This window comes from Peromyscus leucopus, chromosome 23, assembly GCF_004664715.2.
Source record: "Peromyscus leucopus breed LL Stock chromosome 23, UCI_PerLeu_2.1, whole genome shotgun sequence".
Taxonomy (NCBI): Eukaryota; Metazoa; Chordata; class Mammalia; order Rodentia; family Cricetidae; genus Peromyscus; species Peromyscus leucopus.
The window spans coordinates 16554191-16696761 of NC_051082.1; the positions used below are offsets into that span (position 1 = coordinate 16554191).

Here is a 142571-nt window from a genome sequence, read left to right on the forward strand (position 1 = left end):
GGGGTCAGAGCTAATAGCAAGCCATAGCAGAGCTGGGCGTTCGTGGTGTGCGCCTTTAATCCCAGCACTTGGTAGAAGAGCTAGGTAGATCTCTGTGTGATCAAGGATACAGCCAGCATTGGAGACACACGCCTTTAATCTCAATACCATAGAAGACCTGGAGGGCTGTACATACAGGCAGTGATGAGGCAGTCATGTGACTGGGTTTACAACCAATGAGAAGGCAGAACAGAAAGACTATGTAAAGACAAACACACAGGAAGTAGGTCCCTTTCAGAGAGGTCTCTTAGCTGAAGAAGCTAGCTGCAGCAGGCGGTAAGGCTCTTAGCTCTGATCTCTTGGCTTTCTTCTTTGCATTGGTTCTGTGTTTCTTATTTAATAAGACGGTTGGTTACATCTATACCCACCCAGCCCCTTCTGATCCCCATGGCGTGGCATGACAGTGATAATCTTTCTCACTCCCTGGATCCAATCAGAACCAGTTCCAGCTTCTCAAGAGCCCAGCTGTGTTGGCTGTGGGCGGGGCAGGGGGGTTGGTGACAGCAGACACAGGAGATGTATCGGCCATTGCGGGGTCCTGGTGGTACCCAGACACAGCCAGATCTGTCTCCACCTCTTGCTGTGTGCAACCTCCTCCCCGACAAACCCTGGGCCCTCACTCCCCCCACCCCAGGCTGCATCCATTCTATGGTGAATGACTTCATCCCAGAGATGACGGAAGAGCCACATGGAGGGACCCAGGTCCCCAAACAACAGTGGGACAGATCTCCCCCTGTCCCTGGTGGAACCGCTCCATGGGAATCCCATGTCATAGGGAAATAAACTTCTGTTGGCTTTAACCAGAGTGCAGGTTTGTTTTTTTTTTTGTCACAGCAGCTGAATCTGCAGCTGGCAAATACACACGTTGCAGAGATAAAGAATCTGTCGCTTAGAAGCTTCAAATCTCAGTCCAGCAAAAACAAAACCCAGGACATGGGGTTGAGCGCCATCTCTGAGTAGAGGAGAGGAAATTACATTGTGGGTAAAGGAAGCTGCCCTGCCCCCACCCCCACCCCCATGCACCTTCCTTAGGAGTGGTTTGCAGTGGGAGGGGTCTGGCATGGAGCCAGGCAGGTGAGCACTTCAGCGGGAGTCCTGTCTGGCTCAACATTACACCTCCGAAGGTCTCCAGGGCACATGGAGCTGGGTGAGTCATCTCAGTCACAGCACATTAGCATCAAGCCCTTGCTGTGTGCCAGGCACCCTGGAGAATGCTGGGGATACCGTTGGGAAGGAGGAACAGGTCCTAGGTTCTCCATGCCTGGCTTGGCCCTCTTGTGAGGAGCAAGCCTGAGGTCCCCAGCAGACGGGAGGGGTGTGACAAAGGCCAGAGAAGTGGATTAGCCCCGGGTGGGAGCAGCCCGGCAAAGCTCCATTCTCTCTTAGTAACTGTTGGTTTGCCGCTGACCAGCCACCTGGCAGGACTTCCCACACCCACAGGAGCGGAAGTCAGGCATGGCCATGGCACTGACCACCATAGGCCTATAAATATGAGTCAGGGAAGGGGAACCCCACAGGGATCTGGGCACCAGGCTGGAGATGTGGCTAGCTTGGTGGCCGAGTGCCTGCCTGGCAAGCTCAAAGCCCTGGGTTCCACCCCAGCAGCGTGCACACGTACACACACACACACACACACACACACACACACACACACACACAGTGATGCCACTGTTTGCCCCCATCAGACGTGTGTTGAGCTGCTGTTCAGAGCTCCAGGCACCCAGTAGGTGCTCAGCAAAAGTGTGCAGAGGGCTGCGGAGACCTTTTGGTCAGTAAAGAAGTGCAGGTATGCAACCCGAGGACCTAGGTTCAGATCCCCAGCACCCACGTCAAGAGCCAGGCGTGCGCCCTGTAGCCCCGGGGCTGGGGGCAGAGAGAGGTGGGTCCATGAGGTTTGCTGGCTGCCAGTCTAGCTGAATCTGGGAGCTCCGGGCTCAGTGAGAGACCCTGCCTCAAAAGCTAACCTGGGGCTCATAGAGGAACGGCCTTCAGTCTGGGTTGCAGAGAGAAGGACGCGGTACAAGTCCGCCCCGGCGGGCCACAGCACACGTGGAACTCAAGTGAGCCGTGACCTTGCTGGTTTCTCGCCATGAGACTGTGGAACTCTTTGTTACCACGGCCTGCCCCCAACTGGTGCTGACTAATCCACATCCCTCCGGAGGGGTAGGAAGTCAGGCTGGGGACTGGCCACCTAGATTGTCCAAAGTCACACCCAGAGAGTCTCCGGGGACAGCTAGAGCCACGTCACGCCACACCACACTCTCCCCAGAGGCTGGTGTGTGTGTGTGTGTGTGTGTGTGTGTGTGTGTGTGTGTGTGTGTGTGTCTCACCTCCACCTAAGCCCTCAAGCTCCTGGCTTGCGAACCCTTTCAATCAAAGTCAGTTTCAAGGTTTCCAGCTCTAAATGATCAGCTCAGCTGCCGCGTTCGTTAACGGCCCCGTCTGTCCAGACTGCCCGTTTTATCAGAAGCTGCCAGCAAGATAAATGGCCTCGTAACTCACTGTTCCAGCAGAGTGTACCTCACGGCGCCGGCGCCAGGAATAAATCACATATGATCTTCTCCAAGCTGCGTAGAGCGTGGGAGGCGGGGAGCTGCGTGGCCAGGGGGACTTTGCAGAGGATTACAGAGCTTCTATGGTGTGCCTCGGGCTGAGGTCTGCTGCTGCTGCTGACATTTACCTCCCTCTCTGCTGGCTTCTCGTCCCTCAGATAAGCGCTGAGGCCAGGGTGTGTGCGCTGAGCACGGTGACACCAGTGGAAACTATATATACAGTCTCTTACAGGCTGGTCAGATAAACACAGCATTGCTTCTGTATGCAGACCAGACCCCTAAAAACGTGGGTGGACAGCCTTGTTTGGAAAAGCCTTTCTCCGCCACTCTTGGCGCATGGGTGTGGGGTGACGCCATTCTGTGTCCAGCCTTGGGGTAAGCATGTAGCCTCACCTGGACCAAGGCCCCAGTCAACATGGCTAGGTTCCACCTGGCAGTATTGGGTCACTTTTCTCATGAATTTGGGCCATAACTTTCTTCAGTGTAAAATGGGGCACTGATAGCATTTACCAATCACAGACTGTATCGGTTAGCTACACCCTCAAAGTGCTGCGTAACAAAAGAGCCCCACACTCAGCGGTCCAAACAACCATCCTTCATCATCATATCCTGCTCTGTCCAGGCTGGGCTTCAGTGATCATCCTGTGACATCTGCTTCTCACCCCGAACGGATATGTGCAAGGGCCAGGGTGTGCTACGTGGCACACTGTGACATAGGTGGACACTATACAGGGTCTCTTAAGGACTAGACAGACAAACAGCACTCATTTTTTTCCTGTGAGCAGACTGTACCCCTGAAATAAGGGGTAGGGACCTCACCATTTTGTAAATGAAGACTTGGGTCACAGCAGGGCACCCCAGTGACCACCCTTAGGCTAATTCAATCAATGCCTGCACTGGGCAAGAATGTAGCCCCCAAGCATGTACAGCAAGCATGAGGTTTCCTCCTCGTTCAAATGTGACCTGGAACATGCGCTCCATATGCCGCTGTCCCTCCGCACCCAATGGCACGGCCCAGGACAAACCAACTGCCTGGCGAGGACCAGATGGGAGATTCAGTGGCAGAATCCTCTCAATGGTCACGGTTTATGCCTGCTCTGTCCCTCTGTCTCCAGGGCAGATGACGGTCCATCTGTCCCCCCTATGGACAGACATCAGAGCCAGGGCTCTGGTGGCGGGTGAATGTCCTCACATTTGGGGGCAGACCCACTGTCCCTAGCCATGTGTGTATCAGGCTCACAATCATGGAGTGTCCCCTGGCTGGAAAACGCTCAGCCCCCTTAATAAGGTGCAGTCAGCCACAGACCACCCTGGGGATGTGTGAGTGACCCCACCCGAGACAGGACCAGCCAGGCAAGCCAGCCTCCCTCACTAGCCCGCAAAGGCAGGAGCCAAAGACGCCTCCATCACTGGGATTCGAGGCAACTTGTTATGCAGCGCCACTGGCCGGTCACTGACTGATACAAACCACACAGTCATCCTTGTCTGCCTTTCCTTCCTTCAGGCACTCCAAGGCACAGTCAGAAAGCAGCCACTCTGTGTTCTGGAGGAGGCCCTGCCAGCCAGGCCCCCGAGACCCTCAGGAAAGGGGGTTGAGAGCTGTAGCTCACTGGTAGTGTTTGCCTTATATTCACGAGGCCCTTGGTGGAGTACTGAGCAGATGTGCACTTGATAGTGATGCTGGGCGAGGCAACATCAGCCAGGTGAGAGGTCTCACCAGGGCACCACTCTGGAAGCCTACAGACCCTCAGGCACTCCGCAGTGTAGACGCCCTCAGCCACTCCGCAGTGTAGACGCAGTCACAAAGTTACCGCTGCCCTTCCAAGGCCGTGTGGCTCGGAGTAGTGATTCGGAAACCGAGGTTGACCAAGGACAAGCCACCCAGCAAGCCGCTCAGTTCCCCAGAGACAACGGGGTGACAGGAAGGGGGACCCTGCCAGCTGGCAGCCTCTTGGGCTGCAGAAAACACACGGCCCAATCGGGAGCCAGGGCACCCAGGCCACCTTCACGGCTGCCGCCGAGAGTGTCTTTCCTGAGAGTGGGACACAGAGGGCAGCCATCTCCTCCGATCGCCGGCGTGAGACACAGCCCCAGCTGGTCTCCACCGCAGACCAGACCCCTCCTCCTCCAGACCCAGCCATCCATCGGCATCCGTCACTTCCAAGACAGAAATGAAGCCGCAGCTGCCTCACTTGTCCCCAGGATCAGTGTCCCTGCTCTGAAAACAAACGTCAGTTTTACGCTTGATATATCTGTGACTTTGCCGTGACATTTCCGAGGCGGCAGGAGGGCCGTTCCTGGGTGACAACGCTCTATTCCGCTGACATTATCTCTTAATTATAATATGCAAGCAACGTGGAAAGACGGCCCATAAATAGCTCATTTGGGGTTCTGCTCTGCCACAGCGCTGAGCTGCGCATTGAAGGGGCTCACAAATGAAGTGTGTGTGTGTGTGTGTGTGTGTGTGTGTGTGTGTGTGTGTGTGTGTGAATGGCTGATGCAGGGGCGGGTGGCTGCGTGTCCTGGCTCAATGACAGTGTGCTCAGGAAGTGAGGCATCGACCAGGCTTCCACCGGCCTCCCGGGTGTCTCCATTCTCACCCTTGTCAAAACAGCCCGCCACCACCAATCCTGAGAAGGAGTTTAATGTCTGGCACCGAGGGACAGGCATTGATTTTTTTTTTTTTTCCCCGTCCAGAAAATTAATTCTGTGAGGAATTGTAGCCCAGGCCTGAACTCAGGGAGACAGACCCACCTGCCTGCCTGAGTAGTAGGTGCCCCACGAGAGGAGGTACCATTACCCAGAATCCCACACGCTCCGTGCGGCTACTCTCTTTGGCCAGCTTCTGGGCCAGGCCATGCCTTTCCCATCTGCCTACTGTAAATCACGGGCAGTGTATAGACCCTTGGCCTGAGAGTCTCTGCTTCAGTCCCGGGTTCGAATTCGACCCCTGAGCCAGGCAGGAAGCCCGGAACCTGCCGTGTGACCAACAGCGGCACCTGCTGGTGGTGTGTGGTATCGCAGGGCAGTTTGCCTGGGTCTGTCCCGGGTCACGGGGTTTGTGCGGCATTCCTGTAACCCATCTGAAAACCGTTTCCAACCGCCCGCAGCAGCGTGATGTCCATACAATGTCCCTCGCGCCCACCCTCATCTGGACCCTTGAGTGGGTGGGCGCAGGAAGTGGCTTTTCCTGTGAGTTGGACGTGGGCATGGTGTGGTCCCAACTGTGCCTGGCTCAGGGAGACACCCGCGCCACCCAGCCTCCAGCCGCGGGGCTGGCCTCCCACCCCTGCTGCCCGCTTGCTTGCCAAAGCTGATGTCATGGGGAAACCATGTCCTGCCCCGAAACAGCTGCTGCCCACAGTCTGAGACCATAGGGCCAAGAGCGGCACAAAGCTGGGTCAGAGAGGCCTGTGTGTCATCACTGGGTCCCTGCTCCTCAAACGGAAGACATTCCTGTGGCCCAGCCGAGGGCAGATGGTAGCCACAGACATGGCAGAAGGGGGGGGGGACCAGAGAGGCCACTGTACCGCGTCTACCAGCTTACAAGTCCTTGCCCCACACTAGGCCTTGCCCGTCCATCTGTGGACAGGGGTAAGGGTAGGGCGAGGAAAGGGAGGGGTGGGGATGGGGTGGCTTGGGTATGGCGTCCCATATCCTATGGGAGGAGGCAGGTGACATGTAGATGAGCGAAAGTCTCCACACAAAGCACAGGACCCAGAATGGCTCAAACCTTGACTCTAAGAGGGTGGCATTCGCTGCCCCGGCACCTCCCCCTCTAGCCCAGCTCTCCAGAACTCGAAGCGGCATGGACCGCTCCTCTGAAGGTGTCTACCGGACCCCCAAAGTCTAGGGAATCCGTCCTACTCCCTTGCCGTCTCGCCCTGTCCTGTGACAGGCTCCGGGAGCCAGGCACTATTTTTAGACACATGACTCTTCCTGCCCTACCCACCACTCGCCACCTGTCGGGGACAAGTCTGAACCAGACAGGCCTGGGGTCTCACCAGGGCAGCCGGGCCTGGTAAATGAGCTCCTTCTAGAGCGGCAGTTCTGTGGGTCCCAAGCCCTTTGGCCAAGCTCTCCCCCCAAAATGATTCACATTACGATTCATGGCAGTTATGAAGTGGCAACGGAAATAATTTTATGGTCGGGGATGGGGGGGGGGTCACTACAACATGAGCTGTATTAAAGGGTCGCAGCGTTAGGAAGGTTGGGAACCGCTGGCTAGACACAGCTGGAATGCAGGCTGGCACCGGAGCCTGTGGCTTCCCTTTCTCCCCGGGCGTCTTGAGGTCTCCTGCCTCAGCGCCTGCCCTGCTTCCTGACCTGGGTTGAAATTCTTTCTGGGGTCCCGAGAGCCCGAGAGCAGTCCTAGGTGCTGCATATAGAGGACCCAGAGGGTAGTGCTCCAGAGCTGGACCAGGCTGCCGAGATGCAAACCTGCTCCCTTATCGACAGGGAGACCATGAACTATGACCTCATCTCTCTGTGCCTCAGTTTCCTCACTGGAAAAAAATGAGGGGAATGGGTAACACCAGCGCTTCCCCAGGTCTTGACGCAAGAATGTGGCCTGTGTAAACAAGTACGCAAGTGACGTCAGTATCCCAGGAACGTAGAACCAGGGCCCAGCTTTGGTCTCATTGGTAGGCAGTGGCCAGAACCAAAAATCTGTATTATTTTTAAAAATTATGTGTATGCATATGTGTCCCTCTGTGTGTGAATGTGTGCACACATGAGTGCAATGGCCACAGAGGCCAGAAGAGGGCGTCAGACCCCCGGATTAGAGATGGTTGTGAGCCACCTGATGTGGAGGGTGGGAACCGAACTTCAGTTATCTGTTAGAGCAGCAAGTGTTCTTAAATGCTGTTTCTCCAGCCCCAGAATCTGCCTTTTCATAGTTCCCGCTTACCCCGAGGACAGCTGCGTGGCCTGAACCCGTGTCTACTCTGGAGATGAGTATGAATGTCCCATCCCAGTACCTGGCTTGCTGGGCTAAAAGAACTATCCCTATTTCCATAGACATCGTCCACAAGACCCACGACTTGGCAACACCACACACACACACTTGTGTGTGTGAGCTGGGGATAGCCTTTTAAACATAAACACATTTGTTTAACAGCATATTTTGTGCAGCCCTGATCTCGGCTACTTTTAATTTTGTTTTGTTTTTCACCCTTACTATGTCCAGCACCCCAAGAAATAGATGTTCCGCTGCCTCAAAGCTGCCACGGAAACCCAGGATGGCTAAGGATGCTGACCTCTGGTCCAGGCACTCTAGTGACTAGAACCACAGTGACCCCTGGTGGCCATTCCCTGTCCCTGCAGCAGCTCCAAGCTATTCCATGTCCCCGATTCCTGATACTTCTGTGCCCAACTGCCCTTGGCTACTGAGTCCAGTCCCCCTCCCAAGGGATACCCCTTAGTCATAATTCTCTGTCTCACACATTCCTTCTAGGAAACTCAGCCCAACACGACCCCACTGCTCAGGAGAGCGCCGGACACACAGCAGCCAGCCAGATATTTACTGAATGAGAGACTCTAAGGACCTTCTCAGAGCGGAAAGCATTCTGCATACAGCAGGTGCCTAATAGCTGCTTGCCGGAAGCTCGGCATCCAAGCATTTTCACCGTAGGCCCACCTCTGGAGAGACTGCTCACACACCCATGTATTCCTTATTTACGTATAGACAGGCTCTTGCTATGTAGCCCAGGTTGGCCTCAAATTTATGACTGTTCTGCCTCAGCCTCTTGAGTTCCTGGGGTCACAGGGCTGTACCACCATGCATTTTCTGTTCTCTCTTCACCGATGCTGCCAGAGTTTTGCATGGCAGAGATCGTCACCCCTTTCCATGAGCTGGCAGTGGCAAGTTCAGAGATGTAGAGAATTGCTCCAAGGCAGCCCAGCAATTAGAGCAGAGATTAGCAACCCAGAAGGCTGTTTTCCATGGCCAACGCCTTTATCATTTAGCCCTGGGTTTTAGCTTAGGGGCTCGCTCTTGCTCCTAAGCCTCTTAGGGTTAAGACTCTTACAAATTCTAAAGATTATTAGAGAAATATTTCTGGCGAGGGAGGGGTGCTCTGGAACACACACAAAATGCAGTTCCTCAAGGTTACCAATCCCCGAGCCAGCCCGTGGACAGTTAAAGATGGATTTTCCACATCCCAGGCATGGGAGGACCCTGGCCCTTGCCGGCGCTCGCTGCTGGGCATCCTGTGTGTGCAGCTCGCCCCCCAGTGGCCGATCCTGGGATTGCCCAGAAGCCGGTCTTGTAGGTGTAGGATGACTATAGGGGGGTGGGGGTGAGGGGTTGGGAAGGGTGGGGGTGGAGAGGTGGGGGTGGGAGGGGTGGGGGTGCCTTCAGAGGAGGGAAAAGCTACCTACGTGGTTAGGGACAAGCTATGGCAGGTGACATCTCAGAAAGACTCCTGGGTAGCTGTCTGGAGGACAGAAGGCGCAGGCCACGTGTGGGAGCCAGGAGCAGCCAGGCAGACGCTCCAAATACTCCAGGGACGGACAGATCAAAGTATGACAGAGGAGTGAGCTTGAACACAGGAGCCACCAAGGCCACACTCCTTGGTTCCACTCACCTCCTTGTCTGCTCCATCTCTTGCAGGGACTCTAGCTTTTGTCCATTGCTTTTTAAAATTTTATTCATTGCTTTTTTTTTTTTTTTTTTTTTTGGGCAGGGGCCTCACTCTGCAGCCCCGATTGGGCTCTAACGATCCCCCTGCTTCAGCCTCCTGAATGCTGGGGTGACAGGCACGCGCCCAGCCAGCCTGGCTTCATTTTGGTTTCTCTGCTTTGACAAGAGTCTCATGCAGCCCGGGTTGGCCTCTAACTTGCTAGAGAGCTCAGTTATTCCTTGGGCGCCTGAACCCCATCTCTCGGCCTCTCAGGTGTAGTTTTAAAGGGGGACGTAAGTGGTGGTTGGTGGTGTGCTGAGGTCCGTGACTCATCAATGCCCCTCGCAAGCTTCAGACGGCAAAGCCGTCTGAGAGGAGGAAGGACATCGGGTGGGGTGGGCACCTCCACCAGCACCCCGTGCCAGGACCCCGGTGCCAAGCACACAGCAGGTTCTGGACGGATAATTCCGGGACCAGTTGGCCTCTGAGGAGGTTGACATGTTCGGGGGGTCACATACTAAGAGGTTCCTTCACGGGGTCAGGGCTGAGGGGGAGGGGACTGCGGCAGCAGCCAGGGTTAGCATCTCAAGTATTCCAGGACATTCTAGCATCAGCCGGGGTGCAAAAGCACTCCAGGTGTCCCGAGATGGAAACACTGAGTGAGCGGTTGTCATGGGGACGGGGGAGTGTTCTAGTTCCATTTCCAGCGCTGTGGACAACATGGAGGACGAAGGGCTATATGACTTACAGTTTCGAGTCACCGTCCATCACTTCGGGGACGTCAAGGCAGCGAGCTATTCACATCATATTCACAGTCAGGAGCAGAGAGAAACACATGCCCACGCTGCCTGCCGGCACATGCTTAGCTAGCTTTCTTCTTTCTTAACACAGGTCAGGGCCCAGCTTAGGGAATGGTGCCGCCCACATAAGGGCGGGTCTTCCCATGTCAATCAACCATCAAGGCAACGACCCACACACGTGCCCACAGGCCAGCTGGATCCATGCAATCCATCTCTGAAACTTTCTTTCTTTCTTTCTTTTTTTTCTTTTTGGTTTTTCGAGACAGGGTTTCTCTGTGTAGCTTTGTGCCTTTCCTGGATCTCGCTCTGTTAGCCCAGGCTGGCCTCGAACTCACAGAGATCCGCCTGCCTCTGCCTCCCTCCTGAGTGCTGGGATTAAAGGCGTGCGCCACCACCGCCGGGCTCTGAAACTTTCTTCTAGCATGACTCTACGTTGTGAAGTTGACAGTCACAATTAGCCAGCACGGGGCAGGGGGCGGGGAGGGGGCTTCCCAGAGAAATTAGTAAGGGCTCGGATAGAGTGGTTGATGAAAGTGAGGCCTGGATGAGGCAGGAGAATGACCAGGGGTAACACACACACTCCATTGGCAGTGTAGGATGTAGCTCCAAGGAAGTAGGAACCACAGGACCCCAAAGGGCCTGCAGGTGTGGGAGCTGTGTGTCAGCCCTCCTGGGTGCCACAGAATACCGCTGGCCAGACAGCCAGACAGCTCCAGGCCGTCACAGACACATGGCTTCCTCTTCAAGCAAATTTCATTCTTGAAGCCAGGTGTGGCCCACACCTTTAATCCCAGCATTCGGGGATTAAATTACATTAAATTAAATTAAATTTGGGGATTACAGAGGGGCAGGTGCATCTCTGTAAATTTGAGGCCAGCCAGCCCAGTCTACGCAGCAAGTTCCAAGACAGCCAAAGCTACATAGAGAGACCCTGTCTCGAAAATCCAACAGTTTTTATTTTTCTTGTTTTTAAAGCAAACGTCTTTAGAACTAGAGAATGGTAGCAGACACCTGAATCCCAGCTCTGGGGAGGAGGTTGAGGCAGGACTACCTAGGGTTCAAGGCCAGCTTGGGCTACACACACACACAAACACACACGAGAGAGAGGAGAGAGAGAGAGAGGGAGGGAGGGAGGGAGGGAGGGAGGGAGGGAGGGAGGGAGGGAGGGAGGGAGGGAGGGAAACCAAACCTAAAAGGAGCCAGCAGGGGGCGCTGTGAGTGACCACCTCTCCCAGATCTGGACCTCCAGGACCACCTGTGGCCTTGGGGCTTCTCCACAGCATAGGCCTCTTCCTCAACACCCCCCCCCTCCCCGTGGGGGAACCTTCCCACGCTAGTTCCCAGAGTGCTGCAGATTGGGCAACCAGCTTTTGCAAGCGGGTTATTTCCATTCCCCGGCTTTCTATAAATGTGGAGAGAGATCAGTGGGCGCGTCAGCCTGCTGGGTAGAAATACCCTGGATGACTGACGGCTGGCAACTGCTGGCATCGGATCCCTGCACACGGCTCGGCAGGGGAGGAGTCCCCGAAGCCAACTGGGCAGGCTCCCCGCTGCGTGGTTCCTTCTGAGAATGTTTTGGAACAAGCGAAGCTAGCCAGCTGCCAAATGCTGAGAGGAAGGTCACAATCAAGGGGGTGGGGTGGGGGTGGCCCCGGGGATGTGGGGTCTGAAGCCCAAGTTGTGCTTTTTTTTTTTTTTTGAGACAGAATCCAGCTATGTAGTCCTAGCTGGCCTGGAGCTTGCTGTTGGTCTCGAACTCACAGAGATCCATGTGCCTCTGTCTCCTGAGTGCTGGGATAAAAGGCGTGTGCCACCTCATCGGCCTCCTCTTTTTTTTTTTTTTTAAGACAATCTTATGTGTAGCCCAGGCTGGTTTTGAACGTATGTACCTGAAGATGACCTTGAACGTCTGTCTGATCCTCCTGCCTCTACTTCCCAGTCCTGGGAGGATTCCTTGATCCCAGAAGTTCATGACCAACCTGAGAAGCACAGAGAGGCTGCCTATCCCCCGTCACAGAAATTATAAATCTGGTCGCCAGGCGGTGGTGGCACACGCCTTTAATCCCAGCACTCGGGAGACAGAGGCAGGCGGATCTCTGTGAGTTCGAGGCCAGCCTGGGCTACCAAGTGAGTTCCAGGAAAGGCGCAAAGCTACACAGAGAAACCCTGTCTCAAAAAACCAAAAAAAAAAAAAAAAAAAAAAAAAGAAAGAAATTATAAATCTGGATACGGTGGGGCATGCCTGTCACCCCAGCATTTGGGAGGCAGAGGCAGGGGGATGGTGAGTTCCAGCTCAGGTTGGCCTTGTAAAGCTAGACCCTGTCTTAAAAGAGCAAAAATAAGCTGGGCAGTGGTGGCGCACGCCTTTGATCCCAGCATTCGGGAGGCAGAGCCAGGCGAATATCTGTGAGTTCGAGGCCAGCCTGGACTACAGAGCGAGATCCAGGACAGGCACCAAAACTACACAGAGAAACCCTGTCTCGAAAAACCAACCAAACAAAAACAAAAAACCCCAAAACCAAAAAACAAACTTAGGCCCTCCCCCTGGCCCTCCCAGGTCACGTGGGTGACAAGGATGCTCTGGCCCTGGGCGCTGACTGTAGGTAGACCCAGAGGGCTCCACAGGACAGAGAAAGGACACAGGCAGCCCGATGCCGGTGCATCCGAGCCACGTACCACACCAGGCTTGAGGTGGAAAAATGGCTAGGGGCCGGTGCGGGCCTGACACCAGGAGACATGTTTGGCAGCCATGGGGAACACATCCTGAATGAGTGATGTGGCCTGGACCCCGGAGCCCCAGCCCAGTCCTGCCCAGCAGACAGTCACAGAAGGCAGCGTGGAATTTGTGAAAAGGCTTTATTGCTTCAATCATGAGTTTCTTTCAAAAGATGATAAAATTTTCTCTTCCAGTAGAAAAAGGGGCATTTGCGGGGCGCTGGGCCTCCTTGTCCCCCACCTTCTGGGGAGGTCCACCAGGCCACCAGGGGACCAGGTGCCAGGGGTAGACGGCCCACACCTCTCTACCTTTGACACTATACCTGAAAACTAAGGACCCTGAGGGGCCTGCCACCGTGGCCACTTACAGTGTTGAGGTGACTAGAGGAAGAGGGCCAGACACAGCTCCCGAGTGTGCGTGCACACCCATCAGGACCCGGAACTGCTTGCCTGGCCTTGGCACAAGAGGCCGATGCACGCCCAGCCCCTAGGAGTGACGGCTCTGTCTTCCGTGGGGACCGAGGCTTTCAGCCTGATGATGGAAGACAAGGGGAGCATGAAGTCTGAGGGCCCTGGGCAGAGCCAGCGCCCCACAGGGGGGGCCAGTGGTGGCTGCAGCAGTCTCCATGGTGGCTCACAGGCCACTTGGAGGAAAGTGCCTGCGGTCTGTCCGTCCGGCGGGCGCCCTCCCAGCAGCGGGCCTGTCCTTGGTCCCTGAGTGTTGCTGCACACGCCTGGGCACACGCGTGCTGTGCAGACAGGTGTGACCTCTGGGGGCTCAGGCCGTGGCACTGGCAGGCTGTCCGCCGCCGAGAGAGTCCTCAAGAAGCGGGGTGTAGGGACTGGGTGGCTGGTCTGACCAAGCTATCAGGTTTGGGGGGCTCATGGCGTCTTTGGGACCCTGTGGAGAAAGAAGAAGCCGAGTCACCAGACGGTCACCCAGCCCCACCCTGCCTATCCCCGGTCCCCACCCCTCATTCCACCAGCACGGAACCCACTTCCTCCCCATCATAGCGCTGTCTGCCATGAACTCAGAGATGGGGAAACTGAGGCCAGAGAGGCTGGCAGGATACAGTGAGGAGGACAGCGCCGAGTCCAGAGTGGGTGTATATAACACCATCGCACAGGGAAACTAAGAATGGCCTAAATGTCTGGCCACAGGAATCCGTGTTTAAAACAGGGTCACATGACAGGCCAGGATCGCTGTGAAAAATGGCTCTTGTTCATGGACGTGAGAGACACCTTCCCATCGGATCCCTGTGATGGGGGCCTCTGGGCCTTAGGGACAGTAGGCTATGGAGAAAGGGCAATGGTACAGAGGAGGAAAAGATGCCGTAGATGTTGAAAAGACTTCCCAGCTCAGGCAAATGGTAAGAATACTGGGCATCTACCCCTGCTCTGCAGCCCCAGCCTTCCTCCCCTAGCATACTTTTTTTCTTTTTTTTTTTTCTGAGACAGGGTTTCTCTGTGTAGTTTTGGAGCCTGTCCTGGATCTCGCTCTGTAGACCAGGCTGGCCTCGAACTCACAGAGATCCGCCTGCCTCTGCCTCCCGAGTCCTGGGATTAAAGGCGTGCGCCGCCGCCACCACCACCCGGCCTCCCTCCTCCCCTAGAACAGAGAGACACTGTCACCCCCATATCCTGGCCCTGCAGCAGGGAAGGAGACTGCAGGGCAGACAGAAAGAGGGCTGCGGGTGGGGGAGCATCCTCTCCCTGGACCAAAGCCGGTCTCCCGCCACCATAAGCCACAGCAGCCCAGCATGTGAGAAAGTCTCGGTCGGAAGTAAAAACGGGGGTGCTGGGGGCGGAGCTCAGAGGCTGAACACTCAGTAGAAGGCCCTGGCTTCAGTCTCCAGCACCACAGACAGACAGACAGACAGACAGACAGACAGACAGAATCCAAAGTAAAAGGAGGACACAAGGCACAGCAGTGGTGTGGGCTTGGAATCTCAGGACTCGGGAGACTGAGGCAGGAGGATTGCCACAAGTTCAAAGCCAGTCCGAGGGACCCAGCATGCCCTTGCTGCCGGGGAGTAGAACAAAGAGTTGGCTGTAGCCTGGTCCTTCCCAAGAAAAGCACGCGTAGCAAATCTACAAGGCACACCAGGGCAGCCAGGGGAACCAGGGCAGCCAGGGGGACCAGGGCAGCCAGGGGAACCAGGGCAGCCAGGGGAACCAGGGCAGCCAGGGGGACCAGGGCAGCCAGGGGAACCAGGGCAGCCAGGGGAACCAGGGCAGCCAGGGGGACCAGGGCAGCCAGGGGAACCAGATGGCCCCTGGCTTGCCCCTCCCCCACCACTGTGTTGAACAGAGAGCAATTGAGAATGGGAGACGGACCAATGAGAAAGAGAGGTTCGGAGCACTTCCCTAAAGGCCACACTCTGTACCCTCGTCTGTTCCCAGCACCTGGCCACACAGCCAACCCCCTCGCTTCACAACAACGCCCATCCGCCCCGGGGGGGGGGGGGGGGAGGCGTCTTTTTCTGCTTCATATAATACCCTTTGGGCTAGCAGTGGCCCTGTTTTCCTTCTCCTTCAGCAACGGCAGGCACCCCTAGGGGCCACCCCCACACCCCAGGTGCAAGGCGAAGTGTGGGGCCTCACCAAGTCTTACTTAGCCAGTCAGTGAGGCTGGGGAACCTCCTCTGCAAGGGCCCACGTGTCTACCCCGCATGCAGAAGCTGGTCTTTGGAAGACACTCCCCACCCCAGCACATGGCCGGGGGGAAGGGGGGACGCCGGGATGGGGGTGTCCCCTGGAGTGGGGATTCAAGCCATTCTCCATAGCCCAGGGGAATCTGCAAACAAGGCCTAGCCCAGGTTGGGAAAATAAAGACGAAACCCCGGTTTCATTCATTTCTTTGGGGTCTGGACAGGGTTAAGGCTCAGCGGCTATGGGCTCCATCTGGGGCTAAAGTGATATCCAGTCTCTGCTTGGAGTCTGCATTTGTGCCGTGGGAGTCCCCTATCCCACCCAGGATGCCTTACCTGCCCTCTGGCAATACCAAACATCACCTGCAGAGGGCGCCATAGATGGGAGGCAGCAGGACCCAGAGCCTCACCCTCACCCCTCCTGGAGGCCCCACCCGACCAGGATCTTTCCTCAACTCCAGGGACACAGGAGACCCACGGAGCTGCAGAGGCCCAGTCAGGCTGGGCCTGCCCTCCTTCCTCCTCTGGGGAGGTGGCACCTACCAGGACAATCACATACCCACCAGAGTTCTCTGTTTTATTTTCTTCTCTGACACAGCTGGAAGTAGCTATTGTTGGAAGTAGCCAGCCGGGCCCCCCAGAAGTCCAGGAGCTGAGAGCCGCGGCCTCCACCCTTCTAGCTCCCTCCAAGGAAGTGTTCACACCCAAGTTGGCTTAAAGGCTAAAATAGCAGCTTCTATTGGGACACAACTCACTTCTGCTAACCTCAAATTGCAGGGGCCATCGCTCTTCCTGTCTCTTCCCAGGCAGGGGCACACCCTGGAGGGCTCGGCCTCTCCTGAGCCCTGAATGCTGCGGGACCTGGAGATCTTGGGGAAGTGCTGTCCTGGCTCCCGGCAAGGCAGCCAGGATGTCAACCATCTGGTGGTGAATCACTGGGACGACCCCATCCCAGCACTGAACAGGGCAGACACTTCCTGGTCTAGAGTCAGACTGTATCTCGCAGTCTGTCATGTGCTCAGGCCTGGGCTTGCGTATACAGCTGGCGCTCAACCAACGCTCACATTACTTATAGTCACTTATTCCAGACTGGTGCGCCTTCTACACCAAAATACCCTTCCTTTGAGGTCCAGCAAAAGACAAGTTTCAAACCCGTCGGGCTGCAGGAGTCTCTGGGTTTCCAGGATGCCCAGGGACCTGCATTTAGCAAACTGCATGGGACGGACGGAGCGCTGAGAAGCAACTGGTCTAACTTTCAGCTTCTCACAGGACCTTGTGAATGAGAGCCACCCAACTGGAGGTCCAAGAAACCCAGGCAAGATGGGACCCACCGTGATGACGGCAGGCGGGCGCTCTCCGCGTGGATGACGCCCAGGCAGATGCTATGTACGGGTGGCAGAGAGTGTGGAACAGGTCTACAGGCGAGGTGGGGGTGGGGGGGAGGGGTTACCTGATACGCACCTACAGCTTGGCTTCTTGCAGCACCGTGCCCTTGGCAGCTGGTGACATCAGGGACTCAGAGTAGGCCTGAATGGCCTCCTTATCCTGCGAGCCCTTTTTACTAGCATTCCAAAATAAAAAGCATTTCTCCTGGAAGACAACCAAGCTAGTTTATAGTCCGCGCTGTGTCGCTGGGGAGCCCCTGGGTTCCCCCAGAAGCGATGGGAAAGAAGAGAACAGGAATGGCAGAGTCCTCCACCCTGCACCACGGGCGAACTGCCCCCCCCCCCCCCGGAAGATGGGCAAGCAGAGCCTCAGAGAGCCACCCTAGCGGAAGTATGGGGAGTGTTTGGGTTTCTCTGGTCTGGTTTGGCGGAGCTGGGCTGGACTTGAACCCAGGGCCTGGGGCCTGCTAAGCGCAAGGTCTCACTTACACCACGTCCTCAAGTCCATGGTGCTTGCAATCAGGGGGAAATGTTAACATAATTTTGTTCTCCTTAAGAACGAGGTATGGGTGAGTATGCTGTTTACCAGTCAGCATACAGTTACAAAAAACGCCTGAGACAAACACACACACACACACACACACACACACACACACACACACACACACAGGTGAGGCCTAGCCTTGTTAGAGCAAGGCTGGTAGGGTGTGGATTGCTGTTTTGGCCTCTGATGAAACCCCAGCCCCCCGAGGGGCAGTGGAAGAAGCCTTCTATTTGGGATCCCCCTCTCTTCTCCAGTGGTTAACTAGAAGAGGCTGGCCCGGTTCTCACTGGGCGGCAGCAGGAGGAGCAACACCAGCCTGGACGCCCATCAGACACTCAAAGCTACTGCCAACGTGGAGAGGCAGAGGCTCCCAGATGCCCCTTCGAGGTGACATGAGACCCGGGGGTGGGGGTGGGGGGCAGTGCTTGGACAGGGAAGTGGGGTACTGGTGAGTTGAGAGGGATGTGTTCTTCCCACAGCAAGCAAGCAAGCAAGCAAGCAAGGATGCCTTCAGAGAGAAAACCAGCCGACTGACTGGGACGGGTGGGCAGGAGTGAAGGGCCCCCCACCAAGCACACCAAGCAGAAAGTTGGGCCTGTAGCCCCAGGACATCTCAGGTGGGGCCCTGCAGGTGGCCACGGACTCCCTGCCTGCAGACAGCCACCCTCCCCCTTCACAGCTGCTCATCACCCTGTCCACAACTACCTCATAACTACAGCTATCAGCACCCACCACCCAAGGGGACTTGACCCTGAATTTCAAGTGGTATATGTTCTGTTCGTTTTTTGTAACCCCAAGATCTATGGGCAAGGCCTCGGGGGAAAAAAATTCTCACCACGAGTGGATGGATGGCCCTAAATAAGGCCAGAAGGGAACTAAAGTTCTAGTCACCTCCCTTAGCTTCCTGCTTTTAGCGGCTGCATGCCCCAAGGTTAGAGTTTTCATTCATTTTTGCTTCCTCCCTTACATAAGTCACCCCCACCCAGGTCTGAACCACACTATTCCCTTTTATTTTATTTTCTGAGACAAAGGTTTCATGTAGCCCAGGCTGGCCTCAATCTTTACATGTAGCCAAGGGTGACTTTGAATTTCCGATCCTCCTGCTTCAACCTCCCTCCAGGATGCTGGGATTACAGGCGTGAGCCACCACACCAGACTTCAAAGATTAAACCTAGAAAAGAACCTGAGAGCACCTTTCTATCTTTTAGGTTGATTGCAGGCCTTCTCTGCTTTTTAAATATTTATTTCATATCTGTGCGAATATTTTGCCTGCATGTCTATGCACCGATTGCGTGCGTGCCTGTTAGATCCCCTGGAACTAGGGTTACAGACAGATGGTGGTGAGCCACCATGTGAGTGCTGGGAATGAAATCTGGGTCCTCTGCAAGCAATAAGTGCTCGCAACCACTGTCTCTCCAGATCTCTTCTCTTCTCTCTCTCTCTCTCTCTCTCTCTGTTTCTGTCTCTCGATCTTTTTATCACTTTTGATCATCTTGGATTTTGCTGTCAGTGTTGAGGACTGAATGCAGGGCTATTTGCTAAATGCATTTGCTAAACATTTTAAATGCATTTACTATTTGCTAAATGCATGTTTGAATGCATTTGCTGAATCCATTTGCTAAACAAGCGCTCTATTGCTGAGCTAACCCTCAACCCCATATTTTGATATATTTGGGTTAAAAAAAATTTATAACTAAATTCACTTTTTTTCTCTTGACTTAGAACATTTAAGTTCAAGAGCCCACATGTGGCTCCTCCCATTTCCACCTCACACCCAGTTCTGGCCCATCCCATTTTCTGTTATCTTTTACCTTGGGTAATTTTTTTTTTTTCCCTGTTAGGTTTAACCTGGCTTTTTCATTTGCTTCTCTGACCAGGCCAGACCCCAGCCTCCCATCTTCACCTTCCGCAAGCGCTTCACAGAGTCTGCACCAAGTCGTACCCAGTTAAATGACTACTGAGTACTTCTCTCAGCCCAGCACCCACGGGGAGCGTCCCGGGCCTTCCAGGGCAGATAGAAGAGTCAGAGCAGGATGCGAGAGGTGCAGAAGGAGACCTGGCTGCGGGAGACAGAAGTCCGCGCTCCAGGAGCAGAGTCCTGCCGCCCCGCCTACTCACCTGGCTGCGCAACTGGTAGATGATGGGCACCAGCAGCAGGAGGCCGCCCAGCCCCAGCAGCACATACTGCGCGTAGTGGAGCACCTGGGGCACCAGCACCAGCTGCGTGTAGAACGTGCTCAGGGGCTCGCCGCCCATGGCCCCGCTCTGCAGAAGGACAGACGGGCAGGTGAGGAGGGACGGACTGCACACTGCATCCCCCCGGAACTTTTCCTTGTGTCTCACCCCTCCCAAACCCAGACCAGAGAGCCCCAGGGCGCGTTAGCTACGAAGTCCGAGGAGAACTACATTTCCCAGATGCCCTTGCTGTTTGGCAGGACAACGTGATGAGCATTGACCAATGGGAGCTGGAGCTGACCCCAAAGGCCCCCCCCCCCCCCCCCCCCGGCCCACGTAAGACAGTCATCTCCATCACTGGTTAGAACCTAGTCTTAGGACCTGAAGGGTCGCGAGAGAGATCAGGTGGCCTGGTGCTGATCTCCACCTCCGCGCACCGCCTCAGACAAAGAGGAAGTGAACCTGACTCTCGGGAGCCGTTGTTAGCAAACCCTGTAGATGGCTGCTCAGTGGTCAAAAGCTCTGGCTGCTCTTCCAGAGAACCCGGGTTCTCTTCCCAGCACCCATTTGGTGGCCCACAACCATCTGTAATTTCAGCTCCAGGGGATCTGATGCCCTCTTACATACACGCAGGCAAAACATCCATGCGAATAACTAAATCGAGGTACCGGATGTTAGGCTAACATTAGCATCAAGGTGAAGTAAGATAATCAGCTAGGCCGGCACCTCTCTCCATCTGCCTCAGATACACGCACACTCCCCACTCGGACCGGACCGCGTCCTGCCGCCCTTAGAGCCTCGCCTCACCTGCTCAAACCACAGCAGCGGCAGGACCACTGGCTCGATCTTCCCTGTTTGCCTAGAAACAAGGGGACGCAAAGTGAGTTGACCGAAGGTGGCCTGGAGAATGGAAGCTATGTTAGGGGCTCAGTAGAGCTTTTGGTTATCTTGTGCAAGGCCTTGGTTCAATCCACAACATCACAAGAAAATGGGACAGGAAGACGCATGGGGATCTTGGAAGACAAGAGCTCGGTACATTTGATTATCTGTAGCCAAGTTCGAGGACAGCCTGAGCTACATAAAACCCCAAATCAATAATAATAATAATAATAAATTAAGGGGAGTAGCATGCCTCACCAGGTAATGGTGTTTGCTGCTAAGCCTGATGACCTGAGTTCCATCCTCAGGACCCACAAGGTGGAAGGAGAGAAAGAACAGGTTTCCAAAAGTTGTCCTCACCTCCACATGTGCATTGTGGCATGCACCTGCCTGCCCACCCCACCCCACCCTTCACTCCAATAAATACATTAAAAAATAAATAATAAACAATAGCAATGAGTCTCATCCCATGGAAGCCTGGGTGGCTGCATTTACGGCTGTCTACAGCCGAACCTGATCTCACGACACAGGTCTAGATGCAGCGGGTACTTTACCACACCCCTGAGGCTAGAGGAGAAGCTGGGGCAGTGCTGGAGGATGGTGCAGTGGGCAGAGCATTTGATGCTCAAGCATATGCACCTGAGGTCAGATCCCAGAGCCCAGATCCAAAGCTGTGTGTGTGGCTTTGAACCTCGGACCCCAGGGCTGAGAGGGGTAGAGGCCAGGGCTGGGGCTTCTGTCTCAAGGGAAGAAAGTGGAGTGTGACAGAGCAGGACGTGCAGCATCCTCTTCTGGCTGCTGCACACTTGCACATAAGTGTGCATGGAACACGCACACGCACACGCACACGCACACGGAGAAGGAGCTGGGAGGCCTGAGCAGACTACATGCTGAAGCTGAAGCCCATGGGGCAGGGGTTGTAACAATAACACCTCTCTAGACTTTGGTTCCTTACTGTGCCAGCTACTGCCAGCAGATGACGGTGTGGAGGGTGCTGGGGACAGGGGACAAAGATCTCCATTTCCACCACGGCTCCATAAATCTACAAAGATTCTAAGGAGTATTTAGGCAGTGCAGCCAATCAATGTTTGGAAGCCAGCCTCAGAAGATCAAGCCGGCCCACCTTGGCCTCCAGTTTCAAGAGTCTGGGCGAGCGAGCGAGATGGGGGTGCAGGTCTAAGTTCGAGGCCATGACGGGCTATAGAATGAGTTCGAGGGCAGCCCGGGCAATTTAGTGAGACTCTGTGCCAAAATAAAAAGTGGAAAGAGAGCTGGAAGTATAATTCAGTGAAAGAGCTTTTCCAGAAACCAGGAGGTCGTGTGTGTGTGTGTGTGTGTGTGTGTGTGTGTGTGTGTGTGTGTGTGCCTAGCTGAGTCAGGTGCTTCCTGGCCTCAGTTTCCCCTACAGAAAGTCAGGGCCAAGCTCTTGAGTATGAGACCTATACGCCCTGCTGGCGTCCACTCAAGCCCCGAAGCCCAGAGCCCATCTCTTCCTCAATCACATCCTTCAAAGTGGTTCCCAGGCATTCGATCCATGACACTGGGGAGTGATCAGCCCCAAGGCTGGACCCCACTACCAAGTTTCTGCCTGGCAAACATCGAATGGGGCAGGAGCCCTCGAAGTCTCACTCTGTATACATAACTAAAGTAAATCCAGGGAATGATGGTTAAGAGCACTGGCTGCTCTTCCAGAGGACCCAGGTTCAATTCTCAGCACCCACATAGCGGCTTACAACCATCTGCAACTCCAGTCCCCTGGGATCCCATGCCCTCTTCTGGCCTCTGTGGGCACTGCACTTACATGGTTCACCGATATGCTAGCAGGCAATCTATTCTATTCCAGAAGAGGGAGGAAGACAGTTTGGATTGACCAATCTGACTGATGGGAGAAGAGTTTTTTTTTTTTTTTTTTTTGGTTTTTCGGGACAGGGTTTCTCTGTGTAGCTTTGGAGCCTGTCCTGGAATTCACTCTAGCCCAGGCTGGGCTCAAACTCACAGAGATCCGCCTGACTCTGCCTCCCGAGTGCTGGGATTAAAGGCGTGCACCACCACCGCCCAGCATTATTATTATTTTTTCTTTTTGTGTGTATGTGCATTGGTGTTTTGCCTGCACATACGTCTGTATGAGGGTGTCAGATCCTCTGGAACTGGAGCTACAGACAGTTGTGAGCTGCCAAGTGGGTGCTGGGAATTGAACCCGGGACCTCTGGAAGAGCAGTCAGTGCTCTTAGCCACTGAACCTGATGGGAGAAGAGATCTTAGGAAAGGGGGAATGAAGGAGTGTCAGGGTGCAGGCTGGGTCTCCATCCAGAGCCAAGATGCCTTGTCCCATGCCTTGCATCCACCAATGCACGAAGCCCCCTGGTCCCCGATGCCTTCAGAATCTGCGACCCCATCCTACTCACCCAATGCCCTTGACGGACTTGATGTAGAGACTCAGCTGTAACTTCACAGAACAGTTCATGGGGATCCCGGTGACCTGGAGCAGAAAACAGTGAGGAGAGCTATAAGACCATGGGGCTGGAGAGATGGCACAGAGGTTAGAGCACTGGCTGCTCTTCCAGAGGTCCTGAGTTCAATTCCCAGCAACCACATGGTAGTGCACAACCATCTATAATGAGATCTGGTGTCCCCTTCTGGCGTATGTATACATAATAAATAAATCTTTAAAAAGAAGAAGAGGAGGAAGAGGAAAAAGAAAGAAAAGCAAAATAATGAAGAAGAAAAAAAAAAAAAAAAAAAAGAAGAAGAAGAAGAAGAAGAAGAAGAAGAAGAAGAAGAAGAAGAAGAAGAAGAAGAAGACGACCATGAAGGCCAGCTCCCAGCCTGCTCCAGCCCTGGGGCCCTGAGGGGCTTCTCACCCACCTGAGCCAGGCAACAGGTTGGGGCAAGCACCCTTCTAGAAACTTCCCCCCCTCCATACATTAAGCTCTCCCTCAGGAAATACATGCTTGCCAAAGGGATCAGACACTGGCCATCTCAAGGTCCCCTCTACAGAGCTACTTGTCACCAGAGGGGCGATCTCCATCTGGGTTTTTGTTTTTGTTTGGTTTGGTTTTTCGAGACAGGGTTTCTCTGGAGCTCTGGCTGTCCTGGAACTCACTCTGTAGACCAGGCTGGTCTCAACTCACAGAGATCTACCTGGCTCTGCCTCCCGAGTGCTGGGATTAAAGGTTTGTGCCACCACTGCCCGGCTTCTTTTGTTTTGAGACAGAATTTCCTGTGGCCCAGGCTGGACTCCAACATGCTACATAACCAAGGCCGATCTTGTACTCCCAATCTCCCTGCCTCCACCTTCTGAGGGCTGGCTCATGCCTAACTGCACGGTGCTAGGAGGGAACCCAGGGCTTGGTGCCTCCTAGGCAAGCACTCGACCTACTAAGCTATATCCCCAGCCCTCACACAGCTCCCTCAGATAGTGTCTCCCGAGTATGGGGCACGTGCAGTAAGGACGGCTTTTTCGATCTGTTTACGACATTTCCCAGTGACTCAGGAAGCTTAGCGCAGCGCCTGATCCAGGGTGAGTAGGTTTAATTACACAGCAGCTTGTAGCCATTTTTTTCTTTAGTCCTAACAATGCAGGGTCCTGTCATTTCCTAGCAGAGGCGACAGCAGAAAGCCTCCTGTGTGTGGCTCTATTTTTAAAATGAGATGCTTAAAACAAAACAAAACAAAACAAAACAAAAAAACCCCAATAATAATCACTAGGGGAACTGACACTCACAGCATTTAAGTCAGGGAGAAAGTTCTAGAAAGAAATGAGAGAAGGTTGGTAAAAAGAGACCTCCAGGATTGGGACTGGGGGGCTCTGTGCTGTTTGCTGAGAACGCGGTGAGCCCTGCCCAGGTCATGTGACTCTTGCAAGGGATGATGGAGCCAGGAGGTCACCTCTCAGATCATAACCACTCATGGTAGAGGGCAAGGCCTTTCCTCCGAGCCCAGCGCACCCAGGTACCCAGGTCCCTCCTGCTCCCAGGGCAAAGGCCTCCAGAAACTGGATATGACTTTCAGACAGAGGTGTGGGGATCATAACTGTGCATACAACTCCATCGTGGGTGGCCACGTGACCCTCCCCAGGAAATCTGCCAGGGTGAATGCCCAGTGTCAGTCTTGGAACCTGAGTTCCAGGGGGTCCCCCACTCCCTAAGCTAGGGTGTTGGTCTCACTGTGCCACACCATTTGCATAAACTAGACAGTTAATACTGGCTACCTGTGTCCTCTGGGAGTCTGGAGCATGGATCTGCCCCAAGGAGAGGGGCCCACAGGACAGGTCCCCAGTCGACCCCCAGGCCCCTATCCTGAAGGGTTTTCCTGACATAAAATAATTTATTTGCATACATCAGGTTTCTTGCTGGGGAGTTAGGTACAACCTAGGGAAGGCATCAGACAACTTCCGTGTGCCCAATTCGGCTTCCCATTCTTCCTCTGTAATAACCTTGGCTGTGAGCTAGGTCTGACTATGCACTTGGAAGCTGAGGCAGGAGGGCGGCAAGTTCGAGGCCAGCTGGAGGCACAGCTCAGAACCAGAGCACCTGTCGTGTGTGAGAGGCCCAGGTTCCCATCCCCACCCAGTAAAACAAAAAAGGTCTGCACAAAATGCCTTCAGGGAGTCAGGGGTGTTCTTGCAGGATAGGAGCCTCGAGAATCCCCAAGTTAATGGTAAGGCCACCAGCCTGACTGGATACATCTTACGGTGACCAGAGGCAGGGAGGAGGGCAGGGCTGTCATCCCAGAGAGGGCCTGTGTCGAGGGTCACCTTCCTGGCCCTGGCTGGTGGCTACAAGTTCACACGGGACAAATTCCCCACACAGATTCCCCCGTGAGACACTGCGGCCCACACGGATGTCTTGAAATCTTTAGTGTCTTGACACTGTCAAGGCTATCTCTAGTGCGGGAGACGTCCCAGCTGATATTTCTTAATTAATTTACCACCATTTATCTTTTTTTTTATAGGCCCCAATATAAAAAGGAATGACATCACTGAACTATGGAATTGGGGTACAGTAAGACCTTTGATGGCTCGAAGTTCTAGAAGCTGCCACTGTGGAAGGAACTGGACTCCCCGGCTCTAGTTTGAGCCAGCTCTGTGCTGGGGGTGGGGGGAGAGGGGGGAGAGGGACAGAGGGGGGAGAGGGAGAGAGGGGGGAGAAGGGGGAGAGAGGGACAGCAGTAGCCTGCAGCAACCCATAGGAACCAGCCCCCGACTCGAGCAGGGCGCATCTTACCGGATGGATGTCTAGGAACAAGGAATGCTCCCTTGGGTCGGGGTTCAGACCCAGGACGGCTTCGGACAGCACAGGGTCCGCGTTGTAGAAATGAGGATGTGACAGAAACAGGGGCGCACCTGGAGGGGGAGGGGGAAGGGCAGTCAGAAGACAAGGGGTTCCACCTTGGCCCGGCTGCGTGCCAGGGGCGGGCGCAGGATAAGGACCGGAAAGAGACCCACATTCGGCGGCGTAGGGGGCGGGGCATTAACAAGATGTGAACACATCGGTGACCAGGCAGGGAGCATCCTTCCCTCGTTGCGTGAAGAAGCTGGGCACAAGGCACGGGGAGGGGGGCATGGAGCCAGGGTGGCTGATTCCAGTGGCCCGGGGGTGGGGGTGGGGGGCTGGAGGAGGGGACAGGGCAGCCGCCGCCAAGCAAGGAAAAGGTATTCCAGGTAGGAGTGTGGCAGAGGTGAGAGCTTGGAGGCCCCCCCTTCCCAGGCCAGAGGAGCAGGAGGGAATCATGGGAGGTGAAGACGGAAGGAAAACCGAGGCCACACGAATGTGAGAGTGGACGCTGCATCTGAATGCCAAGCCGGGCGCACGGGCTGCTTCTGCAGGCATGATAGCTCAGGGGTGCCCATGAGCAGGTCTCTGACAGCACAGGGGGAGAGGGGCAGCCCAGTCAAGAGAGTCCCCTCCCGGACCCCCGAGGCAGGACTTTGCCACCAACCAAGCCAAGGGGCGCAACACAGCCGTCTCAGGACAAGGGCCCGATGTGTAAGTTCCTAGCCTTCCTGTGAGGTCACAAGAGGCTCCAGGGCGGCAGAGCTACTGAAGTCAGATGCACTGCCTTTAGAAGTGGTGTTTCCTAAGCCTTTACATTCCAAACACTCTAAAACTAAAAAAAGGAAAAGCTCGGGGCTGGAGAGGCTTCCCAGCACCTAGGACCTGGGTTCGCTTTCCAGCACCTAGTCAGAAGGCTCACAACTGTCTGTAACTCCAGCAGTGTGAGATCTGAAACCTCCGGCCTCTGCAGGGACCTGCTTTCATGTGTACAACAAGCAGAAATAATAATAATAATAATAATAATAATAATAATAATAATAATAATAATAATAAATCACATAACTAAAAATAAAATAAATCTTTAAAAACGAAAGGCAGCCGGGTGGTGGTGGCGCACTCCTTTAATTCCAGCACTCGGGAGGCAGAGCCAGGTGGATCTCTGTGAGTTCGAGGCCAGCCTGGGCCACCAAGTGAGTTCTAGGAAAGACGCAAAGCTACACAGGGAAACTCTGTCTTGAAAAACAAAAAAACCCCAAAACATAAATAAACAAACAAATAAATAAATGCAAATAAAAAATAAAAACGAAAGGCAGATGCGATAGTATCCTCCTTTATTTGGGAGGCAAAGGCAGGTAGATCGCTGAATTCCATCCCAGTCTAGTCTCCAAAAAGAACCCTCAAACCTCACTCTCCCTGCTGAAGCCCCCAATCCCTTCTTCTCTGTAACTGGTGCTTATGTGTGGCCTGTGGCCTCGGGTTCACGGCTGCTTTGACTTTGTTAGCAGAGCCAAGCACGGGTTGGGAATGAGGCCAGGATGTTTTCAGTGTGGGGCTTTGATCTTTTGTGCCATCCCTTGTCTTTCTGGGCTCTCAAATGTCCTCCATTCTATGGTCCCTCTGATTCTCCTTATGGGATATCCTGAGTCACGACTCAACACGATTTACGGCACTGGCTGACACAGCCCATCTTCAAGTCCAGATGTCTGACAGATGTGAGCGCCGTACCTGAGCCTCGAGTGGCAGACCACTGCCCTATCCAGATGTGTGTGGGCAGAGAGGAGCGGAGTGTTGCGAGCTATTTCATTACACCATGTAAAGATATGTCACTGCGATTGGTTTAATAAAATGCTAAATGGCCAATAGCTAAGCAGGAGGTATAGGCGGGACTTCTGGACTGAAAGAACTCTGGGAAGAAGAAAGGGGAAGTCACCAGCTGGATGCAGAAGAAGCAGGACATGCCACGAGCCATGTAGTAGCAATGTAGATAAATAAAATAGGTTAATTTAAGTTATAAGAGCTAGTTAGAAACAAGGCAAAGCTAAGGCCGAGCTTTCATAACTAATAAGAAGTCTCCGTGTCTTTATTTGGGAGCTGGCTGGTGGGACAGACAAAGACTCGTTACAGAGGAGAGCAAGAGTCATTGAGAATCCCGGTGAATCCTAGAACATGCGAGGGAGGTTCCAGAGAGGCACCTGGTCCTGTCAGAGAGAGGCAGCGGACCCTCAGAGGCCTTCAAGCCCTCGTGAAGACAACACCAAAAATAAATCAGAACAGGAAACAGATACCTGGCCAGTCCCTGAGGCCTAATATCACTTCCATGGACCCTTTAAACTCACCCCGAGCTTGCCTTCCCCGTCTCCACCTTCCCATCTAATCTGTGAAGGGAGACACCAGCAAACACCAGAACCCCGTTTCTACAGGAGGGACATCATGGAACCCGGAGAAATGGAGCTGCCATATAACCAGCCCTGGAAGGTACAGATTCCAACCGAGTGTCATGGCTGCCAACACAGCCTGCTGCAGATGGCACACCCATGTGGCCTTCTAACAGCAGGTGTGTTTCATCTTTTTTTTTTTTAATTTTATTTTTTATTTTCAAACACCCTCAGAGAGACGCACCCGGGCAATAAGTATAATTAATTTATAGCTTTATGGCCCGTGTATCCAGACTTAACTGCTCAGGATTACCCCAGCTGTGATTAAGGGGCACTCTAGGAAAGGTCCGAGGCCCTCCCAAGACAGGCAGATGAGACACAGGGAGTCCTGAGTCCACGAAGTTCTCGTGACCCAGAAGGGGAAACGTATGTGCATTCTTTATCATCAGATAAAATGCCACAGAATATGTGGACCCAGATGCACCCTCCCAGCATGGGCAAGAATGTTCTAGGAGCACCCTCGTAGTTGTGAAATGCCAAGAGGGAGCTCCAGGAGCCAGGAGCTCACCCACCATCTTGCAGATAGAACATATCAACGTGATGGGTGGGGGGGGGCATCAGGGAACGAGGGGGAAAGAACACACATCATGACTCCATCCACGTAGAGACTGATGCCAGGTGGAGAGCCTGGAGACCAAAAGTCAGGCAGTGGGCTGGAGGAGCTGGGAAACATTGTGTCCCGAGAGGCCCGCCTCTTCTTCGTGGGGTTGCGGTTGGCCAGGCAGCTGAGTTCCCTCCGCAGTTTCCAAACTGCTCATTTCATTTGAGTGCCCCCACCTCCCCTTTCTTGTTCTCCCATTTTTAAAAAAGCAAGCTTTAGGGACCCGAGTTCAGGTCCCCAGCCCTCACATAGAAAACCAGATGTGGCAGTACACATCTGTAACCTCAGCGCCGGGAGGCGGAGACAGGTGAATCCCTGGAGCTTGCTGGGACAAGGAGTACTGAGAGAATCTGCCTCAAAAAACATGAGGAGAGGGTGACTGAGGAAGATACCCAGCCCTGGCCTCCATGCATGTATGTGCCTGCACACACACGCTTGTGCCCACCCCCCCTTTCCCCCCAAAAAAACCAAAAGAACAAGCTACAGACACAAGTACACTTAGATTCTCTGGCACATCTGAAATCCTGTCCCTGTCAGCAGAGGGTGTCGGGATGTCGCCGCCGCTCCTGTGCCAATCAGCACGGCCTCAGCCAGCGTCAGGGACTGGGTCACAGCTGGACCAGCTGGAGCAAGCTCTAGGATCAAGCGCTGAGGGGAAGCAGGGCTAGGTTGTGGACACAGCATCCCGCCCACAGAAAAGTCCCAGATCCCGTGCCTGTGTAGGGCTCTGCCTTGGAAGCTTGAATCCCACTAACCAACATGTTTTCCCCGTCAAGCCAGGCACCTGGCACCTGCCACAGATGTCTGATGGCTCCAAGCAGCAGGTGACCCGGTAGGCGCTGTCTTACCAGGGGAAATCCCAGACTAGGCTCTATCGTGTCTTCTCTTCTTCTCACCCCTACGGCAGTATCCCCAGAGCTCACTCCTCTGGCTACGAGAGAATGCTTCACCCGAACAGGCTCTGAAAGTCAGACCCAGTCAGAGAGAGGCTGTATCTCACCAACCACCAGACCCGGGTCACCACCCTGCCTCGGGTCTTCTAGTGTCTGTCTCAACATGTTGTGAACAACGACCATGAGGCCATACGTCCTAGGAGTAGGAGGTGGGGGGCGGGGCAGGGCACAAGGTTTGCAGTCCAGGGAAGAGACAGGCCGGGAAGGGTTAAATAACATCAGTAGCCATAAGCAGGCAATAGGGAGGCACAAAGAGAACGGACAGAGAATGGAGGGCCAAAGAAGACGCACGATCAGGAGGGCCTCCGAGAGGCCATGAACAGATGAAGCTTTTGATTTCAATTTGACCCACATCTGGTGCAATGTGAGCTGGCAAGGGACCCAGGGAACCACAGTAGCAGACCGGCGGCGGCGAGCAAGCTGGGTAGGAAGAAGAAAGACTGCGTGGGAGGTTACCTGGAGCTGCCTAGGCCTGACCACCAGGTGAGGGGTGAGGGGTGCAACATGTCGCTGACACCCAAGTATCCAAATTGAGCAACAGAGGCGGGTCACGGCAGGGTCTGGCACAGGATTAGAACTCGCCACCAGAGCAGACGCCAGAGCAGCCAGCCAGCACCAAGCCTCACACCCAACTCGGCCGAAGAGGAGAGTTTTGACACAAGAACAGAGTTGTTGCGGGTTTGATTCTGCCAAGCCCTTGCTCCTCGGCAGGTGAATGGCACCCCGGGGGATGGTCCCACCCACACCCTAGTGGGCAAGGGAGTTACAGTGGTAGCCACCAGGCTAAAGATCGGCTGGCACTCAGATCTTTTAGTCCCATACTGGCTCCCATCCAGTCAGTCTCTGGGGTCCTGAAAACTCTTCAAGAGTTGGGCAGAGGAGGAGATCAGAGAATGAGGTATTTTGGAGGGAGTCTGGTTTCAGGGTACGTGCCTACCATCCCGGTACTCAGAAGGCAGAGACAGGAAGGATGTAAGTTAGAACTAACTTGGGCCATACAGCACGACCTGGTCTCAAACTGGGTGCCAGATGGAAAGGATGGGGCCACGAGCCAAGGCATGTGGTGCCTCCAGAAGCAGGAAGGGGATGAGGGGCTGGCTGACTCCTCTCCCCATGGCCGAGAACACAGTGCCCCCTGTCAGAATCTTAACCTCAGGGCAGGACCCTTCGGACTTCGGAGTGACGGAGCCCGTGGATAAGGAGTGCTGGCGGGCCGTTTATCAGGGTGGCGTTATCTTTCGCGCTTATCTTTGGCTCCCTATCTGCAGCCCTGAGCTCATCAGGGGGTGCAGAGACCAGAGATTAATGGGACTGCAAGCTGGCAGCAGATAAGATCCGGGTGCCACCCTCCCACCTCGGCCTGGAGGCAGGGAAGGCACCCGGACAGGACACTTACCAAACCGGCAGGTGCTGACATTCTGAATGCCGGACTCGAGGCACGGGCAGAAGCCCTCATTGGGTGGGTAGACGGAGCCGTTGGCAAACAGAGTTTTGGGGGCCGTGAAGCGATAGATGGGGATGCCTTCAAACACCCCTGAATCATGGTAGGTGAGCTTCATGGACCTGCAGGGAGGAGGCAGGGTGAGGACTATTCCCATAGTTCTCTGCTTAGCAGGAGAATCAGGAGATCAAGGTCATTCTTGGCTACACAGAAAGTTCAAGGCCAGCCTGGGTGATAGGAGACCCGGTCTCAAAAGAATAAACAAACAAACAACAACAACAACAAAAACCATTTGGGGCCAAGTTGCACCTATACTGCCCATCTGGTAAATTTTCTCCTTGTTCCCCAAACAATAAAGAAAGCCAGCCAGCATGTGCACAGTGTTCTGCTACACTAGGTGTGGTCAGGCACCTGAGATAGTTTGAAGTTTACATACAGAGTTCCTGTCTACTTACAATGAAATGCCATTCTCTCTCTCTCTCTCTCTCTCTCTCTCTCTCTCTCTCTCTCTCCCTCCCTCCCTCCTCTTTTCTTCTCTTCTCCTTTCTTTTCCTTTAAATAACCCTGTAGCCTAGCTGTGGCTAGCCTGGAACTGGCTATGTAGACCAGGCTGGTCTCAAACTCACAGGAATCCACTTGCTCCTACCTTGAGTGCTGGGATTGAAGGTGTGCGCCACCACCGCCTGGCTGCCACCCAGATTTCTTTTTTTTTTTTTTTTTTTTTTTTTTGGGGGGTTTTCGAGACAGGGTTTCTCTGTGTAGCTTTGCGCCTTTCCTGGAACTCACTTGGTAGACCAGGCTGGCCTCGAACTCACAGAGATCCGCCTGCCTCTGCCTCCCGAGTGCTGGGATTAAAGGCGTGCGCCACCACCGCCCGGCTCCACCCAGATTTCTAAGACTTGATATTAAACAAAAGGTCTTCTCAGTAATGTTTAGAATAATATTTTAGATAAGTAAAATGTATCTAACAAATAAACATGTCAATCAAATAAAATATTATGTTCACACAGACTGATGGTAAGTTTTGTCCACTTGACACATCTAGACTCTCCTGCGAAGAGACTCTCAGTGGGAGATTGTCTAGATCAGGTTGGCCTGTGAAATTGTCTTGACTCCCTTAATTGATGTGGGAAGACCCAGCCCTCGGCGGGCGGCACCATCCCCTAGGTTTGGGTCCTGAACTATATATAATAATGGAGACGGCTCTCTGAGCTCTAGGCATGAGTGAACTCAATTTGACTCTGCTCTGGTAAGTGAGCTGACTAGCTGCCTGGAGTTCCTGCTTTGGCCCCCACTCCCACCCACCAGGATGGACCGTGACCTGAAATGATAAGCTTGGGTTGTTTTCTAATCTATGTGGCTGTGGCGGCTCAGAGGATCTTATCGGGTCGATGCTAAATTCCCTGATTTGGATCCCTGTGACTGTGTAAGAAAACACCTTCGTTTTGGAGAACACCCCCTGAAGGGTTGAGGAAAAGGGGCACCCAGCCTGCATGCATCCCGCTCTCACAGGATTCCAGAAGAGGGCGTACAGAGGAGAGGGTGGAGCAATGGTTCCAGGGATGGGCAAAAGAAAAAGACAGAGAGCAGCTGGCTGGGGTGTGGAGGAGTGCCTCCCAAGAGCCTGTGGTCAAGGGGTGGTCTCGGGGGGTGCTGCTGGATTGGGGGAGTGTGGGTCTACGCCGGGCAGTGGTGGCGCACGCCTTTAATCCCAGCACTCGGGAGGCAGAGGCAGGCGGGTGTCTGTGAGTTCCAGGACAGCCTGGTCTACAGGCTAGCTCCAGCACAGCCAAGACCCTGTCTCAAAAGACAGACAAAGTGGGATCCAATGGTTAAGGGTGACCTTGAGAGGGGTTGTGGGATCCCAGGCTCCTCCCCAGCTTCATCTGTGCTTCCCAGCACCGAGCTGAGCATCTTGCTCACTCCCAGGCTCATCAAAAACACTAACCTGGCTGAACCAGGGCCTCGTGTAAACCAAGCAGCAAATGCCGCACCGCTAAGCCACCCCCCCCACCCACCCACACACAGAACACTGCTGGCCACAGGTTCAAAAGCCACAGGGACAACGAGTCCCTGTCCTGAAAGCTCAAACCTGAGAGGGGAACTCACTGTCTCCTTTCTCTCTGGGTCACAGATACTTGTATGTCTATGGGTGTGTTTACGTGTGTACGTGTGTGTGTGCGCGCGCGCGCGCGCATGCGCGTGTGCACGGGGTGCCGATTCATGTATGCTGTAGGTCAGACACTGACACTGGATTTCTTTCTTTCTTTCTTTTTTTTTTTTTTTGGTTTTTCGAGACAGGGTTTCTCTGTGTAGCTTTGCGCCTTTCCTGGAACTCACTTGGTAGCCCAGGCTGGCCTCGAACTCACAGAGATCCGCCTGCCTCTGCCTCCCGAGTGCTGGGATTAAAGGCGTGCGCCACCACCGCCCGGCCTGGATTTCTTTTTCAATCACACTCCACATTATTTTTTGAGACGGGGTCACTCTGTGAATCTGGAGCTCATCCATCCTGCTAGGCTGGATGGCTTTCCAGCCCTCTCTTGCCTCCATCTCAGCAGTTCTGGCTTCCTAGGCACACCCTGCTGCTGAGTTCTGGGGATCTGAACCCAGGTCCTCTTGTTAATGGTGAATACTTTACTGACTGAGCCTCTCCCCAGCCCTGAGCCGTCTCAATCATCTCCGTCACTGACAGAGGCTGGGTTGAAGATGTTTTCTCTAAATCTGCAATCCTATCTGGGGTCTGGGCCATATAACTCAGGGGCAGACCACTTACCTAGTGTATGCGAGGCTCTGGGTTCTATTATAAGCAACACACACACACACACACACACACACACACACACACACACACACACACACACAAATAAATGGGCTGGAGAGACGGTTCAATGGTAAAGAACACTTTACTGCTCTTCTAGAAGACTTAGGTTCAATTCCCAGCACCCACTTTTTTGGGCAGCTCACAACCACCTATAACACAAGCTCCAGGTGATCTGACGCCCTCTTCTGGCCCCCACAAGCACCTGCACACACGATGCCCACACAGATACACCTAACTTAAAAAAACAGTAATACATTTTCTAAAATAACCAAGCTCTGCTTTGGAAAGTTACCCCACGGGCCGCAGGCACCCAGGCACAGACTCTGCTCAGCCCATCATGGCTCTGTTCACACCGGGCACAGATCGTCATTGTCTGTGTTAGCTAGAGAGGCAGAGGGCTCAAAGGTCAGCCCAGTGAGTCCCCAGGCCAAGGTCACTTCCAGCGTGGCCTGAATGGAACACTGGCTAGCGTGCCACTTGGGAATGGATTCAAGAGGCCCACCATGTCTTCCCAGGCCACAGTCAAGGACCCTGGGATGGTGGAGCCCAAGCTACAAGACCCCAGCACGCCTCTGAGGCAGGGGAGTTGGAGATCGGTAGACTGAGAGGGAACTGCGTCCAGCAGTTCAAGGTCCAGGTTCCAGGAGACCCCAGCCCTCCGGCTCCACTTCACAGCTCCCCTGAGACCTTGACCTTTTCCTACCTTCACCTCTCACCACCACCATCACGACTGAGTCCCCAGCAACCACCCACTCCCAGCCCCTCTGGGATCTGCAGAAGCCTATGGCACCCATGAAACCGTCAAGGCAGCCAGGCAACGTGTTTGCACTCTTGGACGCCAGCGGGGGGCACTGTTGGGGGAGGCGGAAGACCCTTCAAGGCGCAAATCCGCATGCAACCGAAATCCAAAATAAATCCTTCCTCCCCCGCATGCCACCTCTGACAAGAAAAACACCTGAGCCAGGGCCAGGCAGTGCCCACCCCAGGAGCTACCTGAGTGGACCCTAAATCATCTTAGAGGCAGATTCTCCTGTTCAGGAGGTAGGGCGTGCCCACGCAAGCGTTACCTGCAGGCCTCGGGGCTGAAGAATTCCAGCGAGGACTCGGGTGTCATGAATGGGGCCCACATCTGCCCAGAAGTCCCGTTGATCATGTTGCACTGTTCCGAATGCCAATAGTTGATCTGTGGGAGGACAGGACAAGATGCAGCCTCGAGGGACAGCCAAGGCCTGCACCTCATACATGCCCCGGTGCAGACATATCATATCCAACCCCTGGCACAGAACAGGCTGTGTAGACAGAGCATGCAGCCCAGCTTCCTGCTCCCCACAGAGGGGCCTGAACACACAGCATTGTCGGGGACTCAGTTAAGTCATCTGTACAATGGGCTCATTGCCCGCATCTTCCTGCGCCCTCCCCCAGCAGAAGTCAACATACACAAGGTGTGGCTCAGTGGTAGAGCACCTGCCTAGAATCCCCCAGTGAGGGGTTAGGAGTGTGGCTCAGTGGTAGAGCACCTGCCTAGAATCCCCCAGTGAGGGGTTGGGAGTGTGGCTCAGTGGTAGAGCCCTGCCTAGAATCCCCCAGTGAGGGGCTGGAGGGTGTGGCTCAGTGGTAGAGCACCTGCCTAGAATCCCCCAGTGAGGGGTTGGGAGTGTGGCTCAGTGGTAGAGTACCTGCCTAGAATCCTCCAGTGAGGGGCTGGAGGGTGTGGCTCAATGGTAGAGCCCCTGCCTAGAATCCCCCAGTGAGGGGCTGGGGTGTGGCTCAGTGGTAGCAGCAGTATCTAGAATGCCCCAGTGAGGGCCTAAGGGCATGGCTCAATGGCAGGGCCCCTGTAGAGGATGCACAGGGGCTGGGCTCCATCTTCAGACACTGACAAACTTAACAATACAAAAACACAATATACACAAAGATGTCCTGAGCAGAAGAGCCAGCTGCAAAACAGCCCACACAGGATTTGTGTGTATTCAAAGAAGGAAGGAAAACACATTTCTCTGGATACACAGAGGCGGGGTGGTTGGTCAACGGCCAGGAAGCTGGGTCCCGCAAACAGTGCTAGGGGTTTCCGGGTGGGCACGGACGAGGTGCTGGGCCTCCATTGTCTTATCTTTATGGGAATGTCTTCCTGTCTGCCTGGTCAACGAAAACTCAGGAACAGAAGAGTGAGGAGTTCCCAGCAGAAGCACTCAAGGGACAGTTCCTGGACCTGGGAGGTCCTCAGGTGACCCCGACGCCCTCTCCAGAGCACTCACCATCCCCTAAGGCTTGTCCCCAACCTAGTCCCTGCTTCAGGGGTTGGGGACTGTCTCCGCTCCTGCTCACCTTGCTGAGCCCGTTCCATTTGTCCACCAGGTGGATCCTGCTGAAGTTCTGGACGCCCGTGAACACAGTGAAGAGCCCAGAATCCGTGTTGTTCATCTGCAGGCAAGGCAGGGAACGGTACCCTTAGCCCGAGGTTGGGGGCACGAGACCTGGACACAGGCACAAGCCCACCCGCCCTTCCGCTGTAGACAGGTCCCCTCACTGCCGTACTGACTCAGTGATGAGGACAGACCCCTGCAGGGCCTCGCACATGCTGCCGGGCAACTGCTTGTCCACTGAACCATCCATTACCCCCAGCCCTCTCTCTTTTTTTTTTTTAACTTCACATTTTGAGACAGGGTCTCACTAAGTTGTCCAGGCTGGTTTTGAACCTGCCATCTTCCTGCCTCATATTCCCATGTACAGAGATGACAAGCCTACTCCATCAGGCCCAGCAGCCAATAAAGAAAAAAAAAAGGCATTTAAATGGGGAGTGGTGGCGCACACCTTTAATCCCAACACTCCGGAGGCAGAGGCAGGCGGATCTCCGTGAGTTCGGGGCCAGCCTGGTCTACAGAGTGAGTTCTAGGATCGCCAGAGCTACATAGAGAGACCTTGTCTCAAAACAAACAAACAAACAAACAAGCAAACAAAAGAGAGAGAGCAAGCATTTAATACAAATTCCCCAGGGAAAGAGTGCCATGGAAGGGTCTAGAAGCTAACAGAAGGGCCAGCAATGGTAGAATGGATCAGAGGTCACAGAAGCAACAGCTGTCAATCTCAGATCAGCTAAGCAGAACGGCTGGGGAGCAGAGCTTGATGGAGTGTGCTCTGCTCCTGTCTCCTTGCCTGTCCCCTCAGGAGCCCCACCCAGGACCCCCAACCTCAGCTGCAAGGAAGAGAGAGGAATAGGGGTCTGTATGGGTGGGTGGGTAGGCGGGAGGTGGGAAGGGCAGGTGCAGGAACAGGGCTTTACCCAGGGCTCCTGACTGTAAAAGCGCTACCATTTGGGCATTCAGCATCTTGTTACATGTTCACCCCACAGGATCCTCACCTGTCACTGGGAGACGTGGTGCCTTATCCATAGTCTGCTCTCCACAAGACTGTATGTATTTCTATTTTATGTGTATGAGTCTTTTTGCCTACATGTTTTATCTGTGTACCACATGCATACAGAGCCAAAGAAAGCCAGAAGAGGGCATCAGATACCCTGGAATTGGAGCTACAGATGGCTGTGAGCCACCATGTGGGTGCCGGGAATTGAACTAGGGTCTTCTTGAAGAGCAACCAGTCCTTTTAACCGCTGAGCAGTAAATTTCATCTAAGCTCCGTATAAACAGGTCCTGGAGGTGTGGGTGACTGGGTCATGTCACTGACCCTCACTGCAAGCCTACCTCATCAGCAGATTCCCTCGAAGAAAGCTGAGCCGGAGCAGGGGTCAGAGATCAGATCTTAGCTCAGGTTACTTAAGGTCAAGATGGAGAATAGGCAGGCACCTCTGAGTCACACTGATGGGACATCTGAGGTATGCTTCTCGAGGACTCAGTCCTCCAGCAAATCCTCCAATTTTCTAAGCTAACCTCCCAGTCACACACCCCTTGAACTGGATCAAGCCACCCCAGAATGCAATACTGGCGTTTTCTGTTATATGAGCTGATAATTTCCTGACTTTGCTTAAACCGGTTTGCGTTAGGGGCTTCCCCAACAGCCGGCTTTCACAACTGTTTGTGTGGACCGAAGACACTTACCTCAACAAACAGGCCGAACTTGCCCTTGATGGGGAACATGTCTGGGAAATATTTGTTGATCAAATTCACGAAGGGATCGTCATAGCCCCATAGGATCTCACCGACGGTCCGGTTCATAAAGGCACGCTGGCCCAGGGTGGCTAGCCCCAAGGTCATCATCAGCTTCAGGCCTGCAGGCTTGTTCTCCATCATTACTGAGCCACCCTGCAAAGCCAAGGAGATGGACGTGTCTCCCTTCCGCTACCTTCAACCAGGTATCAGGCAAGGAGTCCGGGCCCTCAGTGTGGACCCTTCTCTGGTCCTTGTTGCCAGGGCCATACGTACTGGAGAACATGCAAAGGGTTCAGACTAAGTGAACTCCAAGGCAGTCCCAAAGCTCAGGCCTGGCATTCAGAAGCCCTCCTCAGCCACTGTGACTGTAGAGCCACACCTGAGGCCTGGCAGGAGATACTCTGTAGAGCTGGGGCATGCACCCTCAGAACAGTCGAGGCTGGGGCCAAGGTTAGGAGCAGGCCTGCCAGAGAAGATCCGGGTGCTCTGTTTATAACTAGGATGCGGACCCCACGCTATCAGTAACAGGAGCCCAGGAACGGAATGCATTGAGAAAGTCTCCCCAACCTCCTACAGCCCCCTCTTCTAGGTTTTTTTAACACAAGGTCTCAAGATGTAGTCCAGGCTGATGCAGAACTCAGCATCCTCCTGCCTCAGTCTCTTCATGGGGATTCCACCCCACTTCTCATGTCTCCTCCCCACCTGGGAGTCCAGGACATCTGTTCCCATCCAGGGTCAAAGTGATCTGAGTGCATTTGAGTTTTACAGTTTTTGTTTGTTTGTTTGTTTTGGTGTTTCGAGACAGGGTTTCTCTGTGTAGCTTTGCGCCTTTCCTGGAACTCACTCTGCAGCCCAGGCTGGCCTCAAACTCACAGAGATCCGCCTGCCTCTGCCTCCCGAGTGCTGGGATTAAAGGCGTGGGGCTACCACTGCCCGGCAGGTTTTTTTTTTCCCCTTTTAAATTTATTTATTTATTTTATGTATATGAATGTTCTATCTGCATGTACAATTTTATGTCAGAAGAGAGCATCAGTTCCCACTACAGGTGGTTGTGAGCCACCACGTGGGTGCTGGGAATTGAACTCAGGACCTCTGGAAGAACAGGCAGTGCTCTTAACCTCTGAGCCATCTCTCCAGCCCAAGTTTTTACAGTTTTTGTGTTGGCTTTCCTCTGCAGCATACATTTGGGTCCAAGGTTTTTCCAAAGGCTGCTCAACCAAAAGTCACCTGTGCCTCCGGGGCGATGCATGGCTGGGGCGATGCATGGCTGAACGTTCCATGAAGCGTGTTGTGCTGCCCCCCCCCCGGCCCGCCCCCCCTTACAGGTCCCTTCATTATTAGTAATCAATGCAGGGTTCTTATTATGTTTATTGGCGGGGGTGGGGGGCATGCCATAGCACATGTATGGAGGCCAAAGGACAACTTGTGGGAGTCATATGGGTCCTGGAGAGGATCCAGCTCAGGTCATGAGGGTTACCGGCAGGCATCTTTTAACCACTGACCCAGCCTGCTGGCCCAGCACGGATTGCTGTTGTGTTTTAATATACAAAAAAGGAGCCGTGTGCCAGGTGTGGTGGCGCACACCTTTGATCCCGGCACTCAGGAGGCAGAGGCAGGCGGATCTCTGTGAGTTCAAAGCCAGCCTGGGCTACAGAGTGAGTTGCAGGACAGCCAGGGCTGCACAGTGAGACTCTGTCTCAAGAGAATGATAACGATAACAAACAAACAAACAAACAAATAAAAACAAAAATTATCCCTCCAGCCCCATCGGTCTTTGGGGACGTCAATGACAATAGACCTGGGGTTGGCAGGCAGGGAAGCTGAGGGACAAAGCCAGCCAGCACCTAACTGGGGTTTTTGATAATTTCCTATGGCCTGGGGTGGGGAGGGGGAATCAAAAGAATCTTCCAGAAAGTATGAAAATCAGACCATGGGATCCGCCCCTGGCCTGGTGAGGCTGGCCCAACTGGTGCCTGGGACTTCGTCCATGGCGGGGGTTGGGGTGGGGTGGGGTCCTCCTGGCCCCTCTGTGTAAATGTCCTTCCTGATCTCACTCTTGCCTTCTCCCCAAGACAGCTGGGACTGCTCCGCGTTGACCAGGTCCCAGCATGCACCGAGGCCGTTGACCCAGCAACTCCCAACCCTGTACTCCATAAGTAAATGCCTGCTCTCTCTGACTCCCACCTGCCCAGATCAGGTGACCCTGCCACACTGGTCCCCGGTGGCACTGCCGACCCTCAGGCTTCGTCAGGGACCACGATGGCGGTCCCAGAGTCTCAGGTGGGAAGTAAGGCAGTGAGAAGGATGGGGCGGTCACCGCGGAGACAGCGGGGTAGGCACGGGGTAGTCACGGGGCCCCAGCCTCACCAGCACCAGAATGTTAGGCAGTACAATGTAGTCACTCTCCGAGCCTCGGGACCTGTCGGGCTGGAAATGGAGGCTGCGATGTTCAACGAAGGACACTGTGTCGTTGTCGTGGAAGGTGATGTTGGCCTTGTGTCTGAATTCCCTGGGGGAGACACTGGATCAGCTGGGTGTGTGAGGCCGCGTGGATGCCCCCATCAGCTCCCAGCACACCCCGGAGCCACTGATACCCAACAGTAAGTACCAAGGCCAAGCTTGTCTATGTACCCCGGCATCCGCCCGTGGCAAGACACTGCCGCCACCAATGAACCCTTCTCTGGTCTCCCTCACCCACCACAAGGTTCTCTGAACCCCTCTGGAGAGCACCCCAAGTCCCCCACACCCCCCTCCCACTTGACAACCAGCACCCAGCACCAAGCTGACACCCACCCAGCCAGCGTTTACTGAGAGTTGACTACAGGCCACACGCTAGACTAAGAGGCTCAAACTAACCATCTCACCGGGTCCTTGAACCCCACCCCCGCCCCCCCCACGGTAGGTTTCTCCATCTCACAGACGGGAAAACAGTCCTACAGAAGTAAAGCCCCTTGCCCAAGGGGAGAGGACCAGGCAGCCACTCTTTTAAAGAGTCCATAGTTTCAACCATGAGAGCCCAGGATTGGGACATGTGCCACGGGATGCAAAAACCTCTGGGGCCTCAGTCTTCGCATCTGCAGGGTGGAACAATAACACTCCCACCCCAGCAGGTGGCTGCACCCCCAGGAAACCAAGGAGAGAGTTGCTGGCAGGTAAGCCCCTGGCCCCGCAGTCCCCTAAGCTGGCTTCCTCACTGTTCCCCAAAGCCACCAATCTCCTGCCTCAGGACTTTTGCACTGCTCATCCCATTGTTCCAGGGCCACAGGTTCCCCTCCAACCTTGAAGTCACAAATCTCTTCACACAGGCCCACACAGGCCACGTCAACTAAGACACAAGGCCCCTCCATGCTCTCTCTCCCCTCCTGGCTTGTGGCCCACTTCTCAGGTGCCCATGCTAACTGGCTTCATTTCCTCACCACTGTCTGACTTTTCAGACTCCATAGCAGCCATCTCTCCCCTTTTGTGCCCTCCGTGACCCCCCCCCCCAATAAACACACATACACGGCGCATGTCAGCACTCAGGGTCAGCCATGATGGCCTCCCTCTTCTCTGCCTGGCCCACCTCCGGAGCCATCTCCAAGGCTCAACACAGCAGACCCGCCTCCCCACCACCACAGCCCTCCCCGACCCCGCCTGGCCTCACCTGTAGACATAGGGTCCACGCTCCCGCACTACCGGCTTCTCACCCTTGAGGACCTCGTTGGGGTTGACCACCTCGAAGAAGTAGACGGACAAGTAGAAAGGGACCGGGATCTCCTTCCACATCCCGAAGGACAGGCTGCTGGGGTCTATGCGGACGTTCTGCCGGGAGAGACAGAGAGAGGAGCATAAGGAGGGGCTTGATTCCCCACTATGGCTCACAACAGCTGCCCGAGACAGGCCTGGTGCCAAGGGCCCCCGAGGCAAGTCAGGAAAGGTGGTTGTGGTGATCTGAAAGAGAATGGCCCTACGGCTTACATGTTTGCACACTTAGTCCCCAGTCGGTGAAGTGTTTGGAAGGATTAGGAGGTGTGGCCTTGTTGGAGGGGGTGTGGCCTTGTGAGGGTTGGGAGGAGTGTGGCCTTGGAGGAGGTGTGGCCTTGTTGAAGGGGTGTGGCCTTGGAGGAGGTGTGGCCTTGTTGAAGGGGTGTGTTGCTAGGGGTGGTCTTCGAGCTTTTAAAAGCTCACTCCAAAGCCGAGTGGTGGTGGCGCTCCTCTTTAATCCCAGCATTCTAGAGGACAGGCGAGTGTATCTCTGTGAGTTCGAGGCCAGCCTGGTCTACAGAGAGAGTTCCAGGACAGCTAGGGTACACAGAGAACCCTGTCTCAAAAAAACAAAACAAAACAAACAAGCCACTCCAGGCCCAGGGCAGTTCTCTCTCTGCCTGTGGATCAGGATGTAAGGTCTCAGCTACTCCTGGAACACCATGCCCACGGTACTCGCTGCCATGCTCCCCGCCATGAGGATAACGGATTAGGCCTCTGACAACTGTGAACAAGCCCCCAGTACTATAAGAGTTGTCTGGGTCATGGTATCTCTTCCCAGCCACACAGAACGCTGGCTAAGACAGTGCTCCTCAGGGAATGCACTCCTAGGACGGGAGCCCTGCACCAAAGTGGTTGTGACTTGGTGACTTTGGCACTTCCATTCATCCAGTCACTCATTCATGAAGCTATTCATTCATTTTTTTCATTTACATTCATTCATTTTTTTTCATTTATTTTCGTTCATTCATCATTTTGCTTTTTCATTTTCATTCATCATTTCACTTGTTCCTTTACTAATCCTTTTGTTCCTTTATTCACTCATTAATTCCTTCCTTCCTTCCTTCATCCATTCACCAAGCATGTTGTCAGCAGCTACTCTTGACAGGTCAGGTCCCAGGAGTGGCAGGGAGCAGTGGGAATGAGACAGACTGTCTGTCCCCAGCCTTGTGGGGCTTTTACTGAACCAGGGAAACATGGGCTCTGTGTTTCGAGGGGAAGGAAGCCAGTGTCATAAGACATGTTCTTTTCGTTTCTTTTTGTTTTGTTTTCCAGAGACAGTTTCTCCATGTAGCCCTGGCTGTCCTAGAACTCACTTTGTAAACCAGGCTGGCCTTGAACTCACAAAAATCCACCTGCCTCTGCCTCCCGAGTGCTGGGATTAAAGGTGTGCACCACCACCACCTGGCATGGCTTGGATTCTTCACAGTCACCAGCTTCGAGGGACAAAACACACACACACACACATACACACACACACACACACACACACACACACGCACGCACGCACGCACACGCACACAAAGCAGGGCTGGGGGCGTGGCTCAGTGCTTGCCTAGCACGCAGGCAGCCCTGGGTTCGGTCCCTAGCCATACAAAGCAGACATGGCAGGCGGTACAGGGTTGTCATCCCAGCACTTGGGACGCTGAAGCAGGGAGATGGTAACTTTGAGGTCCAGCCTGAGATACGTGATGAATGAGACTCAGTCTCAAAACGAAACCACCAGCCGGGTGGTGGTGGCGCACGCCTTTATTTCCAGCACTTGAGACGCAGAGGCAAGCAGATCTCTGTGAGTTCGAGGCCAGCCTGGCCTACAGAGCGAGATCCAGGACAGGCACCAAAACTACACAGAGAAACACTGTCTCGAAAACAAAAACAAAACAAAACCCACCAATTTTCTCAAAGGCTAGAAGGAAGAGGTGGCCTATTCTCTGACCTCTGTCTGACCTCTGCTTTTCATAAGAGCTAAGAGTCCCCACCCCCAGCTCATCAGAGACAGCAATGTCCAAAGGCCAGGTCTCGGGCAGTTTATATCACCTCTGACTAGTCTTTGAACTAGGCCTTCCAGGACAGGGACTACCATCCCGCTGTCCCCAAACAGCCAGAAACAACAGGTAGAGAGCCCAGAGGAGGTGGCGGGCCAGAGCTGGCAGGTCAGGGTGGACTCCAAGGCAGGGAGACACTGGGTCACACTCTCCCAGGCCTAGCTTACCTCTCTGGGCCTGGGTTTGTTCTTGAATACTACAAGGCCCTGTCACTGAAACCACGGCTGGGTCTAGCCTGTGCTCCACGGGACTCAGGGAAAGTAAATCATCAGCTCAGTATGAATCCCTACCTAGGAGAAGCCACGTCACACCTTCCTACAGTTGTGGCCACCTGTGGCCGACATTCAACCACAGCCTGAATTTCTGGCACACACAGAGAGGCATTTTGGGACCTTGGCGGCGGCAGCAGCAGCTGGAGTGTCCCTGGGTGCCCTGTGCTAGGCTTTGCCCTCTGTCCTGCATTTTCCATTCCTGGCCAGCTACACAGCCCTTTGAGGCAGCGACAGTCATAGTCCCTTTTTTCCTGGTGACACAGGAGGTCTTGGCCGTGGACCAAACACAGCGTCCACCTCATGGGCCACCGGAAGGTTTAGGTAAGAGCTGACAGGGAACAGTGACTGGATCAGGCTGGCCTCTGGCGTCACACTGTCTCCTAGTGAAAAGTGACCCTTCCCATTGTAAACTACAGAATCACCTTTTTAATTTTTTTTCCAGTCAAAGGAGACCAGAGACACCAGGACCAGCTGACTAGATAACAGTCATAAAGCTCAAGGCGGAACATAGTTGATTCGGTCACTCTATCCATCCCCCTTCCCAAGGCCAAAGATCATAGCCCTAGGACACAGAGTAGGAGGAAGCGAAGGTGAGTCCGCTCAGGACCGTGCTTCTCCCAAGGAACCCTCAGGCCAGCCAGACAGGTAGAAAGGCACCCAGGAGAGCACATTTGGGCTGCATATTAAACACTACATTGAGGGGTGGAGAGATGGGTCAGTGGGGAGATGAGGGCTCAATGCTTTTTGGGTGAGCATGACCAGAGGTCAATCCCTAGAACCCACGTAGGAAAGCTAGGCATAGTGGCACAAGCTTCTAATCTTATCCCTGGGAAGACAGAGACAGGTGAATCCCTGGGACTCACTGGCTTGCCAGCCTACTCACCAAGTACCAGGCAAATGAGAGACTCTGTTTCCAAACACAAGACATAGACATAGACATAGACATAGACATAGACACAGACAGACAGACAGACAGACACACACACACACACACACACACACACACACACACACACACACGGATAATACTTCTCCCAGAGGTAAATAAGAAGCCTGATGTCAGGCATGGAGACCCACACCTTTAATCCCAGCACTCTGGAGGCAGAAGCAGGTGAATCTCTGAGTTCCAGGCCCTCCAGGGGTACATAGCCAGACCGTGTCTCAAAAAGAAACTAAATGGGGCTGGAGAGATGGCTCCGTGGTTAAGAGCACTGGCTGCTCTTCCAGAGAACCTGCGTTCAATTGCCAGCAACCACATGGCAGCTCACAACTGTTTGTAACTCCAGGATCGATCCAACGCCCTCACACAGACACACATGCAGGCAAAACACATATGCACATAAAAAAAAAAAAATAAATTAAAAAAAGATAGGCCCATGGATACATTAGTGGCATGAATATTATGGGGGTAATCAACCACTCTCTGACTGGATGTAAGGGTTGCTCCTGGTACTAATGAATCTGGCCAAGAACCGATGACTGAGCGCTCACAGGCTCCAAGGGTAAATGTACTATTATTTTGCTAAATGGACATAGTATAAACTGGCCACCATATATGTGTATATGGGCCATAGTAATCAGATTCAGTGGGATACTTAAGAAAGAAAGAGAAAAAAAAAAGGATGTGGTGTCACACGCCTTTACTCCCAGCACTCAGGAAGCAGAGGCAGGAGGATCTCTTTGAGTTTGAGACGAGCCAGAGCTACATAGTGAGACCCTGTCTCAAAGGACAAGGGAAAAAAAAAAATAAACACATAAAGTTAAGAGGGGCCTGTAGAAGAATCCGGGAGGATTAGCAAGTCCATATCATTGAAATATATTGTATGAATGCTGTAATTCTCAAAGAATAAATAAACGACACTATATTTAAAATAAAAGAAAGTGTAGATGAGGGTTGAAGATGTAGCTCAGTGGAAGGGACCTTGCCTAGCACATACAAGGCCCTGGGTTCAATCCCTATCACCGTAACAAAATAAACAAAATGTGGAAAACTTTAAAAAAAAAAAAAAGATCTAGCTGTGTGTTGGGATGCACGATTGTTACCTCAGCATCAGGCAGCTGAGGCAGAAAGTTGGCAGCCTGGCTGGGGCCAGGCATCGTCTGTCTCACAATAGCAAGACAACAAAACAAAGACAAAAACCAGGCTGTGTGCCAGGAAAAGATCCCAGGAGGGAGTTCCAGCCAAGGCTGACCCGCTTTGAGAGCGTGCCGGGCTCCGGGTCCACCCTTAACAGGGGTGTTTGTAAAACGAGGCTCTAGGAAACATCTGGAGAGCCGCTGGGAGAGCACCAGCCTGCCTCTGGCACCACGGGCCTCTGTGTGTGTGACCTGGTGGACTAGGTCAGTTCCATTCCCAGCACTCCAGTAGCAGAGACAGGAGGATCAGGAGTTGAAGGTCATCCTCAGCTACATAGTGAGTTCAAGGCCAGCCTGGGCTACACAGAAGCCTGTCTCAGAAAGAAAACGGGAAAGGAAGGGTGCAGTGTAGTATCTCCGGGGAGCAGAGAGAAGGCAGAAGCAAAGCATATAGGCTGTGTGAGTCCTAGTGTACAATAGTGTACAAGGCCGGCATGTCTCAATAAACGTTTTTTTGTTTTTTTGTTTTTTTGTTTGGCTTTTCGAGACGGGGTTTCTCTGTGTAGCTTTGCGCCTTCCTGGAACTCGCTTTGGAGACCAGGCTGGCCTCGAACTCACAGAGATCCGCCTGGCTCTGCCTCCCGAGTGCTGGAATTAAAGGCGTGCGCCACCACCGCCCGACTTAAACGTTTTATTATTATTATTATTATTATTATTATTATTTACTGCAGTTACTTATTTGAGCACATAGGTATGTGTGTGGGTTTGCACACGCCAGGGCACATGTGCGGAGGTCAGAGGACAACTTGTAGAGAGGTTGGTTCTCTCCATCCACCATGTGGGCCCCAGGGATCGAACTCAGCCCATCAGGCTTAGCAGCAAGTGCCTTCACCCACTGGGACCACCTCGCTGGCCCCTAAATGATATGCCCACACAGAAAGTCACCTGTCATTTTAAAAAGATAAACTGTACAGTCACATAGGATGTAATTTCCCCGCAACTGTGCAAAAAATAGGAAGCTCAAGCAAAAGAAGTGAGGATGTAGGTGAGGTATACAGCCTGGGGAGAGCCGTGTCCACGTCTGGAGTTGATCGTATCTGTGTAATGCCCAGTGGCCCCGTGGAGTCCTGGGTTGACACAGCACCCAGAACACCAGCTTCCAAATGCCGCCCGCCCCCCGGGGCAACCTCCCCCGCCAAAATGACCTCCATCCCAACTGCAGTATTTCTGACTCTGTACTGTGCCCTGTTCCTCTAGGGCGGGTTTTGGGATTCTTTGTATGTGATGAGGTCTCATGTAGCCCAGGCTGGCCTTGAACCCTCTATGTAGTTGAGGAAGACCTTGAACTTCCGATCTTTTCTTGCATCCGCCTCTTCAGTGCTGGGATTGCAGGGATCTCAGGATGTCATGACACCAGGCTCTCAGCGGTTTAGACTTTTATTTGTTTGCTTTTAACTTGTGGGGGAGCCAGCTAGAGAGATGGCTCAGTGGTTAAGAGTATTTCAGTTCCTAGCATTCACATCAGGTGGCTGACAAACTATAACTCCAGCTTCCAACACCCTCTATGCGCGCGCTCGCACGCACACACACCTCTCTTAACCTCTGAGCCATTTCTCTGGCACACCCCCCCCCACACACACACACCACATTTGAAATACCAGTCGCCCACATACCCCGGAGATGTCACAACCCGTATCAGAAAGATCACATCCCACAGTTTGAAAACTCTGCCCTAGAGGAATTCTCAAGGTGCAAGAGGCCGGCAGAACTGCGGAGGAGTGTGCCCGCAGGCTCTCATCTCCAACAGACTGGCTCCCTTCCTCTCCCAGAGGGCTCTTCAGGAAAGCTGGCAGGCAGGGCAGGCTCCCCACAGATCCTGCTTGGCTCTTTTGGGCACAGGGAACTAGCCAAAATCTCAAAAGCCAAGCGTGGGGTGATGGGCGGTTCCCCAGGAGAGCAGGTGGTTGGGGTTGCAGGAGGCTGAAGTGTGCAGCGCCCTTGAGCCCAGTGATTAATGTGGGGTGCATAATGCCTGCGGTGGTGTGGCCTTTCCCTTATCTGCAGCTTGCGGTCCAACGTCTTTCAAAAAAAAAAAAAAAATTTAACTTTGGAATTCTTTGGCTGACAAGATGACTCAGCAGGTAAAGGCACTTACCCCGAAGCCTGAGGAGTTAGGTCCCTGGGACCCACATTAGGGAAGAACAGAACCTACTCCAACAAACTGTCCTCTGACTTTTCTGCACGTGCTCTGGCATTTGCATGCCATGCCCACTGGCCTCCACCAAAATGATTCTTTAAAAAAATTGATAAAATTTTACCATGACATTGACCTATGAGCCTCTTCCTCTGCCTGGCCCCGGTGGCATCTCTAACGCCATGACTTTCCATCTTTCTCTCCATCGTTCCATCGACTCTGCCTCAAATGCTCACACACTCTCTCCCAGACCCTTGCTTGGCTGTCTTCTTCAACATGCTTGCCAAGGAAGCCTTATGAGCAAGGCCCTGTGGGATGCTGTGTCTGTGCTCAGGAAGGCCCACACAGGTCACCCTGAACCCCGAGCTCCCTCACCCACTCTTGTTTTTTCCAAGGCGCTCCTTGTTTTCCCATTTGCCTGTGTATTGTGCTTAGGTCTCCCTGCCAGGCCATAAATCCCACCGGTGATGCTCACGCTGCAGCCCTGAACTTCCAGGCAGCGCCAGGCACCTGGCAAGACCTCAGAAGACTTTGAGGAAGGAGCCAAAGCTAATCCTGGAACACCATAATCCGCCAGTCTGGGAAACGAACCCCCCAGAGAAGCCGACATCCTGTGGGCACCTTTGACATAGTATGAGCTTGAGAACGTATTGATGGCTCCGTCGTAAATTGCTTGCCTCAAAAGTATAAGGGCAAGCCAGGCGGTGGTGGTGCACGCCTTTAACCCCAGCACTCAGGAGGCAAAGGCAGGCGGATCTCTGTGAGTTCGAGGCCAGCCTGGTCTACAGAGCGAAATCCAGGACAGGTACCAAAACTATACAAAGAAACCCTGTCTCGAAAAACCGGGAAAAAAAAAAAAAAAAAAGAAAGTATAAGGGCCTGAGTTTGCCCTCCACCCCCAGCTCCCACATACAAAGCCAAGTGTGGTGGTGCATTGCTTGTAATCCCAGAACTGGGGAAATGGAGACAGCAGGGTGCCCGGGGTGAAACCCAGATCCTAGAGAGAGACCCTGCCCCATAAAAACAAAGTGAGGGACTAGAGAGACGGTTCAGTGGTTAAGAGCATTGGCTGCTCTTCCTGAGGACCCGAGTTCAAATCCCAGCACCCACATGATGGCTCGCAACCATCTGTATCTCCACTTCCAAGGGATCTGATGCCATAGTCTGGCCTCTGCAGTCACCAGGCATGCACGCGGTGCACAGACATACATTCGGGTAAAACATCTATACGTGTAAAATAAAAATAGATCCTTAAAAAAAAAAATAAGGTGGTGACACACGCCTTTAATCCCAGCACTCGGGAGGCAGAGGCAGGCGGATCTCTGTGAGTTCCAGGCCAGCCTGGGCTACAGAGCGAGATCCAGGACAGGCACCAAAACTACACAGAGAAACCCTGTCTCGAAAAAAAAAAAAAAAAAAAAAAAAGAGGTGACCTGGATCTGAGAAACAACACTAAGGTTGACCTCTGACCTCTACACACAAACATGCACACAATAATGGCATTTGGAGATATACCAGGACAGAACCCTCACACAGACTAGGCATACACTGTGCCACTAAAGCTGTGCCTCTAGCCTAAGAGAAGAATATTCCTGAGCCCACCCACGGCTCGGGCTCTTCAGGTCCAGGATGAATGATAGGTAAAATGTCCCACCTTCATTCTCAACCATTTGTCTATTTTTCAATTAAGTGAGTCTCAAAAATTAAAAAAAAAAATAGATGCTTTTGGCTTCCACAGCTTGACCCTCCCAGCTGGTCCCCAGCCCGGGGCAGGAGGACCAAGTGAAAGGATCCTTGACTTCCACACAAGAGGTTTGCAGCAAGCCTCCTGCCCGGACTGAGTGCTGGCCAGAGACAGTGAGCATGGTCCTGAGGGCTGGGGACCCAGACAGCCCTGGAGGGGAAGGGGGGGATGTTCCACGATGACCACAGTGCCCAAGTGGGGAGCCTTGCCAAACCCTGTCCCAAACACCAACCCCCCGGGCCAGCAGTAGCCGAGGCACATAGCTGAGGCTTGCACTTGACACCCGAATTCCGGCGAGCAATGACCTCACTGGCCCATCAGATCCTTACCTTAAAAACACCTGCCGGGCGGTGGTGGCACACGCCTTTAATCCCAGCACTCAGGAGGCAGAGGCAGGCGGATCTCTGTGAGTTCGAGGCCAGCCTGGTCTACAGAGCGAGATCCAGGAAAGGCACCAAAACTGCACAGAGAAACTCTGTCTCAAAAAACCACCTGCAAAGACCTCATCCTCATGCTTAGGATCATGGATGGAGATTTGGACTCTAACATGAGGCCGCGTGAGATGGGATAGGACCCTCAGGAGGTGTGGCCTCACTGGGAAAGGATTTTGGGGTGCAGACTCTCTTTGGCTTCTGGTTCCCCCCCATCCCCCCCCCCCCCCGTGACCTCTCTGCCCACAGACGTTTCCAGCAGCGTGCAGTAGCAATGAAGTGGCCTCATCAGAAGTAGGTGATACCAGTGTCAAGCCTAGATCCTTCGTCATAGTAACAGCAGAAGAACAATACAGAGGGACTGCCTCCTCTATTGGTAGCCAGGAGCTGCCTCAACCCCACTTGGCAAGCCTTGGGGACCCCCAAAATGTACTTCCAAGTGCCTGGAGAGACAGGAAAATCGGAGCAACCTCCATGCCCTGCACAATGCAGGACTGGGGGTTCCAATCATTTGTTTGTACCCCAAAATACATACTAGTTATGTGCCGAGTGCCCCGCAGTGACCTGGGTGCCAGGGTACAACAGAGAATAAGCCAGCTTGCCTTCCAGAGTAGAATTGGGTGGGATGGCTGGACACCAGATAAACAAATGCTTTGGGGTCACGCCTTTAATCCCAGCACTCAGGAGGCAGAGGCAGGCGGATCTGTGTGAGTTCAAGGCCAGCCTGGTCTATGAAGTGAGTTCCAGGATAACCAGAGCTACATAGAGAAACCCTGTCTCAATCAACAAACAAACAAACAAACAAAAAAAAAATACTTTGAGCCGGAAGTGGGCTCTGTGCCACTCAAACCAAAGAGAACACAGTGGGTCCGGGGTGAGAGGGTGCTCTGACTGTAGCCAGGGTAATTCCCAACTAAAGGTCTGCCTGCAGGAGCCAAACACACCCGGATGTCGGAGACACCAGGCAAAACAAAAACAAAAACAGACGGAGATGATCAGGGCCCTTACCTGAGGTGCTAGAGACCTGAGGAACCCTCTGTGTGGGTAACAAGACACTTGGGCACATTTCACTTCGTTGACTCTCTGACCATATATCACAGGCACAGCACCAGGCTCGGGAGCCTCTGCCCCAGGAAGGTCACAGAGAGGGAATCTATCTCCACATAGGACCCCACAGGATCAGCAGGGCACTCTTCCCAGCCTCTCCAGGGACTTCCCAGCGGCTCAGCTGAGGTTCTGCGGAGCAATCATTAATCTGACCTAGGAAATTGCAAAACCTGATCCTTCCCTTAGGAAACACGTTTCAGGCTCAAAAAAAACAGTTCTGACCCAGCAGGGGTGGGACACACGTTTAATCCCAGCACTCGGGAGGCAGAGCCAGGCCGATCTCTGTGAGTTCGAGGCCAGCCTGGGCTACAGAGCGAGATCCAGGACAGGCACCAAAACTACAGAGAAACCCTGTCTCAAAAAAACAAAAATTAAAAAAAAAAAAATCCTGGCAATGACCAGCGGGGTCTCTCGCAGTTTCTCCCCTGAGTTATTCCAAGCTCACCTCTCTGTACCACCTACATCGCTCACTCTCCACCTACCCTAGGGTGCTCCTAAGCTCACAGCCCATTGCACTTAACCCTCCCACGATTGAGACACGTGCCATCTCTCATCTTTTCCATCTCTTTCCACAGCCTCTGCCGAGCCCCTGGTACACAAGAGGCTGTGCGCTAGGCCTGAACCACAGCAGTGAAGAAAACGGACGGGACCCATCTTTGTAAAAACAGCCCCTCCCCCTCAGAGCCCTCCCCTACCAAAAGTTCCTGTGGCTTCAGGGACAAGCCCCCCCCCCTGCCCCCAACATGCACCCAGGGATTCAGTTCTGATGGAGAGAGCTACAGCCAGCCGCCCTGGAAACATGAGGCAGCTTTGAGACAGAAAGGACCATGTCCTTTGCATGACAAGGGATGGCCATGCATAAAGCTTGGTGACCTATGACGTCATAAAGCTATTCCCACCAACTCGGGAAATGTCCCCTTAATTCATAATGAGCTCCAGGCCATGTACCAGCATGGCTAAAATGAGAAAGACTGGCAGTCACAGATGTTGGCGAGGATGTGGGGGGCAACCAGCATGTGTACACGCTGCTGGTGGGAGCGTGGGCTGTGGGTGCCACGGCTCTGCCTAATGAAGATGAGTACCCGTGCACTGTGGCGTGGCGGTCCGCTAAGTCATCCTGGGGAAATGTCGGCACCCGTCGGCACCGCCCACAGGCTGTCCATAAATGTCTCCAAGAGTTTTGCTACGGTAGCTTGATACACAAGAGTGATACCAACGTCCCCACAGTCACATGCTAGAAAGTTCCCTAGACGTCAAAGGGTGTGGCCGCTGAGTCCCTCGGGCTATGCCAGAACTGTGGTTTCTGCTTCTGTGACACACGGGGACGGGCAGACACATCTTTAGGGACAGAGGTGGGAAGGTGACCTCAAGATACAAACCCCAGTTTGACAGGCCAAGGGACCTGTCCAGGTATAAAAATCAGAGCCCCAGGGGAAAAGGATCTGCTGGCTCCATCAGAGTGTCCCTAGTGGGTCCCTTGACACCCCTCCAGGGTAGCTTCAGGCCTGTCAAAAGCATCCTGTGAATACACACACACACACACACACACACACACACACATCCCATCCCAAAATAGGCACAGCCCGAAGACACCCTAACCCCACAGCTCACATGGCGCCTGTACCCACCCCACTGACACCCCCGACCCAAAACAACACAGGCTGAGAACACTCATTCATTCATTTGTTCATCCATCTGTTCAATCGATTTCATTCTCTCCAACCTGCCCAAGCACCTCCAAGTCCCCAAACTGGTACTTAGCACTATGACGCAAAGTTAACCAAACTGGATTCTGCCCTCAGGGAAATGGTCGTGAGTGGACAAGAGGACTCTGCTAACCTGCATGACTCAGGGACCCGAGAGGTAGCACTCAGAGCATCAAGACGCATCTGCTGGCATGCGGCGGCGGCGGCGCCAGCACCCTTGAAGGGCGCATCACACAGGGCAGCATCATTGGGAAACAGCCATTAAAGCCTGTCACCCGCTCCCACCCACCTGCAACCTCCTCGCTCAATCCCAGGTGCCACTCAGAAAGATGAGAAGATCAGCAAAAGACTTAGTGATGCTTCCAGAAGCTTCGATCACAGCCCTGTGAGAGCTGGGAGCCCACCGAACAGGGACCAGTTTGCTCAGGACACGACCTAGCAATGAGAAGCACCAGCCATGACTCGTAGGCATCTCACCGGCCTCAGGCTGAGCTGCACGAGGCCACTGCAGAGCAGGGCCAGGGGTCCCACTGTGAAAGCACAGAGACAAGTCGAGGCAGAACCCGGCTCGGCTTAGATCGGTCAAGCTAATCCACGCAGCCGGAAGCTAGTGGAGGGCTGGGTGTGGTAACTTATATCTGTAATCCCTGCACTCAGTAGGGTTAAGGCAAAAGGATCGCCATGACTTTCACAACAGCCAGAGCCAGAGCCAGAGCCAGAGCCAGAGCCAGAGCCAGAGCCTGTCTCCCAGAGGGGGAGAGAGAGAGAGAGAGACAAAGAGAGAGACAGAGAGAGAGAGAGAGAGACAGACAGAGACAGAGAGACAGAGAGAGAGAGACAGACAGAGAGAGAAAGAGACAGAGACAAAGAGAGAGAGAGAGAGAGAAAGTGAGAGGACTGGTTACCTTCCAGGTGCCCCAAGGGATTCTGGGAGCTCCTGTTTCTTGATCCCGGTGCCAAAGTGTCAGGCTAGTAGTGACAACGGCTATCATTTATCAAGGGCCAAGCCAGGTGGAGAATGGGCATCTTTTCTTGCAGTTTTTCTGACAGGTTATGCAACCCAGGCTAGCCTGGACCTCAGTGTGCAGCTCAGGTTGGCCCTCACACCCGTCATCTTCCTGTCTCTGCTTCCCGACCACCATGTGCTGGATACGCATTTGACACACACACAGCAGGCTGAGTTGTTACCCACCCAGGGCTCTCTGCCTCCTGCCCCCCCACTAGAGATACATGTGGCTCACCTGTCGTCGGGTAGAGAGCCCTACCTCTCAGGGAAGGCTGCCTTGCTCTAGACTGGGGTCTGTGGGAGACTTCTGGAGAATTCTTGCAGTAGCAGAATTGAATATTTAGAAATGTGTGAGAGTTCTCCATTGAGCTAGCCTTACGAGGCCTTACGAGGCCATAGGGGTAGGTCCGGGCCAGGGTTTCCATCCTCAGCTCTCTCCAGCCTGGTCCCCAGACTATTGTATAGGTCCCCTCATGGCCCCTTCCAATGTCAATGCGTGCAGTGGCTTGGGGGCACGAAGCTGTCCCAAGGAAGACATCCACTCACTCACAAACACTCCTAAGGAGGACAATTACCACAAGGGCCTCCAGCTCTGCGCTGGCGGAGGTTCAAAAATGCAGCCAGAAGCCGGCCAAACCTCAGAGGAAGGGGCAGTGGTTACGGCATCAGCTATGGCTCGGGGCCACACTTTCAGGGAACTGCGATTTTTCTAAGACATTCATCAGGCTGGAACACAGCCACCATGGACACTGGGTCCTCCATCTACAAGCCAGAGAAAGGAGGGCTGTGACCCATGTCCCTTCAGGAGGAAATGGGCCACAGCTGGTTTATTCACTTTCATTGTGGTGAAGCCTCCAGACTTGGGGCCGTTTTTAAGTATCTGCTCCTATGGTGTTGGGCAGTTGTGGCCACCAACGGCCACAGACTACCTCTCATCTGTCCTTCTGAGACCCTGTCCCCATTCGACACTCTACCCCCCCCCACCCACACCCCACCCGCACACAGTATCCCACTCCTCCAACCTCGACATCTGGGTCCTCTGGGGACTCCTGTGAACACAATCACACTGTATCTGTCCTACCTTCTCTCAGAATCCGCCTTCAGGGTTCATCCATGTAACAGCACAGAGTAGAACTCTCTCCTCTGCAGCGGCTATCCCGGCACTCAGAAAGCTGAGGCAGGAGGATCATGAGTTTGAAACTAGCCTAAGGACTATATAGTGGGACCCTGTCTCAAAAACAAAACAAAAAACCAAAAACAGAGGGGCTGGAGAGATGCCTTATCCCTTACGAGCATGGGCTGCTCATCCAGAGGACCTGGGTTCAATTCCCAGAACCCACATGGTGGCTCATAACTGCCTGTAACTCCAGTTTCTGTATGAGGGATCCGACACCCTCATACAGACACACACACAGGCAAAACACAAATGCACATGAAATAAAAATAAATAAATCTTTTTTTTTTTTTTTTTTTTTTAAAAAAGAAGAAGGAAGCTCTCTTCCTTTGTAGAGTTATATCCCATCCCCTCTCCTGGAGAGCTCTTTTGATTTCTGAAGATTTAAATTTAACTTATTTTTTTTTAAATTTAATGCCTCTGTGCACATGAGTGTAGAGTCCTAAAGAGACCGAAAGAAAATGTAGGATCCCCTGGAGCTCATGGTACAAGCAGTCGTGGCCTGCCTGATGCGGGTGCCGGGAACCAAACATGGGTCGTCTGGAGGAGCTAGCTGCCTGTGCTCTTTACCTCTGGGCCATCTCTCCAGCCCCCTTTTTATCTCATTCAGTTTTTCTATTTGCCCATCCATGGTCACTCAGTGCTTGGACCACTCAGCTGTGTGTGGCGTCCAGATTCCCCAGGAGGATGGCTGCACCGGACAGTGATTCTCTGGTCAGCTTTTTTTTTTTTTTTTTTTTTTTCCCCGAGACAGGGTTTCTCTGTGTAGCCCTGGCTGTCCTGGATCTCGCTCTGTAGACCAGGCTGGCCTCGAACTCACAGAGATCCGCCTGCCTCTGCCTCCCGAGTGCTGGGACTAAAGGCGTGCGAACCGCTGCCCGGCTTTTTGAGACCCAGACACTGACTTCTCGGGGCTGCTCCTCCGAACACCTGTGACCCGCTGGGTTATCCAGAGGCTGTCCTTGTGGGTGTGCATGACCTTTGACCCTCAGCAACCTGCAGCCCGACAGGTGTCTTGAACACCTGCTCCCGGGCCACCGCCACCCGTGAGCTACTCTGGACAAACACTCATTTTGGTTCTCGGTCAGGTGGAAAGGCTCCTGGTCCGGCCCTCAGAGAGGCCTACTCCTTCCTGCTCAGCTCCAGAGACCCTTCCCCACCGGTCTACCTCGTTATCCACGCCACGCTCACCACGGCCCTTTGTACCAACCATTGCACCGCCTTTCATGCGGGTGCTGTGTGCGGCAGATAAGCCCATGAAGACCTTGTTTCTCTGTCCACGATGCAGCTCCAGGGCCTGGGAAGGGCCCAGCATGCAACAGAGCAGTCAGCTTCCATGGAAAGAGGGAACACCTGTTTCCCCAGAAGGGCCTCAGAGTCCTCCTCCTGTCTACCCTGCTCCTCTGCGTCTGTCCCATCTGGAAGACCAATAACTCCCCAAGGCTTCAGGGTGACACAAAGACACCTGGAAAACATTTAAGGCACCAAGTGTCCCTCCTGGCCTGCAGCGGGAGTTCTTGTACTGGGGGGTGTTTGTGAGTATCCCAACTGCTAGGGAACAGACACCTTCCATTCCCACAGTTCTACCAAACAGAGCTCAGCCATTCCCAGCTGTGGGCCTGGGAAGGGGGCGATGCCACGGTGAGGCCGGGCTGTGTGGGGGTTCTCCACAGTGGCTCTCCGCTAGCCTCTACCTTGAAACAGAGCCCATCCCGTCTCTTCCCTCCCCCCCCCCCCACTCCACTGAGGAGTTGGTGGCCCTGACTCTGATAGTCCAGCCTACTTATCTGCTCCTGGACCACAAACCATGCAAGCCCAGACTGGGAAGGTCAGCTGTGGGGAGACCTCAAAGGCCAGGCTGCTCAGCCCAAGGGCAGCCTCTTGCCCACGGCCACGGCCATTTCCCTGGCTGGCCTCCTCTCCTCGTCTTTCTTTATCTGACTTGACTTGTCCTCCGCTGTGGGAGGTTCCCAGGGACACCTTCATCACCACCACAGACAACATCCCTGGGTGTGCTCTGACTCCTAGGTCCTCACAGCTGGATGCAGGAGTTAACACAGCAACCACTTCGCAGATGGGGAAACTGAGTCCTTGGAAGATGAGGCCGTGCCTGAGGCTGTAGCTAGACCTGAGCCCATCGTCTTCATTCTCACTCTGCAAGTCCATGCACAGAGGGGAGAGTTACGGGAACAAATGACATTTCCTAGCCCCTTGCGATTAAAAAAAAAAAAATCACATTCATTTATTTATTATTTATTTTGTACGTGCAGGGCACAGACATACCACAGCACATGTGTGGAGGTCTGTTCTGTCCTTCTACCGTGTAGGTTCCAGGGATCAAATTCAGCACCCTTACCTGCTCAGCCATCCCACGGGCCCTCTCATCCCTCATCATCGCCTCACCTGACCAAGTAGGAGGCTCGGAGCAAATGAGGACACAGAGGTAGGAGGTTACCACAAAGCTCCAGCAGCTTCAGATCTCAGCACCCACCATGGCCCAATTTTTTTTTTTTCCAAACCCATCACCCAAGGACCCCAGACACCTCCTAGAACACACTGGATTAACAAGAAGGCCCGATGTTAAGGACATCACTGCCAACTTGAGTTGAGTGCCTCGCTGCCCATGTTATCCCGCAGCTGGACACAATCCTGGCAGCACCAACACACTACCCCAATTATCACTCACTTATCCCTCCTCGTCACGGTCCCCTTGACAAGCAGGGAAACTGAGGCACAAGGAAGTCCAGCCTCTTGCCCTCAGCCACACACTAGATATCACTACCCCGGGTCGGGAGGAGGATCCCACTGAGGAGCAGCTATCCTGGAGGTGCATCTCTGCCAGTGGCTACCACATAAATTCTGCCACCTCGGTGCACACAAGGGCCTGGAAAGGTGAGTCTGAGTTAAGATCCACTCCTCTGTAAGTGTCAACAAAAATCCAAACACGAAACGCACACACAGGTCCCCCTGACGAGGGTCAGGGTGTAACCTCCAGGCAAGAGTGCCGCACCCAGATGCCAGATAAAACCTGACCTTCCCCAACAGCTGTGTGGCCTCTGGCAGGTACCTCCACCTCACAGAGCCTGTGTGCCTCCACTTGCAGAAAATGCCTTGAGCGGACCTTTAGAGACCAGGGTGGCTCTGGTTCTGATGCACATGCCTGGAAGCTGGACCACACACACAGCTTCGTGCCTGGAGGAGTGAGCGCTCAATGAAAGCTGGTGTGTGAGTGTGCGCGGTGCTGGGGATGGAACCCAGAACCTTGTGCACTCTAGGCAAACCCTCCCCCAGTGAACTACATCCCTGAACCATGTTTTTGTTTGTTTGTTTGAGAAAGGATCTTACTGTGATGTTCTCATGGAGACTAAGCCCGGCAAGTGCCTTCAGGGACCAAATTCTGTGTCGATGAACCTTTAAATCTTTTACACACGTAACCCGTAACTCTGAGCTAAGCACACCCAAAGATGTGCCTTGTCTTTTAAAATCATGACCTTGTGATGGTTGGCTTTAACTGTCAATTAGACATACCCAGAAGCACCCAGGAAGAGGGTCTCAAGGAAAGACTGTCGACATTGGGTTGGCCTGTGGGTATGTTGATTAGGTTCACGGACGTGGGAAGACCCAGTCCACCGTGGGTGGCACCATTCCCTAGGCAAAGGGGTCCTGAACTGCGCAGGGGAAGAGTGGGGAAGCTGAGCCCAGCACAAGCAAGCAAGCGAGCAAGTGCACATGAATCCATTTCCTTCTGCTCTGGACTATGGCTGCTGTGACAAGCTATTTAATAGTTCCCTACAGCCCAGACTGGCCTTGAATGTGCGATTCCCCCTTCCTCAGCCTTTCGCGTGCTTTCAGTTTTGGTCAACGCTGACTGCTGCTGTTAGCACCATCCTCCTGCGGGGTGTCAACCCCTCCCCACCCCCACCCCCACAGCTCTGTTTATCAGAAGGCATAAACACGGCCTTGTCAAGAGGAAGGGTCTGCGGATGTTATGACTGAGGGTCTTGAGAGCGGCCAGGGGTGAGTCCTGGATCCAAGAACAGATGTTCTTATCAGAAGGTGGAGCAGGGATAGAATGACCGATGGGGACACTAGCTGGGGGACACAGAAGCTGAACTGGGGGGTATGTTAGGGCCCCTGGGGCCTCAGAGGAAGTTCAGCCCTAGTGGCACCTTAACTCACAGGTGGCTTCCAGGCACCCAGCCAGAGGGTATTAGTGGCGTTTCTCTAGAAACTAATACATCCCCCGAGAAAGCTCCGGAAGACATGGGGAGATGGTTCTGGAAGAGGCCCAATGTCCCGGAGACATGCTGTCGAATGCACACCCACTCTCCATGGACTTGGCTGATGGGAAACACGGCAGAGGAGAAAAGGGGAAGACCCAGGACCCATCCGGGTGCCCAATCCAAGGGCTGCAAAACGCAGGAAGTGCACACCAGTACCGGGAGCCAGGCTAGGGAGGACGGAGAGGGCAGGGAGGGACTATCCTGGACATAAACATGTTTTTTGCAGGAAAGAACAAAAGCCATGAACCAAAGTTACCTCTGTGCTTGGGACCCTGGGGGAAGGCAGCGACATGTCACCTTTGTCTTCCCAGAGGGTCATGCCGCTCTGGGCTGGCTTCAAACTGACTATTAGCAGAGACGACCTTGAACTTCTGATCCTCCTGCCTCCACCTCTCAAGTGCCGAGATCTGGTCATCACAACAGAGGGATGATTTTTTGTTCTGTAGTTTGTTTTCATAGTGGGGCTGTCTAGGCCAAAGGTACCCCACCATGCACATGGTGTAGACACTCAACCATGCCAGTGGCCCTGTGTGACCTCCAGATGGTGTTGAGAGGGTGCCTAGCCCCTCCACAGAGGAGGAAGTGACATTCAGGAGGGATTTCAGTCTCTGTAGAACTTATGACAGGTGGTATTGAATCTGAGAATCCTGCGGATCTGAGTCTGGGCTCACATACATAGCACCCCCACAAAGTTGATGCCCACCCAAACCTCAGAGTGAGACCTTATTTGAAGACAGGGTCTGGGCCAATGCCATCAAGTTAAGAATATCCTGGCACAGTGGCACAGGCCTGTCATGCCAGCACTTGGGAAGCTGAGGCAGGAGGATTGTGAGTTTAAAGCCCGCTTGGGCTTCGGAATGAGTTTGAGGCCAGCCTGAGCTGCATGGTGAGACTCTGTCTCAAAATAGGAAAGAATCTCAAAAATGATTGGACGTAGGTTGGATCCCTAAATGCAAGAACAGATGAACTTATAAAGAAGGGGGGGGGCTGAAGGATGGTCGGGGGAGAAGAGCATGAGCGTTCAGTTCCCAGCATCCACATGGTGACTCGCAACTGCCTCTAACTCCAGGTCCAGGGGATCCAACACCTGTAGCTGGAGGGCTTCTCTCCAGGTTCCACCAAGCCCCGCAGTCCCACAATCCACGTATAAAATAATCACTCAGACGCTTATATCACTTATAAACTGTATGGCCGTGGCAGGCTTCTTGCTAACTGTTTTTATATCTTAAATTAACCCATTTCTGGTTCTGTGTTTCTTATTTAATAAGACGGTTGGTTACATCTACAAATGCCCTCTGGCCTCCATGGGCTCCAAGCACATCCACCATGCACAAAAATTCATGCAATCACATATACATAATGAACACTAACAGCTAAATCTTGAAGAAGAGGAGGGGGAGAATACAGAGGAGGCCGTGTGGAGACAGAGGCAGAGACAGGGGCATTGACTCCACCTACTGAAGAGCCCTGAAAACCTCTGGGAGTGGAGAGAGTCAAGGGCCCCCAACACAAGGCACTCCCAGCCTAACCAGCAAGTTCCCATGCTTTAGATTCTTAGACCTAGGTGACTAACCCAGGCCTCTCTCTCTAAAGGGCTGAGGCACCACCACCGAAGGAATACCCCCTGATTTCAGCACTGGTGAGGAGACAGACACGCTAGTCCCTTGGCCTCCAACCCTTGGCCGGACTTTCCCGTCCGCCTCTACCTGCCAATCAGGCTCCCATCCCAGACAAAAGCCAGACACCCTTGAGCGCCACGACCTTCAACACAGATTTTTTTTTTTTTGGACCAGTGTCTCTAGCCCAGGTTGGCCTCCTTAGGGTAGTCAAACAGAGTGCTGGGATGGTGGGTATGGACCACCATGTAAAGTTCCCAGGGTGCTGGGGATTGAACCCAGGACCTCAGACACGCTAGACAAGCACTCTACAAAGTGAGCCACAAGCGCATCCTGACACGAATTCTGAGTAAATGGAGCTCAAGCCTCAGGCTAGCCTGTTAATGCCCTTCAAATTCTTGGAGCCCTACTTACAAACAGAAGAGGCTCAACAGGCCAGGGAGTCGGCTCAGTAGATACAACTACTTGCTATTCAACCATGAGGGCCTGCAAATGACCCCAGAACCATGAAAAAGCCAAGCAAGCCTAGCTGCATAGGTCTATAACCCCAACACTTAGTGCATTGGGGTGGGTGGAGAAAGGAAGGTCCCTGGAGCTTGATGGACAGAGAGTCTAGCCAATCAGTAAGCTCCAGATACGGTGAGAGACCCTGAGTCAAAAAACAGACTGGGCATGGGAGATAAGATAGCAGCAGAGTGCTCACCTAGCACCTAGGAAGCCCTGGGTTCAAACACCAGCACCAGCAAAACACATACACACACACTCACACACACACACACACACACACACACACACACACACACAGAGGTGTGGTCATACAGCATTAATCTCAGCACTAAGGAGGCAGGTGGATCTCTGTAAGTTCGAGGCCAGTCTGGTCTACATAGTGAGTTCCAGTCCAGCCTGGTAATAAGAGTTTGTCTCAGAATAAACAAACAAGCAAATTGGGCAGTCATTGAGAACATCCAACATGGACCTCTGGTGGCCACATGTACACCAACACAGAAAATGCACCCACAGACACATATGCGTACATTGTATACACACACACACACACACACACACACACACACAAATGCAAACTGAGACAACACCCACAGGCCCTCTTCCAAGCCACAGAGCTTCTAGAAGGCTGGTCACGCAAAACTCTGAGAAGATGAATGGCCGCTTATGAAGCCAGCCTGCCAGCAGTGGTCAGCTGGTTGCTTACCCAGACATCCCAAGGGTAGATCTGAAGCCACCCAATGTGGCAGGTTCCAGGGAGTATGTGGAGTGTGCTGTGTGTGTGGCTAGGAATTGGAAAAACCAGGGCACATGTCACCATGGGAACAGACAAAATCTGACAGACATTAAACAGGGAATCCAGATAACAGCAAGAAGTCAGGAGCCAGATAGGCACACAGAAACCCAGATAAGATAGTGCCACCTAGCAGGGTGACTAGCCAGTGCCTGGAGAGGCCACCACCTCCCCGAACTCTGCAGCTGGAGTTCACCCTAATGCTCAAATCAGTGTGGTGAGAGTGATAAAAACATCTGATGCCCACCACACACACACACACACACACACACACACACACACACACACACACACACAAGCAAAATAAACATAAAAACCCCTATTCTTGTGTGACTTTTCTCAGGGACTTGATTCACCCAGACAGGGTGACCTCTGGCCAAAGAGATGATTCCAGCCCATCCAGATGAGTGCAGCAACATGTTTACTGGGGTCACTTACAGGAGCATGGGGTGACTCAAAGCATCTGCGTTACCCATCTGCTCCACCCCCAGCAATTGCGAACTACTTAGATATTCCCGGGCACCCTCCTCACTCCCACAAGACCCAACCTTTCCAGGGTCTCAGGCACGAATCACAGAGACCCTGATTTCAAGATGGCCACGCAGTGTCCTACCCGAAGTGTTCCACATGGTGGTGAGCCACTACCTCCACCCCCACCCCCATGCCTCAAAGTGGGGCTGTACCGGAGTCGGGACCCACCATGGGGCGGTGGGAGGTTAAAATGAGGCAATCGATTCATCAGGGTGGCCCCTGATGCAATGTCTACAGCAAGAAGAGTTGGGGATGCCGGGCAGTGGTGGCGCTTGCCTTTCATCCCAGCACTCGGGAGGCAGAGCCAGGCGGATCTCTGTGAGTTCGAGGCCAGCCTGGGCTACCAAGTGAGTTTCAGGAAAGGCGCAAAGCTACACAGACAAACTCTGTCTTGAAAAACCAAAAAAAAAAAAAAAAAAGCTGGGGCAGAGAGACCAAGGATGAGGCAGGCAGTGGCTGCAAGCTAAAGATTGGAAGCCTTAGGAGCCACGGCGGCAGCCATGGCGGCAGCCACGGTGGCAGCCACGGGCATCCAGCCTCCAGAGGAAATGAACATCACTTAAGCCACCTAACTGATGGCCTTTCACTATGATGTCCCGGTAACGTTAAGTCACCTAACCATGGTCAGAGAGGTGAGCCAGCTGTTGGAGGTCACACAGCTGGCGGGAGGCTGAACCAAGATTTGGGCGCCAGCCAGCGGACTCCAAACTCAAGTTCTCACCCACTGCGGTGTGGACGGACTCCCACTGTCGAAGCAGGTTGAAGGTCACATTCAAGATCGAAGCTAGGAAGAGGATGAGCCATGGAGGAAGAGGCTGAGGTTTGGGAGGGCAGACAGGGAAGGGCAGAGAAAGGAGGACAAGAGGAGTGAGCATGTGTCCACACCCTCACAGCAGCATGCTTCCCACACTCACAAGTGCCACCATCTACCTGCCACCATCGAAAGACCGATACTGTGAAAAAAAAGAATCCCTCCATCATACATAGTTAGGATGCACAGCCGTGTGCTACTATATAGGTGAACTTGAAAACAAGTTCAGTAAAAGAAGCCATATCCCCAGCTGGGCAGTGGTGGCGCACGTCTTTAATCCCAGCACTCGGGAGGCAGCGGCAGGTGGATCTCTGTGAGTTCGAGGCCAGCCTGGTCTACAGAGCGAGTTCCAGGCCAGCCAGGATACAAATAAGGCCGTGCTTGGTGGTGCACATCTGTGGGCCCTGCATTCCAGAGGCTGAGACAGAAAGGCTGACACCAGTTCAAGCCGAGTGTGAGCTACAGAGCAAGAACATCACAATAAAATCAGAGTTTGGGTACACTGGAGGAAAAGTTCGAAACCAGGACCCAGTCGGGTATGTAGGGATTCTAAGAAAGGCAGAGAGCAGCCTAGGGGGGGGGGGGTCAGTGGTTCCCTCTGGCAGGACCACAGGACCACAAGTGCTTCATCTTTTCACCTGGGGCTCCTGTCACCTGATGAACGTGTATCATGGATGACCTTTGCCAGAACTACGTCCTCTTTCCCAATAATAAGAAACAAAGAGCGGGAGGCATGAGCAGGGCTGAGAACAGAGAGCAGAAGGAAATCCCAAGGCCAGCGCCTGTCAGGACCCCAGCTACAATGGGAACACCCGCTGAGACAGGCTCTCAGCCCAGGGGAACCAACGCAGCCTCCTGTGCCAGGAGGCCCGATGGGACCAGGGCCAGGATCAGGATTCCTGCAGGGCTCAGAGGCCAGGATGGCAAAATAGGACAGAAGGAGCCGCGCGGGCGGCTGGACGTGAACCCTGGGCTGGCCCCAGCCTGGCCAGTGGAAGGATTAACACTTCTTGGGGAGTGGAGGCGGGGCTAGGAAAGCCAGGAAGCTTAAGCAGGAGCTGGTGCAGGATACTCTAACCCACCTAGGTTCTATGGTCACCACCTCTCTGCTACTGCTGTGGAGCCCAGCGGCCTGCTCCACAGGATAGTCCGACACCCATCACAGCGGGCAGCTTTTGTGCAGGGTCTGTGGGAATCACGCCCAGGGCACCCTGCCTAGAAGCTGGCCAGCTCCTCAGCTCCTGGAAAACAGGGCTGGGAGGGTGTGTGACAAGAAACTGGTGGCACCATTGGCAGGAAGAAGAGGACCCACGTGGGACAATCCTCTAAACTTAACAACTGAAACCAAGTGGGGCATGGTGGGCAGGCCTGCCACCCCAGCTGCTAGGAAGGCTAAGCAGGAGGATTGAAAGGTTCAAGGCCAGCCTGGACTCCAAGGCTAGTCTGGGAAACTCCATGAGACTTTTCTCAAGATGGCTCAGCAAATAAAAGCACTTTGCTGCAGAGCCTGGGTTTGTTCAGTCCCGGAGCCAACAGGATGGAAGAAGAGAATTGATTCCCCAGGGGTGTCCTCTGATCTCTATATGGCCCCTCTGTAAACAAACAAAAACTGCCAAGAGACAGCCCAGCAGTTAAGAGCATGTACTGTTCCCGCAAAGAACCTAAGTTCAGTTTCCAGGACCCTAGTCAGGTGGCTCACTGTTAACTCCCCGCTCCAGGGGATCTGGTGCCGGGAAATCTGGCGCCCTCATGTGGCCTCCATAGGCACCTGCATTCATGTGCACATACGCACACAGAGAGGCAGGAAAGGTGGATTGGGATGGAGGAAGGTCAGTGTAGGAAGCAGAGGTTTCACAGGCGGGAGCCAGCCTGTAGCTGCAGGCTGTGGGCAGAGAGGCAAGCGTCCTTGACCCACACAGAGATCTACATGTATCCTCTGCAGGGCCAAGCGGTTTGGGTGAGGGCCAATGTGGCCGGCTGTCCTGCGTCAGCAATTTTCCCAAAACAACAGTGTTTTAAAGAGAAAGCCTGACGATGGGAGAAAGGCCCACAGCTGAGTGTACCCTGGAGAGGCAGCTGGTCGTGGCGGAGCAAGGCTTTTCTGCAAGGTACTAACTCAGGCAACTGCAGAGTCAGCCTGAGACATCACCAGGCGGTCGAAGGCCAGTGGGAAACCTAGACACGCCTTGAGCAAGCCTCCTGATGGCTCAGAGCAGCAGGCGGAGCAGAGTTCTGTTGCAAACGCGGATGACAGACCCGCCTGGAGGTGTGTGTGCGTGTCAACACGGTGAAATGACGCTCTAGGTGTCTAACAAGTACTAGCTCCCCCGCCGTCACAAAAGTCAGGGCACAGGACATTATTCAGAACAGGGTGAAAAGGCACAGAGACGTTAAGGCGTTTGCCTGAAGTTGCCCAGCAGGGAACTGGCAAAGCCAGGGTTCAAATTTAGAATGCCGCCCCCACCCCCAGGCCCAAGCCCAGAGACTACTCAACTCTTTCACGATATTGACCATGACCCTATAGGAACATCCACCTCATCTCTCTCCTCCAGGCAGACGGCAAGCATGTGAGAACCCCGGGCACAGCTCAGCTTAGAAAGGGACGCCAGCAGAGGCCTCATCCCTGAGGCCCAGCCGCAGCCCCTGTACTGTCCCAGAAGAGCGGGCCGTGCATCAAAGTCTGGGGCAAGAGCCAACAGCTGCTTTGTCTGAGGCCAGAACTTCGTCCGCGCCACATTGCAGAACATGCCCTGAGCGGCTCGACGCCTCTTCCTTGGAGCCTGGTGCCGAGTGTCGTGAAGGTCACCAAGGCCCAGGCTCCTTCTCCTACTTCCGTCCTCCGGCCCATCCCGAGCCTCGAGGGAAGCCCACGCAGCTTGAACTTTGGCACGCGTGGCCCTGACATCTATCGGAACACCTCCTCCCACTCCTGCAGCCGGGTGGGAGCCAAGAGAAAGGTAGGTAGGAACACAGGGACTCTGCCTGGAAGCCGCCATAGAATAAATCACCTGGCCACCCCTCCCCTACCAAGCTCCCTTTCTTTTCCCTAGGTCCAACATCCCACTTCCCTAGCTAGCCCGGGACTGTCAGCATGGCCCGCAACAGGCCGGCTACCAACCACGGCCTTGAACAGAACACCGTTTCCTCTGACCTTTGTGGTCTTTAAAGAGAAAATAAAGCATGGGGGTTGGCAAGATGGCTCAGTCGGTAAAGCCCTTGTTGACAAGCCTAATGGCCTGAGTTCAACCCCTGGGCTCTGCCCGGTGGAAGAAGAAAACCTGACCCTTGCAAGTTGTCCTCTGACCTCTACGTGTGTGTGTGTGTGTGTGTGTGTGTGTGTGTGTGTGTGTGTGTGTGTGTGTAGGGGGGCACACAAGTGCTCCCACCCCACACACACAAATAAACAAATACATGTAACTTTAACAAAAGAAAAGATGGGCCAGGCATGGTGGCGCATGCCCATAATCCCAGGACTGGAAGCAGAGGCAGAGGATTGCCCAAAGGTTTGAGGCTAGCCTGGGTTACAGGTGTGAGACCCTGTTTCAAATGACGATGATGATGGTGATGAGCTGGGCGTGGTGGCACAGGCCTTTCCCAGCACCCCAGAAACAGAGGAAGGTGGATCTCTGTAAGTTCAAGACCAGCCTGGTCTACATAGTGAGTTCCAGGATTATATAGAGAGACCCTGTCTCAAAAGACCAAAATAATAATAATAATGATGATGATGATGAAATAAAATAAAAGGGAAAGAGAGAAACCCAAGTAGCTGAAGATCCAACAATCCAAGAGTTGTTAAATTTACCCTGATGAGCTGCCGCCTTTCTCCTCAAGAAAGGCTGGAGCTAACGCCAAAGGAAGCATCCCAAATACAGAACCACGAAACGGGGTGATTGGGTGCTAACCAGGGGCCAAGGGTTCCTTCCCCACCTGGGCTACTGTCACAGGACACCACTCCATTCCGACCTGAGTCCTCAGAAGAGGGCTCCTCTTACACAGAAGAATGGTTTTTTTTCCCTTGGTGCACAGTGATTGGTCCAAAGAGAAGCACGTGATCCGAGCACAGCCAATCAGAGGCAAGGGACTGTCAACCACCGCGTCTCCCGGCCCTTGGCATCATTGCTTTGATTTGTTTTGTTTCGTGTGTTATTTGTGTGTACGTAGGAGTTTGAATGTGTTACCTGCACGGAGGTCAGAGGACAGAGGACAGCTCGAAGGAGCTGGTTCTCTTCTTCCACCACGTGGGTCCCAGGATCGAACACCCGTCAACAGACTTGGTGGCAGGCATCTTTACCCACTGCGCCCTTTCATGCCCCCCTCCCCCCCCTTTTTTTTTGGAGACAGGCTCTTATGTAGCCGCGACTGGTCTCGAATTCCCTGTGTAGTCAGGATGATGTAACTCCGATTCTCTTGTTTTAGCCTCTGGAGTGCTAGGATTACAGGTGTGTGATAGCAGCCAGGTTTTCCTGTTGCTGTGGGCCACACCTCCTCGTCTCGATAGATATAGATCACTAGCAGATCCATAGAGATCACGGGCAGATTAAGAAGCAGCTCTCCACCCCAGCCCCACACTGGCTCTGTGTGTGAGGAAACCACGGGAGGACGTGACCCCTGCTTTGGTAATAAACCTGGGCTTTACAGACTGCAGAGGAGAGAGAGCTCGGGGCCCACGCCAAGCCAGGGCTGCCCAAGACCGTTCGCTACAGAAGGCTGTGCTCCGCAAACCTGCTCCTCACCTCTAATCCCTTCCGCCCTTGGTTAAGACAGGTGTGATTTATTTATTTACTCACCGCCCACAGCAGTCCCAATAACGACTCTGAAAACTGGGTCTGTTCCTCCAGGCCCAATGCCTTTGTGCTGGGACACAGGTAAGAGGTCACTGGGGGAAGCCAGCTGCATATACATGGGGTACACCCTGGCACCGACACCAGAGAGAAGTTGCTGGAGTCAAGAGGAAGCACGTCGAGACTCGGATCCTGCCTGAGTGGTCCTTGCCAGGGGCTCGGGCCACTGGGTGTGGTCTGGGCCATATGAATGCCAGCTCAGGAAGCTGTCCCGGGAGACAGAGGCACATCAGAGCCCCATGACTCACCCCCAGCCTCCCCCCCCCCCCAGCCCCCACAGAATGGAGCTGAGTCAAGCTACAAGGCTTGTGATTTCAATAATGGCCACTAGGGCCCGGGCCCTGCCCCTGCCTCAGCACTGGTCCCACCCCAGCCGTGTAAAGCTGTGTACAAAGCACGCAGGATCCTCATCCTGGTAGGTCATCAACCAAATGGATGAGATGGTTGGAGGGTGAGCTCAGGGACAGTCCCAGGGGAGCCTCAGAGGACATGGGGTAAGCTAGTGGCCAGGAAATGTCTTCAAATTAAAAAAAAAAAAAAAAAAAAAAATCTCGCCGGGCAGTGGTGGCACACGCCTTTAATCCCAGCACTTGGGAGGCAGAGCCAGGGGGATCTCTGTGAGTTCGAGGCCAGCCTGGTCTACAGAGTGAGTTCCAGGAAAGCCAGGGCTACATAGAGAAACTCTGTCTTGAAAACCAAAATAAAATAATAATAAAATAAATAAATAAAAATCCCACTTACAGGTGTAGCGTGCAGATTGGTGGCAGAGCTCTTGTCTAGCATGAGTGCATCTCTGGGTGACTCCTAGGCACCACAAAATACACGTTTACTTTGAAGCACAGGAGAGGAACTGAGTAAAAGAGCCAAGGGGCAAGCTTTCGGCAGAAGGAACAGCAGGCGACGTTAGAAGAGAAGATGGGTGTGTGTGTGTGTGTGTGTGTGTGTGTGTGTGTGTGTGTGTGTAGAGGCCAGGATGCTGATTGGCCAGACAGGTAGGAGCCTGTGAAGAAAAGACTGATGGACCATGGTGTGTGTCTGTGTGTTTGTGTATCCATGTGTGTGTGTTTTGCAAGTCTCTGCCTCTCTGTGTGTATATGTATGTATGTGTCTGTGGGTTTGTGTGTGTATCTGTGTATGTCTGTGTATCTGTGTGTGTGTCTGTGTATCTGTGTGTGTGTGTATCTGTGTATGTCTGTGTATCTATGTGTGTGTCTGTGTGTCTGTGTGTATATTGGGGTGGGTTTCAGGACACTGATTGGCCAGACAGATAGAAGCCTGTGAAGAAAAGACTGATGGACCAGGGACTGTGTGTGTGTGTGTGTGTGTGTGTGTGTGTGTGTGTGTGTGTGTGTGTGTGTGTGTGTAGGCCAGAGGACAACCTCAGGTGTGGTTCCTCAGAATACTGATGAACAGAGGACAACTCAGGTGTGGTTCCTCAGACACTATCCACCTTGATTTTTGAGACAGGGTCTCTCTTTGGCCTGGAGCTTCCCAGTTCACCAGGGTTGTCTAGAGTTGCCAAACCCTAGGGATGCTCCTGCCTCTGCCTCCCCAGCGCTGAAATGACCATAGCTCTTTTGACCTGGGTTCTGGGAATCAAATTCACATCATATTACCTGCCTGGAACCTGAACCAGCCTTTTAAACCACAGTACCTGGAATTTTTTTTTCCCCCTTTGGTTTTTCGAGACAGGGTTTCTCTGTGTAGTTTTGGTGCCTGTCCTGGATCTTGCTCTGTAGCCCAGGCTGGCCTCGAACTCCCAGAGGTCCACATGGCTCTGCTTCCCGAGTGTGCCACAGCTGCCTGGATGCACCTGGGGATTCTAAAGAGTGGTCTGTGACAGGAAGAACTGCTAGGCAAGCCATGGCGGAGCAGTGGCACTATGGCACCCATGGCCTGGCACGGGACCTCATAGTGTCCCAGGACACCTTGTGATTCGGCCTGTCTGCTCTGGCTAAATATTTGGGAACCCAAGGCCCGGTGCCAGGCATTAGTTCCAACACTGGGGACAGAGAACAAACACCACAGAGGTCCTTGCCCTCCCGAGCCCAGGATTCCCATGGGGACAGCGTGGCAGAAGAAAAAAGGCCCAATATACAGGTAAATGTCACAGGTAAACAGTACAGTGTATTGGGGCTGAAGAAAAAAACATGGCGTGGAGACTGGGGCCAGGGGGGCCCTTCGTGTCAACTGTGGGAGCCGATGTGGGCTTCCCAAGCAGATGCGATCTGAATTGACCTAAGTGGGCTCTCATTGGGACACGTCACAGGCATAAGCCCACAGACCTGGCCGATGCACAAGGGGAAGCGGAGAGGACAGGCCCGGAAGGTGTCGAAGGGCAGGGTACTGGCCTCATGGCGCAGGAGAAGGTCCTAGGTTATCTCTGGCTGCTGTACTGGGAGCCGAGGGGAGAGAACACAGGAGACATCAGAAAGAAGTTCAAGAATCCCGATGAATGATATGGTGACAAGAGCCGGCCTCAGGACAGGGACTGAAGGTAGGAGAGAGAGTCTCACTTCCCCAGGGCTCACGCAGAGAGGAGAGAGAGTGAGCAAGTGATGACTGACTGCTCCCAAGGTCTTGGCTGGCGGCCACAGTAATGAAGACCCCAGGCCAAGCTAATCAGGAGGACAGGCCCGGAGATGAGGAGGGGGGGTCAGGACAAGGTAAGACATCCGGCAGACCAAAGTCCTCCTTCGAGGTCAAGGCTGGAGGAGTTCAAGAGAAAGGTGAAGGCCCACGGAAGACAGTCCGGAGCTGAGCATGGAGGGCTAAGGCACTGAGCGGTGAGCCGGGCCTGGGCATATTCTACCAGAGTACAGCTGAGGCAAGGTGAGGACTCACCAACTGTGAGCAAAAAAGGACCCAGCCCAGCAACAACCATGAAGACATCCAGGAGCCCCACCGTGAAAGTGGCCCGAAAGCCCTTCTAGAAGCTTCCAGGGAGGGTGGAAGGAACTTCATTGAAATGCCAGGAAGCAAGCAAGGGTCAGACCACTCCTGTTCCTTCCCTCCCCTCCCCGAGCAGCTGAACATCGCAAAGAAAGGGGGTGGGAGGAGACAAGAAACCCCCAGGTCTGAGGAGACCGTGATCTGAGAAGGTGTAAAGCACTCGCCATTCAAGGCTTGGAGTGGAAATCACCCCTGGGCAGCCTTGAAGCCTTCTGAGCTCCTCTTAAGGCTCAGAGCCAGGCTGAGCCAGGCTGAGCCAGGCTGAGCCAGGCCTGGTTTTTGTTTGTTTGTTTCTGTTTGCCACGCAGCCTGGCCTGACCCTCCCCTAGGCCAGAGGTGGCCAAGGCCACCTGTGAGGGAGGAAGAGAGGAGAGGAGAGAGGTAAAAGTGTAACCGTTCTTGTTTTCTGTTTTCCATTCTTTTGTCAACTTTCTCTCTCTCTCTCTCTCTCTTTTTTTTTTTTTAGCCCTGTCACGCAGTAGCCCAGGCTGGCCTGGAATTAGCAATCCTCCTGCTTCAGCCTCCTCTCCTGTTTGTATTTGTGTTTGTGTGTGTGTGTGTGTGTGTGTGTGTGTGTGTGTGTGTGTGTGTGTATTTCGAGACAGGGTTTCTCTGTGTAGTTTTGGTGCCTGTCCTGGATCTCCCTCTGTAGCCCAGGCTGACCTCGAACTCACAGAGATCCGCCTGCCTCTGCCTCCCGAGTGCTGGGATTAAAGGCGTGCGCCACCGCCGCCCGGCTTCCTGTTTGTATTTTTGGCAGAACCCCTGGCTGAATCCTCCTCAGACTATACTGGCGACACCAGATCCAGGGTAGGCGGCTGGAAAATACTCAGCTGAACTCCCGGGTCCTGAAATGGGAAGTGTCAAAATTCCAGTGACAACCTGGGGGAGGGGCTCATGGTGGCCTGGAGCCTCTCTTTATGCTGGCCAAGGATGTGTGAACACTCCTCTGGACTCTAGAAGTCCCCGATGGCCACAGAGCTGGCAGCCTGGGCCAGACCTCTTAGGAACCCTCGTGCACCTAAGATAGGCTCTACAGAGGACCGAGTGGCCTCCCCAGGAGCGGGTCTAGAGTCGGTTGCTGGGATCCAAGGCCAGTGCACAGGATTCCAGGTAGCTGAACTCCTGGAGTTGGGGTGAATTAGGGTGAGTCATTGTGGGAGGACAGTAAGGAGTCCATCCTTCCAGGAAGGGTCCCTGGGTCCTTCCAGGAATGAAAAAGGGGAGAGAGCCAGGCTTCAATGCCAGACAGGAGCACCTCACTGCTGCACACAGTGACCGCACACAGAGTGACAATGACCCTTTTTTTCTTTCCTGCAGGGTTAGATGGCCTTGCACCTGCTTGGCCATCCCTCTGCCATGGAACCCCGTCCCCTGCCCCTCCTCAGCACATGGGAACATGTATCCGCACATTGTGTCCACGAGGGCCCAGACAACGACTTGCATCCACATGTGGATGGGCGCAACTTGCGTGGCACACAAAAACACACCTAGCCACATATGTCAACACTGGGACCCTACACCGAGCTGTATGTGCTAGTATACCTGGGGCCACCATTGTGAGGACATTCACCAACAGGTGTGGCACACGCACTGGAGACATGCGTACTAGTGGATGTACAAGGTGGGAACAGAAGTAAGCGCTTGGAACTAAAAATAGGCAGCCGATAGCCACAGCCACAGCCCTGTAGGGAACCAAAATAGCTCCTCACGAGCCAGGGGGACCGGAAGCCAGACGGGAGGAAAGAGGAAGAAAACAGAAGAAATCCCAGCACACCCAAACATCCCTACCCAGGGCCTGGAGAGCAGGGAACCTGCAGGGATACCCATCCTGACACTGAGGGCCCCAGAACCCACTGGGGGAGCGGCCCACAGTGGCCCAGGCAGACCTTAGCCTCAAGGTCATAAGGTGCCACAAGCTGGGGAAAGGCAGACTTTCCCACTTGAGTCCTCCTGAGGGGCTCTGAGCCTGCAGTCTTCTCAGGCAGCCACGGGAGAAAAGCCTAGAATACATCCACTGGCCATGCAGATAAATGGAGGACTCATCCATAAAAGAAGGAAGGACCAGGGTGGTGGCCTTGGGCCTCTCCAGTCAGGACGGAACTAAACCCAGAAGCAACAATCTATCAGCAAAGGCTACACCACCCAGAAGCTACAGTCTGTATCAGCAGAGGCTGCACCACCACAGGCTTTGAATTCACTGAAAAGCTTGGTTCTGGCCGGGCGTTGGTGGCGCACGGCTTTAATCCCAGCACTCGGGAGGCAGAGCCAGGCGGATCTCTGTGAGTTCGAGGCCAGCCTGGGCTACCAAGTGAGTTCCAGGACAGACACCAAAACTACACAGAGAAACCCTGTCTCGAAAAAAAAAAAAAAAAAAAAAAAAAAAAAGAAAAAAAAGAAAAGCTTGGTTCTGTTACCTCAATCTGTGTGACTTGGGACAAGTTACTTTCTATCTATGTGTGCCTGTGTGTGTCTCCCTGGAAGGAAGCCGAAAGCAACTGTAGCCATTTAGACACTAAATAAAAGGCTTTGAGAAACAGCAGACTGCTCAAGGTAATAGTGTCTACAAGCTGCTATCTTCTGTCAGCGGAGCTCTGCCAAAGGTCCCCCAACAACTCAGGGACAGTGTAGATACCCCAGGCTAGCCCAACTCCTGAGAGTTCCCTGGGGGTCGGTAGGGAGCAGTGAGAGCAGGAGACAAAATTGAGGTGAGGAGGGCTAGAGAGATGGCTCAGTAGTTGGGAGCAGTGGCTGCTCTTCTGGAAGACCCGGGTTCAATACCTAGCACCCACAGGGCAGCTCACAACTGTCCCTTGGAAAAAGACTACTGAAACATCCATCTCTAGCTCACCAAAAAAAAAAAAAAAAAAAACTGAGGTGAGGAGAGGTGGACAGCCATCTACCAGCATCCCAGTCAGCTCCCACAGCCCCTCCCCTGGCTAACTTCATGTTCAGGAAAAAGAAAGCACCACACTCAGAAAAAGACGGGGAATGTCAAAGGATCTGAGCAGGATGGACATCGTCCCTCTGGCTGCCTGTGAAAAGCTGGATGAGACTACTATATGGATCCAAGCAGGTGGAGCAACCAAAGGAGTTCAGGGGTTACCTGCACCCCCAGGCATGTGAAGTTAAGATGTCGGTGAACTAGATAGGAGGTAGCAGAAAGCAGCAGACAGAAACAAGAAGGCATGAACAGCCTGAGCCTTCTGCTCTACACCTCAGGGACAAATGGATGAAGGAGGCATCAGCAGATGTATAGATCAAGCCCCTGGGGTGAGTTCAACAGGAAAACCCACTTAAGGACAGCACAGGGGCCCCAGTCATAGACAAGAGAAAGCTTATGAGGGCCTCTGATGAAGGGGGTGGTCCCGAGGATGGGCACCTGCCTGCCAGGTTGGGTTCTAGGTGAAGCAGCCAGGGCTCAGTGCTGGTGGGCTGGTGGCCTCTAGGACACTATCACACACGCTCCAGGAAAGTCACAGGGCAATCACCCCCTTCAGTTGTGTCCTTACTTGACAAGGACCTGTGTTGCCATGCCACCTGTGCTGGCTAGTTTTACGTCAGCTTGACACAGACTGCTGTCATCTGAGAAGAGGGAGCCTCAATTGAGAAAAATGCCTCCCTAAGATTGGGCTGTACACAAGCTTGCAGAGCTTTTTCTTAATTAGTCATTGATGTGGGAAGGCCCAGCCCATTGTGGGTGAGGCCACCCCAGGGCTGGTAGTTCCTGGTTCTATAAGAAAGCAGAGCCGGGCGGTGGTGGCACACGCCTTTAATCCAGCACTCGGGGCAGAGCAGGCGGATCTCTGTGAGTTCGAGGCAGCCTGGCTACCAAGTGAGTCCAGGAAAGCACAAAGCTACACAGAGAAACCCTGTCTCGAAAAACCAAAAAAAAAAAAAAAAGAAAGCAGACTGAGCAAGCCATGAGGAGCAAGCCAGTAAGCAGCACCCCTCCATGGCCTCTGCATCAGCTCCTGCCTCCAGGTTCTTACCCTGTTTGAGTTCCTGTCCTGACTTCTGTTAATAATCAACAGTGATGTGGGAGTGTAAGCCAAATAAACCCTTTCCTCCCCAACTTGCTTTGGTTTGGTGTTTCATCACAGCAATCGTAACCTTAAGATACTGCCTCACTTGTCATTTTTAGTTAAATTCATAAGACACGGATACATTCTTTTTTTGTTTTTAAAGAGGCCGGGTGGGTTGGTGCAGGCCTGTTACCCCAGCACTCAGGAAGCACGATTATTTCAAATAAAGCCTGGGTAACACTCAGTAATAGAGAGCTTGCCTCAAAGCACTACAAAGCGAATGATAACCCCTGGGGCTAGTGAGCTGGCTCAGCAGGTAAAGATGCTTGCTGCCAAGCCTCATGACTTGAGTTCAATCCCTGGGACCCACATAGTAGGAGAGAACTGACTCCTGGAAGTTGTTCTCTGGCCTGCACAGGAACACTGTGGCACAACCCCGTCCACTCACACACAAATAAATACATACATATAATATTTTACAAAAAGAATCATGGTGGGCTGGAGAGCTGGCTCAGTGTGGTTAAGAGCACTGGCTGCTCTTCCAGAGGACCTGGGTTCAGTTCCTATCATCCACATGATGGCTCACAACCACCTTGTAAGTCCAGTTCCAGAGGATCTGACACCCTGTTCTGGTCTCCGGGGGCATTGCACACACGTGGCGCACGGATGTAAACGCAGGCAAAACATCCATATGCATAAAATAAAACAAAAATGCGCAAAGAATCATGGACCCAGCATCATCTGCTTAGTGTGTCTGGTGTGTCCCCTCCCACACCTTTTTCTGAACTGTAATTGCACTGACAGGAATCTGTTGAAAATATAGAAAACTGCCGGGCGTGTGGTGGCTCACGCTTTTAATCCCAGCACTCGGGAGGCCGAGGCAGGCGGATCTCTGTGAGTTCGAGGCCAGTCTGGGCTACAGGCACCAAAGCTACACAGAGAAACTCTGTCTTGAAAAAAATAAGAAAATATGGAAAATGATTAGCTTTTATTATTATTATTATTGTTATTATTGTTATTATTATTATGTTTTGCAGCACTGGGGGCTGAACCAGGGCTTTGCACATGTTAGGCAAGCCTCGCTCTATTACCGAGCTGTATCCTCAGCTTTCTTTTCGCCGTTTTTTTTTTAAATTAAATTATTTATCTATCTATCTATCTATCTATTTATTTGTCAGGGTCTCTCTATGCATCCCCGGCTGTCCGGGAACTCGACTCAGAAGTCGGCCTGCCTCTGCCTTCTGAACACTGGGACTAAAAGTGTGCCCCGACGTGCCTAGCTTACGTTTTATTTAAAGGCAAGGTCTCGCTATTCGAACTTCCTGTACAGCCTAGGCCGGCTTTTAACTTCCTGTACAGCTGAGAGCCAGGTTTGAATTTACATTCCTCCTGCCTCAGCCTCCAGGTAGCTGGGAGGACAGGCAAGAGGCTGGGGAGGAGGGACTTTAACAGGAACAGTGATTTTTCTCCATCATTCATGTGCTTTTTTTCCTTTTTTTTTTTTCTTTTGGTTTTTGATTTTTTTTTTTTTTTTTTTTTTTTTTTTTTTTAAGACAGGGTCTCTCTGCTGCCCTAGCTATCCCGGAACTCACTTTGTAGCCCAGGCTGGCCTCGAACTCACAGAGATCCGCTGGCTCTGCCTCTCGAGTGCTGGGATTAAAGGTGTGCGCCACCACTGCCCAGCCCATATGTTTTTGTAACCTGGCCCTTCTTAATTCTTTTTTGACTCTGCCCAGCAGCTGCCTGTATAGAGAGGGCTCTTCCCTATTTCCTGCTTCCCAATGGAAGGTAAATCAAGCATGGGCACTTAAAAAGTCCCTCCCAGCCCACCACAGGCCATGCTCAATAACCTGCTCTCCGACCTTTGCTATGGCCCAGATCCCTTATCTGTAGAAAGGAAGAATTCCGCAGCCTCGGCCTGTTTCACAACACTGTGGTTGGGCGCAAACCAGAAAGAAGCAGGCGGGTTCACAGGACATTTCCAAAGGCGCTTGTAATCGCCTTTGTAATTTGCTAATCTCTCAAAGGAGCAAACCAGATCTGGCCCCTGTCTCATTGACAAAGCCCAGCTCCCAAGTGATGGACTGCCCCCCCCCCAGCTAGCACATGGCACAGTGTGCCTGCACCCCTAAGCTCTGGAAACTGTCACCTGCGTGGGCATCCCGTGGCCCAACCCCGTGGAGCTGAAGATGGGAATCAAAGCCCCTGGAGAGCCCAAGAGAGGGTGATGTAGTTAATGAACAAAGAACCAAGGGGAAGTGGCTGGTGCCAGAGCTCTCGTCAAGCGGGAGTCAAGAAGAAAATACCAAAATGGAAATGGAGCACACAGGTGGATCCACAGGCTAAGACTCACACTGTGGAAGTGTCTGTGGACTCACACACGAGGGTATGTGCTCTCTGTAGCCTGAGACAAAGGAAGTGGCCGGTCAACAGAGGACTCGGCAAACAAAGGAATACTGCACAGTGTGTGGGGGTGGGGTGGGGGGGGTGTAGTAGTTGGGGGGGGAGGCAGTAACAGATTGGCATGGTCTGTCTGCCTGTCATGCAGAAACCTTTGAACAGGACAGGGAAGACAGCTTCCTAGAGGATCGCGGCCTGCTTCCCAGAACCCGAACAAAAGCTGAACACTGAGCCAGGTGTGGCGCACGCACGCGCATGCACACACACACACACACACACACACACACACACCTTTAGTCCCAGCACTGGGGAGGCAGAGGCAGGTGGATTCCTGAGTTTGAAGCCAGCCTGGTGTACAGAGCAAATTCCAGGGAGCCATGGCTACACAGAGAAAACGTGTCTCAAACAAACAAACAAACAAAAAACAACCTCAAAAAGAAAACAAAAGCAAACAAACAAACAAAAACACTGAGCACGAATAGTCCATGTCTGGAACCCCAGCACTGAGGTGGGCGGAGACAGGCAGATTCCCAAGGATTCACTAGCCAGCGTCCAGCAGAAAAGGTACACCACTTAGCTGGGCAGTAGTGGTGCACGCCTTTAATCCCAGCACTCAGGAGGCAGAGGCAGGAGGATCTCTGTGAGTTCGAGGCCAGCCTGGTCTACAGAATGAGTTCCAGGAAAGGTGCAAAGCTACACAGAGACCCCTGTCTTGAAAAACCAAAAAGAGAGAGAGAGAGAGAGAGAGAGAGAGAGAGAGAGAGAGAGAGAGAGAAGAGAAGAGAGAGAAAGAAGAAAGAAAAAAAAAGAAAGAAAGAAAGAAAGAAAGAAAGAAAGAAAGAAAAAAAGAAAAGGTACACCCCATATCCAATGAGAGAGCCTGTCTCAAAAAATAAGGTGGACAGCAATTGAGGAAGACATCCAACATCAACCTCTGGCCTGGACTTGTGTGGTAAGCCCAGCCACACAGGCGCGCGCGTGTGCGCACGACACACACACACACACACACACACACACACACACACACACACACACTACCTTTGAGAACTAACACTGAACAGAAAAACCATACTACTTAAGCCAGCACAGTGGTGCACATTTTTAATCCCAGTACTCAAGAGGTAGCCATATGTGGATCTCTGTGAGTTTGAGGCCTGGGCTACATAGTGAGACCCTGACTCAAAGAGAGAGAGAGAGAGAGAGAGAGAGAGAGAGAGAGAGAGAGAGAGAGAGAGAGAGGGCTATCCAGCTCAGGTTTTAGAACATATGTCCATCAGAGTTGGTGAGGTGGTTCAGTGGGCAGAGTGTGCTTGCTGGGCAAACAGGGCCTGCGTTTAAACCCCGGGCACCACATTAAATATTGGGCACTGAGAGTGACCCTGCAACCCCGGTGCTATGGGAAGGCAGAGACAGGAGGATGGCTGGGGCTTGCTGGCCGCCTACCTGGCTCATACACAAGTACGTGCATGCACACACCACATCACACACACACACACACACACACACACACACGATTGTATATACATAAAACGATACCATACCTATGATAATAACATCAGAAGAAATTTCTCTTTTATCCGTGTGTGTGTCTGTGTCTGTGTCTGTGTGTTGTGTGGTTGTTATGTTTGTGTTGGAACCCAGGGCCTGTTACATGCTGGGTAACTGCTGCCCTGATTCTTTTTTCTTTACAATTTATTTATTTTTAATTTTATGACATTGGTGTTTTGCCTACATGTATGTATGTGTGAGGGTGTCCGATCCCCTGGAACTGGAGTTGCAGATAGTTGTGAGTTACCATGTGGGTGCTGGGAATTGAACCCAGGTCCTCGGGAAGAGCACCTCTGAGCCATCTCTACAGCACCTTGTTTTTGTTTTCTTTTGTGTTTCTTAAACCAAGTATTCCTGCCTTTTATACATCAACTTCTTTAACTGACCAAAAAAAAAAAAAAAAAAAGCATAAAACATGAAAATTCAAAAAAACAAGGCTTCCATTCAAGTCGCAAAGAACGAAAGTGGCCAAAGTCAACTCCGGGGTACCCCTCCCTGCTCCCCTCCGCCCCCGCCCTCCAGCCAGCTCCTGAAGTGAGCTTTCTTCTCCTCCAGGAGGTCGGCTGCACTCCAGCCCGGGCGTCTAAGAAGCGGCTGTCTTGGGCGAGGCGTGTCCTCCTGTCTTCCTTCCTTCACGCCACTCACCCCCCAACCAATCGCCTTTGGGATTTTCACTCGTCGGGTGCTGGAAGCCGCTCACTCAAACTTAAAGCCCCAAGCTTCTAGCTGTAGGGCAAGTCAGCCAAACATGGCTTTCCTTCTCAAAGCCCGGGGCAGATGCCCCCCGCCCCACTGACCCGGCAGGCATGCGCAGTCCCAACGCTAACACGTTAACACCCCACCACCCCCACCCCGGCAGACACCAACCCAATAAAAGAAAACACCCCTGAGAGGAGCCCGGGAACCAGCTGAGATTCCCCCCTCACCCCCAAATAGGAGAGCAGGGGTCACTTGCTCACGCCACCCGCTGCAAGCGGGGTGAGGAACAGGCAGCCAGTCCACGTGTTGGGTCTTGGCGTGGCTGAAAACCAAGACTGTCACTGAGACAAGGCGGTCACTGCTAACTTGGCTAATTCTGAGGTGCCAACGGGAAAAGGGTTTCCTCGACCCCGGACACAGGCAACCCCTGGGATCCTGGGACTTCTTGGCCATCAGACCCGAGGATCTTCAGGAGCAAGGGTTGAACATTCAAAGCACTAAAAATGTCAGTGTGGCCAAGAGGACTCAGAAGTGCCCACCAGAACTCCAGGAAAGCCACTTGTGGCTCCATCTGGAAGGCCAGTCGGGTCCTGGGAGGCGGCAGTCAGGGCCTAAGAGAAGGAGCAAACTTCATTCATTCTCTCCTTCATTCACCCTACGACGGGGCACACTGCACGAAGCCATTCTTAAATTCCCAGTAAACAAACCCGCTAAGAGGAAAGATGTCAATCAACCCATGTGACAACAGCCTCTTCTATAACCCAGGTCCACTTCTAACTAAATGAGCCCTAAAGGCCAGCCTCGGTTTCCCCTTCCGGGGTAGCTTAGCGTCTCAGAAACACCCCTAGCTGGAGTGTAATCTCCAGGACTTAATGAGCTCCGGGCTCATTCGGAGGACACAGGCTCCCAGGGCAGAGTCTGTGGCTTGGCCGGCACCGCCCGCCTAATATAGGTGCCCGGTTGAAAGGGCAACGGGACCTAAGGCTGAGTGAGATCAAGAGAGAGGCCCGGCTGCCTGCCCTCACCGACCTGGGTACTGTCTGCCTCTGCCAGAGCGTGGGGAGGAAAGCGGCTTAACTCTCCAGACTGGCAGGCAGTGTGGGGGCGAGCCAGGGCATCGCTGGGGCATCTGGGCGGGAGGAGACAGGCAGAACACCCACTGAAGACTGGGCGTCCGGGGGAGCCTCACGGAGAGGTACCAGGGGACACCAGCTGCCCACAGCCCTGAGGTCACTAGGTACAGTCACCGGCCGGGATGCGTAGAAGGGCTGGAGGTCAGGGCAGCAGCAATCGAAACTCGGACAACCAGGCCACACTTCTGCTCCAGCGAGGGTCAGGCCCCTGGGACGCTGGTGACTCAGACCTCCAAGCCTCCGGGGTGAGCCTGGGTGAGCCTGGGCCTCCCAGGTGGTGGGAAGGGTAGCGCCAGTGTCCCACCCTGCGTCCCTCTCCCCCGGAGGACGACTCACTCACCTTCAGCACCTGCTGCTTGATGAGCGAGGGCACCAAGAGGATCATGACAACACCGAGCGCCGCGCACAGCACCCCTAGGACGCCCAGCCCCACCGCCACCCAGCGCGCCCTGGCGCTGCCGCCCATGTCCGCGTGCGCGGCCGGGGCTCGCGGGGCTCCGGGCCTGAAGGGGACAGTAACAGAGGCGACGGAGGCCACAGAGATGACAGAAGCGGAGGCTCAAGCTTCAGCAAGGTGAGTCCCCGTCGGTGGCCGGCGCAGCAGTAGCCCTGCAGGTGGCCAGAGGCTTTATGCGCCATGGCCCGGGCAGCCCGCCCCCTCGCGCAGCGCGGGATTCCGGAGGGGGTGGGTGGGCGGGGAGTGGGCGGTGCTCTAATGGTGAGTCATGGGCGTGGCCTCCGTCTGGAGCGGCCCCTCCGAGTTCCGCAGCTCTCTGAACCAGTGCACCGGGCGCCTGGATTCCCGCTGCGCGCTCCGGATGGCGCTTCCTTGTGTCTCTTGCTGGTCAAAGTGGGAACCGGTGCGCTCCCTATAGAGCGCAGAAGCCCCTGGCTCCATCTGCACTGGCTAGCCACCCCGACTCCTGTGATCTCGTCTTTCTCCCGATGCGAATGCCTCCCGGCTCCAGCATCCCTCGCCTTGCATCAGTTGCAGTCGGCTGGGGCCTGCCTGCTTGCCTCCGGGCCATGCACGCCCTCCATTCCGAATTCCGGGCCCCTCCCGGCCTTTGGTCGCCCTCCATTCCGTGTTCCTCCCGGCCTTTGCACGCTGTCCACTCGGAATTCCGTGTCTCTCGGGGCCTTTGCACATCCTCCACTCGGAATTCCGCGTCCTTCACGGTCTTTGCACACCCTCCACTCAGAATTCCAGGCTCCAGACACCCGCTGGGGCCCTGACTCCATCCGGGAAGGTGTTCTAGGGGCTTATCAGGCAGAGATGCCTCGCCTGGCCACTATTGCTCCCTGGCGACTCTTCCTTATCATCCAGCGCCACCGGCTCAGTTGCGCTCAGTTGGACTTTTTTTTTTTTTTTTTTTTTGTCATAAACCCCACGCAAGATACCAGCAGGGTAGTGTTCAGTTAGCTCATGCCCAGCACACAGCCAGGGCCTCTAACCCAAAGTTTCTCAACTGGTGGTGGGGGTGGGGGTCGCGACCCCTTTGGGAGCTCTAAAATAATCGAAAATATCAGATATTTACATTACGATTCATAAGGGTAGCAAAATTACAGTTATGAAGTAGCAAAGGAAATAATTTTTATGGTTGGGAGGGTCACCACAACATGAGGAACTGTATTAAAGGGGCAAAGCATTAGGAAAGTTGAGAACCACCGCTCTAATCCTAACCGCCCTGTAGTACTACCAAGAAAACTGAGGCACAGGGCGACTTACTCAGCGAGGCCAAGGCCTGCTTCCCACTCAGGACATGAAGGGTGGATAATCGCAGCTGAGAAAACCCAGTCTGGCACGTGTAGGGTGTCACCACACCTCCTCCTGGCAACCTTTTACAGACCAGGTCCTTGGCTCCCTCGAGGGTGCTGCTACCCTATAAGACTCCTCCTGGGTCACAAGAGGATGACCCAGCAGTATCCCTGACATCAGGTACCTCAAGCTAATACTCCTAAGAACATGGGCCACTCCAGCCCCGCTCCCCACCACCCCAAATCCCAGAAGGACTCCTCTTGGGAACCACCTTCAGCAAAATGTCCCCAAGTTGGGATTTACTGAGCATCTGGTAAATTCTGGAGAGACAGCCCAGTCATACTTCCAGCCCTGACTGTATGACTCCATCATCAGGGGCATGGGATGGGAACAGGTACAGAGGAATCTGGACTGTGAAGACTCCCACCTGAGGCCCCTCTGCCCCTCATGCCCTCTTCTATAACGAGTAAGTGATCAGAACCGCTCTCAGGCTGCACTCGATTGAAAGACTTAAGGCCATTGGTGGCTGGCCAACCTCTGAGCCTGGAATATGCAGGTATGACTCAATTGATGTCCCAAGGCCCCGCCCACCTCTGCCCCTGGGTCCACTGGACTCACAGCCTCCTGTCTTTCTCCTGTCTATGTGGGTGCACCTGAATGTGCTGTTTGAGACAGACTATCCTCCTGGGAACTGGCTGGCCATCCAGCCCCGAGGGTCTTTCCTTCTGTCTCTGCCTCCCCAACACCGGAACTACCAGCCTAGAGTTCGTTTGTTTTAGATTTATTTTATGTGTGCCAGTGTCTTTTCCTTCAGGTATATGTCTCTGCACCATGTGCATGCCTGGTGCCCTCAGAGGTCAGAAGAGGACGGACATCGGATCCCCTGGAACTGTAGTTATGGGTGGTTGTGAGCTGCTGTGTGGGTGCTGGGAACTGAACCCAGGCCCTTTGCAAGAGCTGCAAGTGCTCTTAACCACTGAGCCATCTCTTCGTTCCTGTGTGCTTTATGGGTATACGGATGCTGGGGACCAATCTCAGGCCTTCAGGTTCCCGTGGCAAGCCCTCTACCAGCATCTCCAGCTCCCCGGCTGGCTTACTCTTGTCTTTATGCTAGCTACACGACTGTTTCTCTAGATCCTTCCATGGGCTGGCTCCTTCTTTCCTCAACCCAAAGCCTGCTCATCAAAGGCAGCTTTGTGTCTAATCTGTTGAAAATGGGAATCCTTACAGGCATGGTGGTGCGTCCCTGTAATCCTAGCACATGGGAGGTAGAAGTAGGAGAAGCAGGAGTTCGAAGCCAGCCTTGGAATAACAGGAAGTTCAAGGCCAGTCTGGGCTACATGAAAACCTGTCTCAAAAAAGCCACAAAGAAAGGGGCTGGTGAGGTGACTCAGCAAGACACAAGCCTGACGGACAACCTGAGCTGGAATCCAAGAACCCGTGGTGACAGAGAGAACAGACTTAGGTGCCATGGCAAACCCCTACAATAATAATTTAAAAATTCAAATGGAAAGAAAAGGAGTGTTCCCTTCATTTAAAATAGTTTCATGTCTCTAGATTTAAATTGGTTGATTTTTTTCCCCCATTTTTCAAGACAGGGTTTTGAAAAACATGGTATAGCTCTGGCTGTCCTGGAACTCACTCTGTAGACCAGCCTGGCCTTGAACTCAGAGACCCACCTGCCTCTGCCTCCTGAGTGCTGGGATTAAAGGTGTGCACCACCACCACTAGGCTTTATTTATTTATGATTATTTTTGTGTATTTGTGCAATTTCACAGGAAGGCCAGAAGAGGGAGTCAGATCTCCTTGAGCTGGAGTTAGAGGCAGTTGTGAGCCACCACGTGGGGGCTGGGAACCCAACTCAGATCTGCTGCGAGAGCTCCAAGTGCTCTTAACCACTGAGCCATCTCTCTCTCTCCCAGAAGTTGGTCTCTTTTTAAGTATCAATGCATCCCTGGCACCTAGAGCCACGCCTAGCAAACTACCAAGCAGGTACTGGGTTAAAAAATTAAGCATTCGGGGCTGGAGAGACGGCTCAGTGGTTAAGAGCACTGGCTGCTCTTCCTGAGAACCCAGGTTCAGTTCCCAGCACCCACATGGCAGCTCACAACTGTCCGTAACTCCTGTTCCAGCGGATGCTACTACAAACATATATGCAGGCAAAACACCAATGTACAGAAAATACAAATTAACAAATTATTGTTTAAAAAAAAATTAAGCATTCAAGTTGGCAAGATGCTTCACTGAATAAAGGCATTTCCTGCCAAGCCTGATGAAGTAAGTTCAATCCCCAGGACCCACTTAGTGGAAGTCAAGAACTGACTCCCACAAACAAGCTGCCCTCTGACCTCCAAGGCACATACACACAAAATAAATACATGTGGCTAGGCATGGCATCACACACACACCTTTAACACCAGCACTGAGGAGGCAGAGGCAGGTGGATCTCTGTGAGTTCAAGGCCAGCCTGGTCTACCTAGCCAGGGCTACATAGGGAGATCTTATTTCAAAAACAAATAAACAAAGAAATAAAATAATATAAAATAAACATGTAAAACACTTTTTAAATGTTTAAGCAAACCTTTAGGGAACCCATTCATTTTATTTATTCATCATGAACTCACTGATCATTCAGTTAATAAAATTTCACTGAAGGGGGCTGGAAAGACGACCCAGGGGTTAAAAGCACTCGCTGCTCTTCCTGAGAACACGGGTTTGGCTCCCAGCACTCACGTTGGGCAGCTCACAACCATCCTTAACTCCAGTTCCAGGGGCTCTGACCCCTCCTCTGGCCTCTTCAGGCACCTTCGCTCATGTGCACAAATGCACACAGAGACATAATTAAAAAGTAAGATAAGTCTTTAAAAATAAAGATGTCCTTGAGTCCCTTGAGGCCTTCACCATCCTTGATATCGGAAGGCTCTGTATGAAAGGAGCCCTTCTAATGGGGTCTTTGGTACACGACTAACCCACACTCTTTCTCCGACCTTGTGCTGGTGAGTTTTGTCAACTGGACAGAACTCTGGGTTGTTTTGATTTCTGATGACGCCAGTGGTTCCTGGGAGTCTGCCAGTCAGCGGAAAGCTCAGGTCTGTGGTGGGTGATTGAACTCCCGGGGGCCCCCGACAACCCCCTTCCTTGATACCCACGTGCCTTGAGCAACTCACGCAGTCCAAACTGTCTCTGAGTCTTCAAGGTCCAAATTTACGTGATGCTTACTTCAGAGAGCTCTGGCCCTGGCCTTGGGTTCTGCGGACAAGCTACGCTATCATCGGATGACACACACACACACAGAGAACAGACATGAAAGGATGGGCAACGTGGGTGACCAAACCCTGGCCTTGCTGAGGGGAGTCAGGGAGGCAACACAGGATGGCTGAGGATGGGAGGGGAAGGTCGGTTCCGGGTGGCTGAGGAGGCCTGCAGAGGAGGCTCACCCAGGAAAGGCCTGCTCTAGTCAGCTCTCTATTACTGTGATAACAAAGGCAACGTGTGGAAGAGTTTGTTTGTTTTAGTTTATAGCTCACAGCCCATCATTAGGGAAAGCCAAGGCAGGAACCCAGGACAGGAACCCGGAGCAGGAACTTATGCAGAGGCCATGGAGGAAGGCTGCTTCCTGGCTCGATCCCCATGGCTTGCTCAGTTGACTTTCTTGTACAGCCCAGGACCACCTGCCTGGGAGGGGCAACCACTCAGTGGGCTGGATCATCCCACATCAATCGTAAATCAAGAGAATGCCCACTCTTGCCCTCAGGCCAGTCTGACGGAGGTGATTCCTCAATCAATGTTCTCTTTCTCCCACGTGACTCGAGGTTGTGTCCAGTTGACAAGGTCAGAGAAAGAGTGTGGGTTAGTCGTGTACTAAAGACTCCAGTAGAGAGGCCCCTTTTATTTTATTTTTTCATAAACAAATAACTCTATTTGTTATACACACACACACATATATATATTTTATAGAGAGATGGGAAAATTTAGCGATGTTTGTATAGGTCAAGGTGAGTGAGAGGCTCCTTTGTGCCAGACTGAGGGTGTTCAGCAAACACATCTGTGTCCAGGGTCAACCAGGGAAGACTTCCCAGTGGAGGTGATATTTGGGTCAAACCTTGAAGGAGGAGAAGGGATTAAACAGAAGGAAAAGTGAGGGGCCCCTGTTAGTACAGAGCCTTCCACAATCAAAACAACAGCCAGGCTTGTCAACCCAGCTATTTGGGAGGCAGAAGGATCATAAGATCAAGGCCAGCCTAGGGTACAGAAAAAAAAAAAAAAAAAAAAAAAAAAAAAAAAAAAAAAAAAAAAAAAAAAAAAAAAAAAAAAAAAAAAAACAGAATGAAGTCAAGGATAGCGACTCAGTGAGGGCCCATTTCTAAGAGCAAAGAGAGGGCAGGGTGGCTCAGCAGATAGCGCTTTCCCAGCAGCATGGAAGTGGCCCTGGGTCCATTCTCAATGCAGAGGAAGAAAGGAAGGCACCAAGGAGCTCTGTTGGGGATGCCAAAAACCAGGCTACACACGTTGGTGGTGAGATATGGTGCAGGTCTGATGCTGGGCTTGAAGGCCCCCTGAGCCCCCGCCCCGCTCGGCACCCAGGTCTGTATCCCAGAGAGAGAGAATGCACACACCCAGAGCAACCCCTGTGGGCAAGTTCCATTCTTGTGTTCCACAGCAGCCCAGCCCACCTAGCAGCCCCGCGGATACATCAAACGTGGTCTGTGAGCAGGAGGGGATACTGAGTCTCTGAGGCAGGCTGCCATGTGGCTGGATCCAAAAGACCCCAGTAAGCAGCCGGGCGGTGGTGGCGCACGCCTTTAATCCCAGCACTCGGGAGGCAGAGCCAGGCAGATCTCTGTGAGTTCGAGGCCAGCCTGGGCTACAGGGTGAGTTCCAGGACAGGCTCCAAAGCTACACAGAGAAACCCTGTCTTGAAAAACCAAAAAAAAAAAAAAAAAAAAAAAAAGACACCAGTGAGAAGCCAGATGCAAGACCGTGGTTCCAAGTGTGCATGAAATGATCATGTAAGTGAATCCAAACAGAAAGGGGTCAAGTGGCTTCCGGGGCTGAGGGAGGGGAAGGAACCACCTAGGATTAAGCTCTGCCCCCTCCCCTTTCTACTCGGGCACTGTGCCACTAAATCTTAGTTTATTGACCTTTGAGACAAAGTCACGCTGTGTAGCCCTGGCTGGTCTCGAACTCACAGAGATCTGCCTGCTTCTCACCTCTGCATGCTGGGATTAAAGGCGTGCGCCACCATGCCCACAATCTTACACTTTAAATGAGTTTACCATATACACATTATATATTATATATAGTAAAATTATATTACACACACACACACACACACACACACACACACCCCTTTTCTTTGACTCCCTCCTACCTCAGAGTGCAGGCCCAAGTCCCTGCTGTCATTGGTAAGGTCGCCATCCTTTGCCCCACTCAGGTGTAGCCGCACCTGCTTCTCAAACTACCAGCCCCCGACCTCAGGGCCTTTGCACATGGCGCCCTCTGTCTCCTGGAATATTCTCCCACCCACCCCAACCCCAAGCCCCAGCATCCAGAGTCTCCATCCTTGTTCAAACCTCGTATCAATGACCACTTGTTTCCTGTCCACCCTTTCAAGATGACAAGGGCTCCACATCCTGGCCACCTCCTTCCCTCTGTCCATTTCCCCTTGGACTTATCTCCACTCAGCAGGCAGCCAATGAGTTTTCTGGCTTCCCGGGCTTCCTTCTTCCTTTACCTGGAAAAGCTGTTAAGCCTTCTGCTTCCTCGCCTACAGTCTTGGGGAACGGAGGAGCCCGTGGAGGAGTCCTGAGAATACAGTGGGTGAATCCTGGTCACACACCTGGTAATGGCTGGTTTTGGTGCCCTGTACCCACCCCACCCCCACCCCCAGCTGGTCCCGGGGACAGAGGAGACTCAACACTGTGGAGCTAAGGAAACGCAGTAAGGAGGGGATGAGCCAGGCTCGGTGGCTCACTCCTGGAATCTCAGCTATGAGGCAGGAGGATTGTTAGAAGTTCGATGCCAGCCTGGGCTACACAGTGAGACCCTGGTAGAAGAGGTAGGGAGAGACCCAGCAGTAGCAAACAGATTCAAGGGTGGTGTGTGTGTGTGTGTGTGTGTGTGTGTGTGTGTGTGTGTGTGTGGTGTGGTGTGCTGTGTGGTGTGGTATGTGTATGTGTCTTCTACAGCAATCTCCAAACATACCTGGTACAAGAAGGATGTGAACCATGTGATCTCCAAAACCCTAAATTGATTCTACATCGGAATGACAATACTTAGGAAAACAGGGTTAAACATACTATTAAGATGAATGTGGTAGCAGCACATACCTTAATCTCGGCACTTGGGGAGGCAGAGGGAGGTGGATTTCTGTGAGTTCAAGGGCAACTTGGTCTATCCAGTGAATTCCAGCCAAGACCCTGTCTCAAAAACAACGCAAACCAAAACCAAACAGGCAGCCTCTGGAACTCTGTTTTAGTCCAGGTCATAGAGACACACCCACCCCTGTGTGTCCCTGTCATCCTCTCTCAGGGACTTCCTTCTTCCCAGGGCTGCCAGCTCCACCTCACCTTTGCCCTGGTTTCAGGACCTGTGCTAGCTTCTCCGGGGTGAGGCTGGCACACAGATGCACTGTCTGGGATGAAGGTGCCTGGGTGGGGAGGCCCCCAACACGGGACTGGTTCCTCACAAAGACAGTTGCAGGGAGAGAAGCACAAGCTTGATTTGTTAGAGCAAGGATTGGAATCAACCTCTTCATCCATCAACAGATGAAGGGATAACAAAAACCTGGTATTTTTATGAAATCAAATCCTGCCAAGCTATAAAGAAAAACGAAGTTAAAAACTTTCAGGTAACCAGCAGCAGTGGCACACGCCTTTAATCCCAGCACTCAGGAGGCAGAGCCAGGCGGATCTCTGTGAGTTCGAGGCCAGCCTGGGCTACCAAGTGAGTTCCGGGAAAGGCACAAAGCTACACAAAGAAACCCTGTCTCGAAAAAAAATTTTTTTTTTCAGGGAAATAGATGGACTTAGTCCAGTGGTCCTCAACCTTCCTAATGCTGTGACCCTTTAATATGGTTCCTCGTGTTGTGGTGATCCCCCCCCCAACTATAAAATGATTTCATTGCTACTTCATAACTATCATCTTGCTACTGTTACAAATCATAATGTAAAGACCTGATATGTGGGATATTGGATATGTGACCCCCATGAAAGGGTCATTTGATGCCCCCCCTCCCCAGGGAGGGCTGCATCTTACAGGTTAAGAACCACTGACTTAGACTGTATAATATTGTAGGGTCGCACAATCTCTCTCTCATATACAGGATCTAGCCAATAATACATGTATATAAGCCAACAAACCTCCATGTGGGTAGGTTAAAACATGAAGAAAAGAACAAAAGGGCTAACTATAAGGGAATAGGGAAGGGTTGAATGCAGGTCATGAACAAGAGTTTATACAAAGCTAAATATTTTTCAGTGGAGTGGTGGTGGCACTTGCCTTTAATCCCAGCACTCGGGAGGCAGAGCCAGGCGGATCTCCGTGAGTCCAAGGCCAGCCTGGTCTACAGAGTGAGTTCCAGGAAAGGCTCCAAGATGACAGAGAAACTCTATCTCAAAAAAACAAAAAGAAAAAGAAAAAAGCTAAATATTTTTCTAGTTCTAATTCTGCCATGGATGGGGGAGGGTCGAGGAGTTGGCAGTGGATAAGTGTGTAGAATATATCCTATATTGAAAGTATAAATTTTACTGTGATGCTTTCTAGCTTCCATTTGGAATGCCGATTCTAACTGTATAGAAGTTCATTAAGTTGTATAGACTTTGGGTTTGGTTAATTTTGGTGTGTGGTGTTTTTATTTCCAAGTCATGAGTTTTTTGTTTTTTTTTATAAAAACATTTTCTAAAAGAGGCCAGACAGTGGTGGCGCACGCCTTTAATCCCAGCACTTAGGAGGCAGAGGCAGGTGACTCTCTCTGAGTTCGAGGGCAGCCTGGTCTACATAGTGAGTTCCAGAACAGCTAGGGAGGGCAACATAAAGAGACTTTGTCTTAAGAAAGAAAGAAGCCAGGTGGTGGTGGTGGTGGCGGCGGCGGCGGCGGCGGCGGCGGCGGCCGCCCACGCCTTTAATCCCAACACTCGGGAGGCAGAGGCAGGCGGATCTCTGTGAGTTCGAGGCCAGCCTGGGCTACCAAGTGAGTTCCAGGAAAGGCGCAAAGCTACACAGAGAAAACCCTGTCTCGGAAAAAAAAAAACAAAACAAAACAAATAAGAGAGAGAGAGAGAGAAAAGAAGGAAGGAAGGAAGGAAGGAAAGAAAGAAAGAAAGAAAGAAAGAAAGAAAGAAAGAAAGAAGGAAAGAAAGAAAGAAAGAAAGAAAGAAAGAAAGAAGGAAAGAAAGGAAAGTGGAGCTGGAGAGACAGCTGGGCAGTAAAGACCTCTTGCTAGTTTTACCGAGGACCCTTGCTCAGATCCACACACCTACATCAATCAGGCAACTCACAACTACCTGTAACTTCAGTACCAGGGAATCTGATGCCCCCTTCTGGCCTCTGGCGGTACTGCACTAGTATGGTGCACATACAAACGGGTGCACACACATACACAAAGAAAAAGTTCATATAACTCTCTCCCATGAAAAATGCCATTCAAGGCAGCCCGAGGCCCTCTTCCTGGCCATGGTTATGACAGAGGCACACTCTGTAAGAGCGAGTCTGTGTTTCCTTCTGAAGGAAATGAATGTAAACATTGCTGATTATTGTCCTGAGTTAACCCTTCCTCTGCTTCAGACAGAGATTAATCAGAAGGGATGCAAGATTTAGTGGCCTTAGGTCATTTAGGCCTTTACAAACCATCCCTTGTTACCTGGAAAGACACTAACAGTCGGGAAGTCTCAGCTATAGGAACCAACTGCCAGAAGGCTAATCCTAGACTCCGAATTAGTTCCTTGTTCTGACTCTCTCAAAAATTTTATAATTTTTGCCAGGCAGTAGTGGCACACACCTTTAATCCCAGCACTTGGAAGGCAGAGGCAGGAGGATCTCTGTGAGTTTGAGGCCAGCCTGGTCTACAGAGCGAGATCCAGGACAGCCAGGGCTACACAGAGAAACCATGTCTCAAAAAAAAAATTTATAATTTTTATTCATGTGTAAGAGTGCTTGCATGCATGTCTCTGTGTACCACATGTGTGCCGTGCCACAGAGGTCAGAAGACGGCGTGGGACCCCCTGGAACTGGAGTTACAGATGGTTGTGAGCCCCTATGTGGGAGCTGGGAATGGAACCCGGGTCTTCGATAAGAGCACCAAGTGCTCTTAACTGCCAAGCCTGCTCTCTAGTCCCCAGTCTGGTTCTCCTGAAGGAAGGTCTATCTGCATTATCACAGAGGCTTCTAAGGATGAGTGGAGACTTCTAGAAGGGTTCCCGAGTAGGTGGTACTGTTGAGTGACCAACCCTTTTCCCCACATACCCTGCAGCCTCCTGGTACTCCCACTTCAGGCTAGACATTTGCTGGGAGAGATGGAGAGGACACAGAGGGACAGTGGGCTGTGGTTCCCGATGCTCTATGGCGTTTTCTCAGTCACCCACAGCCAATGCTGTCTCCCTCCCTCTCACACAGACACTGGGACCACTGCTTCAATGAATAAGATGTGAAAGAAGAGATACCGCATTGCTCCAAGAGATGCATTCACACTGGGAACACTCCTGGGGGCCCTAGTGTCGCTAAGCTGCGGAGGCGTCATTGGGAGGTGACCCATCCCCACTGCCCACCTCCCCCGGGAGTCCCTCTGTGACCCCTCAGGCCACCAGCTAGCTGATTGATTTGGTTTGGGCTGCGTGTTTGGGTCTCTGTAGCCCAGGCTAGCCTCCACGAGAGATCCTCCCCACCTCTCCCCCAAGGATGGGATGGATGACAGTCACCAGCGGAGGTGGGGGGGGCGGCACACAGTCTACCTCCCCACTCAGAAGCAGGTCAACATGAACAGCATCCGAGTTGAACAGCATCAGTAAGAGGAAGGGAAGGCTGGCTGCTGAGCCTTCGGATACTACCCCTAGTCCTAAGTGTTCTGAGCAGGGGGAGTAGCTGGGGTGCAGGGGCGGGTGGAGGAGGGTTCCTCCCAGTGAGGCTCTGGAGCCCCCGTTGGAGCCCTCCGGAGCTCTTTTATAACCAACGTTGAAAGCTACAGGGAAGGGCGGGGTCACAGGACGGGCGCAGCACCGGGAGATAAGAGAGGACTCCAACTAACTCCCGTGCCCCAGTACAAAAGACACCCGGTCATCTGGGGAATCTCTCTGGGTCCCAGGCACCTGGGCTAGAAGATTGAACCATAGCCTCCAGGTATTCCTGGGAAGGGTTATCTAGAGTAAGTTAGCCTCTGGCCAGGTGTGTGACAGATTATCTTGATGAGGTTAATTGAGGTGGAAAGTCCTGCCCTCTTTGTTGTGGGCATTTCATGGGCTTGGGTAATGGACAGCTGGAGAGAGGGAGCTAAGTGCCAGCAACTACGGCTCTCAGCTTCTTGACTCTGGGTCTAATATGACTACCTGCCTCATGATCCTGTTGTCAGGACTTTCTCCGCAGGATGGGCGGTACCCTCACACTGAGTGGAAACAAATTCTCTTTCCCTTAAGGTGCATCTGACAGGGTATTGTATCACAGCAACAGGAAGTGAAGATAGCCATTTTGGGGGCGGGGAGTCTCTCTGTATAGCCTTGGCTGTTCAGAAACTCACCATGTATGTAGATCAGGCAGGCCTTGAACTCACAGAGATCTGCATACCTCTGCCTCCTGAGTTCTGGGATTAAAGGCATGCGCCACGATGGCTGGCTTCCATCACTTACACTTACACTTAACAAGCCGGACTCTGTCCCAAGTGATCCCACACGTGATGACTCCCTGCACCATCATGTCCCCCGGGTCCTCAGTCGAATTCCATTGATATCAGTCACTCCCTGGCTGCGGTGAGGCTCTCAACCTGTGCAGCTCTCGCCGGGGGTGCTGGGGGGGGAGTGCCCAGGACTCCCGAGACGGTGTCAAAGGCTCCAGCCACAAGAGCCGTGATGAGATGGTACGGCTCACCAGTGGGACAGCCTCCGCTGACACACAGTGGAGGGCTCAGCACTAGACATCGCGGGGGCGGGGCGGGGCGGGGCTGATGTGCCCCAGGGATTTTGGGGAGTATGGCAACAAGCATGCACTACAGGTGCCATTAGTAGCTTTCCCAAATTCTCTCCTACCATCTCCTTTTCATCCCCGAAGGGCCTCGGGCACAGGAGGCAAGCACTGTACCACTGATTGGCATCCCTCGCCTTCCTTTTCTTGTTTTTTTTTTTTTTTTTTTTTTTTTTTTTTTTCTCTTGTATTTTGTGTTCTAAGGCAGGGCCTTGCTGGGTAGACCAGGCTTGCTTTGAATTCGTGACCATCCTCCTGCCTCAGCTTCCAGAATGCTGGGATCGTAAGCATGCTCTGCAGCTTCCATTCGCTCTCCCTTCTTGCAGGCTGAGGCTTGACTCGCCCCAGCCCCCTGCTCCGCCCCGCGTAGCCACACATGTTCAAAAAAGGGGAACCTAAGGCCCAGCAGGAGAAAAAAAAAAAAAATCCCTGTTGTCTAAGCCAACCGGGCTCATACCATGCCTCTCCCTATGATCACATGCCGAGGAGAGGACATGTGACCAAGTTCTGACCAATAAGATGTTGAGAGAATTCTGGGGGGCGTTTCCTCGCTAATAAAAAAAGAGCCTGCAAATCTAGCGTGGTGGTCCATGCCTGTAATCCTATAGCATGGGCAGTGGAGCAGAAGGCCATTCTCAACTAGACAGCAAGTTCAAGGCCAGCCTGGCCTATGTGAGGCTTTGTCTTTAAAGGGGGTCTGCGCAGAAGCAATCCTGCTCCTCTGTTGGATGTCGGCTGCCTAGGTAAGGTGGGAAGACACAGCAACCTTCTTGTGACCAAGAGCTTTTGGCACCTGGAGCTTCATCCAAAGCCTTGATTCTGAAACTGGCATGGCTGGAGCCACCTCTCCTCAGAACTCAGTCTTCCTCATTAACATCCTGTACTTTCTAGGTCTCCGCTCCAGGGCATCTCAATGGGTGGAGGTGGAGGCAGCTGCCAGTTCGGGAGCTTCCTGGGTCTAACCATTCAAGGATCAGCTTCCCTGCTCAGGACAGTGCTGGGCTGTGGAGATTCACAGAGAGGACTTGCTTTTCCAGATGTTCAGGCCAGAGGGTGGAAACAAAGACAACAACAAATAGTCAAAGTACTTCAATGCCAGGGAGTAAGCCTTGGGCCTCGAATACACTAACCACTAACCACAGGTCTACCACAGTTACACTCCTGTTTCTACATATTTCTGGGGGGCTGGAGAAATTCTCATTGGTTAAGAGCACTGACTGGCTATTCTTGCAGAAGACCTGAGTTCAAATCCTATCACATGAGGGCTCACAACTGTGTGCATAACTCCAGCTCCAGGGGATCTGACACCCTCTTCTGGCCTCTGTGGGCACTGCACTCACATGCACATACCCACAACCAATGGGAAAAAAAAATAATTTCAGATGTGGTGTTCCTAATACTCACAGGAACTGTTTCCCAGGCCCAGACAGGCTGTTAGCATACAAAGATCTCATCCAACATGGCAGGTGTTTGGCCCAGAACTAGATATATCCTCCTGAACACTTGAAATCAGAAATGAAACCTGCTGTCTTAGTTAAGGTTTCTATGGCTGTGATGAAACACCATGACCAAAGCAACTTGGGGAGAAGAGGATTTATTTGGCTTACACTTCCACATCACTGTTGATTATTAACGGAAGTCAGGACAGGAACTCAAACAGGACAGGAACCTGGAGGCAGGAGCTGATGCAGAGGCCGTGGATGGATGCTGCTCACTGGCTTTTTCTTCATGGCTTGCTCAGCCTGCTTTCTTATAGAAGCCAGGACCACCAGCCCTGGGGATGATCCCACTCACAATGGGCTGGATCTTACCTCATCATTTACTAATTAAGAAAATGCCCTACGGGCTTGTGTACAGCCCGATTTAATGGAGGCACTTTCTCCAGTGAGGTTCCCTCTTCACAGATGGCTTTAACTTGTGTCGAGTTGACATAAAACTATGTAGCACACCTGAAGACACAGAGGGCCAGCTCTAAGAAGGAGATGAGCAAGAGTTTCAGCAAATACCTGAAATTCTAGCCAGGGGCCAAGAGCTGAGGCAGGGGGACTGAGAGTTTGAGGTTAATCCAGACTGTAGGTGTGGTAGCATAGCCCTACAATTCCAGCATTCGGGAGGCAGAGGAAGGAGTTCTCAAAATTAGAGGCTAATCTGGGTTACATAGTGTCTTAGTTGAGATTTCTATTGCTGTGAATAGACACCATGACCATGGCGACTCTTATGAAGGAAAACATTTCATTGGGGCTGGCTTACAGTTTCAGAAGTTTGGTTTATTATCATCATGGCGAGAAGCCTGGTGGCATGCAGGCAGACATGGTGCTGGAGAAGGAGCTGAGAGTTCTTCATCTTGATCCTCAGCAGCAGGAGAGACTGCGTCACTAGGCCTGGCTTGAGCATAATATGAGATCTCAAAGCCCAGCTCCTCAGTGACACACTTCCTCCAACAAGGCCACATCACGCCACCTCAAAAATAACAAAAGCCACACCACTTCAACAAAGCCACACCTACTCCAACAAAGCCACACCCACTCAAACAAGACCACACCCACTCCAACAACCCACCACCCCCCCCCCCCCCCCCACCCACACCTACTCCAACAAGGCCACACCTCCTAATAGCGCCACTCCCTGCGGGCCAAGCATTCAAACACAGGAGTCTGTGGGGGCCGTTCCTATTCAAACCACCATGCATAGTGAGACCCTGTTTTCATAAATTAACAAATCGAAGAGGGAGCTAGTGTGTGGATGCCCACATGCAAGCTCAGACACAAGACTTTGGCCTGTGCCTGTCAGCCCCTCAGGACTGCCCAGCCATTCTGTCTTCAGTTGGTTTAGTTTGTGTGTGTGAGCATATTGCACACACACACACACACACACACACACACACACACACGCACACACACACACACACGCACACGCACGCACACACACACGCACACGCACGTGCCTTGGATTTTCGTGTGTTTGTGCCGGCACACGTGTAATGGCACCCATGTGGGGGTCACGGACAACCTTGGGGGGGCGGTCTTCACCTCCCACCTTGTTTGGACAGGGCCCTTTGTTCATTGCTTTGTACACCAGGCTAATGGTCCAACAAGTCTCTCTGCCTCCCATCTCCAGCATGGCATGCTGGGATTACAGATGTGGCATGCTGGGATTACAGACATGCAAGTGTCTGGCTTTGATGTGTGTCCTGGAGGTTGGAAACCCTGGGCTTGCAGGACAGGGGCTTTACTACATAAAGTGTAAGTCCCATTTTATCTTTCCAAGGTGTTTTTTTTCTTTCTTTTGTTTCTTCTGTCTTTATGAAGCCACCTCTTTACACAGGCCTTGGTGGAGATGGTGGTGCCGCACCAGCAGGTCTAAATCATGGTGGGGGTGTTCGGTTCTTCAAAGGCCTCACAGGATGGACTCCTGACTACCTTGCTCTGAATAGCACAGCTCACACAGTAATGCGGCTTGACACAGGGTTTGGGAAGCACATAAGTATCGAAGACATTTGCTTTGGATATGTCCCTGACGGCAGCGGCCTCTACAATGTTCCGAATGACGAACTTCTTAATGGCCTTGTCCTTGGCCACGCACCGGACACAGTTCTTGCAGTGAATTGGCTGCACGTGACCACGGCCCTTTTTGGCCCTTTTTCCTTTTTTTTTTTTTTTTTTTTGTTTTGTTTTGTTTTGTTTTGGGTGTTCTTGGAGCCAAGACCCGAAATAGCTATTTTTGTTTTGTTTTTGTTTTTGTTTTTCGAGACAGGGTTTCTCTGTGTAGCTTTGCGCCTTTCCTGGAACTCACTCTGTAGCCTAGGCTGGCCTCGAACTCACAGAGATCTGCTTGCCTCTTTCTCCCGAGTGCTGGAATTAAAGCGTGTGCCACCACCGCCTGTTTTTTTTTTTTTTTAAGATTTATTTATTTATGTATATGAGTGCTCTTCTTCCTGTATGTCTGTCTGCATGCAGAAGAGGCATCCGTTATAGATGCTTCTGAGAATTGAACCAGATCCTCTGGAAGAGCAACTACTGCTCTTAACCACTGAGCATCTCTTCAGCTCCCTTTCTTTCTTTCTTTCTTTCTTTTTAATTAACTTTTATTTTATTTTATTTTTGGTTTTTCGAGACAGGGTTTCTTGTATGTAGCTTTGTGCCTTTCCTGGAACTCACTCTGTAGCCCAGGCTGGCCTCGAACTCACAGAGATCTTCCTGGCTCTGCCTCCCGAGTGCTGGATTAAAGGCGTGTGCCACCACCGCCTGCTTAATTAACTTTATTTTATGTGCATTGGCGTGAAGGTGTCAGATCCCCTGGAAGTGAAGTGACAGAGAGTGGTGAGCTGCCATGTGGGTGCTGGGAATTGAACCCAGATCCTCTGGAAGAGCAGCCAGTGCTCTTAACCACTGAGCCATCTTTCCAGCCTCCCACCACCACCCCCCTTTTTGGATACAGAATTTCTCTGTGTAGCTCTGGATGTCCTGGAACTCGCTCTGCAGACCAGGCTGGCCTCGAACTCACAGAGATCCGTCTGCCTCTGTCTCCCGAGTGCTGGAATTAAAGGCTACCTCTAGCTATCCTTGCTATGGCGATATTCTCTTCCCAATCCAGAAAACCACCACTCTTGTCCTGGCTGCCTTTTCCCCAGCACCCTAGAGCCTGTGATGGCCAGGCAGGGCTGTGTGCTTCACATTTGAGTGGTCACCACCCACAGAACAGCTAGGCCAGGGGAGCATGCTGGGTCACAGGGCACAAAAAGAGCGCCCTGGGATCAGGACCTGCCCTTGTCCTGTGAAGCAGCTAGCTAGCAGCAGAGTTCAGTTTCCCTCCTGAGGCAAGAGCTGTTCCCCTGGCACCTGGCTGAGACATAGGGCTGGCACTTGGTGGAAGCAGGTTCAAAGCCTGTCTCTGCAAGCCAGGTACACTTTCCCCAGCTTGGATGCAGCGCTGTCTCTTTGGGAGATGAGGTCATGCCAAGTGGGTCCTTGAATGCTCACACACAAGGTCCATGGCTGGGCCATGTTGTTTCCCAGCAGGCTGGGGGACATGGGATGCATCAGCCCTGTGTCTCCCTGATCCCAGCCTATGCAGATAAGCACGTGACTGTCTCACCAAAACCTTAGAATGATACCTGAGTAAACGCTCCCAGGGGAAGCAATCCTGCTCCCTTTGTGACCTTCTAAAGAGAAGATCCAGTTACATCCTGTCCCAACACTCCGACTCCACACCCTTCTCCCAGTCCCGCATCCAGCAACCCTGGCACCCTCGCATACACTCTGCTCCCCCCCCCCTTCTAATGCTCCTCGTGAGAAAAGACCTCAGGGTTTCCATGGCAACGTCTCCATGCTTCAGCTCCAGGCAGTCTGAAGCCACAGCGATGGCCACCGTGCTTCCTGTTTCATTTCAACCCAACCTGAGTCGCTTGCTTTTTCACGGGCCTCAATAGGAGGGAGAGAAGAGAGAAAGAGGAGCCGAGGAAGGTAGGGCCCGGCGGCACCTGGAGCCAGAGAGGCTTTGTGAAGCCATGGTATCTTAACTGCCATCTGCAAGACAAGAAGGAGCAGGGTTGACATGGTCCCTGGGGGCCCTCTGGGTTTTGCCAGCCCTCTGAAAACCCCAAGGTCTGGGGTCTGACGCAAAGGCCAAGTGTCCTTCTAAAAGTCCCTCAAGCGGCTTTGGTTCCCTCCTAAGCCAGGCCACGGTGCCACCCAGTCAGCCCCTACACCTGTGAGTCACTGGCCCCCAGGAGTTGAAGGTTGAGGGTGGTACACGTGTACACACACACACACACACACACACACACACACACACACAGAGGCTGTCTGGCTCCTGTCTGGCTCCGTACATCTTTCCCTCAAGGTAACTACGACTTGGAAGCATGCAGGTGCTCCTGGGCCCCCGGGATCTTTAATTAGACCTTGGGTCTCACATGTCCTGAGGTGGAGTTAGAGCAATCGGAGGCATGGCTCCGAGCGAGTGGGAACAAGCCCTGCTGTCTGCCTCCCACCTCCCTAACTGCTCTTCACGGAGCCAGAAAAGTATCCAGGTGGGAGGGAGTTATCTCAGCAGGCTATTTACCAGGGCATAAGATCCTTCTAGCTATCTCCAAAGCTGCACCCACTCCTTCTTAGCTCTGAAATGTAGGAGTTAGAACGGCAGCCAGATCAGAGTTCTACCAACGTGCTTCTCAGCCCACAGTCTCTTCTTGCATCACTCAGGTTTTTCTGGTCTTCCTTCCTCCCTCCCTCCCTCCCTCCCTCCCTCCCTCCTCCTTCCTTTCTTTCTTTCTTTCTTTCTTTCTTTCTTCCTTCTGTTTTTGTTTTTCAAGACAGGGTTTCTCTGTGTAACAGCCTAGCTATCCTGAAACTAGTTTTGTAGACCAGGCTAGCTTCAACCTTACAGAGATCTATCTGCCTGCCTCTGCCTCCCGAGCGCTGAAATTAAAAGCGTGCGCCGCCACCACCTGGCTTGCTGGTTTTGCTGCTTTTTTTTTTTAATTCTTCTGCAGAACTATGACCCCCAGACCCCCACGGATATGTCCATGCCCTGTCAATATTCCCTCATTTGGAATAGGGCTCTGTAGCTGTGAATGAGCTGAGAAATCCCATTGGTCTAGATGGCTCTGATGTAAATTCCCAGTGTGCCCCTAAGGAGAGAGTCCTTTCACAGAAGCTGAAAAGCAGCCACTGGGGAGACCGGAGAAGCGCATCTTCAAGCCACATGGCCCCGAGCCCCCACCAGCCCTGAAAGCCTTGGACCAGTGGGTCTCAACCTTTCTAAGGCTGCAACCCTTTAATACGGTTCCTCATGTTGTGGTGACCTCCGGCCATAAAACGATTTTCGTTGCTACTTCATAACTGTAATTTTGTTCCTGTTATGCATCATAATGTAAAGATCTGATACTTTGGGGCTGGAGAGATGGCTCAGTGGTTAAGAGCACTGGCTGCTCTTCCAGAGGACCCGGGTTCAATTCCCAACACCCACATGGCAGCTCACAACTGTCTGTAACTCCAGTTCCAGGGGACCCGACACCCATTGCAAAACAGCAATGCATATAAAATAAAAATAAATAAATTTAAAAAATTCTGATACTTCCAATGGCCTTAGGTGACACAATGAAAGAGTCATGACCCACAGGTTGAGAACTGCTGTTCCCTTAGAGGTTTCAGAGGGCTTCAGAAAAGGGGGTGTGAAGGTTCAGACCCTGAGCACCCCCCCCCCAACAAGCTAGTCCCCACCTGGATTTTAGTCTTCCACATTGGGAGAGAACAATTCCTAGGTTTGTGTTTGTCTTTTAATACAAGGTCTCCTGCAGCCTGGGCTAGCCTCAGAATCACTATCTAGCCCAGGCTGGCCTTGAACTTTTCTTTTTTTTTTTTTTTTTTTTGTTTGTTTGTTTTTTGAGACAGGGTTTCTCTGTGTAACTTTGGAGCCTGTCCTGGAACTCACTCTGTAGACCAGGCTGGCCTCGAACTCAGAGATCTGCCTGGCTCTGCCTCCCGAGTGCGGGCATTAAAGGCGTGCACCACCACCACCCGGCCTTTAAAATTTTTTTAAATTAATTGGTGTGTTATTTTCTGTGTACGAGTGCTTGCCTGAATGTATAGCTCTGTACCACAAGCCTGCCTGGTGTCCTGCAGAGTCCAGAAGAGGACATCAGATCCCCTGAAACTGGAGTTAGAGACCATTGTGAGCTGCCATGTGGGTGCTGGAGACTGAACCTGGGTCCTCTGGAAGAAGAGGACCCTTCCCCCTCCGCTTTTTTTCCCCCCTTTGCAAAAGCAGCCTGCCTTGGGTGTTTCACTGTAGTCGAGAGAGAGTGGAAAACATAAGACCTGAAGTCACAGCAGCTCCAACACATCGGAAATGAAGTTCGCTCTCACTTCCCAGTGCAGAGGTGGCTGGTGCTGCATGAAGGTGGCCCCTCTTATTAACACTGCTCAGAGTGGGTTGGAGGTGTCATGTCTGCTGGGTCGAGAGCTGGTACCATCACTTGTCTGTGTCTTGTTGGTCAAAACACAACCTTTGGGTCACACAGCTCTTCCATAAAAGCTGGGAGACATCTAGTTTTTATGGATGTGTGTGTGTGTGTGTGTGTGTGTGTGTGTGTGCGCGCGCGCGCGTCCGCGCAATATATGTGTGTAAACTCAGATGTGTATGTGCATGTTCATATAGGTGTGTGTAAACTTGAATTGTGTGTGTGCATATTCATATAGGTGTATGTAAAATCGAATGTGTATGTGCATGTTCATATAGGTGTGTAAACTCGGATGTGTGTGTATGCATGTTTATATAGGTGTGTGTAAATTCGGATGTGTGTGTGTGTGTGCATATTCATATAGGTGTGTGTAAACTCGGATGTGTGTGTGCATGTTCATATAGGTGTGTGTAAACTCGGATGTGTGTGTGTGCATGTTCATATAGGCGTGTTAAACTCAGATGTGTGTGTGTGCATGTTCATATACGTTTGTGTAAACTCGTGTTTGTGTGTGTGGAGGCCGGAGGGCAACCCCAGGCGTTGTTCCTTAGGGGTCATTCACCTTGTTTTCTGAGACAGAGTCTCTTCACTGTCCTGGGGGACTCCTGGATTCAGCCAGGCTATCTGGCCAGGGATCCACCAGGAATCCTGTCTCAGCTTCCCAGCAGTGGGATTACAAATGTGGGCCACCACAATAAACTTTTTTTTTTTTTTTCAAGACAGGGTTTCTCTGTGTAACAGTCCTGGCTGTCCTGGAACTCGATTTGTAGACCAGGCTAGCCTCAGATTCACAGAGATCCACCTGCCTCTGCCTCCCAAGCACTGGGATTAAAGGCATGCGCCACCACCGCCCCGCCCCGCTCACTCACACACATTGGGGAGCAATGCACGCACGTCCTTATTTTGCATGGCAAACACTTCACCGAGTGGTTCCCCGGAACTTTAGGCTCTCTGAAAGTGGAAGGAAATAGGAATGTGATGGTTGGGTAGCGGTCCCGAATCCCCACAGCACCTGCGCCCGGGCCTCCCCTTCCTCAGTAACAGTCCTGCAGACCTGCATCTCAGATCACAACATCTCCCACGGGGCAGCACTTCCGGCTGCCCCTCATTGCTCATCTATGGACTCCGAGAAATGAAGAAGTGAAATCAGAGTTTCTCCAGCACAGGGCGCCAGGGGAGATGGAGTTCCTCTTTACAGAACCAAAAGGGAACTCGCCATTCGCACTGTGACCAGCAGCAGCCAAGGCTCAGAGCAGAGCCTTCTCCAGAGTAGAGAGCCCCGTGTGGCTCAGTGGCAGAGCATGTGCGGAGCATGTCAGCGGCGCCCCGCCCACGCCCCGCCCCCGGCCCCTCCAGTCCCATGCCCAGCACTGCAAGGGGCTGCAGAGATGACTCAGTGGTTAACGGCACGGCATGTACTGCTCTTTCAGGGGTCAGTTCTTAAAACCTGTGTCCAGAGTCTCATTACTAAATCTGCACTTTAAAAAACAAAAAAGTAGAGGGACTGGAGAGATGGCTCAGGGGTTAAGAGCACTGGCTGTTCTTCCAGAGGTCCTGAGTTCAATTCCCAGCAACCACATGGGGGCTCACAACCATCTGTAATGAGACCTGGTGCCCTCTTCTGGCCTGCAGGTATATATGCAGACAGAATGCTATATACATAATAAATAAATAAATCTCTTAAAAAATAGGTTATTTTATTTTAATTATTTATTTATTTATATTTAATGTGCATTGGTGTTTGACCTGCATGTACGTCTGTGTGAGCGTGCTGGATTCTCTAGAGCTGGAGTTACAGACAGTTGTGAGCTGCCATGTGGGTGTTGGGAATTGAACCCAGGTCCTCTGGAAGAGCAGCTAGTGCTTTTAACCATTAAGCAGTCTTTCCAACCCTGATTTATTTTATGTGTGTATATATAAATATCTGCGTGTGTGTGTGTGTGTGTGTGTGTGTGTGTGTGTGTGTGCACCTTGCATGTGTCTAGTTTAGTGCCCTAAGGGACCAGAAGAGGGCATCAGAAACCCTAGAACTGGAGTTACAGGCAGTTGTAAGTCTACCAGTGGGTGCTGGGAAACCGAACTCTGGTCCTCTGCAAAAGCAGCCAGTGCTCTTAACCACTAAGTCATATCTCTACCCCAAATCTTTAAAACTTAAAATGAGAGGGTCAGACAGGTAAATCTCCTGCTGCACAAGCTTGACATCCTGAGTTTGATCCCCAGGACACATGTAAAGATGAAGGAGAGAACCAACTCCACAACTTCAGGCCCCCACTCACACTCCATAGTGCCCATGCTCCTCCAACTCCTAAAAAAAAAATTTAAAAGAATAATCTTTATTATATTTGACAAAAAGAAACTTGTTTCTCAATGCTTTATAGAGGCTTGAATGTTCACAGTGGAGGCACCACGTCCAGTTGGGCCATCTTGCTTCTGGGGACTCTCTTTGCTGAGTCTCTAGGTACCACGGGGCACATGGTAAGAGAGAGCAAGGCAGAAGAAATTCATTTCCACCTCAGAGTGCTGCCTCTGGGGCCAGAGAGACGGCTCGGTGGTGAAGAGCATTTGCTGTTCTTGCAGAGGGCTCAGAGTTCAGGTTCCCAAAACCCTGCTCTGTCTTCCTGTCTCTGTTAGCACCCTATCTCACATAGCACAAAAGTACAATTAAATCTTAAGCTGGGCAGTGGTGGTGCATGCTTTTAGTCCCAGCACTCGGGAGGCAGAGCCAGGTGGATCTCTGCAAGTTCGAGGCTAGCCTGGTCTACAATGCGAGTTCCAGGACAGGCTCCAAAGCTACACAGAGAAACCCTGTCTCAAAAAACCCAAGAGATAGATAGATAGATAGATAGATAGATAGATAGATAGATAGATAAACAAGTGCTCCTTGGACATCCATTCATCTGGGTACCTACCATTTGGGTAGAGCTCTCCTCTCAGAACCCATTCACCTCCTGAAGAATTAAGTTTGAAATTTGTGGGATGCTCTCAAGCCAGGGCATGAGGTCTCAGGAGATTCGCTTTCACTCTCTGTTCCTGATGAGAAAGGATTATCTTCTGATGGAGTAGTTCCTTTCTGAGAGTGAGACCATCCTCACATCTGCTGAATGCTGGTTGCTGGAAATGCCCCCCCCAACCAAGCCAGATACCAGAATCCAAGGGAGCTCAATTCTCCTTTATAAAAGAATGGAGAGCCAGACATGATGGTGCACGTCTTTAATCCCAGCACTCAGGAGGCAGAAACAGGCGAATCTCTGCAAGTTCAAGACCAGCCTGCTTTACAGAGCAAGTTCTAGGACATCCAGGGCTACACAGAGAAACTTTATCTTGAGGGAGGGGGGACTTTCAGGAACTGGTTCTCTTCTTCTACCAGGGGACTAAACTCAGGTCATCAGGTTTGGTGGCAAGCACCCTTACCCTGTGAGCCCTCTTGCTGGCCCCATACATCCTCCTTTATGCTTCCGTTCACATCTTGTCTGCTCATTCTTCCTGACACTGTGGATGAGCTGCTACACAAAGAGTTGGCAAGTTGGACGAAGGGCTTGTGCCAAGAAAACATTCTGCGCACGCTCAGTACACTGCATCCCATCCCCCTGTCTCATGTGTCCAGCTCAAACACAATGTTTTGCAAGGATTTTTTTTTTCCCTCCTGGTCGCACAGCTATAAGCGCCGGAGGCCCAGGTGCCGCAGCTGAGATCGCGACTGGTGACCTGCACTGATTGGATTAAAGAATGCCTGAGAGATTAGTGAAGCTACCTCCGGGTGTGTCCTTGGAGGGAGTTTCCAGAGCTGGTTAAATCTTGAAGGACTCTGAACTGATCAGAATTTTAACCCACGGGTGGACTCCAAAGTTTGAAGGGATTTCTGGGAGGCAGGGCCTGATTGGCAGAACCTAATGCCTGGGGGGTGTGTCCTTGGAGCCCGCCACCACCATCTATCTCTCTTGGGACCTTCCTGTCACTGCTTCCTGTCCACCTTGACTAACTGCTCCCGACACACTTCCTCCATGATGAACAGAAACCTCTGAAAGCGCAGGCAAAATACATCTTAGTCTATCAAGTTGTTTCTGTCAGGTGTTTTCCCACAGTGACACAGAGTCTCGTGGGTAAGGTCTCAGAGACATAGCTGTTCATCATGTCCATGGCCAAATTTATGAACCAGAAAGTAACATCAACCCAAGAGTCTCCTGACAGGTGACGGAGTATATGGTCTATCAACACCGTAGAATATTATACAGCCTTGAAAAGGAAGGAAACACTATTACTAGCTACAATGTGGATGGACCCTGAGGAAAAGCAAAATAAACCAACCATAAAAAAACAAGGAAGGTAAGATTTGTATGGAGGCCAGCAGCAGTGGCGCATGCCTTTGATCCCAGCACTCAGGAGGCAGAGCCAGGTGGATCTCTGTGAGTTCGAGGCCAGCCTGGTCTACAGAGCGAGTTCCAGGACAGGCACCAAAACTACACAGAGAAACCCTGTCTTGAAAAAAAAAAAAAGAAGAAGAAGAAAGAAAAGAAAAAGATTTGTATGGAGTATCTAAGGTCTTCAAAATCAGAGAGAAAATAAAAGAGTCTGATTCCACAAATAAAGCAGCATGGTCCAGGTGGTAGCCCACCTGTAGGCTTCTAGGCTTCTATTTTGTTGCATGTATGTATGTACATATATAGGTATGTATGTATGTATGTATTTTTGAGACAGTCTCACTATGTAGCCCTGGCTGGCCTAGAACTCACTATGTAGCCCAGGCTGACCTCAAAGTCATCATTGCGCTCCACCTAATTAAAGGCATGTGCCTCCACACCCAGTCAAGAGGGAGTGAAATCGGAAACAAACATAAGTGGTTGAGAAGTCACCATGGAGAGCAGAGCATTCTGGGTAGCAGAGCGGTAGGCAGGAAAGGGCCTGAGGTGGGGTCTCAGTTCTATTAGCGTTGGGAAAGAATGGGAGGCGAAAGGTGGAGCTGAGGTGCGCAGGGGCTGGATGCTGAGTTTCACACATTAGTCCTCTCCGAGAACAACGAGGGGGTGAGGAAATAAAGCCAGGGTCACAGGGAAGAGGGCAAAAGACAGATAGGACACCCTCCGACCCTCTTGGGAAATGGCGCTGTTGGGAGGCCTGGGGCAGGGCTTGCTGATATGCCAAACCTCATGGGATCTTCTGTAAGCACCCAAGACGAGGATGGCCGAGGACCCAGAGGCCGTTTTGAAGGAGAACCTGGTGGCCAATAGAAGCTGGAGAGTCCAGGGAGAAATGGGGAACACGGAAGCGGATGACTTGCCCATCACAGTCCGGAAGGTCCAGGAGGCAGCTGGAGAGACTGCCCGGTGGTTAAGGGAACCGGCTGCTCTTGCAGAGGACCTATGCCTTTCTCCTCCTGGCCGTGAGCTGCGGAGACTCCAGCGGAGGCTGGGGTGGCTGATCGGCCCTGTTTCACAATGTACCCAGCTTTCAGCAGCCTCCCATTAATGAAAACAGTGGCGCTCCACCTTCCTAACGCTCCGGACCATTTAATACAGTTCCTCATGCTGTGGTGACCCTCAACCATACAATAATTTTTGTGGCTACTTCATAACTGTAACTTTGCTACCATTATGAATCGTAATATAAACATCTGATACACTGGATGTCTGATATACGGCCCCTGTGAAAGGGTAGTTCAACCCCCAACTCCCCCACCCCCTACCCCTGCAAGGGGTGGTGACCCAATGGTTGAGAACTACTGAATTAAGCTGGGCGGTGGTGGCACACGCCTTTTAATCCCAGCACTCGGGAGACAGAGGCAGGTGGATCTCTGTGAGTTCGAGAACCAGCCTGGGCTACCAAGTGAGTTCCAGGAAAGGCGCAAAGCTACACAGAGAAACACTGTCTCAAGAGAGAGAGACAGAGAGAGAGAGAGAGAGCTACTGAATTAAAATATCTAACCTACTTTTCCGTGAATAATTTCAGGGGGTAGTCACATCCATGATCCTCCCCACCATTCATCCCCAGAACTGTTCCGTCTCCCCAGACTGAAGCTCTGCACCCCGAGACAGGAAGTCCCTCCCCCTCCACAGCCACAGCCCCCTCCACTCTGTTTCAGTAAGCTGTGTGCTCCATACACCTCATGCATATGCTGTGTCCTGCTCTAAGGAGCTTACTTCATTAGCATGGTGTCCTGGAGGTCTATCTCCTGCAGCCTGGGTCAAACGTCCTTCCCTTCAAGGGTGAGTGAGGACTGGGGCGTGGCTCTATGGTGGAGCGCTGATCTGGCATGAATGCACCACAAGAAACAGGAAGGGACCTGATGGTGGTGGCACACCCCTTTAATCCCAGCATTCCGAGAGGCAGAGGCAGGAGAATCTCTGTGAGTTTGAGGCCAGCCTGGGCTAGAAAGCAAGTTCCAGGACAGTCAGGGCTACACAGAGGAAACCCTGTCTTGAAAAACAAAAAACAAAAAACAAAAAAAAAAAAAAAAAAATGAAAGAAAGGAAGAAACAAAGAAACAGGGATTATGGGATGAGAGTCAGGGATGGGGTGCATCCGATCTTCACTTCTGTTGCTGTGATAAAACATTGACCAAAAGCAACTTAGGACAGAGAAGAGTTTATCTCATTCAGCTCATACTTCCTAGTCACAATCCATCATTGAGGGACGTTGAGGCAAGAGCCATGGAGGATGCTGTAACCATGGAGGATGCTGTAACCATGGAGGATGCTGTAACCATGGAGGATGCTGCTTCCTGCCTCACTCACAGGCTCACGTCCGCTTTCTCGTTCAGCCCAGGACCACCTTCCTAGGGAATGGCACCGCTCACAGTGGGCTGGGCTCTCCTGCATCAGTGAACAACCGAGACAATGCCCCACAAACAGGTCCACAGGCCAATCTGATCTCGGCAATTCCTCACTTGAGACTCTCCTCTCAGATGACCTTAGGCTATGTCGCAATGACAATTAAGGCTGCACAGGACAGGTGGGCTGGGCCCCACATTCTGATCTGTTCATCCCGTGATGGGCAGGATGTTTCTCCACTCTGGGCTGTGAGTATGGTGCTGCTGAAGACACAGACACCATTGTGATTATTTTGTTTTGTTTTTATTAAGACAGGGTTTCTCTGTGTAGCCCTGGCTGTACTGGAACTCCCTTTGTAGACCAGGCTGGCCTCAAACTCACAGAGATCCACCTGCCTCTGCCTCCCAAATACTGGGACAAAAGGAGTGTGCCACCACACCCAGCTCCATGGTGACTCTTCTATGTCACACAGTCCAGCGAAGTCAACAGAGCTGGGACCGGTCAGTCACTCCACACAAGGGCAGGTATAAAAGGGCAGCCCTCAGTAGTCCCTTCAAGCCAATAAGAGGCTCAGTGCTTTATCACAAGGTCCCCAACTGAAATGTCTCACACACACACACACACACACACACACACACACACACACACGCACGCACGCACGCACACACGCACACACACGCGCGCGCGCGTTTTAAAGACAGTTTGGGCCTCAGACAGTCCCCTAAAGTCCTATTACCTCTGCACAGTTCTACCTGGTGCCACAGGAGGTAACGTGTCAACATGAGCCACCCTCCCTGGGAGCAAAGTCCCCCTGCAGTGACCTGCTTCCAGACACAGTTTCCACATTTGGAAGCGACTCCGCCAAGAGCGATAATCAGCAAGGTCCTTGTTTTATTAAGGACATACGAGTTGACTTTGAAGGCAAAGCTATCGTGGACACCATTAGTTTCCAAGCAGATAAGCAAGGATCAAAGTCTTGAGGCTCCTGTGTAGCCTGGGTGCAGGGACCAGTGACTACTGTGGAAGATGACCAACGTCATCTGGGTATGACTAGGCATGGGGTAAGATTTATTTTGCTTCCTTCCTTTTTTTTTTTTTTTTTTAAGACAGGGATTCACAAGCCGGGCGGTGGTGCTTTAATCCCAGCACTCGGGAGGCAGAGGCAGGCGGATCTCTGTGAGTTCAAGGCCAGCCTGGTCTACAGAGCGAGTTCCAGGAAAGGCTCCAAAGCTACACAGAGATATCCTGTCTCAAAAAACAATAAAAAAAAAATAAGATAAAAGACAGGGATTCACTTAGTAACTCTGACTGGAGTGGACCTATATAGACCAGGCTGGCCTTGAGCTCACAGAGATCTGCCTGCCTCTGCATCCCTAGTGCTGGAATTAAAGGCCTGCACCACCACACTCAACTTTAATTTTTTTTTTCAGAGCTGAGGACCGAACCCAGGGCCTTGTGCTTGCTAGGCAAGCGCTCTACCACTGAGCTAAATCCCCAACCCCTCAACTTTAATTTTTAAATATGTGAAAGTAAGCCGGGTGATGGTGGTGCACACCTTTAATACCAGCACTCGAGAGGCAGAGACAGGCAGATCTCTGTGAGTTTGAGGCCAGCCTGGGCTACAAGGAGAGTTCCAGGACAGCCAGGACTGTTATACAGAGAGACACCCTATCTCGAAAAACAAAACAAAACAAACAAAAAAGTGTAAGTTTGTGTGTATATATGTGTATGTCTGTGTGTGAATACATACCTGTGAGTGCAGATGCCCACGGAGGCCAAAAGAGAGTGTTCAAGACCCTAGAGCTGCAGTTACGGGGTGATTATTCTTTATGGAGCTGGAGTGTAGATGAGTGTTAGTTAAGCTTTCCTATTGCATGGAGGGCCCTGGGTTCGATCCCCAGAATGACACAAAATAAAAACAAAAAGCTTTTCTGCTTCCTGGATTGCAGTAGCAAAACCAATTTTTTTATTAAGAATTTTCTATTCATTTTACATATCAACCACAGATTTCCCCATCCTCCCTCCTCCCACCCCCCAGCTTTTCCACCCAACCCACCCCCCATTCCCACTTCCTCCAAGGCAGGGTCTCCTATGGGGAGTCAGCAGAGCCTCGTGCATTCAGATGAGGCAGGTCCAAGACCTTCCTTCTCCCCGCACCAAGGCCGAGCAAAGCGTCTCACCACAGGCACCAGGCTCCAAAAAGCCAGCTCATGCACTAGGGACAGGTCCCAGTCCCACTGCCTGGGGGGCCCCCTATACAGTTCAAGCTGAACAGCTGTCTCGCTTATCCAGAGGGCCTAGTTCAGTTCCATGGGGGCTCCTCAGCTATTGGTTCACAGTTCATCTGTCTCCACTAGTTTGGCTATTTGTCTCTGTGCTCTTTCCAATCACGGTCTCCATATCTCTTGCTCATAGAATCTCTCTTCTCTCTCATCAATTGGACTCCTGGAGCTCTGCCTGGGACCCGGCCGTGGATCTTTGCATCTTCTTCCATCAGTCACTGGATGAGGGCTCTATGACAGTTAGGGTGTTCAGCCATCCAATCAGCAGAGTAGGCCAGCTCAGGTACCCTTTCAACCATTGCCAGTAGTCTATGGTGGAGTCATTTTTGTGGATTCTTGGGGACCTCCCTAGTACTCTACTTCTCCCTATTCCCATGGTGCGCAAAACCATTATTAAAGCCACCCAAGTTCTGACAGGAAGGGGTGTGTGCCTAGATTTTGGTCCACTAAAACAAGCACTGGAAGGGCTGGAGGGATAGCCCAGTGATCAGCTTTGATTTCCCACACGGTGGCTCTTAAATGTCAGTAACTCCAACTCCCAGGGGAATCGGATGCCCTTTCTGGCCTCTTTGGGCATCAGCCCTGCATGTGATACACAGACATACATGCAGGCAAAACATCGAAAGAATTAAATAAATATATAAATAAACATAAAAGTAAATAAGTCAATGAAAATAAATAAGACGCGAGCAAGTATTAAGCCCAGCAGTCGGATGGCAGAAGCAAGCTGATCCCTGAGTTCAAAGCCATTCTGGTCTACATAGTGTATGGTGTATGGAGAAGCTGTGCATCTTCGTGGCCATGGCAACCCTAGTCACAGGCTTCCAGCCTGCATAAAGATGGAAAACGTAAGCCAGGAACAAATTTGTTCTTAAAGTTTTAATAAAGCCAGGCGGTTGGTGGTGCATGACTTTAATTCCAGTACTCGGGAGGCAGAGGCAGGTGGATCTCTGTGAGTTCGAGGCCAGCCTGGGCTACAGAGTGAGATCCAGGACAGGCTCCAAAGCTACAAAGAGAAACCCTGTCTCAAAACAAAACAAAAAACAATTTAATTGAAAATAATTTTATTTTATGTGTATGGGTGTTTTGCCTACATGTATAGCTGTGCACCATGTGTGTGCCTGGTGCCCAGAATCATGCCAGCCTAACTGTCATTTCTTTGTCTTGCTATTTTGTTCATATTTTGTCCCTCTTGAGGCAGGGTCTGGCTGCACAGCCCATGGTGGCCTCAAACCCATGGTCCTTCTGTGTCTTCCTCTCAAGTGCTGGGGTTACAGGTGTGCATTGCCATGTCTGGGGTAGCTTGATTTGAATGCCATACATCGGTAGTGGCTGGCCAGATGGACAGCACCGAGCCACGCAATGCGATGTTTTGTGGCTGGGGATAAAAATAAGATGGGTCTACGTGGAATAATAAAAAGCATTCTGACACCATATGCAGCTTTTTTTCCCCCCAGTTCTAGAGAATGTACCCAGAGCCTCACGCATGCTCAGCAACAGATCTGCTGCCGAGACACACCAGCCCTCAAACAACCTTATTTATTCACTTATCTATCAGTCTGTCTACCGATCTCTGTGTGCGCGTGCGCACGTGCATGCACACACTCACAAGTGTGCATGACCCAGCTCGGGTAGAAAGCAGACGCTGCTCTTGTGAGTCGGTTCTCTTCTGCCACCTTGTGGCACCTGGGTTGTAATTCGGGTTTGTGGGCCAACACCTCTACCCTGTGAGCCTTCTTGCCTCTCATCCACGCCAAACTGTCTTCTTGAACCGGCTGGGGCCAGGGCTTGGTGGCACACACCTTTGAACCCGGCACTCGCAGGGCAGAAGCAGGTTGACCCCTCTGAGTTCAAAGCCATTCTTGGTCTACATGGTGAGTTCTGAGCCCGCCCAGCAGAGGCTGTCTCATGTGAGAATCTGTCACACACACACACACACACACACACACACACACACACACACACACACACGGGGCACATACTACGGAAGCACATACTGTGCTCTGTGTTCCTGCTTCTGCAGGGGAAAACCCAGCAGCCATTGTCCTCCAAATGCAGGGGCTGCCCTGGGACCCATCTCCTGTTACTAGGTCCCACCGCTACATTTACTTTTCCTTCCTTTTTTTTTTTTTTTTTTTTGGGGGGGGTGGTTTTTTGAGACAGGGTTTCTCTGTGTAGCTTTGCGCCTTTCCTGGAACTCGCTTGGGAGACCCGGCTGGCCTCGAACTCACAGAGATCCGCCTGCCTCTGCCTCCCGAGTGCTGGGATTAAAGGGGCATGCACCACCACCACCACCACCCGGCATTCTTTTTCTTTTTCTTTCCTTTTCTTTTCTTTCTTTCTTTTTTTATTAAACTGGATGGTAATAATGAAAACATTAAATAATTAGATAAATAATTATCCAAATACAGAGCACTCATGGGTTCATTCTTGGTTTCAATAGGACTTACAGGAATGGTCTAACAGCACTGGGGTTGTGATTATAGTCCTGAGACAGGACTCCAGATCAGGAGAGCCCTGCTCACCTGCACCTTCAGTGAGTGGATGATGCCCTGCCGAGGAATCTCCACACACGCATCCAGCTGCTGGATCAGGTTGGCTGGGATTCCTTCCCGATCATTTTCCAACGGCAGCAGTGACTTCTCAGGGAAGCGGTACTGGGCCAGGTCTGAGCTTTGTGCTGTCTGCTCCCATTTTCACAAGCATGTATGTACTTAAAAAAAAAATACTTTAAAAAAGCTGGGCGATGGTGGCACACGCCTTTAATCCCAGCACTTGGGAGGCAGAGCCAGGCAGATCTCTGTGAGTTCGAGGCCAGCCTGGTCTACAAAGTGAGTTCCAGGACAGGCTCCAAAGCTACACAAAGAAGACTCTCCAGCAAGCAGCCAGCTGGGCAACCATCAGGACAGCCTGGGTTCTCTGGACACACAATAGACAAGGCAAGGCAACTGTACAGTAACCCCAGATGCTTGCTGCTGAAAAGCAATTCTGGTTTCTGCCCTAGATAAGATTGGTTAAGAAAGCTCAACCCACCAAGTGGTGATGGCGCACGCCTTTAACCCCAACATTCAGGAGGCAGAGGTGGGCAGATCTCTGAGTTCCAGGCCAGCCTGGTCTCCAGAGCGAGTTCCAGGACAGCCAGGGCTACACAGAGAAACCGTCTTGAGAAAACAAAACAACAACGACAAAAAAGCTCATTTCAGAACTTTCTGCCACCAGCAACCTTGGTCAAGTCTACACACAGGTTAGAAGGGAGTGTGTCCTCGGAGGGGGGGTCAGCTGGTGCCTGGAGTTAGTATAACATCTCAAGCAACCTCCTTTCTGGCTCTGTAAATTGGCCATTTAACCCACTTTTTGAGTCAGCCTGGAGATTCCCCATGCTTCCCTTGATGTTGCAACTTTAGGACCAGTAAAAAAGCTGCTCTCTGCAGTCTTGCCCTGTTTTTTTCAACTTTGTTTTGTTAAGTCTTCATCAGTAGGAAACTGTGCTGAATTGGTAACGGGGAGAGGAAATGTTAAAGGGGCCTCAGAGTGGCAGGATGGGATGGTGGAAGAGTCCCAGGGGGCAGTGAGGGCAGAGATGACAGACGGCAGGCAGAGGTGGCTGGGGACGAGGAAGAAAGAGCAGAGAGCTAAGGCTAGAGAACCTCCCCAGCCACCCCAGGAGCTCCAGAGAATAGCAAGATTGAAGGGTGAAGGACCCCAGACCCCTCAGGCACTGAGCATCCTGGACAGCAGTCCTCAGAGCCGGTCCTAACACCCAAGGCGGGATTAGAGGTGTGACACCATGACACTCACAGACACCGGCTCACTCACGTTGACTCAGAGCAGCCAAGAGTGGAGGTCAGGGGCAGGAGCAGGGTTCTGGCAGCCAGGAGACTAGGGGAAGGGACAGGTGCTGAACTTGCCCTGACTCAGAGACAGTAAGGTGTTCTGGTGGGCTATTAGTCAGCAGGGTGACTGTAGGTGACAGGGTGCCTGTAGGTGACAGGGTGCCTGTGAACTGTTCTCTTTTTGTTTGGTTGTTTTTGTTGTTGTTGTTTTGGTTTGGTTTGGTTTTTCGAGACAGGGTTTCTCTGTGTAGCTTTGGAGCCTATCCTGGAACTCACTCTGTAGCCCAGGCTGGCCTCGAACTCACAGAGATCCACCTGCCTCTGCCTCTTGATTGCTGGGATTAAAGGCGAGTGCGCCACCACCGCCTGGCCTGTTCTTTTTTTTTTTTTAAAGAAAAATTGAGGGCCGATGAGAAGCAATTGCAGCCAGGCCTAACAACATGAGTTCAAATCCCAGGTCCCACAGAGTAGAAAGAGAGAACTGACCTCCACACATGTGCCAAAGCCTGCACACACACACACACACACACACACACACACACACACACACACACACACGAGTTCTAGAATTCAGTTAGATAATAGTGTCATGGCTGCATGTTGTGGGGTGGCAAGCTAACACCCAGAACTGTGTGTGAGGTTTGAGGCTCGGGGTTACAGTTTGTTTGGAGAACATTTGCTTAGCATGTGCAAGGCCCTGGGTTCCATCCTCAGCACCTCAAAGAAAAAAGTGAGGTTTATACTCCACTCTCTAATGATTCAGACAAATAAATGGATGGATAGGATAAGAACTAGGTAAACTGACTAATAGATTGATAAGTAGATGATAGATAGATAGATAGATAGATAGATAGATAGATGATAGATAGATAGATGGAAGGTAGGTAGGTAATAAGACGGATAGCATGGTTACTTGTCGGAACAAGGTCAAAAGAATGACCCATGGTGAACCATGCCTTGGGGAACTGTGAGAGAGAGTCCAGGAAAAAAGGTAGAGGGCCTTTTCCCTCAGGCACGTTTTGTTCCCTGGATTGTTCTTGGACCCGATTTCATGCCTCGTGCAACAAACATTCACATTCAGTTTATAAGACATGTTTATTCTTGTTGGATGTCAGAACAGAGCTATAGAGCCCCATCTTGTGAAAGGACATGCTGAGGGCTGTCCACAGTGTGCCCTGAATCTGTATATGGCCTCTGCCTTGCTTTCATGTTTTCCCAGATATAATCTATAATACACACCGGGCAATTGTGTTTAAAGTGGACTATTCTGAGAAAGCTCTGGGGAAAGGTTGCTCTTGTTAATATTTCGTTCATGCTTACTGGCGTTTATTGACATGTGTTTCTGATCTCAACCTTCCTTGGATCACCCCTTTCTTTGTTACATGCATATATGAAAACACACTGAAACTCAAGGAAGGTTGTCTATATATTAGACTCTAGCCTGCCCCATTCTTTAAGGTCCTCAAATCCAAGGTCTCCTCGAAGACAGACCAGCATAGGTTGACAAAAGTCGACAGTTCCAAGCATGGTATTAATTTCCATCTTATTGGATTTATAAACATGTAGAGGGGCTGGAGATGTGGCCTAGTGTGGACAAACCCTGGATTTAACCCCAGCACCACATAAACTAGGCATGGTGGCACAAACCTGTCACCCCTGTGCTCCTGAGGTAGAGACAGGAAGATCAGGAGTTTTAAGGTCATCCTCAGCTATGTAGAATGTTCAAGGTCAACCTGGGTTACATGAGACCCTTCCTTAAAAAATATATATATATATAGCTGTGGCATTAGTGAGGGGACCTAAGTGTATACTGTAAGGCTGCTTCCAGAGAAGATTAACTGGGGAAGAAAGACCTGCCCTGAATGTGGATGGCATCATCTCATGAGCTGGAATCTTCGACTGAATAGAAAGAGAGAAAGGAGAGAGTTGGGCATACCAGCATCCCCCTCTGTCTGCTTCCTGACCACTGTGGGTCGAACTGGCAGCCTCCAGTTACCACCATGGTCTCCATGCTTTCCCTGCCTAATTGACTGGAGCCTGGAAACTGGATCTAAAACAAACACTCTTCACTTCGGCTGGTTCTTGTCACAGGCATGAAGAGAAAAGAACTGGTACAGATGGCTAACTGGACGGATAGATGATTGACATTTGGTTAGCAGATGTATGGTAGAGTGACAGAGTCCTCTGCAAGAGCAGCAAGCATCTTTTTTTTGGTTTTTTGGTTTTTTGTTTTTTTTTCCGAGACAGGGTTTCTCTGTGTAGTTTTGGTGCCTGTCCTGGATCTCTCTCTGTACACCAAGCCGGCCTCGAACTCACAGAGATCTGCCTGCCTCATGCCTCCCGAGTGCTGGGACTAAAGGCGTGCGCCACCACCGCCCGGCCAGCAGCAAGCATCTTAACCACTGAGATATTTCTCCAGACCCTGATGCATTTTAGGTAGCACAAAATATGAGCGGCCACATTTTCCTAGACTATGTTTTGAGACAGGGTCTAACTATGTATCCCTGGCAGGCCTGGAATCCACTATGTAAATTGCGCTTATCTCAAATTCACCAGATCCACCTGTCTCTGCCTTCTGAGTGCTGGAATTTGAGATAAATACCACCATGCCCAATCAGGATTTTTAAAGATTTATTTTGAATTTATCTTTGTTTCCCACTTCCTTTTTTTTTTTTTTTTTTTTAATGTGTATGGTAACTTGGCTATATGTATTTCTATGTATCATATGCAGGCCTAGTAATCGGCAGATGCCAGAAGAGGGCATCATATCCTCTGCGATTAGAGTTACAAGTAGTTATGAGCTGCTGTGGATATCGATCACTCTGTATGCTGTGAATACGTTGCTCTGATAGGTTAATAAATAAAGTGCTGAGGGCAGGAAGTATAGGCAGGACAAAGAGAGAGGAGAATTCTGGGAACAGGAGGGCTGAGTCAGGAGATGATGTCAGCCACCGCCATGACAAGCAAGATGTCAAGGCACAGCTGAGAAAAGGTACCAAGCCATGTGGCTAAACATAAATAAGAATTATGGGTTAATTTAAGATATAAGAACAGATAGCAAGAAGCCTGTTACGGACATACAGTATATAAGTAATAGAAGTCTCTGTGTGTTTACTTGGGTCCAAGAGGCCAGCTACAGGGCTGCAGGAGCTGAACAGAACCAGGAAAACTTTAGCTACAAGGAGCCATCGTATGGGTGCTGAAAATCACCCCTAGGTCCTCTGGAAGAGCAGCCAGAGCACTTAACCACTGAGACATCTCCCCAGACCCTGTGTTTTTGATGTTTTGAGCCAGAATCTCACTTTGTAGCCCAGGCTGACCTTGAACTCAGGATCCTCACAAGTGCTGGGTTTACAGGCAGGTGTCACAGCGCCTGTCCTCCCAGACCAATCAAAGGCTTGAGGAGGGCAGTGGAGCCGTGCAGAGGTGAGCAACCAGGAGGCCCATCAGCAAGCCCCACCCCTTTCTTCCCACTCATCTCTGTGGCTACAGAAAGCAGCTTGTGCCGATTCTAATCAGTGATACTAAAGCCAAATGAGACCTCCGACGGATGCTGAGCAAGTGAAGGCCTTTGTCTTCTCCACAAAAGAAACTGATGTGGGGACTGGAGAGCCCACTCGGCTGTTAAGAGCTCTGACTGCTCTTCCAGAGGACCCAGGTTCTGTTCCCAGCACCCACATGGCAGCTCACAACTGTCTGTAACTCTAGTTCCAGGGGATCTAACGCCTTCTATAACTTCTGCTGGCACTGTGCTCATGGACATAAAAAGATTTTGTTACGCCGGGCGGTGGTGGTGCACGGCTTTAATCCCAGCACTCCGGAGGCAGAGGCAGGTGGATTTCTGTGAGTTCGAGGCCAGCCTGGGCTACCAAGTGAGTTCCAGGAAAGGCGCAAAGCTACACAGAGAAACCCTGTCTCGAGAAAAAAAAAAAAAAAAAAAAAAAAAAAAGATTTTGTTTCAATTCAACTACAAAATTTAAAAAAGAAACAGACAGGATTGAGCTCACCCTCCTGTTCTCTCCTCCTCTGTGATTCCCAGAGCTGTGACAGCCATCTTGTAATGCTGAAGGACTGAACAAGAAAACTGCCAGGCATGGCCAGGCATAGTGGTGGGTGTTTTTATTATTATTTTTTTTTTAGATTTTATTTTTAATGTGGATGAGTGTTTTGCCTATATGCGTACATATGGGCACCAGGTGCATGCCTGGTGCCCACAGTGTGATGTCCCTAGAACTGGAGTTACAGATGGTTTTGAACCAGCCTCATAGGTGCTGGGAACTGAACCAGAGTCCTATGCAAGAGAAGTCAGTGTTTTGGGGGGGGGTGGCGGAGGTGGAGATAGGGTTTCTCTGTGTAGTTCTGGCTGTTCTGAAACTCACTCTGTCCACCAGGCTGGCCACAAATTCAGAGACCCACCTGCCTCTGCCTCCCCAGTGCTGGGATTAAAGGTGTGAGCCATCCCTCTGGCTCCTGGTGCACATTTTTAATCCTGGAACTTGAGAGACAGAGGCAGGAACTTTATTGAGTTCCAGGCCAGTCAGGGCTACACACTTAGGGCCCATTTCAGAGAAGAGGGGAAGAGGAAAGGAAGGGGAGAGAAAGGGAGAGGAAGAGGGAGGGGGAGGCAGAAAGAGAGAGAGAGAAACCACAAAGACCCTGATGTTAATGATCTGTTCTCTTAGCTGGGCAGTGGTGGCGCACGCCCTTAATCCCAGCACTTGGGAGCCAGAGCCAGGCGGATCTCTGTGAGTTTGAGGCCAGCCTGGTCTAGAGAATGAGAGCCAGGACAGGCACTAAAACTACACAGAGAAACCCTGTTTGAAAAAAAAAAAAAAAAAAAAAAAAAAAAAAAAAAAAAAAAGACCTGTGCTCTTTATATCTGGACTGTGTGGGACCTCTCTGATCTTTCTTTCATACACACTTCTGACGCACATATCAGCGCACAGTCTAACTGTAGAGTGCCTGGTGTGATTTCAGTGAACTCCGCTGGATCAGGACCGTTGCTTCTCTTCTCCGTGGTAAAAGCGAGGTGTTTGTTTTCCCAGATGGCACAGAGGAATCAGACTCACATGAGGGAACGAAGTTGCCATCGCAGAAGAGCCTGCTCGAAAAACCAGCTATCTGTCGTCCTGAGGGGTGGATACCAATCGCCTGTCACCAGTCTGTCCACGGAGGACTCATTCAGGGTTGTCCCCACTACTCATCCAAAGCCGCTGCCCACGAGCATCTGTGTGGGGCTGGCTGCTCGCCTACCTCCAAGTTAGAGACCTGAGAAGAGGAATGGAAGACTTGCCTTCTACAAGAAGATGATTCCACCGTTTGGTTTTCTTTCTAAGCGAATTATAAGGCCTGATGGAAGCCACTTAAGAATTCTTAGTGTGAGTCGGGGGTGGTGGTGTTGCACGCCTTTAATCCCAGCACTTGGGAGGCAGAGCCAGGGGGATCTCTGAGTTCGAGGCCAGCCTGGTCTACAGAGTGAGTTCCTGGACAGGCACCAAAGCTACACAGAGACACCCAGTCTTGAAAAACAAAAAACAAAACAAAACAACAACCAAAAACAAAACACCACCAGGATTTACCAAAATTAAGTCAATAAACAAACCTATAATATGAGTAATTCCATGTATAAATATACATATACAGTTTTAATGAATTTTTCTCTTCTGGGCTAATGGCACTTCTCCCAAGAGCCAAAGATCATCTTAAAAAAAAAAAAAAAAACCCAACCCAGACTTAAGAAAAACCCTCTTTTGAGTTGTTGGCCAGGGCTATGGAAACATACATCCTGTTGCTGCGGCTCTTGGCTGCCTCCCAGAGGTGGAAGGTAGTTAGTTCCCTATTGCTGAAGACACCACACACTTTAGAAACAAGCCCCAGAGACCCCTGAGCTAGAACTAACCTGAACGTCTCCTCCCTGAGGACTAGCTTTCATGGTTCTAGAAAGCACATGGAAACTTCCAAAGGAGGGCAGCAGCCCACAGTCCTGCCCAGCTATGATGCCCATGGACCACATCCATGACTACCATGGTGTGATAACCATGACGACAACGTAGTAGTGGTACCCAAACCTTGACGGTAACCCATGGCCCCCTAACTGTACTTAAGAAAGACCCGTTCAAAAAGAGAGAAACCTTAGCAAGGTGGTGGTGCCACACATCTTTAATCCCAGCACTCAGATCTCTGTGAGTTCCAGGCCAGCCTGATCTACATGGCAAGTTACAGGACAGCCAAGGCTACACAGGGAACTCTTGTCTCAAAAAAGAGGAAAACGGCCCCTGGTGCTGGAAACCTAACCATCTCCTCAGTGCTAGTCAAGTCGGCTGCTGTTCTAGGCAGTTGGCTGGCAGAGTGACACATGGAAAGTCTGAAAGGATTTTTCTTTGGGCCGCCAGCTCATAAAACAAAAACAAAAACAAAACAACAACAACAAAAAAAAACACGACATGGAGACTTATTATTGTGAAAGCTCGGCCTTAGCTTAGGCTTGTTTCTAACTATTTTTGTTTGTTTGTTTTTCGAGACAGAGTTTCTCTGTGTAGCTTTGTGCCTTTCCTGGAACTCACTCTGTAGACCAGGCTGGCCTCAAACTCACAGAGATCCTCCTGGCTCTGCCTCCTGAGAGCTGGAATTAAAGCCGTGTGCCACCACCGCCCGGCCTAATAGCTCTTATAACTTCAGTTAACCCGTATCCTTAATTTACGTTCTTCCACACTCTCGTTACCTCCTCTCCATCTTGCCCATCCTGCTTCCTCTGAGTCTGGCTGGTGACTCTGCCTTTCTCCTTCCCAGAGCTCTCTCTGCCCAGAAGTCCCTGCTATACCTCCTGCCTAGCTATTGGCCTTTTTAGCTTTTTATTAAACCAATCACAGTGACCTATCTTTACACAGTGTAATCAAATATCTCGAAACAAGAAAGTTCCTTAGGAACCCCCAAAAGCAGCCGGGTGGTGGTGGCGCAAGCCTTTAATCCCAGCACTCTGGAGGCAGAGGCAGGTGGATCTCTGTGAGTTCGAGGCCAGCCTGGTCTACAGACAGGCACCAAAACTACACAGAAAAACCATGTCTTAAAAAACAAAAAGCAGCAGGGAGGAACACCAAGATGGACACTTCCAAGAGGCAGTCACACACAATGCAAGCAGACTCTTGTGGGGGGCGTAATAGAGGCCACAGTCAGCAGACACATCCAGCTGCCCCTCCTTCCCTGAGCCCCAAACCTGCACATTTAAAATAATGGTTGTGTGTGCATGCATGTGTGTGGGTGGGTGGGGTGTGCCTGTCACAGTGCACATGTAAGAGTCAGAGGTCAAGTTGATAGGGTGTTCTGTCCTCCCACCTTTCCATGGTGTCAGCAAAGGAATTTAGATCACCAGACTTACTTAACAAATACCTTTAACAGCTGAGCCATCTCACTGCCCTCTTCTGCACATTTGTTTAAAGAGTTATTGTTTCTTTCTTTCTTTCTTTTTATGAGAGTGGCATACAAGCAGACAGAGCACTCATGTCCATAAAATAAATAAAAAGGTGTGCAGCAAAATGTCCTGCTATTTTTATGATTTTTTTTTTTTGGCTTATTGTTTTGCTTTTTTTTTTTTCCTGGAGACAGGAGCCTTAGCTTAGGCTTGTTTCTAACTAGCTCTTTTTGTTTGTTTGTTTGTTTTTCAAGACAGAGTTTCTCTGTGTAGTTTTGGAGCCTGTCCTGGAACTCACTCTGTAGACCAGGCTGGCCTCGAACTCACAGAGATCCGCCTGCCTCTGCCTCCCGAGTGCTGGGAATAAAGGCGTGCGCCACCACCGCCCGGTTTATTTCTATGACTTTTAAGTATGTGTATTGTGTGGGTTCGTGCACCTGACTGCGGTGCCTATGGAGTCCAGAAGAGAGTTGGATCTCTTAGAGTCAGAGTTACAGGCAGCTGTGAGCCATTGATGTGGGTGCTAAGAACTGAATTTGAGTCCCATGCAAGAGCAGGAAGTATTTCTAACTGCTGGACCATTTTTCTAGTTCCTTTCCTGCACTGATCATTTAGACAAGCTCTTCCTATGGAGCTCTGGCTGGCCTGGAACTTGCTATGACGTCTCAGTCTGTGTGCCACTGTAAATGGCACCTCTGAGAGTTTTTTTTTTTTTGGGGGGGGGAGGGTGTTTTAGTTATTTGAGACAGGGTCTCATTCTGTAGCCCAGATGGCCTAAACGATGGTCCTCCTGACTGCCTCCTCAGTGCTAGCTTATAGTGTGTACCCCTCCCCCAGCCTGGGTCCTGATTTTCCACGATCATCTCTGAGGAAAACAAGATGCATCCTAATCTTCATCTCCTATCAAGAATTCATGTCCACTGGGCGGTGGTGGCACGCCTGTAATCCCAGCACTCAGGAGGCAGAGGCAGGTGGATCTCTGTGAGTTCGAGGCCAGCCTGGTCTACAGAGCTAGTCCAGGACAGGCTCCAAAGCTACAGAGAAACCCTGTCTCTGAAACCCCCCTCCTAAAAAAAAAAAAAAAAAAAGAATTCATGTCCTTAACACAGAGGAGAAAGAATTCAGCTGGAGTTTCCACCTCCATGAACAGCGGGAGCCCAGTTATGGCCAGAGTGTATAGGTCTGCCAGAGGACATTAAATAGCTCTCTTCCAGGGGACATCTAGATAGCTCTCTTACTCCAAGAAATCAAGGAATCAGGTGTCACCTTTCATTTCTCTGGGAACTCTGTCTGCATGCTGAATCTTCAACAGCCCAGCTGTAATGCTCGGAACAGGGACAGGAGCTTCAAACGCCATCACAGCGCACATTTGGGCCTCTGTCCTTTGATTTTCCTCTACTGGGGTAGCCTCTGAGCAGACGCTTAACAAAGCTTTGGTTGAATCACTGCAAAATAAACCCTATTGGGGAAAAACAAGTTAATTACGTATACTGTGGAAAAAATAAAACAAGATCCCCCCCCAAAAAAAAAAAAACTATACAGGGTCTGGTGTAGTCCAGGTTGCCCTCAAACTCACTGTGAGGCAGGTCTCCAGCCTCCACCTCCCTCTCTGGAATTGCAGACCTGCCCCTCCCGGCCATATGTATGCTGTGCTGGAGACAGAACCCTGTGCCTCCTGGGTTTACAAGCGCTCTACCCTCTGAGTCTCAGCCTTAGCCCGAGATCATCTTTCTCCAATGCGCCTGGCGCTCACTGGGCGTTTCTAGTGCTAGCTGCGGGATCGATCCGTTCCCTGGATTTTTACACGCTCAGCTTGTGTGTGCCCCTGGGTTCCATCCCAAGCACGACAGCAGAAAGCCGATGTCTGGGCCCTGCTGCACACCAGGCACTTGGCCCTTTATGAAAGTCAGGCAGTGGCGCACAGCAGGCGGTGGTGACACAGGTCTTTGATCCCAGCACCCGGGAGGCAGGGCCAGGCGGATCTCTGCGAGTTCGAGGCCAGCCTGGGCTACCGAGTGAGATCCAGGACAGGCACCAAAGCTACACAGAAAAACCCTGTCTGGGGGGTGTGTGTGAGACCTCCCACCAGCTAGAGGCCCTTAGGCTGTCACCCATTACTCTGTCCCTGCTCCATCCTCTGCTGTCTCGTCCCCCGAGTCCCTCTATCACTACACTCCTTCCCTTAGTCCCTTAGCACCTGAGCCACCTAGAGCTCCAGCAGCCACTGTCACCCTGGCTGACTACCAAATCATGTTTTTTTTGTTTTTTGTTTTGGTTTTTCGAGACAGGGTTTCTCTGTGTAGCTCTGGGCCTTTCCTGGATCTCGCTCTGTAGACCAGGCTGGCCTCGAACTCACAATGATCCACCTGGCTCTGCCTCCGAGTGCTGGGATTAAAGGCGTGTGCCACCGCCCGGCCTTACCAAATCATGTCAAGCCACTAAAGAAAGGACTCTATCTCAGCAGTGTTGCTAAAATTCCTCCCCTGGGATGGAAGCCACATCTGCCCCTCCTCCTAAGGTCTCAAGGACAAATGGGGGTTTGTGTCCACCAAAGGTCACCCAGAGAAACTAACGAGTTCATTGGACTTACTTACAGCGCATGTGTGAGGGGTTGGGAGCAGGAGTGTGGATGACCCCGGAAAACAGCCACGGTGGAAGGCATGGATAATGACCTCACTGTGGCTACATAGATGAAGTCGGCTTCTTTTATTCCTTTCCTGTTTTCTTTAGCCCCTCCTGGAGGTCATGTGCAGTTAGAACAGAATTGCAGTCAGTTGATTGGGAGGAGTGACTGGATATTTAGGTGATGGTCCCATGACCCTCTGCCCCTCCTGTACAGCAATACCAACAAGCTCAGCTGAAATATTTTGCAAGCTGACACGGTTGTTTTGATGAAGATGGTGGCAGTGTGGTTCTGGAAGGTTGTCCTGTAAAACACTGAGGCATGAGGAGGTTCAAGACTAGCCTGGGTTACAAGGGACACCATGTGAAAAAATGAACAGGGGAGGGAGGAAATCTTTAGATGGAGGTGATGGCTTTAGGAAAAAGGAGTGGAGAGGATGAGGAACTATGAAGAACATGGACAGATGAGGGGAGGGAGTGGTTAATTTTGAGACCTCTTACCTGCTGTGTGTAATCCAGCGGGTGTTGTGGAGGGACCCTTGGCGAAGGATGCAGAGCAATGATTAAGCAAAGATTAGCCTTGGGAGTACGGCAGCCTTCACTAACCCTGGCCCGGTACTGCCGTCTTCAGGGAGAAATGAGCACCGCTTCTCAGAACTGCCAATCTGGAGGCACTTAACTGCTGTAGGGTCGCCTTTCAATTGTGTACACTGTTCTTTGACTCAACCCCAATCCGTAAGTGAAATTTTGCTTTGTTTTCGAGACAGGGTCTCTCTATGTAGCTTTGGAGTTTGTCCTGGAACTCAGTCTGTAGATCAGGCTGGTCTCCAACTCAAGATTCGCCTGCCCCTTCCTCCTGAGTGCTGGGATCAAAGGCATGCGCCATCACTGCTGGGTTGAACTTAATATATGAGTGCTCTCCATGTTATGCCACAAGAGGGCATCAGATCCCATCCACTACAGATAGTTGTGGTGGTGGTTGTCGGGAATTGAACTAAGGACCTCTGGAAGAACAGCCAGTGCTTTTAACTGCTGTAAACTTTTAAAATAATGTTATGAACATTGATTGGAGCATGCATGTCTGTGAGAACATCGGGTCCCCTGGAACTGGAGTTTGGGTCCTCTGGAAGGGAAGCCAGTGCTCTTAACAGCTGAGCCATCTCTCCAGCGCCCTTAGTACCAAGTGTAAAGCCAAATCCTCTCTTCACATGCTGACATGCTTGCACTTGCTGGATTCTAAAGAACACAGTTCTCTAGAAATGTGACCCTGGAGGCTGGAGAGATGGCTCTGAGGTTAAGAGCACTGCTTGCTTCCAGAGGTCCTGAGTTCAATTCCCAGCAACCAGGTGGTGGCTCACAACCATCTGTAATGAGATCTGGTCCCTCTTCTGGCTTGCAGGGATACGTGCAGACAGAACACTGTATACATAATAAATAAATCTTTTTTTTTATTTTTATTTTTTATGTATACAGTGTTCTGTCTGCATGTATCCCTGCAGGCCAGAAGAGGGAGCTAGATCTCATTACAGATGGTTGTGAGCCACCATGTGGGTACTGGGAATTGAACTCAGGACCTTTGGAAGAACAGCCAGTGTTCATAAACTCCGAGCCATCTCGCCAGCCCCAATAAATAAATCTTAAAAAAAAAAAAAAAAAAAAGACACCTGTTAGACCAGACTAAGGCCACTTATTAAAAAAAAGAAAAAAGAAAAATGATCCTGGCTTCCTATGTTTTTGTGAAAGTTTCGCCTCTTTGCACAAGATGAAAGCTGTTAGACCTGACAATACTGAGATTTGAAGTGAAAAATATACAAGATGGTATACAGTCCAGCTCTCCTGTCCCTGAGCTAGGACCTGTGTATGCATGAGCTGAACACACACTGGTGTAGGGGCACTGGCTAAAAGCAAAGACAGCAGAGTTCTCATTATATTCTAAACTGAATACTTGAAACGCCAACTATTACATAAACATTATGAGCAATAGGTCAGCCAGTGCTGGCTGCTAGGCCTGAGAGAAGAGTTAGAGCCCTGGGTACCAGAGTGGAAGAATGGACTCCAATCTTCACCCATGTGCAGGCACACGGCTATAAGTGTAAAAAAAAAAAAAAAAAAAAAAAAAAATTCCTTTTACTATGGCAACCATTCTTGTTTTTTGAGACATATATTTCTCTGTATAGCCCACGCTGGCCTTGAATTCAGGATCTGCCTGAGCATGCTGGAATTAATGCTATGTGCCATTTTCAATTAAAAAAAAAAAGTTTTGTCTGCCTGCTGCTCAGAGGCCCAAAGAGGGTATTGGATGCCCTAGACCTGGAGTTACAGATGAGCTGCCATGTGGGTGCTGGACACTGAACCTTGGTCCTCTGGAAGCCAGTTCTCTAACTCCCAAGCTTGCAATTCTGACATGAGTTGAGGTTGAGGCAGGAACATGATGGCAAGCTCAAAGCTAGGCTGCACTACACCGTCAGCCAGGACTTGAATAAAAGGGTGAATTCCAACTCCATGGCAGAATGTGTGCTTACACGGCTAAGGCTTGGTTACTTCCTTATTTCTCAGTGATCACAGATCCCACTGTGTCTATCCTGTCTACTGAAATTTCTGGTCCTCAGTAGTGTCAGGAATTGGAGGCCAACCTGTGCTGCCAAGAAACCTGGTCTCAAACTGGGGGTAGGGGTAACAAGAGATAATGAGAAAGTGAAGGTGCTGGAGATTAGGGCAAAATATACAAAAAAATGGGGTCATCAGATGATACTGCTGCCATGTCATTATATTGACCAAACAGCTCCAACCTGTAACCAACAAGGGGGGGGGGGCAAGCTGTGAGCATTTCCCCAAAATCCATGGTTGTCTTCAGGATACCAGCACCTTCCACATAGAACAGGAAAATTTATAAATATATTGTGTTATATATATCTGAAAATGTCATGATATAAATCTATACTGAACAGCAAATTGTACAAATCAGAAAAGCAAGGGAAAATATAGTATTTACCAACTTAAGAAAATGTCATTATTTTACCCACAAACCATAATGACATCTTCGTCTTCTCTCCTTAAAGAACACTGTGGGGTGGGCCATTGAGACAGTTCAGCACACACCAAGTAGTTTCATCAGAGGATTTCTAACCTCCACAGGTGTAGTACAATTACTCAAGAGACTGAGCTTGACATAGGGAAAAATTTTCAGCTTCAGTTTTAATTGATTTGTATCTTTAGGTGAGGTATATGCACTTTCAGTGGAGGTTCATGCTAAAACTAGAGGCACTATGTGGGTTCTCTTAAGAAACCCCCAGCCTACTGGGCAGTGGTGGCGCACAGCTTTAATCCCAGCACTTGGGAGGCAGAGGCAGGTTCTGTGAGTTGGAGGCCAGCTTGGTCTACAGAGTGAGTTCCAGAACAGGCACCAAAACTACAGAGAAACCCTCGAAACCACCACCCCCCAAAAAAAACCCCCACAAACAACTTGTTCCTCTTGTAGAGGACTACGTTCAGTTGCCAACACTCACTCAGATGGTGGCTCATCAACATCTAAACTCCATATTGAATATTCTTTTCTGACACTGCACAAAAAACACATATAAGTAAATACACACACAACTGCAATGCATCTTTAACATATACTGATCACATAAACTTGATAGCCTACACGTTCCAGTATCAGGAACCAAGTAATCAAAGTCAAAACAAGATCAGACCTTTGGGAATGCAAGAATTTTATTCAAAGTGCAATGAACCTGTTAACAGCTTAAGAGACAGGGGGAAACTAAGACACCTCCCCTCAAGCCCAAGAACAAGCACAAGGAGTGCTCTTTCTAGATACTGTAGTGAGAAAGGTGCGTCCATCTTCCTGTTTGACTTTCTTGGTGGCACTGGGCTCAACTTCCAGGGTGATGGTCTTGCCTGTCAGGGTCTTCACAAAGATCTGCATACCACCCCTGAGACGGAGGACCAGGTGCAGAGTGGACTCTTTCTGGATGTTGTAGTCAGACAGGGTGCGGACCATCTTCCAGCTGCTTGCCTGCAAAGATCAACCTCTGCTGGTCAGGGGGGATACCCTCTTTGTCCTGGATCTTTGCCTTGACATTCTCGATGGTGTCACTGGGCTCAACCTCCAGGGTGATGGTCTTGCCTGTCAGGGTCTTCACAAAGATCTGCATACCACCCCTGAGACGGAGGACCAGGTGCAGAGTGGACTCTTTCTGGATGTTGTAGTCAGACAGGGTGCGACCATCTTCCAGCTGCTTGCCTGCAAAGATCAGCCTCTGCTGGTCAGGGGGGATACCTTCTTTGTCCTGGATCTTTGCCTTGACATTCTCGATGGTGTCACTGGGCTCAACTTCCAGGGTGATGGTCTTGCCTGTCAGGGTCTTCACAAAGATCTGCATACCACCCCTGAGACGGAGGACCAGGTGCAGGTGGACTCTTTCTGGATGTTGTAGTCAGACAGAGTGCGACCATCTTCCAGCTGCTTGCCTGCAAAGATCAGCCTCTGCTGGTCAGGGGGGATACCTTCTTGTCCTGGATCTTTGCCTTGACATTCTCGATGGTGTCACTGGGCTCAACTTCCAGGGTGATGGTCTTGCCTGTCAGGGTCTTCACAAAGATCTGCATACCACCCCTGAGACGGAGGACCAGGTGCAGAGTGGACTCTTTCTGGATGTTGTAGTCAGACAGAGTGCGACCATCTTCCAGCTGCTTGCCTGCAAAGATCAGCCTCTGCTGGTCAGGGGGGATACCTTCTTTGTCCTGGATCTTTGCCTTGACATTCTCGATGGTGTCACTGGGCTCGACCTCCAGGGTGATGGTCTTGCCTGTCAGGGTCTTCACAAAGATCTGCATACCACCCCTGAGACGGAGGACCAGGTGCAAGGTGGACTCTTTCTGGATGTTGTAGTCAGACAGGGTGCGACCATCTTCCAGCTGCTTGCCTGCAAAGATCAACCTCTGCTGGTCAGGGGGATACCCTCTTGTCCTGGATCTTTGCCTTGACATTCTCGATGGTGTCACTGGGCTCGACCTCCAGGGTGATGGTCTTGCCTGTCAGGGTCTTCACAAAGATCTGCATACCACCCCTGAGACGGAGGACCAGGTGCAAGGTGGACTCTTTCTGGATGTTGTAGTCAGACAGAGTGCGACCATCTTCCAGCTGCTTGCCTGCAAAGATCAGCCTCTGCTGGTCAGGGGGGATACCTTCTTTGTCCTGGATCTTTGCCTTGACATTCTCGATGGTGTCACTGGCTCAACCTCCAGGGTGATGGTCTTGCCTGTCAGGGTCTTCACAAAGATCTGCATACCACCCCTGAGACGGAGGACCAGGTGCAGAGTGGACTCTTTCTGGATGTTGTAGTCAGACAGGGTGCGACCATCTTCCAGCTGCTTGCCTGCAAAGATCAGCCTCTGCTGGTCAGGGGGGATACCTTCTTTGTCCTGGATCTTTGCCTTGACATTCTCGATGGTGTCACTGGGCTCAACTTCCAGGGTGATGGTCTTGCCTGTCAGGGTCTTCACAAAGATCTGCATACCACCCCTGAGACGGAGGACCAGGTGCAGAGTGGACTCTTTCTGGATGTTGTAGTCAGACAGAGTGCGACCATCTTCCAGCTGCTTGCCTGCAAAGATCAGCCTCTGCTGGTCAGGGGGGATACCTTCTTTGTCCTGGATCTTTGCCTTGACATTCTCGATGGTGTCACTGGGCTCGACCTCCAGGGTGATGGTCTTGCCTGTCAGGGTCTTCACAAAGATCTGCATACCACCCCTGAGACGGAGGACCAGGTGCAGAGTGGACTCTTTCTGGATGTTGTAGTCAGACAGGGTGCGACCATCTTCCAGCTGCTTGCCTGCAAAGATCAGCCTCTGCTGGTCAGGGGGGATACCCTCTTTGTCCTGGATCTTTGCCTTGACATTCTCGATGGTGTCACTGGGCTCAACTTCCAGGGTGATGGTCTTGCCTGTCAGGGTCTTCACAAAGATCTGCATACCACCCCTGAGACGGAGGACCAGGTGCAAGGTGGACTCTTTCTGGATGTTGTAGTCAGACAGAGTGCGACCATCTTCCAGCTGCTTGCCTGCAAAGATCAGCCTCTGCTGGTCAGGGGGGATACCCTCTTTGTCCTGGATCTTTGCCTTGACATTCTCGATGGTGTCACTGGGCTCGACCTCCAGGGTGATGGTCTTACCAGTTAAAGTTTTCACGAAGATCTGCATTGTCTGTCACACACACACACACAAGGAAAAACAGAAACAAAGAAAGTCAGGAATGTCACATTTGTTAGGGGTGTAGCACTAACAGTTGGATCCCATTGAAATTGATGCCAGCTTAGTCCACATAGCTACATTCTAGCTACAGACCATGTCAAGAATTTTTTTCTAAATTAAACAAAAAACAAAAACACACAAAACCTAAAACAGTACTTCAAATAAGCCAGGAAACCTATTAAGGAGCAATAAGGGTGGTGGTGCATGCCGTAGCACTGGGAGGCATAGGCTGGCTGATTTCTGTGAGTTCAAGGTCAAAGAAACCCTGTCTTGAAAAATAAATCAACAAGGACACCTAGACATGGTGAGCCCTGTCTGTATCACCAACTTGGCAGGATGGAGACTGTAGTACCAATGGCTGGAAGTCATTTCCTGCTATTTGCAGAGCTTGGAGGAAAGCCTGGTCCACATTCACACCTGTGGCCAATGGGAGGATCCACCCCAAAATAGGCCTGAAATCAGACCCAGTTTGGTCTATATAGCCAGCAACAAATACAGACTGCCTAAAAAACTGAGGTCTGAGCCTGTGAACACCTTTATTCTCAGCAGTAAGGAGACCTGGACATGGACATCTCTTGAGTTGGGAGGACAGCCCAGAGATCTTCTATCTCAACCCTCCTACCCCCCAAAAGAACAAACTTGGGTCAGAATACACGCTGTGGACAAAAACAGTTAAGAGAAAAAAAAAAAAGAGATCCACAAGGGAGTAACCCGAATAGTTCAAACCTGAACACCAGGATTGAAACTGCAGACTATTATAAAGTCTGGGGTGATAGCGCAGGCCATGAATCCCATCCCGTGGGGGGTAGAGGCCCGGGTTCTGACAGTTGGAGGACACCCTGGCCTAGCGTTCCAGGCCCGCCATGGCTACGCAGCCAGATTCTCTCAAAACGAAAACAGGACAAGAAACCAGAAACTCAATCTAGGGCTCACTTTTTCGCCTCCCCCCTCCTCTGGATTTCCGGTTCCTGTCCACTCGGGAGCGGCTGGCTACCCGAGGCCGAGTCCCAAACCCTCCTGTCCTACAACGAAGGGACAGCTACACTTCAGGGAAACGGCCTCACCTCGCATTATGAGCCCATAGAAACCGCGACGTCACGGGGGAGGGGGGGAGGGGGTGGCGGACGGAGGCCAGGGGTGAACCGCCATCTACCGCCGCGCGCGCCCCCCTCCCCACGTCGCCATCGCACTTCCGTCTTTAGCAACGGGTAAAAAAAAAACAAAACAAAACCGGACCGACCCCTCCCGACAGCCAGACACACCCCTCCCCCGGCCCCAACCGCTCTCCCATCAGAGGCACCTATGGCCCGCAACCCGCCAAAGAGAAATAAATCATATGTATTAGCGCCGGCAGGTGCCCGGGCGAACCGGCGGCAGCGGCCCCGCTTCCCCCAACCTCGTCCAGCGCATCAGGGCCGCGCGTCCTCCCCTTTGGGCTTCCACTGGGCCGCCATCTTGCCTGCCGCCCCGGTCCTCCGCCTCGCCGCTCCCTCGCGGGCCACGGAAACGGAACGCCCAGGCCCGCGGGTTGGCCCCTCGCCCCCTTCCCAGCCAATCACCCGCCCCCACCCCGGCGGCCCGGTGCGGCGGGGTCGCCCCTCACCAGCGGCGGCGGCAGCAGCAGCAGTCCACACGGAAAGAAGCAGCGACGGAACTCTAGGTCTCGACGGAACTAGCTGCGGCCCCGCCAGGCGTCGCCTTATATAACCCTCGGAAGCCCCGCCCTCCTCCCCCGAGATCCCTCCGCGGAAAGGCGGCCGGGGACTACTTTCCAAGGCTCTTCCTGTCTCTGCAGCGGAAGCCACGGACCAGGACCAGCAAGGTCACCTCCGGGGCCGTTCGTGTGCGGAGCCCAGAGAGTGCGGGGGGCTTTGTGTTGCCGGGAAGGGTTGCGACCTTGGGCGGGCCCGCGGAGGGATCAGCGTGTGCGACGCGTCCTCGAATCCGCGGCGTGGTCGGCGCGAGAACCCGGCGCGGATCAGCGCGGCAGGAGCGGAGCTCGGCGCAGGCGCAGTGCGGCTCCGCGCCCAAGGCACCCACCCGCTAACCCCGTTTTGGGGGTCCCTGGCCCTCTGTGCGTTCTGGGGACCCAGGGCTTCGGCTCGTGTCACCCTGGGGTCCCTTTGGCGGCCATCCTCCTCAGCCTCCACGGTCCCGGCCTGTCCCTGACCCAGCCCTCACCTCCCTGGCACTGTGACAAGATGAATGACTCTGCAAATCTCATAACAAGGGGAACAGATAAAAAAGGCATTTTAAATAATTTTTTCAAAAAAATTATAAAGGGACCCGGTCTCTCCCTGATTTTGCAAAATGAATCTGAATTCATTAGAGGCAGAAAATCCACACAGCTCTTGAAAACTGTTGGCAATAGACCTGAAACCCGACAGAACTAGATCTTTCCAGGCTGTTCTTTGAGCCTGTTTACATTTGGTGCCCTTGGATTCGAGAAGGTTCTATGTGATTGTCACTAAGGAAACATCAAGTTTTCAAAATTTTGTTCATATTTAGCCTACCTAAGAGATGGAACCCATCGAGGCCCTATATTTATTTTATTATTATTTTGTTGTTGTTGAGACAGGATCTCATTAAGTTGCTCTGGCTGGCCTGCAACAAGCTATGTAGACCAGACTGGCCTCAGATGTACTGAAATCCTCCTGCCTCTGCCTCTCGAGTGTTGAGATAAAGGTGTGTGCCTCCACACCAAGCCAAAGCCCCAGGTTTTTAATTGAAATCTCCAGTCATTTTCCAGAAAGCTCCATCCATTCCCCAGCCCCTTAATTAATTAAACTAAGATGTAAAGTTAAGAATTGTACATGTTAGCGGGACGTGGTGGCACAGGCCTTCAATCTCAGCGTTCCCGAGGCAGAAGCAGGAGATCCGAGCTCCAGGCACCTGCTACATACAAAGATTCAGACAGAATTAAAAGAAACCTCTCAAAAAAAAAAAAAAAAAAAAAAAAAGAATCCCCGGGGTCTCCAGAGAGATGCCTCAGCAATAAGATCAGGTATAACTTTCAGAGGACCTCAGTTCAGTTCCCAGTAACCATGTTAGGCAGTTCATAATGGCCTGTGACTCCAACTTTAGGGTCATGTCCTGAGACACTGACGCATGTGTGGCATATACTCAGACACACACACACACACACACACACACACAATTAAAAAATAAACATTTGCTGGGCATGATGGTGCATGCTTTTAATCCCAGCAATTTTTGAAGTTTTTGTTTTCTTTGTTTGTTTGTTTGTTGAGACAGGAACTCCATACAGAGCCCTGTCTGCCCTGGGACTCACGCTGTAGACCAAGCTGGGCTCTAAATTTCAGGGATCCTCCTGCCTCTACCACCTAGGCCCTGAGATTTCAGGCATGTCTGGTTCCCCGGTTTGGAAATTCATAAGAATTCAAGGTCAGAGGTATTGTTCAAAAACAGATTTTAATTTTTTGTGATTTTTCCCATGAATGAAGTCATATGCCACTGAGACATGAAAATGTTATTCTCTGGGTTTGGGACACCCCCCCAGTGGTTTCTGAGACTGGTTTCTGTGCAGGTCCATTCTTTCTAGATTTCAGACAGAAGTTGGGAAGGGGATAAAACACTGAGGCCGGTTCTACCGTGATACTGGCCTCTGGCCACACCAAGCTATATTTGGCTGTCGCTTTGCTTTGGCCTCGTGATTTCTGTTCCTTGGCTGAGTCATCGGCTTTGTGGCCAAAGTCTGGAAGGTTCAGAGCCCAACAGCCTTGATTTCAGAGGTGGGGGAGGGAGAGGAGGAGGAAGGCTTAAGGGCTGGACCTGGCCAAGGGTTAGCTTGAAAAGGAAGGTGTGTGTTCAGAGGGTCTGGGGGAAGGGAGAGAAAAATGGGGGCCAATGTGTAAGAAATAGATCATCTGCTGGGTAGCCGTGGCCCACACCTTTAATTCCAGCACTGGGGAGGCAGAGGCAGGTGGATCTCTGTGAGTTCAAGGCCAGCCTGGTCTACAGAGCGAGATCTAGGACAGGCACCAAAACTGCACAGAGAAACCCTGTCTCAAAAAAAAAGAAAAAAGAAGTAAAGAAAGAAAAATTATCTTATTTCCAACAAACGAGATCAAAATGCCAGGCAGTGGTGGGGCATGCCTTTAATCCTAGCAACTTGGGAGGCAGAGGCAGGCAGATCTCAGTGAGTTCAAGGCCAGCCTGGTCTACAGAGTTCGAGGACAGCTGGGACTGTTATAGAGAGACACTGTCTCACAAAAAAAAAAAAAAAAAAAAAAAAAAAAAAAAAAAAAAAAAAAAAATCAAAAGGCACTGATATAGTGAAACCCTTTGTTATACATAATTATCTATGCCAATTTTTGTCAAAAGGAAAAGCTCTCTGAAAGTCAACACATGGACTTTTATTATTTATTTGCTTATTGTTTTGTTTTTCGAGGCAAGGTTTCTCTGTGTAGTCCCGGCTGTCTTGGAACTCACTTTGTAGACCAGGCTGGCCTTGAACTCACAGAGATCCACCTGCCTCTGCCGAGTGCTGGGATTAAAGGGGTGCGCCATCACCGCCCGGTGACACATGGATTTTTTTAAAAACACATTATTTATTTGTGTGTGTGTGTGTAGGTCAGAGGACAGCTCAAAGAAGTCAAGTTGGTTATCTCCTTCTGCCTCGTGGCTCCCAGAGAGTGAATTCATATTGTCCAGCATGCTTGCAAATACCTTTACCCACAAATCCAGCCTCCTATCTTTTTTGTTTTGGTGTGATTTTTTTTTTTCTTCGAGACTGGGTTTCTCTGTGTAGCCCTGGCTATCCTGGACCTCCCTCTGTAGACCAGGCTGGCCTCGACTCACAGAGATCCCCTCCTGCCTCTGCCTCCCAAGTGCTGGGATTAAAGGCATATACCACCACGTCCAGCTCCAGTCTCCTTCTTTTTTTTTTTTAAGAAGCATAAATATTTATTTGTAACAAAGGAGTTTGTGTACAGTGGTGAAAATCTACAACTTCTTGTTAACTTCACATTTATATTTCACCTTTTTTTTTTTTTTCTTTTTCTCAAGACCGGGTTTCTCTGTGTAGCTCAGGAACCTGTCCTGGAACTCGCTTTGTAGACCATAGCCTCCCATTTTAATTATATATTTTAAAATAATCTTTGAGAATTTCATACATACATACAATGTATTTTTATCATATCTCCCATTTCCTCCCTGTAACTCCTTCCTGGGCACCCTTCCTAAATCCCTCTCCTAAGCTCACATCCAAATTGTTGTTTTGTTTTTAATAGTCCATCAGCAGTGTGTTCTTACAACAAACAGAGGTGACCTGCTTCTTCAGGACACAGGACAAGCAGGATGGGAGGAAACGGCTCAGAGCTGGCTCCAGTTCCCAGCACAGCAGCTTCCCAGCTTGGAGTGAGCCATCCAGCAAAGCTGTCACCACCATGAGGGTAAAGGAGGGGACAATAATCACAGAGTCCAGAGATACTCATAGACAAGTCACGGTGACAGGCACTGCCACCCACATGGACTCCTGTGTCCCCCAGATGTCCCCTACAGAGAACTTGGGGGCAGATCATCACAGTTGCTGGTCTATTTTCCGAAAGGGACTCCAATGTCTTCATGTCCCACTTGGCCTCAGGACTTAGGTATCAAGTCACAGCCCAGACATCCCAAACCTCCTGACCTAGAATGGCAAGTGCTAGAATGTGCTGGAAGTCCGGTGACTCACTGGATTCCTTTGGCAGTTCGTTCCACGCCCAGATCCATCCTTTGCAGGCTACCGGGGACGATTGCTTCCAAGCTGGCACCAATGGGGACGGAGAAAGGGCCTGGCAACAGGGAGGGATTGGCTGAGGACACCTGCGTGTGATGGGCCGAGGGGAGGGGGGGCAGGGCTAGGCCCCAAGCTTCCTGGTGGGGGTGGGGCTGGATGACTGCTGCCTGCGTGTCCCTGTGGGCGTGGGGGGTAGGGGTGGGGTCACACCTGGTGCGTGACTGGGTTCCGTAATAAGGGACGAGGGGGACAAAGCACAAGGGTCAGCTGCTGTTTTTCTCCTCAAAAGGAAGCGTGGAGCCAGAAGTCTGTTTTGTCATGGGTTGTATAACCAGACAGGGTTACCAAGGCCAAGGGCAGGCCTCAGCTTGCAGAGAGCAAAGGGAGAGAGGAAAATAGGGTGCTGTGTTCTGCTTCCTGTTTATGAGCAGGCTTAGAAAGGCTGGACATGGCCTCAGCTCACACAGGACCCAGCCATGGCCCACCTTCACGTCAGCTCTGTGCTCTCCACGTTTCTAATTTGGGAGAATTACTTGGTTTGGGTTTGGGTTTTTTGAGACAGAGACTGTAGTCCTGGCTGTTCTGGAACTCACTATGTAGACCAGGCTGGCCTTGAACTCCCAGAGAGGCCTGCCCCTGCCTCCCGAGTGCAAAGATTAAAGATGTGGGCCACCATGGCCTGGTCTTTAATATGTGATTGTTAAGAGTGGAGGTCAGTAATGTTAAACGGACACCCACGGTACAATCTCTGGTCTGAGGCAGGCTAGAAAGACAGGAAAATGGTGGGGACCTGAGGAGGGAGGGTTGAAGCCTTTCACCAGCTGGGACACAGTGGGACAAGGTGACACTCACTTTTAATCCTAGCACTTCACAGGCAGGCTGCTCTCTGCAAATCCAAAGCCAGCCTGGTCTAAATAGCAAGTTCCAGTCCAGCCAGGGCTACATAGTGAGATCCTGTCTCCAAAAACAAAACCAAGCCCAATTGTGGTGGCGCACACCTTTAATTCCATTACGCAGAAGGCAGAGGCAGGGGGATCTTTGAGTTTGATGCAAGTTCCAGGACAGCCAGGGTTACAGAGAAACTCTGTCTTTAAAAACAAAACAAAACAAAACAAAACAAAAACAGAAACCCAACCAAGTAATTCTCCAAATTAGAAACACAAAAAGCCCAGAGCTGAGGTCTGACCTTCAGAGCAGCCCATGGCTGGGTTCTGTGTGAGCTGAGGCCTTCGGAGTCCAGTCTTTCTGCCCTTGTTCATAAACAGGAACTGTTTTTCTCGCTCCCTTGGCTTTACAAGCTGAGGTCTGACCTGACCTTGGCCAAACAAAATAAAACGAATAAAACCCAGCAGAGTTAATAATTTCTGTGAAGGGCTGCTTCTGTAGAGTTCCTTTTGCCTTCACGGACGGATACGAGGCCTGAGTGTTTATGACCTTGGGCCTGCCTCACTCCCTCCTGAACACATCATCTGAGGATCTCACGGTTTACAGTAAAGGTACCCATCTCCGGTATCGCTGTGGGCTTGACTTGGCCCTTAGAGATGGCAGTCTCGGCAGGAGTCCTCAGGAGCCACCCGCCATCTCATTGAGGTTTCCTAGCAACCCTGTGAAGACAGTAACTTCCAGATCCACCCCAGTCCTGTTCCACGATCACACACACACACACACACACAAAAAAAAAAAAAAAAAAAAAAAAAAAAACTAGCAAGGAGCCTTTTTCCACACTCTTTGGGCCCCCCCACACCATGTATAAGCCTATTTTAAGAATATATTCATCTGTTTACTTATTTTTCACTTTTCAGGACAGGGTTTCTTTCTGTAGCCTTGGCTGTCCTAGAGCCAGGCTGGCCTCGAACTCACAGAGATCTGCCTGGCTCTGTCTCCCGAGTGCTGGGATTAAAGTTGTGTGCCACCACTGCCCGGCTTGGCCTTTCTTTTTAAAAACTTGATTTTTTTATTATTAGGGGTGGAGCTGTGGGCCCTGTGTGTGTGTGTGTGTGTGTGTGTGTGTGTGCGTGCGCGCACGTGATGACATGCGTGTGATGACATGCGTGTGGAGGTGAGATCAACCTTGTGGAATCGGTTCTCTCCTTCCACCCTTGCGTGGGTGGGGTTGAACTTGCAACCACCATGTTACTCACTGAGCCATCTCAATGCCCCCACCCTGTTTGTCTAGAGATTTCGTTATTTTATGTGTATGGGTGTTTGCCTGCACATACGGTCTGAGCACCACCTGCATGCAGTACCCGAGGAGGCCAGAGAAGGTGTAGAATCCACTGGCACTGGAGTTATAGGGTTATGGCTAAAGAAGCTCCATTTTATGCTAGGCAGCCATCTAGTACCCGCCCATGCCTTGGTACCCACCAGCCATTTGTCTCTGACTCCAGTCGCTGGAAGATAAGTTCCCAGTAACCCTGACTCAGTGACCCCTCCCACCCAAAAATGAATATACATCCCTGTCTATTTGTTATGATATGACTAACTGCTTTTTTTTTTTTGCTTACATAGATACCCAAAAATTGTTTTGAGTTGTCTTAACTACTTAACATGGCAGAATAAAACAGTTTCTACTTGCTTACATAGATATTGAAGGCTTTCCTGTGATTTTCCCCTTTAAAAGTCCTTCCCCATAGAAACCTGGTCCCAGGAAAACCCCCAGGAATTCACAAAGATAACCCCAGCTAAGACTCCAAGCAATAGTGGCGAGGGTGCCTGAACTGGCCATTTACTGTAATCAGATTGGTGACTACCCCAATTGTCATCAGAGATACTCTATCCAGTAACTGATGGAAGCAGATGCAGAGATCCACAGCCAAGCACTGGGCTGAGCTCTGGGAATCCTCCTGAAGAAAGGGAGGGGGATTGTATGACGGGGGTCATGACAGGGGAACCTGCAAAAACAGCTGACCCGTGCTTGCGGGAGCTCATGGACTCTGGACCAGCAGCTAGGGACCCTCCATGGTACCGACCTAGACCCTCTGCATGGGTGTGACAGTTGGGTAGCTTGGTCTCTTTGTATGGCTCCTAGCAGTGAGCTCAGGACCTGTCCCTTGCACTTAGCTGGTTTGAGGGAACCTGTTCTCCATGCCGGATTACCTCACCCAGCCTTGAGGCAAGGGGAGGAAAGAGAGAGCATATTTTCAACCATCACAACTCTTTGGAGAAGCACCATCCTAGTACAAGCCCTTGGCAATGATGACAACTCTTGGTGTTTTCTCTCATCCCGAGTATTGGTAAGGTAAAAGATAAAGGGTAAAACGGAAGCAGGTTGTTAATTTCCTGTCAGACCGGACAGGTTGTTTTAAAAATAACCATCGACTGCTTTTAACCCTTATTGACATTAGGGAGAGAGAACCTTCCCCAAGCTCATTAAGCCAATGTGTCAGCGCCTAAATGATGAGTCATGTCAGGTACCTTGTCTCGGAAATAAAAACTTTGCCTGGCACTCAGGAGGCAGAGGCAAGTGGATCTTTGAGTTTGAGGCTAGCTTGGTCCACATGGTGAGGTCCAGACCAGGGCTACTTAGTGAGACTTTGTCTCAAATATAGTAACAGGCAGGAGAAATGTTCAGCAGTTAAGAAGAGTACTGGCTTCAGTTCCAAGGGATCTGACGCCCTTTTCTGGCCTCCTCAGGCACCAGGTACACAGAGGTACATGCAGGTAAACACCCACACATAAAAATAAATAAATCTGCCGGGCGGTGGTGGCGCACGCCTTTAATCCCAGCACTCGGGAGGCAGAGCCAGGCGTATCTCTGTGAGTTCGAGGCCAGCCTGGGCTACAGAGTGAGCTCCAGGAAAGGCACAAAGCTACACAGAGAAACACTGTCTCAAAAAACCAAATAAATAAATAAATAAATAAATAAATATAAATAAAAATAAATAAATAAATCTTTAAAAATAATAAAGAGAGTTGTGGGGCAGTGGTGGTGCACGCCTTTAATCCCAGCACTCAGGAGGCAGGGGCAGAAGGATCTCTGTGAGTTTGAGGCCAGCCAGTGAGTTCCAGGACAGGCTCCAAAGCTACACAGAGAAACCCTGTCTGGAAAAAAACAAAAAACAAAAACAATAACAACAAAAAATAAAGAAAAACTTTGACATAAAGGGAAAAAAGGGATGAATTGGGAATGGGGCAGCAAGAGTGGGAGAGAGTAGGGAGTGAATATTATCAAGACTCAATCGTTTACATGTATGAAATTGTCAACAAATTAATAAAACACACTCAGCCAGAGAAAAAAAGTCAAAATCATTCAATCGCAGGACAATGGATGGATTTGAAAAATAGTATATTAAGTAACTTGGGCTAAGAAAGACAGACATCACATGGTCTCTTTTATATGGGAATCTTAACTTCTATTTATTTTTTTTTTTCTCCGAGACAGGGTTTCTCTGTGTAGTTTTGCACCTTTCCTGGAACTCACTCGGTAGCCCTGGCAGGTCTTGAACTCACAGAGATCTGCCTGCTTCTGCCTCTTGAATGCTGAGATTAAAGGCTTGTGCCACCACTGCCCGGTGCCTAATTTTTACATATGTATATGAATTTAGAGTAAGAAACTGGGGTCCTAGAAGGAGGAAAGGAGGACTTTGTGAAGAGCAGTGGCAGGATAACAGAGCACAGAAATAAGTACGTGGAAAGGAAAGCTGGGTGTCGTAGTGCACATCTTTAATCCCAACACTGGAGAGGCAGAGAATAGTGGATCACATGCGAGTATTGAGGCCAGCCTGGTCTATACAGTGAGCTCCAGGACAGCCAGAGCCACGTAGAGAGACCCTGTCTCAAGAAAGAAAGGAAGGAAGAAAGAAAAAAAGAGAGAAAAATAGAAAGGAAGGAAGGTGTTGGGGTCCACAGTGGTTTCCTAATGAGATCTGAGCTTGCTTTATGCAGGGATGCATAAGGGGAAGGATTGACCACGTGCATGGTCAGCGGTGATTGGAAGTTCTGCACTTGACTGGGCTGGGGGGCGGTCTTTTGCTCCACTCCTTGGCGTTCCTTTAACAGCTCTTTAGCAGAGACAGAAGGGGTTGGTGGATAAGGATCCAGGCCCTCTCGAGGCTATCCTGTATTTCTACCTGTCTCTCTTCTCTTTATTTCTGTCTAAATTTCCTATCACTCACTCCTTAAGAGTACCCTGCAGGGTTCAAGACCCAGCCATAC

The 142571-nt window shown here is 51.7% G+C and overlaps 2 protein-coding genes and 1 pseudogene across 3 annotated transcripts; all 3 read right to left on the reverse strand.

Annotated features, from left to right (window-relative positions):
- Nucleotides 1-12851: 12851 nt before the first annotated feature.
- Scarb1 (scavenger receptor class B member 1) lies at nt 12852-82294 on the reverse strand. 2 transcript variants are annotated; one of them, XM_028894302.2, is made up of 13 exons: nt 81969-82293; nt 41637-41794; nt 40361-40502; nt 37943-38146; nt 36216-36311; nt 34958-35073; nt 31025-31191; nt 25589-25707; nt 22769-22842; nt 20292-20343; nt 19428-19574; nt 16842-16970; nt 13564-13630 (listed from the first exon to the last, which is right to left on the reverse strand). In XM_028894302.2, exons 1-12 carry the CDS (start codon nt 82092-82094, stop codon nt 16842-16844), a joined length of 1530 nt encoding a protein of 509 aa, XP_028750135.1. In that variant the 5' UTR covers nt 82095-82293; the 3' UTR covers nt 13564-13630. The 2 variants fall into 2 exon arrangements, with proteins under 2 accessions (XP_028750136.1, XP_028750135.1); XM_028894303.2 differs by lacking the exon at nt 16842-16970 and having other exon boundaries at nt 12852-13630; nt 81969-82294.
- Nucleotides 82295-97869: 15575 nt separating this feature from the next.
- Nucleotides 97870-98206, reverse strand: LOC114710204 (annotated as a pseudogene).
- A 30908-nt stretch (nt 98207-129114) lies between these two features.
- On the reverse strand, nt 129115-133505 carry Ubc (ubiquitin C). Its single transcript, XM_028894298.2, is given in 7 exon segments — nt 129115-129422; nt 129424-129836; nt 129839-129937; nt 129940-130388; nt 130390-130660; nt 130663-131629; nt 133281-133505. Coding segments are annotated over 6 exon segments (2418 nt in total). The 5' UTR covers nt 131627-131629; nt 133281-133505; the 3' UTR covers nt 129115-129200.
- Between the last annotated feature and the right edge of the window lie 9066 nt (nt 133506-142571).

Excerpts from the sequence above, each read along its gene's own strand:
- Scarb1 (XM_028894302.2), bottom strand. The coding sequence starts at position 82,094 with ATGGGCGGCAGCGCCAGGGCGCGCTGGGTGGCGGTGGGGCTGGGCGTC. Across the intron at positions 38,147-40,360 it reads TGCCTAACATTCTGGTGCTG|GGTGGCTCAGTAATGATGGA; the intron begins GTGAGGCTGGGG and ends TTGGCTTTGCAG. Across the intron at positions 19,575-20,291 it reads CGCTGCTGTGGTTTGAGCAG|AGCGGGGCCATGGGCGGCGA; the intron begins GTGAGGCGAGGC and ends GTCCTTCTGCAG.